Here is a 140,124-nt window from a genome sequence, read left to right on the forward strand (position 1 = left end):
GAGCCACCGACTTGTCCAGGGAGCAGTGAGGATGGTTAGGCCCTGTTGCAAAAGTGGTGTTGCGTCTAGTAATGTAACCATTCCTTATATCCCAGGACATTAGTTTATAGACACTGTTGCACCGTTTGTAGTAGAACACTTGCATTTACTCATAAGGCAGTTCCCTAATCTCAATCCCTTACACTGGTTTATTTATGGACTTCCTTCCTAATTGATAGGGTATTACTGTTTGTGAAAGAACTATTTCCATACAGTCAAAGTTTCATGACATTAGACTTTAAACTAACTCATATCTCATTCAATTATTTATTCATTTATTCTACATCAAGTTATATCTTCAGTAACGTCCGTATTTTCCCACGTTTCATTCAATCACCATCAGAAGCTCTCTGTGCTAAAAGTGGCAGCACATTTGTCTCACACACATCAAACTCGCCTTTTCCTGCTTCCCAAGCCTTATCAACTTACTCAGACCCTCGTCAACTTACTCAAACCCTCTTCAACTTTGGTCAACATTGCTCTGCATTCTAACAGCTATTCTTTCTCCTATTCTTAATTTCTTACAAGAAATGTATTCAGGTTTTTTTATCAATATGTTTTATTTATATTTATACAGATGTCACTCCATTATTCGTTTATTGAAGTCATATATGTACCTAACAAAATATTAGCCAATAGGCCATTGATCTCAATAATGATTCCCATAATCCTAGGACACCTTCTCTTTTACTCTTCCTTTCCATTCTTACTTTTCTCCTGTAAAGCATTTTATATTACTTGAGCTTACTTATTCTATAGTTGTAATCTTATACTTCTGCGGTATCTTACCCTTTTCCTACATAACTCATCTTAAAACCATGGTCTACTTTGACTTTCATTTCAGGTATTATATGCTAGGCACCAATAACCAAACATTTTCTGAAAGACTGTAACATGTCACCAGACTGTTTACATTCTCCTGCTTTCACAGGCTGTCAGGGCTGCACCAGGCTCTCTTCTAGCCTTTCGTTTCCTTGAATTTGACTTTTGACAGAGCTTGTCCATAACATGATGTTTAACAAACAAATTCTGGTTCTTCTTGTGGAGACACCATGACTATTTATGTATTACTATTATTATCCATCTGTTTATTCAATGTATATTTTGGATTACTTTTCTTATAATAGTCTTTCTTTCTGATTTCTGATGCTTGAGGCACTCTGTATAGAGCCAAAGATCCTCATGAATATGATAAATCTGTTGTTACATTTTTAAATATAATTCTAAAATGATTGCCAAAACATAGACATTTACCTTATATCACCTTCAAACTATACATATTCATAAACACACAAAGCACATACACATTGATATCTAAAGATAATTCAGATATCCGATCTGTGGCATGTTTTATTGACCCTGCAGTGTCTCAAACAGCCCTTATAACTTATTATTTAAGCTTATGATTATTTAGAATAAAATGTCAAATAATCCCACTCGATTATTTCATTATTTCACTATCTCAGTTTTCTTGATCCATTGTGAAAAAGTTCTGTTATTTCCTCCTCATCTGTAGAGGCTACATTAGCCCACTCCCCGGTCTGATATTCTCGTAGTAACTGTATCCAAATGTTGGGCGGACATTTAGCCTTCACGATGATGTGTACATCGTGCGGGTGAAGGAGGTGAATAACCATCTTTTCATCTAGAATATCCCAAAAAGTTGTGTTACCCTGGTTTGGTTTTAATTTTGGGAGGGACGCCCATATCATTTCTTTTTCTCCTGGGGAGAAGGGGACATGGGTTTTAGTCGTATAGACTATTGATTGACCTTCCTCTTTACTCTGTCTAGTTTTGACTTGCATGGGTGCAGCTGGGACCGTTTTCAGAGCGGTCAGATCTGGATACAATGTATTATTATAACCAAAATCAGTGATTGATTTATATTCCGGATTATATGGGGGAGGAGCGCTAGCAAAACCTCCTTTTTCATATTCCCATGCTTTGCGATCTAAATCATCCCAATCGGGCCTGTCGTCCTCGGAGTGATCTGTGTCGCGACGCGCTCCTAACACGGCAGCACATCGCGCACCTACACCTTCACCTTTTCTGACCACTTTTCTTGCCCTTCTAATTTGCCTTGTAGTTCTATTAATTCTATCGTATTTTTCACAACTTCTGCTCTCAATTCACATTACTGTTTATGATGATCTTCCATTTCTGTTATTTTCTTTTCTTGATTCTCACCAACCTGACACAATATCACAATTCCTTTCTCTGTCTTATCTGGTTGTTGTTGCTTCCACCAGTCCCGGTGCTCCTTCGAAGACCAGTCTTTCTCCCAACTTCCTTCCAACATTTTCTTCTCTACATTCTGTTTTTTTATTTCTCAAAAAACCAATAATGCTGGTGTCACTCATTGTGACGATTTATCTGAAATATTACATTATTATATATTATATTATGTATATATATTATAATAAAAACAAACACTCCAGTAAGGTACGGACACCCGTACATGACACTGGCTAAGGTAAGGGAACCCATAAACAACCATAAGCACCCCCGGACCTAGGACAGACTGTAACTTGCTAACTTGCTAACTGTTTTGTTTGCTTCACATCGTTTGCTGCTAGTTGCATGCCAAACGAGTTCGTTCTGTCCAAAATATAAGCTTTTTTCTTCTAATAAACTCAATAAAAATACAGTGCACTAGCAACTATTTCCCTTTCAAAAGTTGTAGTCCCGTTTCAGTTAAAACAAAATGTGTTCTTCAAACAAAGAAAATACTTGTGTTTCTTTTCCCTCTTTACCTGCTCTTATCACAAAGCTTCTCAACACAATCTCAGGTGCAGGTGCACTCTGCGCTATCCTTTGCCCGAGCTTTGTCCAGGAAAACTCACTGTAGCCATCTTAGTTCAACACGGGCTCTCCTTACCTGCGAGTCACACGGGTCCAGTTCACTTTGCAAGTGAACAGTCTCTTCTCAGAAACAATAAGGAAACTTGGAAAGAAACACAATCCCAGGTCGGTGTTAAAAAAAAGTTCTTTGTTTTCATATTAAAAGAAAACATTTGTATTTTCTCTGCACACTTCACAGCTCCAATTAGCACACTCAACTAATCCCTGCCCCCCTCAGAACCGTCACTAAAGAAAGGTACTCACAGTCATTTTAAATATGACATCCTGTAGTGTTTCATTTCAAAATATGATCTTATTATCACTTGAACCAAATAAATCCTTTGACCCACTAATACCAAATTACAGTTAGGGGGGCCACAGGTGTGATTTGAAAATACGATCTTCCATGTCTTTCTGTTGTGTTTTGACCTGGGGATCTGTAATTGTCCAAGTGGCTACTGCACATGTACTTATTTAATATTAAATGTGTTATTTAATTAGGCTTGGTTCTGGTGAGCATGTACAAGACGTCAGCTTTTTAAATAACTGTGTGTATTGGATCATACACATTTTAGAAATACTAGGTAGAAAGGTAGAAAACAGCAATAGCATTGAAAAAGTGTGATTGTAGTTCTGCTCTTCTGCAATATATTTCTACAAGATCTTTAACATCTTCTTTAACATTGTTTTAAAGGCTGGGACCAATATGGTGGAATATCTCCAACACACGGACATTGAGAGACTCGACCCCTTTGTGCTGCTGCTCAGAGACCAACTCTCAGTTGTCTCTGAGTAGGCTATGGATCAACTTCCTTTCCTAATATGAAGGAGACCATGGATACAAAACCTATGAAAAACAGGTGATTATTGTTATTCTTCTCATTATAAACTACTTAATACATCTCTCCCATAAAGTACAACAGGATAGTGGTGACGTCATTCAGGATTGGATTGCCATTGGTCAAAAGCCCTCTGAGAGAAATTGTGTGGCGACACTCCACACTCTTAGAAGAAATTGTTCTGCACAGAACCATAAAGGGTTCCTCGAGTAATCGCTCTGGTGGATCCCTTTATGGTTCTATGTAGAACCCCTTCAAAGGGGTTACATGAAGAACCCCCAAACATAGCGTTCTACACAGAACCATTCGTTTTAAAATGTTATATATAGAACCCATTCAAAAGGGGGACACGTGCTATACCTGAATTTGTTTTCCAAATACAATCTTTAAAAAATGTATGAGTTCATATATACAAACACACATACACAACGTAGAAATCACACTACTAGTGAAGTAACTTCATTTACATTATATGCCACAACTCCTCAATTTGGAAAGCAAAAACAAGACATCTGATGTAAAAGTGTAAACTAATTACGAACAGCACTTTTGATTTTTATCTTCAATTCAGGGGCTACTTATTCGCACAGTAAACTGTATTCTCTCTTCAGAGTGACTGGAATGTTTTTGCCTACATTCAACTTAAATATGAAAGTTTCCAAAAACGGCATAGTTTTCTTTAAGGCTATTCAATGCCAAACACAAAATTCTCTCTGCTTTCAGTGCTTGTCCTTCAGCACAATTACACAGGTTCATGATGTTCTCATTTCAATACATTGTTTTCTTATTTAAACTATTTGACTTTGAGCTTACATTGAGAATAAAATCACTTTTGCAAGTAAAACCTGGCCAAGAAAGGAAGCAGCACTACAATAAAACAATACACAGAATACAAAGCAGTTCCTTCAAAAGTGAAAGTGATAAAGAGTGATGTCTGTCAGTAAATTACGTTGAGATACATATTGGTTATTTTGAATTAGGAGTCCAACTTCAATAACTTCTATTAACAAGCCAAAATACAGATCAGAATTACGGGTAATTGAAAAGAATATGTAGCGCCTAGGTAAGCTTGGATGTGTTCAGAGAAACACTAAAAACGGATTGGCTTTATTTGTGGAATGCAATCCTGAAGAGTATTTGATATTTTGGGTAATAAGCTGACCGAAAATATTAGGAGAGCCATATGCACAAAATAGTATAGTCTCCTAGTGCACGTCACCGCCCTCTATTGCATAATCTACAACACCTTATACATCAAACCCAATTTACTAATATTATTGTTATGCATTCATTTGTCACATCTGCCTTTGCTGGTAAGGATAACAGTACAGGATCATCAAAATGTACTGAAACGAAACCTGTCCTAGTAAGGTCGTGTCCTAACTGGATTTGACAGAGGAGCGTGTAGCTGCCACCACCTTTGGTTTACCGGACGGTCCGGTCGAATAACCCTGGAAGCTAAAATTAGTGATGTTAAAGGGAGAGTGAAAAGCCAAGAGGAAGTATATAACCAAGTCTTTTTAATAACCAATTTAATACGCTGGGTACACAATGTGCAATTTAGGCAAATAGAATAACAATCACAGTATCACTAAACAATCCATAAAAAGTCAATATCCATTAAACAGTTAAGTTAATTTCTCCCTCAAATACATACGACCAATTAATATAATAAAACCGCAATTGACCTTCATTAAAGAAATACTAAAATAAACCATACAATAAACACCAATGTAAGTGAAAAGAAACCACAATATAAACATCAGATAAACCATACAATAAACACACCAATATACGTTACCACAATTACAACAGCAATTTCAACTATAAAAGCAAAATACAAACTCTTCAATGTAAAGCCAAAAAAAAAACAAAAAACGGGTTAATTGTTGTTTTAGATCAATTGATTGGAATATAGCTAATAGGATCAGCAAAATCCAATCAATCAATCACTCACTTGGCCCCGTTACACAGACTGATTAATAGCAGTATGTTTAAGTCTAACCATAAATTCATAAATTAAAGCAAAGAAACTGTTACTATGTTTAAACTTGGTTTTATACAAGTCCTTGCCCAATGAAAACATGTAATCAAATACACATAATCCCACAAACAAACACATATAGATTTAAAATAGAGTCCGAGAGCTCCCGTCAACTGAACAGCTCCCCAGCATTTGGCGCACACTGCACACTGCACACTGCACACTGCACACTGCACACTGCACACTGCACATGTAAAAACAAGCAGCCCCCTATTATCTGCACACAAACCAACACAAGCAATGCTAGCCGTAGAAAGAGTCTCTCTTGTGTCTTCTGAGCACTGCTTATATCCCCATCTGCTCCCGGTATGACATCCCGTGATTGGTCGCAATGCTCAGTCCAATTAGGGTTAATAAGAGCCAATTCAATCAGTGACAGAGCCGACTGGCTCATCACAGTACTACTATATTTACAGCATGACATAACAGCGCGGCGCTGGAGCGGGAAAGTGCGCTTCTTTTTGCACATCGTCTACATGCGCGAAAAGCCTGGACACTTGGGCTAAAAAAAAGACAAAAATAGAAAGTGTGAAATATGAACGTTAACATTGTAGCGCAAACATTGGGCTTCGAGCCACGTGTAACAGACAGTGCGATTCAGAACAAAGTCAAAAATAGCTTCTGCACAACAATACAACTCTTAGCTAGTAAATTCATGTGGAAAATGGACGCCCCGTCTACAGGGCTGCGGCAAGTCGTGGCCTATTTGTTGGGGAAGGATGTTGAGCTCGGTTTTCCAAACGAGCCGCTGCATATTGACCTATGTCTATTTATTTATTGATGTATTCATTTATTTATTTCAACATGTATTGATTCATTGATGATTTTCTCTGTGTATTCATTTTTAATTCTGGCATGGATTATCCTGCATACAAAAGCAAAGGCCCGGGACAGTGCGAGCATGACTTATACAGCGCAGTGCAATCATGGTCGCTGCTTGACATCGTCCTGCAAATAAAAAAACATTGGCTGGATGTCAAGTCACACATTGCCGGGCCAGACCTCGAAGCCGGATCCTCCGGATCGTCACCCTGCTGCTCTCCAGCTGAGCTACTCCGGCAACGGAACATCGGCGCGGAAGGGCGCTATTAACTGTGCGCTGTTTCTGCCGTCACTCATCTCCTGCAATGCCGTGTTTATGTGAGAGCTGTGACGCGCTGTAGCAGCAACTACATGTTTACTACATCTCATCTCCTCTGGGGTTTCAGTGTTTGTGAGACGGTGACACTAAACGCTGAAGTATAATGTCGGCCAATAAGCGCACTGGACACCGCCCACTGGCTGTGATTGACACAGCGGGCTTGTATGACGTCATTCACTGCTACAATGATCGAGCGCAGAAATACACCGTGGTCGTGCAAAAATGCTTTTTCTACTCTTGCGGTTTTTATTTTACACTACAGGAATAAATAACTAAACCAATATTAAATACATAGATACATGTCCCTGCCGATTCCAATGTTGGCGATTCATTGAACATGTAGCACTATTTGCACATGCATGTATTTATTGTCTCACATTAGAGATGAGATGTAGAAAACATGTAGTTGCTGCTACAGCGCGTCACAGCTCTCACATAAACACGGCATTGCACATGCCTGTAGCCAAAGTCCGTTTTTTTGTCTTCATTAAAATGATCCTTTACAGGAGTATTACATGCGAAGCCAAGGCCGGCCCTATCGGAATAGGCAAATGCTAGGGGCGCCCGAAAGAGTGAACATTTGTACGGAGGTTTGTTGCACTCAGTGCTTGTTATTGTGTGGAACCAAGTCACAGCAATTCCTGGTTATTAGCCAATAGGATGTGAGTGTTAATATGGGATGTCCTGTATAGAGCTGCTGTTAGGGAGTCAGTCAGTGAGTTGACTGCGCGCAGATTCCCTGCTCTCTCTGCACTGGGCAACAGCGGCACTTTGTACTGTCAAAAACAACACAAACACAGCTATTGGGTTTTGCTGATTTCTATACATAAGCAGCTAAAATTGGACATTGTCAACCTCGCCTCTAAAATATAAAAGTGCGCACACGACCGGGGGTCACGGTGCCATAGCTTGTGTTCACCTAGAAACTCGTCCGGCAGCGGCGGACGCAGCGGATTTCAGTGCAGACGCGTTTCAGCAGCGACACGTTTCCATCACACCCACCGGCACCGCGTCCAGTTTGCATATATAATGTTGCTTGATATGGGATTTTCCGCTGCTGATGTGTGGTTGTGAAGCAAAGATATGTTTGAGTCCAAATCTGCCTGATTTCATGGAGATTTTGAGCTGTTTTTTGACTTGTCTCCAGTTGTTAACATCTTCCCCAGAACCCGCACCCTGAATTACTCAATCGTCTTCGCCCTCATTTTTCAACACTAATTTTGTGCAGTGCACAGTGGGACAAAGGGAAATGGTACAGACTTTAATCTAATAAGACACAAAATGCTTGAAAGTTTCTATTATGTTTATCTATATGACTACAATAATCTTTAACAAATTAAAATGTAAGTGGTCTGAAACCGTTTTAATACAAATATATACATTTATTTAACCAGTTGATTTTTGTACTTTGTGAAATGAATGTACTAAATATAAGCAACGGGGTAAATGACTAATTCACAGATTTAGTCCATGTCTGGACCTTGACTATACCTTGACCAAGAAATGTGGACCCTGACACAACATAATTGACTACCCCTGCTGTAGAACATTGCTACATTATGCATATTGCACTAAGGTGTCTGTAATATCGTTTTTTCGTGCAATACTTTTATAATACTGTATTTATAATTCATTTTATGTCACTTGTTTCTTTAATACTGTTTTTATACTGTTTGTGTGGGGGTTTTGTTTCTAAAATAAAGAAGATCTCAAAGACATAAAGCTATGCAGTCTGTGAGTGTATGAACACAATGACCCTGCGATGCAGGGGGCACCACTTAAAATCTTGCCTAGGGCACCAAATTGGCCCTGTGCGCAGCAACTGACGTTATGCAAACGACATCAAGCTGGATAGTGAGTATGGGGTGAAAAGAGCAGGAGAGACGGGAGAGAAAGCAGGCAGCAGCGTCATTGTCGCAGAATATTGAACATATGTTCAAAAACACTGCCAAACAGGGTAAGGTTGTTATATTTACTACCTAATCTAACAGTTGAGATAGATAACGCTAACTACGTGCTAGCAAACAGTCGTCAACTCCACGCAGAAGGTAGCTAATGTTTTTACTCGTGTGTGTCTGTGTCTGTCAGATTACACAAAAACTACAAGACCGATTTTCACGAAACTCAGTGGAGGGGTGTAGCATGGGTCAAGGAAGAACACAGTAAATTCTGACCATTATCCATCCAGTGGGACTAGCTAGCTACAGTGACCGATTCAGAAGATTTTTACCCTGAATATGTGTGATGTGTCGGCGCTCCATTCACGTGTGTGTGTGTGTGTGCGCATGTGTCTGTGTGTCTGCGTGCGTGCATGCGTGTGTTTGGACTGAAAAAGGTGGTACATGATCTTGGTAAGCAATTTGACAACATTGTAGTAAATATTTTCGGTGCATCAAAAAGCGTCCTCGTTAAGATAGCAGCAGACAAGCTAATCCAGCACAAATTAGTGCATAAAAAGTAACCAAAATGAAGTATTTAAACCTCATAATTGAATACAAAATGAGGGGAAAAACTGCAAAAAGGTCCACTTTTTGAAAAAAAGAACCCCCTTCCACTAGGCTGGCTACGGGCCTGTTGCAGGAGATGAGTGACAGCAGAAACAGCGCACAGTTAATAGCGCTCTTCCGGGTCTTTCCGGAGTTGCCCGAGTAGCTCAGTCGGGAGCGCGTCAGACTGAAGGTATGAAGCCCCAGGTCCGATCCCTGGCTCTGGCAATGAGCTACACTGTTTCCACTTCCACACTTTTACTCTGCACAACAATCTGACGCAGAGCAACCATGATTTTACAGCAAAGTGAAATCATGGTCACTCTGCTTCAGATTGTTCTGCAAAGTAAAAGCTTTCATTTCATGTTGTGTAAAAAAAGTGCAAAAGTCCAAAAGTGTCTTGACAAGTGTTGAAATTAAAGCTAGACCCACGCTAACGCGATTCTTTAAATCCCAGACGATATTTAAAATGGTGGGCTGCTCACATTTAACGACAGGCAGGATTTCACGGAATTTAGGTCTTTTGCATCATGATGCCCCAAAACAACTATTGTTATTTGAGGTATTTGAATCAATACTTATGAAAGTCAAAATCAAAAACTCAAAATAATGTAACTTGTTTTCGTGGATGTGCTCGACTCTCATTGGCTGCTGCCGGTCTCGGACCCGAGTCGCATCTTTAATATGAATCGTGTTGGATCTGCTCGCCTGCCTGGCGAGCTGCAGGTTTGAGCAGAGGGCAGCGGCTCATCGGTTAGGCCCCGACCTGCTGCTTTCTGTTCAACCGGACACTCAATGACTCCATTGAATGAACAACCGGCTTAGATTGTACTTTTCAAATTGTGTAAAAAATAGTTGGTTCTTTAATATGTTATTCATACAATTCTATGCTTAACTTAAACCCTCTACAGTTAAAAATAATGAAAATGCTCTGATTAAGGTTCAATTAAGCAATCGAGAGCTCTGTTGGAACAGATACCACAGGCAGTGCCCATCTTGCCCATCTTGCCAAAGACTATCAACATCAATATTATTAGCATTAGTAATGTAACTATTCTCAATTTCCCAGCTGAGCTCACAGACACTTTCACTGACCCCCCTCCTTCCTGGGGGGTGAATCCCTTCCTAATTGATAGGGTATTTCTGTTAGTGAAAGGACTATTTCCATACAATATCATGCCTTTAGACTTTAAACTATATCTCATTCAATGATTTATTTATTTTACATTAAGTTATACCTTCAGTAACTTCCTTATTTTCCCTCATATTCCATTCAACCACCTTCACAACTCTCATGCTGAAAGTGGCAGCACATGTCTTTCACACATATCAAACTCCCTTTTTCCAGCTTCCCAAGCCTTATCAACTCTTAAACCCCTCGTCAACTTCCTCAAACCTTCCTCAACATCACTCAGACCCACTAAATTGCTCTGTATCCTAAAAGCTGTTCTTTCTCCTTTTCCTAATTTCTTACAAGAAAATTCAAGTTATATTTATTGACATGTATTATTACTATTTATACACACATTTCACTCCATTATTTTAACTAAAATATTTACTTAACAAAATATCTTTTAGAAAATAAGCCTTTTAATTGATTTCAATAATGATTCCCAGGTACCTCAGGAAAACAAAGTTTCAAAAAATGTGTCCAGTCAATGATTTCCCCAATGAAGAGTTTGCGTGGGCACTAAGACTGTCCACCTGCGCGGCTCATATGTCCTTATTGTGTCAACTTCCTCCTATTGAAGTCCAATCTACACCGGTACATGTTCAGAAGAACTGTTCCCGAAACTAGGTTGAACTGATCAATAGTTAATTTCTTACCTACACATTGTATTTAGGGATCTTATATCTGGGAATTTCAAAAACTCTTCATTGTGGAACTCACAGCTACCAAACGACCCTTTAATTTCCTGGAGTATCTGGTTATCTATTGAAGACTCTGTATAGGAAGTTGAAGAAAGTGTTTTGTGATAATTATATAATGTTTTATATTAATACTAGCATTAGAAGTAGTTTGTATACAGACTGAGCAGATTAGATTTAGCAGCACAAGTAAAGGGTCAACAAGGTTGATTTGTTAGAAACTCCTGTCAGAAATGAAAGATCACCCAGTGCCGAAATAGCCTACAGATGTCTGCTGAGAATTTGTTTATGACTTAATCGTTTCTCCAGATAGGCAGGAATTGTTTCTGTTAACGAGCGATTGACACTAGGTAAATGACGACCGTGGGATCGCATCTTCCTAGTGCACATCAAAGACGGACATCTGCTTTGGATCCATCACCTCTTCACGGGAGGACAGATCATAAAACGGACCCGGACCTGTATCTTCTGATTGGATGAACGGCCATAAGATGTTACGTCATTTTCCTATAAAGCTGCACTCATGTTGGTAAACATTAAGTTCTCACTGAAGGAATTATTCCTGACGTGGGGCTTCCGAGCGGCTTGATTAAAGTTCTATTTGCTTTATCTCCACGATTTCTCCACTTATTTCCGAGACGGTTCTACATCTATGTATTCATATCTTCACCATATTTTACTGTTTCCTCAGATTCCCATTTCAGAAATTAGCTCAAATTCAATTTTCAACATTTTATTTTGTATTTCTGGGTTGTAAAATAGTATTTTATTTTTATTTTCTCCTTTAAATGGTTCAATGTTAATTTAGCTCACTTCTTCAATGCTTGTCATTTTATATTTCTATAGTATCCTTCAAATTCGTACCCTTTGACTACTTCACTCATCTTAAATCCAAGGTCTAATTTATTTCAGGTATTTTATGCTGGCCCCAAACATTTTCTGAAAATAAGACTATAATATATCACTATTCTGTTTACATTCTCCTGCCTGGATTTTACATCAGGCTGTCAGGGCTGCACCAGAGTGCTGCTCCTGTGGATGTCAGCCTTTCATTTCCCTTTAATTTGACTTTATAGAATTTGTCCATAATATGATTTTTAACAAACAAATCCTTGTCCTTCTGGGTCTTAGACAACACCATTACTATTTATTTACTTTATTATTACTTTATTTTTATTATTTAGTGTATATTGTGTATTACTTTAACATTATTCTCATAATAGAATATATAATTTATTTATAATTTGTGATGCCTTATGCACTCTATATGCACTCTATATACAGTTAAATGTTTAGATCCAGCCTGGAGCTGAACCTCTGGAGCCACTGGGGAGCTGTTCAGTTGACGGGAGCTCTCTGACTCTATTTTAAATCTATATGTGTTTGTTTGTGGGATTATGTGTATTTGATTACATGTTTTCATTGTTTAAACTTGGTTTTATACAAGTCCTTGCCAATAGTAACAATGTCTTTGCTTTAATTTATGAATTTATGGTTAGACTTAAACATACTGCTATTAATCAGTCTGTGTAACAGGGCCAAGTGAGTGATTGATTGATTGGATTTTGCTGATCCTATTAGCTATATTCCAATCAATTGATCTAAAACAGCAATTAACCCTTTTTTTTTTTTTTTTTTGGCTTGTTGTGAATTTTGGCTTTACATTGAAGAGTTTGTATTGTGTTCTTTTGTAGTTGAAATTGCGGTTGGAAGATCGTATTTTTTTTTCGCCACACTGCTCGGCCGCACCACTCGCACTGACTGAATGTTGTGTTGAGGTGTGTGCTGCACCAAACGGGAGCACCGGGACAATGTCATCATACGCAGCACATCAACACAACATTCATACTTTTATTCTGTCTTTTTTTTTTTTGGCTTGTTGTGAATTTTGGCTTTACATTGAAGAGTTTGTATTGTGTCCTTTTTTAGTTGAAATTGCTGTTGTAATTGTGGTAACTTATATTGGTGTGTTTATTGTATGGTTTATCTGATGTTTATATTGTGGTTTCTTTTCACTTACATTGGTGTTTATTGTATGTTTTTTTTTAGTATTTCTTTAATGAAGGTCAATTGCGGTTTTATTATAATAATTGGTCGTATGTATTTGAGGGAGAAATTAACTTAACTGTTTAATGGATATTGACTTTTTATGGATTGTTTAGTGATACTGTGATTGTTATTCTATTTGCCTAAATTGCACATTGTGTACCCAGCGTATTAAATTGGTTATTAAAAAGACTTGGTTATATACTTCCTCTTGGCTTTTCACTCTCCCTTTACATCACTAATTTTAGCTTCCAGGGTTATTCGACCGGACCGTCCGGTAAACCAAAGGTGGTGGCAGCTACACGCTCCTCTGTCAAATCCAGTTAGGACACGACCTTACTAGGACAGGTTTCGTTTCAGTACATATTGATGATCCTGTACTGTTATCCTAACCAACAAAGGCAGATGTGACAAATTAATGCATAACAATAATATTAGTAAATTGGGTTTGATGTATAAGGTGTTGTAGATTATGCAATAGATCTCAACGTAATTTACTGACAGACATCACTCTTTATCACTTTCACTTTTGAAGGAACTGCTTTGTATTCTGTGTATTGTTTTATTGTAGTGCTGCTTCCTTTCTTGGCCAGGTTTTACTTGCAAACGTGATTTTATTCTCAATGTAAGCTCAAAGTCAAATAGTTTAAATAAGAAAACAATGTATTGAAATGAGAACATCATGAACCTGTGTAATTGTGCTGAAGGACAAGCACTGAAAGCAGAGAGAATTTTGTGTTTGGCATTGAATAGCCTTAAAGAAAACTATGCCGTTTTTGGAAACTTTCATATTTAAGTTGAATGTAGGCAAAAACATTCCAGTCACTCTGAAGAGAGAATACAGTTTACTGTTCGAATAAGTAGCCCCTGAATTGAAGATAAAAATCAAAAGTGCTGTTCGTAATTAGTTTACACTTTTACATCAGATGTCTTGTTTTTGCGTTCCAAATTGAGGAGTTGTGGCATATAATGTAAATGAAGTTACTTCACTAGTAGTGCGATTTCTACGTTGTGTATGTGTGTTTGTATATATGAACTCATACATTTTTTAAAGATTGTATTTGGAAAACAAATTCAGGTATAGCACGTGTCCCCCTTTTGAATGGGTTCTATATATAACATTTTAAAACGAATGGTTCTGTATAGAACGCTATGTTTGGGGGTTCTTCATGTAACCCCTTTGAAGGGGTTCTACATAGAACCATAAAGGGATCCACCAGAGCGATTACTCGAGGAACCCTTTATGGTTCTGTGCAGAACAATATCTTCTAAGAGTGTGGAGTGTCGCCACACAATTTCTCTCAGAGGGCTTTTGACCAATGGCAATCCAATCCTGAATGACGTCACCACTATCCTGTTGTACTTTATGGGAGAGATGTATTAAGTAGTTTATAATGAGAAGAATAACAATAATCACCTGTTTTTCATAGTTGCCTATAGGTTTTGTATCCATTGTCTCCTTCATATTAGGAAAGGAAGTTGATCCATAGCCTACTCAGAGACAACTGAGAGTTGGTCTCTGAGCAGCAGCACAAAGGGGTCGAGTCTCTCAATGTCCGTGTGTTGGAGATATTCCACCATATTGGTCCCAGCCTTTAAAACAATGTTAATGAAAGGTACTCACAGTCATTTTAAATATTACATCCTGTAGTGTTTCCTTTCAAAATATAATCTTATTATGACTTGAACTAAATAAATCCTTTGACCCACTAATACCAAATTACAGTTAGGGGGGCCACAGGTGTGATTTGAAAATACGATCTTCCATGTCTTTCTGTTGTGTTTTGACCTGGGGATCTGTAATTGTCCAAGTGGCTACTGCACATGTACTTATTTTATATTAAATGTGTTATTTAATTAGGCTTGGTTCTGGTGAGCATGTACAAGACGTCAGCTTTTTAAATAACTGTGTGTATTGGATCATACACATTTTAGAAATACTCTCTCAAACTTCCCGCATTGGTACCTCACCAGGGAGGTAGAAAAAAGCAATAGCATTGAAAAAGTGTGATTGTAGTTCTGCTCTTCTGCAATATATTTCTACAAGATCAAGAACGGGCTCTGAAAACACTGAGGGTACAGGACGAGGACAGCGAAGCAATGAGCAACACTTGATACAGGATAAGAGCAACGGATACTTAGAATTTATAGGTGTAGGCCCCGTAGTAAAATATTCCCATCCGTTTTCATGGTACAATACTTTGATAATGACCCCCAATAGTCTTTCAAATGCCTGAATATCTGAAAAACATTTTTTTTTTCTGAATTGAAAACCCTAGCTGGCTATGCATTCGTTTGGCACCATCTAACATTTCGGAATCTGTGCATTCTTTACCCTTCCACAGGCGGTACACACTGGCAGCAAAACATAAATTGTTACCTTGGTTTATGTCTATTATTTTACAAAATAAAATACCTTTTAAGCGCCTCCGCGCACCACCACCACCTTGCATATTTCTAATCACAGTGACCGTTATTCGCAAACTCAAATGTGATAGAATTTTGTTGTGACTTTGTAGTAAATTAGCTATGCTCTCTAAGAAATCTGCAGCGTCCAGCTCCCCCACATTTCGACTCCTCGATTAGAAAGGATTATGTAATGACCCCGAGCTCGGTCTCAGCTGTACAAAATCATTAGGACCCACATTGTGTGATATTTCATTTAGCAATCCTTGCACAGCTCCATGCACAATACGGACAGCATTCATATAAGATTGTACCAGATCCAGGTTCACAAACCTGAATTCTTCATAAAACTCCATACCCCGAAACCTATTAATTTCTCGGTCATAGCGACGAATAATCTCCAAAAACCCCCGAGGAGGGTCCCCGCCAACGCCACCCTCAGCCATTTGTTCATCATTTTCATTATTCATCTCTAACATTGCAGCATCACCACCCCCGATCTGATTATCATTGTTATTAGCTACCGATGCTAGTTCCTTAGATACATCCTGATCTATATATTCCTGAATTTCCAAGTTTACCGGATGGCCTCCCGTCTGGAGAGTGTGCAACAGTGTCTGTGACCGTGCTAATTGTGACACATTTGTTCTAAATTTAAGCCTACGCAGCATTCTTTTCGCAGCATTAATTTTATTTCGCATTACCCCCCTAATTACACAAGCAGACTGACAGATTTTGTGCTTCTCCTTTTTCATTGTTTGTCAATTGTTGTTTTCAGAATTGGTTGTTTTTTGTAACAACCCTTCTCGATCTTGCAGAGACTGATTGATTCACAGTGTGAATTACAGATTCATCAAACTCTCATCAGAAACGGGGCAATTCCCTATTTGTTTTAACAAATTTGTCAAAACATGTATTATGCACTGAGCGGTGTTTAACGCCTCCACAAGCTGACTGCATATCTTGCTAAACACCAGGGCCCTACAATCACCAGGGGTCTGTATGTCAACACAGGGTGATTGATCACATTTCATCTCAGTATCCCCACTAGTGGTGGCTTTAACCGTGCTTTTACCCCGTTTACCTCTTTTTACAGTAGCGGAGCTCGGTCGGTTCACTTTCACACATTGCACCCCCACATCGGTGGTGTCGTGTGCCACCCGGTTTGTCTTACTCAGGGCTTTTCTGGGCGCTGTGTTTCCCCTTTGTGTGACTGGTGGCTGTCTCCCCCGCTGTAGAACGGACCTCCCTTCATCAGCACGATCGGATCTCTTCACCTGTTTTCCACTTGACAAGCCTCTCAAGCAGGGCAATGCAGGCTGTGCCGCATTTTTAGCTATAATAAAACAAACATGTCAATTACACTTTATACAGTGACTTTTCACTACATTTCGAACAAATACAAAATATATTATTATTATTATTATTATTATTATTAATAACATTGGTAAAAACGGTGAATGTTACACACCTCCATTCAAAGTTTGCTCTGTGACTTGGGGTGGGTGGGGGAGTGCTTAGTTATGTGGGTTAAACAACTGTCAAATCAAAAAACAAACATTGGTCCCATAAATGTACACAATATAATGTTTTAGAAGATGTAATTAATTTATAATATGTAACAACTTGTTCTATGGCATACCATGAAATCTGAATAAAACTGGCCATTAAACACATTGCTTTGGCCCACCTTCAGAACACGTGTCTCCTGCGGTTTGGAAGGCGCTGTTCGGGACGTAGGCATTGGGGGTTGCGAGTTCCACTCTCCGTGGTCCCCTGCGGGGTGCTCGGCCCGACAGTCTCGGCTCTGTTATTCTGTGCTGTAATATCTCGGTTCTCTCTCACCTTAAATTATACAAACCATGAACTATGCATGATATACTAACACTTTTAAACCCAACTCTATTACTATAAAAAACATTCTTACCATCAATACATGATAACGCATTTACTAGCTCTTCCTCATCAAATGGACCCCAGTCAGATGCCATTATGAAGAGTGTGTCCCTTCATATATTATATTGGATGTGTAAAATTAACTGCTTGGAGCGGCTTATTTATGGGGGGGCAAAATGGTATTTCATAATTTTTCTAAGAATCACACAAAATTGTATTCCACATAACATACCAGGAAACCGCCAAAAATGTTGTTCTTATTACAGAATTCAGTTGGGGCGGTATGTTGGTGTGTCTATTTCACTCCGATAAAGTTGATCTCCAACAGACATCTGTATCTATGCGTGCTATGGTCATGGTCTCACGTTCAAAACAACGTGTACACACTGGGTGAGGTGACCATTTGGAGAGATAAATTGTTATCACATATTTGTTATGGACACGAGCCTAATGGGTACAAATGACTGTACCCACGTGGCACCCATACACGCACCCAACTCCGCCCACACTCCTCCTCCTCTGTAGAGCCACTGCCCCCCATTTACCCACGTGTCCCCACACACGCCCCCAACCCCACCCACACCACGCCTCCTCTGTAGAGCCGCCGGCCACCATTTACAGTATAAAGAGCATGCTGGTAAACACAGAAAACATGTCACCCGTTCGGGACAGAACAGGTCTGCGGTAACTGGTGGAAACCCCCATAGCGCACTATGGCTACACCAGCTAAGAAGACACCCCCTAGCGACCACACTGCTGATGAAGATGCGGGGGCACCTAACACAAAATTAAGATGGTCGGAAGACAGGGACCCAAAAGAGGTAACACTTTATTTTACTTTAAAAACGTGTTTAGAATATTATTATTAATTTTAAACGTATGCCGGTGTTTACATGCTGTTAGGCCGTATGTGTGTATATATAAATTTCAATGCAAAGTGAATTTAAATGCATGTTTTCTTCTTTGTATGTTTATCAAAAGAATAGTGTCAGCGCTCCTCCTCCGAGCCCCAGGGATGCTCTCCCAATGTCTGATGAAGACGAAGGTGTCAACACTGGTGATGAGTCTGAAGATGATGACAAGGACCATGAACATGGCAGGGAGGATAAAACCTCAGACACTGATGATGGAGTTGGACCATCAATGGAAAGAGAGGTAAATATAGAGGTCCTACAACTGTGTATAGTTGTGTACTTCTTTACTGACCGACACACATTACAGTTTTAAGTGTTATTTTCTTTTCTCTTCATTAGAATAGTGGAGTACCAGACACCAGTGATATGGATTCCTCTGTCAACTCTTTAAGACCCCGAACAAGATTGAACATTGCATGCTTCTGTTCTTGCCTTGCTAGAACCCACAAGAGTTTTGATTCAGACAGGGAAGTTCCGAGATATAATTGTAAAAACTATGATGATCATGTAACACTAGTGATGACACACACCATAAAGGGCATTATTGCGCTAGTGTTACAACATTGTATTGGCCGTGAATTAGTTGATAAGTGTGAGGCCTGTCTGATAGGTGACCCCAGCCAAGCACAGCATCTCTGTCTAACTTTAGATCACGAGCAAGGGAGTGTCTGGAGTAGTGTCGCTCTTATATGTAACAAAATAAGTGTCACCCACTTTCTAAATGTTGTGTTATGTGTTGCACGTGCCCTATGTGGGCTATGCATCACCAGACAGACTGAGAAAGAAGTGAAATCTCTTTTGCATAGCTTAGAAACATGCACTCTACCTTCGAGATGGTTAAGTGACTTGTTGGAAAGTGTAGATGAGTAAGTGATACAATTAATTGAGAAGGTTATAAATAACAAGCCTTATAAGATGTTTTACAAATTTGTTTTGCAATAAGACATTATATATATTTTTTCCAGAGAAAGAAAACTCCTGCTGCCGTGGGTTTATGTATACGTATGTTTGAGGAATCTCTGCTTGAAGATGCCATCCTCACTCTAATAGCTCACAAGTTTGGTGATTTGTATGACACTAGTAATCCTAATGTGACATTGCTGGTTGAGGATATTGTGAAAACAGTGGATGCCCTCCCCAACATGCTCAAGAGAATGCTGTATAAAGATCCACGTCCTGGTGTACCTGCTTTTACAGCTGTTCAAAAAGTTCTCCAGAGTTCTTTTGGAAACACCATCCCTATCATGACCAAGTCCAATATATATGTGTGTATTTAAAACTTGTATTTTTTAATTTACTAAAACAGTATCATAAGACAATATAACCTTAAAAACACAGTTTATGCTATAAAACATTACACCTCCACACAAGCAGGGTGAGGTACACTCGGACCCTCACCATGATGGATGTCACCCTAGCAAAATGGCTACCATCTTACCAAATGACCTATGACCTTACAAATGGTAACAAAATGGCTCCCATCTTACCAGATGACCTATGACCTTACAAATGGCTGACATCCAATATGGCCGATATCATCCAAGATGGCTGACAAGGGAGGGTAAAAGGGTAACCCTGGGGGTGATGGGAAGGAGAGAGAAGTTCCGGTTCAAAGGTGGGGGTAACCGGAAGGTGAGGTGGGCCTTCCGGTCTATGGTACGTAGGGAGGGCGGGACTTCCGGCTGTCAAAATTGTAAGTGATGCTGCCATCATACCGTTTGACATTGTCTCCAAGGTTCTCATCGTGAATAACAAACAAAATTCAAACTACCTTCTGGCCTGACCTTCTAGCTTGACCTAATCTTTCTTAAGTATACAAGAGAGAAAAACAGGTGTGAGAAAAGAATTTCTAACTTTCCTTCCATACATACATACATACATACATACATACATACATACGGAACATAAATAATAGAATTTTGAATCACAATAAGATGTTATCAAGTACAGAAAAAGAAAATGTAATAAAATGTGATCTTAAATACATACAAATAAAGAAAATTGGTTTACTATTTCCAGATTCCTTTTTTGAAATACAATGACATGCATTACAAATGAGTATTTACATTATATTTACAGCCGGTGCTCGTGTGTCACTGTGTCCCTCAGGCTGTGGTAGGCGCTGACATATTGGGCAGCCAGGGTGGCTGTGTGTCCCTCCCCCAGGAGGACTGACCGTTTTTCTTTTTTCTAAGTTTTGTCACAGGTTGGGTGGGCATCCATTATGTTGTTACAGAATGTGTCCCTTATTTTGGGCTAAAGCTTTCCGTGGAGGGGAACGTGGATCAGTTTGTACCATTTTTGGGAAGATCTGCCTTGTTGGGGCGGAGCTGTGATCCAGGTGAACAGCAGATCGGGCATAGGTGGGCATGTGGGCAGAGGAGTAGGAAGGCCGGTCAAGCAAATAAGCTTGCTAAGGTACGCAGCAGCAGCAAGCAGCCCCCCCATCCAGCCAGCCAGCCAGTCTGGCTAGCAGTGACTGAGTGGTTGACAGACGGCAAGCAACGGAATGTACGTGCTCTGTGATGTCATAGCAGTCAGCTGAGAGAGGCTCGTGATGTCATCGCTGAGCTGTCTGTCTGTCTGTCTGTCTCTCTCTCTCTCTCTCTCTCTCTCTCTCTCTCTTCCTCTCAATTCAATTCATTTGTATTGTCAAAGCAATTGGACATACATACATACATACATACATACATATATATATATATATATATATATATATACACTCACCTAAAGGATTATTAGGAACACCATACTAATACTGTGTTTGACCCCCTTTCGCCTTCAGAACTGCCTTAATTCTATGTGGCATTGATTCAACAAGGTGCTGAAAGCATTCTTTAGAAATGTTGGCCCATATTGATAGGATAGCATCTTGCAGTTGATGGAGATTTGTGGGATGCACATCCAGGGCACGAAGCTCCCGTTCCACCACATCCCAAAGATGTTCTATTGGGTTGAGATCTGGTGACTGTGGGGGCCAGTTTAGTACAGTGAACTCATTGTCATGTTCAAGAAACCAATTTGAAATGATTCGACCTTTGTGACATGGTGCATTATCCTGCTGGAAGTAGCCATCAGAGGATGGGTACATGGTGGTCATAAAGGGATGGACATGGTCAGAAACAATGCTCAGGTAGGCTGTGGCATTTAAACGATGCCCAATTGGCACTAAGGGGCCTAAAGTGTGCCAAGAAAACATCCCCCACACCATTACACCACCACCACCAGGCTGCACAGTGGTAACAAGGCATGATGGATCCATGTTCTCATTCTGTTTACGCCAAATTCTGACTCTACCATCTGAATGTCTCAACAGAAATCGAGACTCATCAGACCAGACAACATTTTTCCAGTCTTCAACTGTCCAATTTTGGTGAGCTTGTGCAAATTGTAGCCTCTTTTTCCTATTTGTAGTGGAGATGAGTGGTACCCGGTGGGGTCTTCTGCTGTTGTAGCCCATCCGCCTCAAGGTTGTACGTGTTGTGGCTTCACAAATGCTTTGCTGCTTACCTCGGTTGTAACGAGTGGTTATTTCAGTCAAAGTTGCTCTTCTATCAGCTTGAATCAGTCGGCCCATCTCCTCTGACCTCTAGCATCAACAAGGCATTTTCGCCCACAGGACTGGATGTTTTTCCCTCTTCACACCATTCTTTGTAAACCCTAGAAATGGTTGTGCGTGAAAATCCCAGTAACTGAGCAGATTGTGAAATACTCAGACCGGCCCGTCTGGCACCAACAACCATGCCACGCTCAAAATTGCTTAAATCACCTTTCTTTCCCATTCAGACATTCAGTTTGGAGTTCAGGAGATTGTCTTGACCAGGACCACACCCCTAAATGCATTGAAGCAACTGCCATGTGATTGGTTGGTTAGATAATTGCATTAATGAGAAATTGAACAGGTGTTCCTAATAATCCTTTAGGTGAGTGTATATATATATATATATATATATATATATATATACATACATACAAACATCCATACATGCTAGAAAGTCATTACTATGTTATCTTAAAGGCTAACTAAGCAGAACATATATCATTATAGAACAGAGTTCATAGGTCAACACATGGTTTTAGGGAACAGGCTCGTAGGTCATACCGTTTGACATTGTCTCCAAGGTTCTCATCGTAAATAACAAACAGAAATCAAACTATCTTCTGGGCTGATCTTCTAGTTTGACCGTATCTTTCTTAAGTATACAAGAGAGAAAAACAGGTGTAAGAAAATAATTTCTAATTTTCCTTCTACACATATATACATACATACATACATATGTAGCGTTATGTTGGGTGTATTTGGATAAGAGCATTTGGGCTCTGAGCTGAAGCACGGATCTAAAGAAGACCTCTCCCCCCCCCAAAGTTATCAGATTTCCTTAGCTCATCAGCTTGGAACTGGTTTGCATCAAAGTGACAGTTTTGGGGAGGATGGCACCGAGAAGAGGCCAAATAGTTTGGAATTCTGCTATGAGATGTCTGGAGAAAGGGGCCTGTAGGTGATAAAAACTCTTTGAAGTGGACGAGAGCCGAAATCCCGACATAGAGCTACGAACCCGGGCCAACCGGCATTTCCAAAAGATGGCATGGATTGACATCAGTCATAAATCAAGCCCCCCTCCAATAGGACACTGGGGGCTGAAACCGAAATCCAATCTCAAGAACTCAGGGACCAATCACCTACTGATCTGACAGACTTTAAGGAACAGCGGACAGTCTTTCTCTCTCTCTTTCTCTCACCTGAACCAGAAACTCGCTGCCACAGCTCAACCTGTAGCTCTGTTGCCAGAACCGGAATCAGAAACCAACCAAGTCTTTGCCGGCAACAGAAGAGTTAAACTGGGAGAAGGAGATTGAGCCGTACGAAGAATTCTTTTAAAGGACTTTATTAAATAAATAACTTTACAGACCCACCTGATCAGTGGAGTTTTACAGCTGGACAATTGACTAAGTCGACTGAATACGAAAGTGTCAGTCACTTAAATAGCTATTTGAGTCTTAAGAAACTTGACCCTTGGAATAAACAGGGCCCTGCTTTCCTCAAAGACTTTGTCTTCAAGTAACTACGGTGGAACCCTGCTTACAAAGAAGATTTTGTGCACAACCTTGGAGCATTCAAACCAGTGGAAAATCTGTTTGGAAAAGACTCTACATTCCCGAAACCCCAACTTACAGGTGCATCGACTGAGTGGAAGTTCTTGGACAAAGCCGAACCAGACTGCCTTTGTTCCAAACCACACAGACCTCGTGCCGAGTGCTGTTATCTGAGCCCGAAGGCAGAGAGGCCTCTCTGCGACGAAGTTCACATAAGTTTAACAGTTTGGAGTTTGTGATTCATGACATTTGAGAAATCAATTAGAAATGTTAATCTGTGATTCATAACTCTAGAATGTGTAATATCATTTAGTTTTCTTAAATATAAATGTGTGTTGCATTAAACTGTTTTGTTGATAATTTTAGAAATAAAATCTGTCAACCCCGAGAAATATCTTCTCATTCCTGTTTAACTTTTTAGTCTGAAATTGACACAAGTTAATAGACATTAGATTATTGGTGGCCCTGCCTATCCTTAATCATTGAATAATAATCAGTTAAGGGAAATTGTGGTAACAAATAGGATCTTTCTCGGCACCTAAACGTAAATGAGACTGATATATATATAACGAGAAGTTACCCGACATAAAAACTAACCTGCGTAGTTATTTAATGTCTGACTAATAATACTAACGAGAGACTCACCTTCGTCTTACTAACCGGTCTTGTAGTCAATGTGTTTATAACCTTTTTTGTTTAACGATTTGTTAAACGGAATGTACGTGCTCTGTGCTGTCATAGCAGTAAGCTGAGAGAGGCTCGTCATGTCATCGCTGAGCTGGCTGGCTGGCTGGCTGGCTCTCTGTGTGTGTGTGTGTGTGTGTGTGTGTGTATGTGTGTCTCTCTGTCTGTCTGTCTGTCTGTCTCTCTCTCTCTCTCTCTCCCTCTCAATTCAATTCATTTGTATTGTCAAAGCAATTGGATATGCATACATACATACATACATATATATGGAAAATAAACAATATGTGTACATCTCTTTCGGCATTAGTGGTGCCCTCACAGATGTGCAAGTTACATGACAGACAGACAGACAGACACACACACACTTTCACACACAGACAGACAGACAGACAGACAGACACACGCATATTATGGGTCTTTGTTGGGTAGTGAAATGGGTAGCATCAGTCGCAGTGTGGGTAATGTCAGGGAGCCAATCATAGTCCCCGTTATTTGCATATCGTGGCGCAAAGCATTCTGGGAAAAGCAACTAAACACGTTTAGTCATGTATTTGTCCATAGTTTACACATGAGATGAAAGAGACAGTATGACGTATTGAGCACCTAGGATTCTTCATGTGTATGTGAGGGGCAGAGGAACCGGATCCCAAGTGTGCGTCCCAGGTGCTATAGGTTTCAAAGCATGCAGGGGAATAGGCACCCCACCCTGACACTTACAGAAGACTGGATAGGGAGATATAAATAGCAATGGGGAGACTCTTGTACTTGGTGTGGCTCTATCCATATAGTGGGGCCAGCAGCCACTTAGCAGGTGCAGCAATAGAAGCTCAGCCTGGGGAGACTGGATTTAGCATTTCCTCTCCATTTTGATAACTATCCATAATCATTTCTGCAAAATACTTCTATGATACCTATGTATGTTTTTTACTTGTACTATATTATACTATCAAGTATCAGTGTACACATACAATGTGACCTGTTACATTAATACAGAGGCCACGGAAGGCCAGATCACTAATAGCCACTGTCCCCTGATATTACACTTTTTCACAATCACTTTGGCACTCATTTCAGAACCTTGATGTCATTTTTCAAAACTCTAGACACTAAACTCACACCCGATGATCAAAATGCACATTTTTCAAAACTCTAACACTTTTTTACAATTGCTTGGATACAATACACATCAACCTCAGATCATTTGTTCATTGAACTAAAATGACACAACTTACATCAAAGTATTACCATTTCAAAATGCAATTCACACATTACATCTGAGATCACTGTCTATTCATTTCATTACAGAGATCTAACTATCAATTGATACAGCTGCTCAAAATGATAAGTGACTGTTGCATTACTCTTAATGCATAGTTTTATGGAAACTGACAAACAGTATTCCATGTTTCGATCATGAAAGTTTCAGGATAATGAGATCCATTGACACCAATAACCGAGGAGCATGGTTTCTTAGGGTTACCATAGACTTGACTGTGTCTTCTTGTTTGTGAAGGAACAGGACTGTGTTTTCCTGTCTGGGTTCCCGCAGGCTTAAGTGGGTTTGACCTACTATTAGAAAAAAAAAAAAAAAAAAGGAGCGCTAATTAATTGTTCAATATCTGATACGCCGGTGATAATATAAAATAACGTGTTTATAGTTTATAGAAGTTTATAGTGTTTATGGTAAATGAAGAAAAGTCATTAAGTTATATACAAGTTCTATAAATGCAAACATTGAAAAGCATGTTTGTTGTTATTCCTATATAGGATTTAGTATTATTTGTGTTTTCTTGTTTTTTGCTATGTTTTCTCCCCTGTCGTTTATTGTTATTTTGCGGGCTTGCACGCCTTGGTTGTTGTGTACAAAACGATACATAGAAAATGGGAAAACGTGTTACTGTGTGGGAACAGCTCTAGTAAGACGGGCGACGCGCCACTTAAAGGTACACATGTAAGGTACATGTATGATAACTATGGAGTGAAGCGGTGCGTTTGACTGGACAATAGGTGACAGAAAATTAAGGTTTCCAGAAGATGGGACTTTTGATTCAGATAGACTTGAGCACCTAAAAACGGTTTTGCAAAATAGGAATACAAAGCATTAAGAAATGAGAAACCAAAGCTAGCTATCTTAAAACATTTGTTAGAGAAAAGAAAGAAAAGACAACAGGCATAATTCAATCTGAATGCCCCGAAGACAAATTAAAAATATATATATATATATGTTTTTCAGTATAAATGACAGTCCTCAAGATACTGAAGGAAAATTACTAGATAAGTAATAAATAAGGGTAGTTTGAGACACTGCAGGTCAATATGACATGCCAACCAAAACCATGGTATCTGAATTTACTATGGATATAAATTAATATGTGTCTCTTTGTATGTTTGTACGTTTTCAGTTTGCGCAAGGTAAATGTCCATATTTTGACTTTTTCATGTACTGTATAGTCCAGAATATGACTAAGAGAGTCATAAGTCACAAATAGTTACAGAATGATAGCTAAAAAACGCCAGTTAAATATGTTGTAATAACAGACCTACAAGAAAGTCAGCATTTAACTGTACACAGAATGCTATTGCAAACAGAAATAATAATACAAAATTAAGTTATTTAAATAGGTCTTACGAATACAGAAGTTAAAAGTAACATGTTAGAAATGGAATTAGAGCCAAATTTAGAAATAGGAATCCGAGGCAACCACAAACATTCGGTGAAGGTTTCTTACATATTGATAAATAGATAACCAGATACTCCAGGAAATTAACGATGTGCTCATTTGGAAGCTATGAGTTCCACAATGAAGAGTTTTTAAATCCCTAGTAATAGATCCCTAAATACAATGTGTAGGTAAGAAATTAACTATTGATCAGTTCAATCTGGATTCGGGAACAGTTCTTCTGAACCTGTACTGGTGTAGATTGGACTTCAATAGGAGGAAGTGACACAATAAAGACATGAGCCGCGCAGGAGGACAGTCTTAGTGCCCACGCAGGTTCTTAGTTGGGGAAATCATTGACTGGACACATTTTTTGAAAATGTGCTTTCCTGAAGTACCTGGACATCATTATTGAGATCAATGAAAAGGCTTATTTTCCAAAGATTAAATACATTCATTAACTACAATAATGTAGTGAAATGTATATAAATAGTAATAATACAAATCGATCAAATATAACTTGCATTTTCTTGTAAGAAATTAGGAATAGGAGAAAGAACAGCTGTTGGGATGCAGTGCGATGTTATCCAAAATTGAAAGCGGTTGAGAAAGGAGAGTTTGTTCTGTGTGAGACAAATGTACTGCCACGAGAGACTCTGATGGTGATTGACTGGAATATGAGGGAAAATAATGAAGTTACTACAGGTATAACTAAAGGTGTAACATAACTAATTTAATGAAACATAGTCATGGCAAGTTATAAAACTGTTTGGAAATAGTCCTTTCACAAACAGAAATACCCTATCAATTAGGAAGAGGGGGGCAGGGGGCAAGGGCCGTATGTGCTCCTCTGCTCCCCCTGTTCGCCTGAGCAGACAAGCAGCCTGAGATGAGAGAGAGAGAGAGAGAGAGAGAGAGAGAGAGAGAGAGAGAGAGAGAGAGAGAGAGAGTCAGAGACAAGGCAGAGACTGTAAGTACGTGTAAGGGTTCATAACTTATTACAAACAGAGCAAGAGTGTAATGAATGGTAATTTACACTGCTTGTATTAATAATGATAATAATATTGATGTTGATACAGACGAATACATCACATACTAGATGACAACCGCATAAAACTAATAATAATGAAAATAGGAATAATAGGAGTATGGAAATAATTTCAAATTATGGTTTATTGGTAAAAAATGAATTGAGAAACAAAGATTAATAACTGCCATCATTTACCCAACTACTATTAACTATGGTGTTGAAGGAGCTGCTGTAATAGTTATTGTAATGTTCTCAGGTATTTAAGTTAGATAAAAGGACAAAGATAAGCACATTGTTTTGAAACTTTGACAACTCCACACAAAAAGAGTATCTACACTAGGAAGTAAAGCTGATTCAATAAACACAGGAGATATGATGCTGCTGACGACAGCTGAGTGCTGTACTGAAATAATTTGATAAATGAGATAAATTGGAATCAAGATTATTATTATTTTGAATTGTCCCTTTACTAGAAACCTTATAGATTGTGCGAATGTCAACTAATGTGATAGAGATGCCTTTTATAAGGACGATCTCTGATGTTGTGTGAACCACACATTGTGTCTTCAGACTGATTTATTCCACATGGCAGATATGCATATTATGAATCGTGTCCTGAAGGAACCGATGTCTGACCCATATGGAGAAGATGCTGGTGTTCTTGTTGAGACACAGTAGGCCGAGGGCGCGGCTTTAAAGACAGCCTCACAGCAACTTGAACAGACCAATGCTGAGGTCCACTACGCTGAAGTGATGCTTGACTCAGTGGAGAAATAAGTTAAAATACTATAATTAAAGGTTTTCCAGATTATAGGAATCTACAATATATTGTGAAACTGCTCAGATGACGTCCGCAGTAGCACATATTCTTCTATTGATAGTTTAATTTATAATGTACTATTAGTGGAGATGTCACATTATTCAAATGAATAGAATGACAGCCATGAAGTCAGAATCAGTCCATTGCCCTTCACTTAAGATTTGTACAATGTATAATGTTTATAAATCAAAACGCAACAAATATATGTACAATACAGTTTACAAACTGAATTTGTAAAAAAGAATGTTTTGCTGACTTTTGTATTCTCTTTGAAGCAACAAAATGTATGTGTTATGTATGTCGTAACTAGGGTTTGACTTTTATGACCTGGGGCTGGATGAAATTTAATTTGAGATGCACTGTAAAAGCTCCAGGAAATTGCAACTGGCCACTGCACCTTCCATAAGAGAGCTCAAACATTTGCTAATGCATTGGTTGCCTCACAGGCACTCTTTCCCTGGTTTGCCCATGTGGCGCATGGTGTTGGCCACACGGGCAAAGGGGGGATGTGTGCATCAGTCTTTTAAATTGGTTTGCCCCAGGTTTTATAGTAACAGCTTAGCAATATTGTAGAACTTGCCACATTTGTCAAGCTCATAATCCTGCAATATGCAAATAGATTGTGTTCAAAAGCTTAAATGTTGTGGATATGAATATATACTTGTAATAATATATAGGTGTTCTAAATGGGTTGAAGCCTATCCCGTAGGAAGGCTGAAGTAGTAAAAGTAGCAAAAATACAGTTAAGGGATGTTATATGTAGATTTCGCATTCCAGGGAAATTTCCAGTGATAGGAACACTCACTTCACTGGGACAATAGTGCAGGAACTATGCAAAGCCCTGCGAGGTAAACAACATTTTCACTGCCCCATCAGGCTCAGTCAGCTGGAGCAGTGGAGAAACAAAATGGGATATTAAAGAATAAGCTGTCTAATATATGCAAACAAACAGGACTCAAACGTCCAGATCCCCTTCCTATAGTCCTAATGACAATGAAATCGTCAGCAAATTGAGAAAAACAGGTCTTTCTCCGTGTGAGATTATTATGGGATGACTTATGAGACTCTCCATCACTCCTCCATTGTCTGTAAGGGAAATGGACATCCACTTGATGGATGATGCTATGTTGTCTCTTTGTATGGGACTAACACGTGCTTTCGAAGCTGTCCATTCACAGATGAAAGCCGCCCAGACTGAACCATCCCAGCAGGTTTACCACCCCTTCCAGCAAGATGACTGTGTATATCAAAGCACACAAGAGAAAGTCCTCCCAACAGCCCAGGTGGACAGGGCCCTACCAGGTGCTCCTGACCACCCACACAGCTGTGAAGTGCCTAGGAACGACGACATGGATCCACTCCTCACACTGCAAACTTGCCAATCGAGGCGATCAGCACAACCCTGGTGGAGAACAGAGGGATAAAGGAATTGTTCTTCCACATCAGATTTGACATTACTGTATGTATGCAGGCCCTTGTAATTGCTATTCCAATACTGCCAACTGGTTATTGATGATTGATTTCACATTGTGGTACGAGTATCGAGTGAAATGAGTGCTATCCACCTCAACAACACAGCGATAACATGGAGCCGGCAGGTGATCCAGGTCACAATAGAGGTCAAGCAGTGGGAGGAGGAAGACGTGGTGGTCAAAGGTGTAGCGTAAGGTACACTTATAAAATTCAATGAAAGAAGTGAATTTATAGTATCACCTTATCACGAATCCTGGAATCTTGTAGAACTCATTTTCTGTAATAATTGGATGCAGACACCAATTCCAAAGATATAAATTGTCAAATTTATTCAAAAACAAAGACTAAATGTAGCACTACACTAATTATACAAAAGGGAAAAACTAATTAAAATTCAACTCTAGATCAACAAATCAAAGACAAATCACTTCCGTGACCAAATCAAAGACCATGGGATCGCATATGATAACACACAAATCATTAAACAAAAAAGGTTATAAACACATTGACTACAATACCGGTTAGTAAGACGAAGGTGAGTCTCTCATTAGTATTGTTAGTCAGACATTCAATAACTACGCAGGTTAGTATTTATGTCAGGTAACTTCTCGTTATATATATATCAGTCTCATTAACGTTTAGGTGGAGAGAAAGATCCTATCATTACTTGTTACCACAATTTCCCTTAACTGATTATTATTCAATGATTAAGGATAGGCAGGGCCACCTATAATCTGGTGTCTATTAACTTGTGTCAATTTCAGACTAAACAGTTAAACAGGAATGAGAAGATATTTCTCGGCGTTGTCAGATTTTATTTCTAAAATTATCAACAAAACAGTTGAATGCAACACACATTTATATTTAAGAAAACTAAATGATATTACACATTCTAGAGTTATGAATCACAGATTAACATTTCTAATTGATTTCTCAAATGTCATGAATCATGAACTCCAAACTGTTAAACTTATGTGAACTTCGTCGCAGAGAGGCCTCTCTGGCTTCGGGCTCAGATAACAGCACACGGCACGAGGTCCGTGTGGTTTGGAACAAAGGCAGTCCGGTTCGGCTTTGTCCAAGAACTTCCACTCAGTCGATGCACCTGGAAGTTGGGGTTTCGCGAATGTAGAGTCTTTTCCAAACAGATTTTCCACTGGTTTGAAGGCTCCAAGGTAGTGCACAAAATCTTCTTTGTAAGCAGGGTTCCACCGTAGTTACTTGAAGACAAAGTCTTTGAGGAAAGCAGGGCCCTGTTTATTCCAAGGGTCAAGTTTCTTAAGACTCAAATAGCTATTTAAGTGACTGACACTTTCGTATTCAGTCGACTTAGTCAATTGTCCAGCTGTAAAACTCCACTGATCAGGTGGGTCTGTGAAGTTATTTATTTAATAAAGTCCTTTAAAATAATTATTCGCTCAATCTCCTTCTCCCAGTTTAACTCTTCTGTTGCCGGCAAAGACTTGGTTGGTTTCTGATTCCGGTTCTGGCAACAGAGCTACAGGTTGAGCTGTGGCAGCGAGATTCTGGTTCAGGTGAGAGAGAGAGAGAGAGAAAGACTGTCCGCTGTTCCTTATAGTCTGTCAGATCAGTAGGTAATTGGTCCCTGAGTTCTTGAGATTGGATTTCGGTTTCAGCCCCAAGTGTCCTATTGGAGGGAGGCTTTATTTATGACTGATGTCAATCCATGCCATCTTTTGGAAATGTCGGTTGGCCTGGGTTCGTAGCTCTATGTCGGGATTTCGGCTCTCATCCACTTCAAAGAGTTTTTATCACCTACAGGCCCCTTTCTCCAGACATCTCATAGCAGAATTCGAAACTATTTGGCCTCTTCTCGGTGCCATCCTCCCCAAAACTGTCACTTTGATGCAAACCAGTTCCAAGCTGATGAGCTAAGGAAATCTGATAACTTTGGGGGGGGAGAGGTCTTCTTTAGATCAGTGCTTCAGCTCAGAGCCCAAATGCTCTTATCAAAATACACCCAACATAACGCTACATATGTATGTATGTATGTACACTCACCTAAAGGATTATTAGGAACACCATACTAATACTGTGTTTGACCCACTTTCGCCTTCAGAACTGCCTTAATTTTACGTGGCATTGATTCAACAAGGTGCTGAAAGCATTCTTTAGAAATGTTGGCCCATATTGATAGGATAGCATCTTGCAGTTGATGGAGATTTGTGGGATGCACATCCAGGGCACGAAGCTCCCGTTCCACCACATCCCAAAGATGCTCTATTGGGTTGAGATCTGGTGACTGTGGGGGCCAGTTTAGTACAGTGAACTCATTGTCATGTTCAAGAAACCAATTTGAAATGATTCGACCTTTGTGACATGGTGCATTATCCTGCTGGAAGTAGCCATCAGAGGATGGGTACATGGTGATCATAAAGGGATGGACATGGTCAGAAACAATGCTCAGGTAGGCCGTGGCATTTAAACGATGCCCAATTGACACTAAGGGGCCTAAAGTGTGCCAAGAAAACATCCCCCACACCATTACACCACCACCACCAGCCTGCACAGTGGTAACAAGGCATGATGGATCCATGTTCTCATTCTGTTCACGCCAAATTCTGACTCTACCATCTGAATGTCTCAACAGAAATCGAGACTCATCAGACCAGGCAATGTTTTTCCAGTCTTCAACTGTCCAATTTTGGTGAGCTTGTGCAAATTGTAGCCTCTTTTTCCTATTTGTAGTGGAGATGAGTGGTACCCGGTGGGGTCTTCTGCTGTTGTAGCCCATCCGCCTCAAGGTTGTACGTGTTGTGGCTTCACAAATGCTTTGCTGCATACCTCGGTTGTAACGAGTGGTTATTTCAGTCAAAGTTGCTCTTCTATCAGCTTGAATCAGTCGGCCCATTCTCCTCTGACCTCTAGCATCAACAAGGCATTTTCGCCCACAGGACTGCCGCATACTGGATGTTTTTCCCTTTTCACACCATTCTTTGTAAACCCTAGAAATGGTTGTGCGTGAAAATCCCAGTAACTGAGCAGATTGTGAAATACTCAGACTGGCCCGTCTGGCACCAACAACCATGCCACGCTCAAAATTGCTTAAATCACCTTTCTTTCCCATTCAGACATTCAGTTTGGAGTTCAGGAGATTGTCTTGACCAGGACCACACCCCTAAATGCATTGAAGCAACTGCCATGTGATTGGTTGATTAGATAATTGCATTAATGAGAAATTGAACAGGTGTTCCTAATAATCCTTTAGGTGAGTGTATATATGTGTAGAAGGAAAATTAGAAATTATTTTCTTACACCTGTTTTTCTCTCTTGTATACTTAAGAAAGATACGGTCAAGCTAGAAGGTCAGCCCAGAAGATAGTTTGATTTCTGTTTGTTATTTACGATGAGAACCTTGGAGACATTGTCAAATGGTATGACCTACGTGCCTGTTCCCTAAAACCATGTGTTGACCTATGAACTCTGTTCTATAATGATATATGTTCTGCTTAGTTAGCCTTTAAGATAACATTGTAATGACTTTCTAGCATGTATAGATGTATATATGTATGTATATATATATATATATATATATATATATATATATGTATGTATGTATGTCCAATTGCTTTGACAATACAAATGAATTGAATTGAGAGGAAGAGAGAGAGAGAGAGAGAGAGAGAAAGAGAGAGAGAGAGACAGACAGACAGACAGACAGACAGCTCAGCGATGACATCACGAGCCTCTCTCAGCTGACTGCTATGACATCACAGAGCACGTACATTCCGATGCTTGTCGTCTGTCAACCACTCAGTCACTGCTAGCCAGACTGTCCCTAAGACAAAGTGTACAATACTTCAATTATATCTCCTCCAGACTGAAAGAGAGTATTACGAGCTACGATGAAGTTACCCAAGAGACGTATAAAGCTTGCAGCACCTGGTATTTCCAGGAGGTCACCCATCCAAGTACTGACCAGGACCTGCCCCGTTCAGCTTACGCGATCTGACGAGATCGAGCGCGTTCAGGACGGTGTGGACACAAGCCGAGAGGCCTGGCTGCATGATGTCTCTTAATGGTTGGCGGGTATTGACGGAACTTCCAGCAAAAAAAAAAAAAAAGAAAAACGGAGGGAAAAATATCAGTGCAGCAAAGGATGTTGAAAGTAGCCAGGTACGTGTACAATACTTCAATTATATCTCCTCCAGACAGAAAGAGAGTATTAAGAGCTACGATATAGTTACCCAGGAGACGTAAAAAGCTTGCAGCACCAGGTTTTTCTAGGAGGTCTCACATTCAAGTACTGACCAGGTCCTGCCCCGTTTAGCTTCCGAGATCTGATGAGATCGGGCGCATTCAGGACAATGTGTCCGCATGCCAAGAGGCCTGGCTACATGATGTCTCTTAAAGGCTGGAGGATATTGACGGAACTTCCAGCAAAATAATGAAGAAAAAAGAAAAATGGAGGGAAAAATATCAGTGCAGCAAAGGGTGTTGAAAGTAACCGGGTACGTGTACAATATTTCAATTATATCTCCTCCAGACTGAAAGAGAGTATTAAGAGCTACGATAAAGTTACCCAGCAGACGTAAAAAGCTGGCAGCACCTGGTATTTCCAGGAGATCTCCCATCCAAGTACTGACCAGGTCCTGCCCCGTTTCGTTTCCGAGATCTGACGAGATCGGGCGCGTTCAGGTCTGTGTGTCCGCAAGCCGAGATGCCTGGTTGCATGATGTCTCTTAAAGGCTGGCGGATATTGATGGAACTTCCAGAAAAAATAAAAAATAAAAAGAAAAATGGCGGGAAAAATATCAGTGCAGCAAAGGGTGTTGAAAGTAGCCGGGTACGTGTACAATTCTTCAATTATATCTCCTCCAGAAAGAAATAGAGTATTAAAAGCAACGATGAAGTTACCCAGGAGACGAAAAAGCTTGCAGCACCTGGTATTTCCAGGAGGTCACCCATCCAAGTACTAACCAGGCCCTGGCCCGTTTAGTTTCCAAGGTCTGACGAGATCGGGCGCGTTCAGGACGGTGTGGCCGCAAGCCAAGAGGCCTGGCTGCATGATGTCTCTAAATGGCTGGAGGATATTGACAGAACTTCCAGCAAAAAAAAATGAAAAAAGAAAAATGGAGGGAAAAATATCAGTGCAGCAAAGGGTGTTAAAAGTAGCCGGGTACGTGTACAATACTTCAATTATATCTCCTCCAGACAGAAAGAGAGTATTACGTGCTACGATGAAGTTACCCAAGAGACGTATAAAGCTTGCAGCACCTGGTATTTCCAGGAGGTCACCCATCCAAGTACTGACCAGGACCTGCCCCGTTCAGCTTACGCGATCTGACGAGATCGAGCGCGTTCAGGACGGTGTGGACACAAGCCGAGAGGCCTGGTTGCATGATGTCTCTTAATGGTTGGCGGGTATTGACGGAACTTCCAGCAAAAAAAAAAAAAAAGAAAAACGGAGGGAAAAATATCAGTGCAGCAAAGGATGTTGAAAGTAGCCAGGTACGTGTACAATACTTCAATTATATCTCCTCCAGACAGAAAGAGAGTATTAAGAGCTACGATATAGTTACCCAGGAGACGTAAAAAGCTTGCAGAACCAGGTATTTCCAGGAGGTCCCACATTCAAGTAATGACCAGGCCCTGCCCCGTTTAGCTTCCGAGATCTGACGAGATGGGGCACGTTCAGGACGGTGTGGTTGCAAGCCAAGAGGCCTGGCTGTATGATGTCTCTTAAAGGCTGGAGGGTATTGATGGAACTTCCAGCAAAAAAAAAAAAAAAAGAAAAACGGAGGGAAAAATATCAGTGCAGCAAAGGGTGTTGAAAGTAGCTGGGTACGTGTACAATTCTTCAATTATATCTCCTCCAGACTGAAAGAGAGTATTAAGAGCTACGATGTAGTTACACAGGATACGTAAAAAGCTTGCATCACCTGGTATTTCCAGGAGGTCACCCATCCAAGTACTAACCAGGCCCTGGCCTGTTTAGTTTCCAAGGTCTGACGAGATCGGGCGCGTTCAGGACGGTGTGGCCGCAAGCCAAGAGGCCTGGCTGCATGATGTCTCTAAATGGCTGGAGGATATTGACAGAACTTCCAGCAAAAAAAAATGAAAAAAGAAAAATGGAGGGAAAAATATCAGTGCAGCAAAGGGTGTTAAAAGTAGCCGGGTACGTGTACAATACTTCAATTATATCTCCTCCAGACAGAAAGAGAGTATAAAGAGCTACGATGAAGTTACCCAGGAGACGTAAAAGCTTGTAGCACCAGGTTTTTCTAGGAGGTCTCACATTCAAGTACTGACCAGGTCCTGCCCCGTTTCGTTTCCGAGATCTGATGAGATCGGGCGCGTTCAGGTCTGTGTGTCCGCAAGCCGAGATGCCTGGTTGCATGATGTCTCTTAAAGGCTGGCGGATATTGATGGAACTTCCAGAAAAAATAAAAAAGAAAAAGAAAAATGGCGGGAAAAATATCAGTGCAGCAAAGGGTGTTGAAAGTAGCCGGGTACGTGTACAATTCTTTAATTATATCTCCTCCAGACAGAAATAGAGTATTAAAAGCTACGATGAAGTTACCCAGGAGACGAAAAAGCTTGCAGCACCTGGTATTTCCAGGAGGTCACCCATCCAAGTACTGACGAGGCCCTGCACCGTTTAGCTTCCGAGATCTGATGAGATCGACCGCGTTCAGGACGGTGTGGCCGCAAGCCAAGCAGCCTGGCTGCATGATGTCTCTTAAAGGCTGGAGGGTATTGACGGAACTTCCAGCAAAAAAAAAAAAGAAAAAAAAAAAATGGAGGGAAAAATATCTGTGCAGTAAAGGGTGTTGAAAGTAGCCGGGTACGTGTACAATTCTTCAATTAAATCTCCTCCAGACAGAAAGAGAGTATTAAAAGCTACGACGAAGTTCCCCAGGTGACGTAAAAAGCTTGCAGCACCTGGTACTTCCAGGAGGTCTCCCATCCAAGTACTGACCAGGTCCTGCCCCGTTTAGTTTCTGAGATCTGACGAGATCGGGCGCGTTCAGGACGGTGTGGCCACAAGCCGAGACGCCTGGCTGCATGATGTCTCTTAAAGGCTGGCGGGTATTGACGGAATTTCCAGCATAAAAAAAAAAAAAAAAATAGAAAAATGGAGGGAAAAATATCAGTGCAGGAAAGGGTGTTGAAAGTAGCCGGGTACGTGTACAATTCTTCAATTATATCTCCTCCAGACAGAAAGAGAGTATTAAGAGCTACGATGAAGTTACCCAGGAGAAGTAAAAAGCTTGCAGCACCTGGTATTTCCAGGAGGTCACCCATCCAAGTACTGACCAGGCCCTGCCCCGTTTAGCTTCCGAGATCTGATGAGATCAGGCGCATTCAGGACGGTGTGGCCACAAGCCGAGAGGCCTGGCTGCATGATGTCTCTTAAAGGCTGGCGGGTATTGACGGAACTTCCAGCAAAAAAAAAAAAAAAAAATAGAAAAAGGGAGGGAAAAATATCAGTGCAGCAAAGGGTGTTGAAAGTAGCCGGGTACATGTACAATTCTTCAATTATATCTCCTCCAGACAGATAGAGAGTATTAAGAGCTACGATAAAGTTACCCAGGAGACGTAAAAGCTTGCAGCACTAGGTATTTCCAGTCGGTCTCACATTCATGTACTAACCAGGTCCTGCCCCGTTTAGCTTCCGAGATCTGACGAGATCGGGCGCGTTCAGTATGGTGTGGCCGCAAGCCGAGATGCCTGGCTGCATGATGTCTCTTAAAGGATGGCGGGTATTGACGGAATTTCCAGCAAAAAAAAAAAAAGAAAAATAGAGGGAAAAATATCAGTGCAGCAAAGGGTGTTGAAAGTAGCCGGGTACGTGTACAATTCTTCAATTATATCTCCTCCAGACAGAAAGAGAGAATTAAGAGCTACGATGCAGTTACCCAGGAGACGTAAAAAGCTTGCAGCACCTGGTATTTCCAGGAGGTCACACATCCATGTACTGACCAGGCCCTGCCCCGTTTAGCTTCCGAAATCTGATATGATCGGGCGCATTCAGGACGGTGTGACTACAAGCCAAGAGGCCTGGCTGCATGATGTCTCTTAAAGGCTGGCGGATATTGACGGAACTTCCAGCAAAAAAATAAAATAAAAAGAAAAATGGAGGGAAAAATATCAGTGCAGCAAAGGGTGTTGAAAGTAGCCTAGTACGTGTACAATTCTTCAATTATATCTCCTGGAGACAGAAAGAGAGTATTAAGAGCTACGATGAAGTTACCCAGGAGACGTAAAAGGCTTGCAGCACCTGGTATTTCTAGGAGTTCTCCCATCCAAGTACTGACCAGGCCCTGCCCCGTTTAGCTTCCGAAATCTGACGAGATTGGGCGCATTCAGGACGGTGTGGCCGCAAGCCGAGAGACCTGGCTGAATGATGACTCTTAAAGGTTGGCGGGTATTGACGGAATTTCCAGCAAAAAAAAAAAAAAAAAAAATAGAAAAATGGAGGGAAAAATATCTGTGCAGGAAAGGGTGTTGAAAGTAGCTGGGTACGTGTACAATTCTTCAATTATATCTCCTGCAGACAGAAAGAGAGTATTAAGAGCTACGATGAAGTTACCCAGGAGACGTAAACAGCTTGCAGCACCTGGTATTTCTAGGAGGTCTCCCATCCAAGTACTGACCAGGCCCTGCCCCGTTTAGCTTCCGAGATCTGACGAGATCGGGCGCATTCAGGACGGTGTGGCCACAAGCCGAAAGGCCTGGCTGCATGATGTCTCTTAAAGGTTGGCGGGTATTGACGGAACTTCCAGCAAAAAAAAAAAAAAAAAAAAAAAAAAAAAAGAAAAATGGATGGAAAAATATCAGTGCAGCAAAGGGTGTTGACAGTAGCTGGGTACGTGTACAATACTTCAATTATATCTCCTCCAGACAGATAGAGAGTATTAAGAGCTACGATAAAGTTACCCAGGAGACGTAAAAGCTAGCAGCACCAGGTACTTCCAGGAGGTCTCACATTCATGTACTGACCAGGTCCTGCCCCGTTTAGCTTCCGAGATCTGACGAGATCGGGCGCGTTCAGGATGGTGTGGCCGCAAGCCGAGATGCCTGGCTGCATGATGTCTCTTAAAGGCTGGCGGGTATTGACGGAACTGCCAGCAAAAAAAAAAAAGAAAAATAGAGGGAAATATACCAGTGCAGCAAAGGGTGTTGAAAGTAGCCGGGTACGTGTACAATTCTTCAATTATATCTCCTGGAGACAGAAAGAGAGTATTAAGAGCTACGATGAAGTTACCCAGGAGACGTAAAAAGCTTGCAGCACCTGGTATTTCTAGGAGGTCTCCCATCCAAGTACTGACCAGGCCCTGCCCCGTTTAGCTTCCGAGATCTGACGAGATCGGGCGCATTCAGGACGGTGTGGCCACAAGCCGAAAGGCCTGGCTGCATGATGTCTCTTAAAGGTTGGCGGGTATTGACGGAACTTCCAGCAAAAAAAAAAAAAAAAAAAATAGAAAAATGGAGGGAAAAATATCAGTGCAGGAAAGGGTGTTGAAAGTAGCCGGGTACGTGTACAATTCTTCAATTATATCTCCTGGAGACAGAAAGAGAGTATTAAGAGCTACGATGAAGTTACCCAGGAGACGTAAAAGGCTTGCAGCACCTGGTATTTCTAGGAGGTCTCCCATCCAAGTACTGACCAGGCCGTGCCCCGTTTAGCTTCCGAAATCTGACGAGATTGGGCGCATTCAGGACGGTGTGGCCGCAAGCCGAGAGACCTGGCTGAATGATGACTCTTAAAGGTTGGCGGGTATTGACGGAATTTCCAGCAAAAAAAAAAAAAAAAAAAATAGAAAAATGGAGGGAAAAATATCTGTGCAGGAAAGGGTGTTGAAAATAGCTGGGTACGTGTACAATTCTTCAATTATATCTCCTGCAGACAGAATTAAGAGCTACGATGAAGTTACCCAGGAGACGTAAACAGCTTGCAGCACCTGGTATTTCTAGGAGGTCTCCCATCCAAGTACTGACCAGGCCCTGCCCCGTTTAGCTTCCGAGATCTGACGAGATCGGGCGCATTCAGGACGGTGTGGCCACAAGCCGAAAGGCCTGGCTGCATGATGTCTCTTAAAGGTTGGCGGGTATTGACGGAACTTCCAGCAAAAAAAAAAAAAAAAAAAAAAAAAAAAAAGAAAAATGGATGGAAAAATATCAGTGCAGCAAAGGGTGTTGACAGTAGCTGGGTACGTGTACAATACTTCAATTATATCTCCTCCAGACAGATAGAGAGTATTAAGAGCTACGATAAAGTTACCCAGGAGACGTAAAAGCTAGCAGCACCAGGTACTTCCAGGAGGTCTCACTTTCATGTACAGACCAGGTCCTGCCCCGTTTAGCTTCCGAGATCTGACGAGATCGGGCGCGTTCAGGATGGTGTGGCCGCAAGCCGAGATGCCTGGCTGCATGATGTCTCTTAAAGGCTGGCGGGTATTGACGGAACTGCCAGCAAAAAAAAAAAAGAAAAATAGAGGGAAATATACCAGTGCAGCAAAGGGTGTTGAAAGTAGCCGGGTACGTGTACAATTCTTCAATTATATCTCCTGGAGACAGAAAGAGAGTATTAAGAGCTACGATGAAGTTACCCAGGAGACGTAAAAAGCTTGCAGCACCTGGTATTTCTAGGAGGTCTCCCATCCAAGTACTGACCAGGCCCTGCCCCATTTAGCTTCCGAGATCTGACGAGATCGGGCGCATTCAGGACGGTGTGGCCACAAGCCGAAAGGCCTGGCTGCATGATGTCTCTTAAAGGTTGGCGGGTATTGACGGAACTTCCAGCAAAAAAAAAAAAAAAAAAATAGAAAAATGGAGGGAAAAATATCAGTGCAGGAAAGGGTGTTGAAAGTAGCCGGGTACGTGTACAATTCTTCAATTATATCTCCTGGAGACAGAAAGAGAGTATTAAGAGCTACGATGAAGTTACCCAGGAGACGTAAAAAGCTTGCAGCACCTGGTATTTCTAGGAGGTCTCCCATCCAAGTACTGACCAGGCCCTGCCCCGTTTAGCTTCCGAGATCTGACGAGATCGGGCGCATTCAAGACGGTGTGGCCACAAGCCGAAAGGCCTGGCTGCATGATGTCTCTTAAAGGTTGGCGGGTATTGACGGAACTTCCAGCAAAAAATAAAAATAAAAAAAGAAAAAAGAAAAATGGATGGAAAAATATCAGTGCAGCAAAGGGTGTTGACAGTAGCTGGATACGTGTACAATACTTCAATTATATCTCCTCCAGACAGAGAGAGAGTATTAAGAGCTACGATAAAGTTACCCAGGAGACGTAAAAGCTTGCAGCACTAGGTATTTCCAGGAGGTCTCACATTCAAGTACTGACCAGGTCCTGCCCCGTTTAGCTTCCGAGATCTGATGAGATCGGGCGCGTTCAGGATGGTGTGGCCGCAAGCCGAGATGCCTGGCTGCATGATGTCTCTTAAAGGCTGGCGGGTATTGACGGAACTTCCAGCAAAAAAAAAAAAAAAAAAAAACGAAAAATGGAGGGAAAAATATCAGTGCAGCAAAGGGTGTTGAAAGTAGCCGGGTACGTGTACAATTCTTCAATTATATCTCCTGGAGACAGAAAGAGAGTATTAAGAGCTACGATGAAGTTACCCAGGAGACGTAAAAAGCTTGCAGCACCTGGTATTTCCAGGAGGTCACACATCCATGTACTGACCAGGCCCTGCCCCGTTTAGCTTCCGAAATCTGATATGATCGGGCGCATTCAGGACGGTGTGACTACAAGCCAAGAGGCCTGGCTGCATGATGTCTCTTAAAGGCTGGCGGATATTGACGGAACTTCCAGCAAAAAAATAAAATAAAAAGAAAAATGGAGGGAAAAATATCAGTGCAGCAAAGGGTGTTGAAAGTAGCGTAGTACGTGTACAATTCTTCAATTATATCTCCTGGAGACAGAAAGAGAGTATTAAGAGCTACGATGAAGTTACCCAGGAGACGTAAAAGGCTTGCAGCACCTGGTATTTCTAGGAGGTCTCCCATCCAAGTACTGACCAGGCCCTGCCCCGTTTAGCTTCCGAGATCTGACGAGATTGGGCGCATTCAGGACGGTGTGGCCGCAAGCCGAGAGGCCTGGCTGAATGATGTCTCTTAAAGGTTGGCGGGTATTGACGGAACTTCCAGCAAAAAAAAAAAAAAAAAAAATAGAAAAATGGAGGGAAAAATATCAGTGCAGGAAAGGGTGTTGAAAGTAGCCGGGTACGTGTACAATTCTTCAATTATATCTCCTGGAGACAGAAAGAGAGTATTAAGAGCTACGATGAAGTTACCCAGGAGACGTGAAAGGCTTGCAGCACCTGGTATTTCTAGGAGGTCTCCCATCCAAGTACTGACCAGGCCCTGCCCCGTTTAGCTTCCGAAATCTGACGAGATTGGGCGCATTCAGGACGGTGTGGCCGCAAGCCGAGAGACCTGGCTGAATGATGACTCTTAAAGGTTGGCGGGTATTGACGGAATTTCCAGCAAAAAAAAAAAAAAAAAAAATAGAAAAATGGAGGGAAAAATATCTGTGCAGGAAAGGGTGTTGAAAGTAGCTGGGTACGTGTACAATTCTTCAATTATATCTCCTGCAGACAGAAAGAGAGTATTAAGAGCTACGATGAAGTTACCCAGGAGACGTAAACAGCTTGCAGCACCTGGTATTTCTAGGAGGTCTCCCATCCAAGTACAGACCAGGCCCTGCCCCGTTTAGCTTCCGAGTTCTGACGAGATCGGGCGCATTCAGGACGGTGTGGCCGCAAGCCGAAAGGCCTGGCTGCATGATGTCTCTTAAAGGTTGGCGGGTATTGACGGAACTTCCAGCAAAAAAAAAAAAAAAAAAAAAAAAAAAAAAGAAAAATGGATGGAAAAATATCAGTGCAGCAAAGGGTGTTGACAGTAGCTGGGTACGTGTACAATACTTCAATTATATCTCCTCCAGACAGATAGAGAGTATTAAGAGCTACGATAAAGTTACCCTGGAGACTTAAAAGCTAGCAGCACCAGGTACTTCCAGGAGGTCTCACATTCATGTACTGACCAGGTCCTGCCCCGTTTAGCTTCCGAGATCTGACGAGATCGGGCGCGTTCAGGATGGTGTGGCCGCAAGCCGAGATGCCTGGCTGCATGATGTCTCGTAAAGGCTGGCGGGTATTGACGGAACTGCCAGCAAAAAAAAAAAAGAAAAATAGAGGGAAATATACCAGTGCAGCAAAGGGTGTTGAAAGTAGCCGGGTACGTGTACAATTCTTCAATTATATCTCCTGGAGACAGAAAGAGAGTATTAAGAGCTACGATGAAGTTACCCAGGAGACGTAAAAAGCTTGCAGCACCTGGTATTTCTAGGAGGTCTACCATCCAAGTACTGACCAGGCCCTGCCCCGTTTAGCTTCCGAGATCTGACGAGATCGGGCGCATTCAAGACGGTGTGGCCACAAGCCGAAAGGCCTGGCTGCATGATGTCTCTTAAAGGTTGGCGGGTATTGACGGAACTTCCAGCAAAAAATAAAAAGAAAAAAAGAAAAAAGAAAAATGGATGGAAAAATATCAGTGCAGCAAAGGGTGTTGACAGTAGCTGGATACGTGTACAATACTTCAATTATATCTCCTCCAGACAGAGAGAGAGTATTAAGAGCTACGATAAAGTTACCCAGGAGACGTAAAAGCTTGCAGCACTAGGTATTTCCAGGAGGTCTCACATTCATGTACTGACCAGGTCCTGCCCCGTTTAGCTTCCGAGATCTGACGAGATCGGGCGCGTTCAGGATGGTGTGGCCGCAAGCCGAGATGCCTGGCTGCATGATGTCTCTTAAAGGCTGGCGGGTATTGACGGAACTTCCAGCAAAAAAAAAAAAAAAAAAAAATAGAAAAATGGAGGGAAAAATATCAGTGCAGCAAAGGGTGTTGAAAGTAGCCGGGTACGTGTACAATTCTTCAATTATATCTCCTCCAGACAGAAAGAGAGAATTAAGAGCTACGATAAAGTTACCCAGGAGACGTAAAAGCTTGCAGCACCAGGTATTTCCAGGAGGTCTCCCATCCAAGTACTGACCAGGTCCTGCCCCGTTTAGCTTCCGAGATCTGACGAGATCGGGCGCATTCAGGACGGTGTGGCCACAAGCCGAAAGGCCTGGCTGCATGATGTCTCTTAAAGGTTGGCGGGTATTGACGGAACTTCCAGCAAAAAAAAAAAGAAAAATAGAGGGAAATATACCAGTGCAGCAAAGGGTGTTGAAAGTAGCCGGGTACGTGTACAATTCTTCAATTATATCTCCTGGAGACAGAAAGAGAGTATTAAGAGCTACGATGAAGTTACCCAGGAGACGTAAAAAGCTTGCAGCACCTGGTATTTCTAGGAGGTCTCCCATCCAAGTACTGACAAGGCCCTGCCCCGTTTAGCTTCCGAGATCTGACGAGATCGGGCGCATTCAGGACGGTGTGGCCACAAGCCGAAAGGCCTGGCTGCATGATGTCTCTTAAAGGTTGGCGGGTATTGACGGAACTTCCAGCAAAAAAAAAAAAGAAAAAAAGAAAAAAGAAAAATGGATGGAAAAATATCAGTGCAGCAAAGGGTGTTGACAGTAGCTGGATACGTGTACAATACTTCAATTATATCTCCTCCAGACAGAGAGAGAGTATTGAGAGCTACGATAAAGTTACCCAGGAAACGTAAAAGCTTGCAGCACTAGGTATTTCCAGGAGGTCTCACTTTCATGTACTGACCAGGTCCTGCCCCGTTTAGCTTCCGAGATCTGACGAGATCGGGCGCGTTCAGGATGGTGTGGCCGCAAGCCGAGATGCCTGGCTGCATGATGTCTCTTAAAGGCTGGCGGGTATTGACGGAACTGCCACCAAAAAAAAAAAAGAAAAATAGAGGGAAATATACCAGTGCAGCAAAGGGTGTTGAAAGTAGCCGGGTACGTGTACAATTCTTCAATTATATCTCCTGGAGACAGAAAGAGAGTATTAAGAGCTACGATGAAGTTACCCAGGAGACGTAAAAAGCTTGCAGCACCTGGTATTTCTAGGAGGTCTCCCATCCAAGTACTGACCAAGCCCTGCCCCATTTAGCTTCCGAGATCTGACGAGATCGGGCGCATTCAGGACGGTGTGGCTGCAAGCCAAGAGGCCTGGCTGCATGATGTCTCTTAAAGGTTGGCGGGTATTGACGGAACTTCCAGCAAAAAAAAAAAAAAAAAAAGAAAAATGGATGGAAAAATATCAGTGCAGCAAATGGTGTTGACAGTAGCTGGGTACGTGTACAATACTTCAATTATATCTCCTCCAGACAGATAGAGAGTATTAAGAGCTACGATAAAGTTACCCAGGAGACGTAAAAGCTTGCAGCACCAGGTATTTCCAGGAGGTCTCACATTCATGTACTGACCAGGTCCTGCCCCGTTTAGCTTCCGAGATCTGACGAGATCGGGCGCGTTCAGGATGGTGTGGCCGCAAGCCGAGATGCCTGGCTGCATGATGTCTCTTAAAGGCTGGCGGGTATTGACGGAATTTCCAGCAAAAAAAAAAAAAAAAAAATAGAAAAATGGAGGGAAAAATATCAGTGCAGGAAAGGGTGTTGAAAGTAGCCGGGTACGTGTACAATTCTTCAATTATGTCTTCTCCAGACAGAAAGAGAGTATTAAGAGCTACGATGAAGTTCCCCAGGAGACGTAAAAAGCTGGCAGCACCTGGTATTTCCAGGAGATCTCCCATCGAAGTACTGACCAGGCCCTGCCCCGTTTAGTTTCCGAGATCTGACGAGATCGGGCGCGTTCAGGACTTTGTGTCCGCAAGCCGAGAGGCCTGGCTGCATGATGTCTCTTAAAGGTTGGCGGGTATTGACGGAACTTCCAGCAAAAAAAAAAAAAAGAAAAATGGATGGAAAAATATCAGTGCAGCAAAGGGTGTTGAAAGTAGCCGGGTACATGTACAATTCTTCAATTATATCTCCTGCAGACTGAAAGAGAGTATTAAGAGCTACGATGAAGTTACCCAGGAGACGAAAAAGCTAGCAGCACCTGGTATTTCCAGGAGGTCTCCCATCAAAGTACTGACCAGGCCCTGCCCCGTTTAGCTTCCGAGATCTGACGAGATCGGACGCGTTCAGGCCAGTGTGGCCTCAAGCCAAGAGGCCTGGCTGCATGATGTCTCTTAAAGGCTGGAGGTTATTGACGGAACTTCCAGCAAAATAAAAAAGAAAAAAGAAAAATGGAGGGAAAAATATCAGTGCAGCAAAGGGTGTTGAAAGTAGCCGGGTATGTGTACAATTCTTCAATTATATCTCCTCCAGACAGAAAGAGAGTATTTAGAGCTACGATAAAGTTACCCAGCAGACGAAATAACTTGCAGCACCTGATATCTCCAGGAGGTCACCCATCCAAGTACTGACGAACCCTTGCCCCGTTTAGCTTCCGAGATCTGATGAGATTGGGCGCGTTCAGGACGGTGTGGCCGCAAGCCAAGAGGCCTGGCTGCATGATGTCTCTTAAAGGCTGACGGGTATTGACGGAACTTCCAGCAAAAAAAAAATGGATAAAGAAAAATGGAGGGAAAAATATCAGTGCAGCAATGGGTGTTGAAAGTAGCCGGGTACGTGTACAATACTTCAATTATATCTCCTCCAGACAGAAAGAGAGTATTAAGAGCTACGATGAACTCACCTAAAGGATTATTAGGAACACCATACTAATACTGTGTTTGACCCTCTTTCGCCTTCAGAACTGCTTTAATTCTACGTGGCATTGATTCAACAAGGTGCTGAAAGCATTCTTTAGAAATGTTGGCCCATATTGATAGGATAGCATCTTGCAGTTGATGGAGATTTGTGGGATGCACATCCAGGGCACGAAGCTCCCGTTCCACCACATCCCAAAGATGCTCTATTGGGTTGAGATCTGGTGACTGTGGGGGCCAGTTTAGTACAGTGAACTCATTGTCATGTTCAAGAAACCAATTTGAAATGATTCGACCTTTGTGACATGGTGCATTATCCTGCTGGAAGTAGCCATCAGAGGATGGGTACATGGTGGTCAAAAAGGGATGGACATGGTCAGAAACAATGCTCAGGTAGGCCGTAGCATTTAAACGATGCCCAATTGGCACTAAGGGGCCTAAAGTGTGCCAAGAAGACATCCCCCACACCATTACACCACCACCACCAGCCTGCACAGTGGTAACAAGACATGATGGATCCATGTTCTCATTCTGTTTACGCCAAATTCTGACTCTACCATCTGAATGTCTCACCTCTTTTTCCTATTTGTAGTGGAGATGAGTGGTACCCGGTGGGGTCTTCTGCTGTTGTAGCCCATCCGCCTCAAGGTTGTACGTGTTGTGGCTTCACAAATGCTTTGCTGCATACCTCGGTTGTAGCGAGTGGTTATTTCAGTCAAAGTTGCTCTTCTATCAGCTTGAATCAGTCGGCCCATTCTCCTCTGACCTCTAGCATCAACAAGGCATTTTCGCCCACAGGACTGCCGCATACTGGATGTTTTTCCCTTTTCACACCATTCTTTGTAAACCCTAGAAATGGTTGTGCGTGAAAATCCCAGTAACTGAGCAGATTGTGAAATACTCAGACCGGCCCGTCTGGCACCAACAACCATGCCACGCTCAAAATTGCTTAAATCACCTTTCATTCCCATTCAGACATTCAGTTTGGAGTTCAGGAGATTGTCTTGACCAGGACCACACCCCTAAATGCATTGAAGCAACTGCCATGTGATTGGTTGATTAGATAATTGCATTAATGAGAAATTGAACAGGTGTTCCTAATAATCCTTTAGGTGAGTGTATATGTATGTATGTTTATGTATGTCCAATTGCTTTGACAATACAAATGAAATGAATTGAGAGAGAGAGAGAGAGAGAGAGGAATATGAGCTCCTAAAAAACATTTGTTTTTATACATAAGCGGATTTAATTTGTCATTTACAAATGAATATATAGCACTATAAACATACACAGAAGACATTGAATAGAAATTCAGAAGAAAAAGTATTCAAAAAATAATAATTTTAAGAGAAACACAAAAAGAAGAAAGCAGAGAGACAGTTCAGGAAGAAAAGTCAGAAAAGAAAAGCTGAAGACAAGAATTGGAGGTAAGAGACAAATAATTAAACAAAAAAATATGTATTAATAAAATAAATAAGCATTCTCAGTAGTTGACTCTGCCAATGAAAATGCAGAGCTCCGATTTGAATAGAGTGACAGTAGGAGAGAGCCCAACTGCCACTGAGACTGATAGAAATCTATCGAACAGCAGTCTGACTGCAGAGCTGCCTTTTGAAATCCGATACCCTGAAGACATTCGCTCTGCACAGGCTAAGAAGGACTACAAACAAGCTGTGATGAGAGCATCTCCTGAGACCCTCATCCTAGACTACACCGGTAAAGGAGAAAACAGGGTCAAGAACAATCTACTGTTCTACACCGCCTTTCACAAAACCCTGTGCCAGACATACCCCAATAACAACAAGAGGGGCATTAGCAGAGGCAGGCAGATCTCAGTGCTGGTAGAGAAAGACACAGACAGTGTGATGCTCACTTTTAATGTATACCACAACGGGACCATCATGGTGCAGGGCAGCGAGAGCAGCCTGGACCAATTAGCTCTCGGCTTCCACACCTCAAAGCAGCAGACTGAGGTAGAGAAACAAGAGCCAGAGCCGGCCACCCTGCAGTCTGCCCCCAGCCACACGGAGCCAGACAGTGCCCCATCTCCCACAGACTGCCCCCCTGTCTCCCCAAAACTCTCCAGCAACATTAAAACACTAAAGGAATGCCTATCAGTGCTGGAGCTGGAGTTTGCGGAGTTCAGGGAGCAGACCTTGAGCACCCTGGCCCAGACCTCCTTGTGCGATCAGCTCCGGGATGAGATGCACAGACTAAAGATGCAGCACAAGGCTGAGATCCATGAGCTGAGAGCAGCAGTGAGAGACCTGGAGGAGCAGAGCCAAACCCTGAGGACGGAGCTGCGCAGAGCGAGGGAGGAGCTGACCAGGACACCCCAGCACAGCCAGCTAAGGAGCCTGCAGAGCCAGCTGGAGGAGCTAAGAGAGGAGCTACACATCACTGGAGCACAGAGACTGCACTGCACTGACCCCACAACACCTCCAACCCCTGACGCACCCACTGATCCACCCACACTCCCCACCACTCCTGACACACCCACTATCACCAGACCTGCCACTAATACACAACCCCCTGAAACGCCACTCCCCCAAAACACACCCGCTGCCCCCACCACTCCCGACGCAAACCCGGAGTGGCAGGTCAACGCAGAGGTGGTCATTCTGAGCGAATCCAATGGGAAGTTCCTGGTTGAGAGGCGCCTCTTCCCTGGGCGAAAAGTGAAAAAGCTTTGGTGCTCCACAGCACAGAGAGCCCTGGAGCTGCTCTCCAAGAGGAGGCTTTGCCAAGTCAAACACATCCTCATCCACACCGGCACTAACGACCTGAGTGCCCGCAGGGGCGATGTGGCCTCAGCCCTGAGACAGGTAGCAACGAAAGCCACAGAGGAATTCCCAACTGCCAAAATTTCCATCTCCACACTGCTGCCCCGCACAGACGTGCCCCTGCACATCATCCAGGCCATCAACGCAGAAGTGTCCCGAAGATGTGCCCTCCTCCCCAACGTCCACCTGGCACACCACTGAGACATCCAGCCACATCACCTGTATGACCACGTCCACCTCAACAAGACGGGTGTGAGGATCATCTCAAAGGTCCTCAAGGACACAACCCTGGGCCGAAACCCCACACACCCCCACCTCGAGACCAGGAGCAAACCCCCCAGCCCCCGGCCACATCCCCAGCCACCGGCTCCACCCCAGCCCCAGCCCCTGAGACCCCGCGGCCCCATTCCCCACCCCCCACCCCCCCATCCCCAGAGGGCCCGTCCAGCACAGCAGAGCGGACAGCCGGGGACCAGCACAGCCACACAGCCACGCAGCAGCGGCTTCCAGAGCCTGGAGGCCCGATGCTGCCCAGCTGGCCCAGATAAGGCAACTCCTCAGTGTCATCTGTACCACACTGCTGAGTTAACTGAGCCTCAACACACATATATATGGTTGTGGAGATGGAGAGTAAGAAAAAATGTGATTTAATTATTCTGATATTTTGATGCAAAGATAAAATCTTTGAGTGATTATTATGTATATCCATATATAATTATTAATAGTAATATAATATCAGTTGTAGACCACAAATTAAACTTTCTTATGTAGAAGAGACAAGTATAATAAAATATATGAACATGTCCTTTAAAATAAGCAGTTGGAATATGCAGGGTTTACGCTCCTCAACTTTTGGAATGAAGAGCACAGGCCCTGAACTGATCAACACTGTAAATAGTTCAGATGTTTTCATTCTTGTAGAGACTTGGTGCTGTGCAGATATGTCTATACACTGGATGGATACAATGGATACAGGGAGCTGATTGTGCCCTCCTATAAAAAACCCAAAGTCAGGTGTGGCAGGGCCTCGTGGGGGATTATCGTGTGGTACAGGGAGGAGCTCCGAGCAGCCCTATGCCCAGTACAGAGAGGAGACACACACCTGTGGATGAAAATCAGAAAAGACACCCTACAAAATAACACAGATATATACCTATGTGCAATTTATATGCCACCCGCAGACTCCCCCTACTATAATGAGGAAGGCTTTCATGAGCTTCAAAACGAAATCTGCCACTTCCAGACCCTGGGCTCTGTACTGCTGTGTGGCGATCTCAATGCCAGGACTGGCAGAGAGATGGACTACATCAATACAGAGGGGAACACACACCTGTTCGGAGACTCCCCGCTGTGCCACACACACACCTCCACACTGACACAGCCACGACAGCGTGGTAAACAAGAGCAGGAAGCAGGTAGTGCGCCTATGTAAAAGCCTGGGTCTATATATCATCAATGGCAGCATGAGTCCCCCCGTGATTACTATGAAAAGCTTAGGAAAACCTATTTTGCGGGTCAAGATCGACCCGGGGCCGAGGAAGAGGTGAGCTTTAAAGGGTTGTTTGTTGCTAATTTGTTCCCAACGATTAAGGAAATGGTCATATTACATGCAGACGCAACGTATATGAACATAGCTGAAATTCGAAAAAATGGCACAGAAAGCTTGGGAAAGCAAGTACAATAGCACTTCTGATCGTAAAGATTCAAGCACCCAAGTACTGGCAAGGCGCTCTGAGAGCCCTATTTCTCCACTGGAGTTAGAGGGGACAGAGATTCAAAGAAGGAAAGAACCTCCCAAGGATGGAATCCAAGACACCCAGGCTTACAATAAAAAAAAGAAATCTGCTCCTAGCCTAGGTGGGTTAACTCAGTCTCTGAGCAATGTTGCAGTTTCTGAGCTACTGCTACGCTTAGCTCTGCTCCCTTTGCCCCCTCTTCCCAAACTGGAAGTTAGTAGCCAGGGTAAAGGGCCGGACTCGCCACCTAAGGAATGACTAGCTCTGGAACCACCCCCTGTCCCCGCCTCTGTGTTTTTGATTGGATGTGAGGAACAGCAGGGGGGTTTCTCTGACACATCAGCCCACTGGGACCTCCCAGTGGGGGAAGTTGCCTGCAGGCAAGCTGAACCTTTGGTGATGTTACTGGGTGATCTGACACAGAGAGGCAGAGCCAAGCAAGTTTACATAGAAGTGACCATTGAGAATGTGTGGGAGTGAGGAGCCTTGTTGGACACTGGGGCTGAAATTTGTTTAATGTCTGCCACCACAATGGGCAACCTGAAACAAATTATGGAAACCTCAGACCAACGACTGAAAGTGGAAGCTTGTAGTGTGAACATTACAAGTTACACAGAGACTAAGGCACAGCTCACTCAAAAGGCATTGTTAGAGTTCACCTTTGGGAAGATTAAGTTGGTTCATCCAGTTTATATTTCCAAATTTGAAACAGAGAAGTTGATCATTGGTCAGGATCTATTGAACAGGTTGTGGGCTCAAGTTGAATCACCAAAGCCTGTGGAATTGAATGACAGATATGATACAGCCACCAAGGTACAACTTCCCAATGAGACCATTTTTTGTGCATGTCCCTAAAGGGGGCACCGGCTTACCATGTAAGCCAACCATTCGAACCCAGGTCCCTACCAACTATTATAGACATAGTGAAGGTCAGGTGCCTGAATAACACCTGAATTCCCAGTCACCTCCCTCTGTTAATCAACTTCCACCTATTGGTTACCGTCAGTAACCATACTCAATACTGAGTAATACCAATTGTTTTTTTGTTTTAATGTACTTGTGTTATAATATGTAACCTGTATATGTGCTAGTATAGGATTGTCAATTTGATTGGAATACATTCTGCTTAAATAATGAACTATTAGTTTGTTTTCTTTGATTTCTCGGGGTCATGAATGGTGAAGTCCACTGTTGAATTCTGTTACATAACTTTGAGATAAATGCTTAACGTCTTATTTTGTCTTGAAGGGGATAACGCCCTAGTCGACCTCAGTCCCATTCAAGAAAGGGGGTATGTAGCGTTATGTTGGGTGTATTTGGATAAGAGTATTTGGGCTCTGAGCTGAAGCACGGATCTAAAGAAGACCTCTCCCCCCCAAAGTTATCAGATTTCCTTAGCTCATCAGCTTGGAACTGGTTTGCATCAAAGTGACAGTTTTGGGGAGGATGGCACAGAGAAGAGTCCAAATAGTTTGTTATTCTGCTATGAGATGTCTGGAGAAAGGGGCCTGTAGGTGATAAAAACTCTTTGAAGTGGATGAGAGCCGAAATCCCGACATAGAGCTACGAACCCAGGCCAACCGGCATTTCCAAAAGATGGCATGGATTGACATCAGTCATAAATCAAGCCCCCCTCCAATAGGACACTGGGGGCTGAAACCGAAATCCAATCTCAAGAACTCAGGAACCAATCACCTATTGATCTGATAGACTATAAAGGACAAACACGGCCTTTCTTTCTCTCTCTCTCTCACCTGAACCAGTAACTCGCTGCCACAGCTCAACCTGTAGCTCTGTTGCCCGAACCGGAACCAGAAACCAACCAAGTCTTTGCCGGCAACAGAAGAGTTAAACTGGGAGAAGGAGATTGAGCCGTACAAAGAATTCTTTTAAAGGACTTTATTAAATAAAGAACTTTACAGACTGCGCTGCCCGCCTGTGCCCACCTGATCAGTGGAGTTTTACAGCTGGACAAATGACTAAGTCGACTGAATACGAAAGTGTCAGTCATTTAAATAGCTATTTGAGTTTTAAGAAACTTGACCCTTGGAACAAACAGGGCCCTGCTTTCCTCAAAGACTTTGTCTTCAAGTAACTACAGTGGAAACCTGCTTACAAAGAAGATTTTGTGCACAACCTTGGAGCCTTCAAACCAGTGGAAAATCTGTTTGGAAACGACTCTACTTTCGCGAAACCCCAACTTCCAGGTGCATCGACTGAGTGGAAGTTCTTGGACAAAGCCGAACCGGACTGCCTTTGTTCCAAACCACACGGACCTCGTGCCGTGTGCTGTTATCTGAGCCCGAAGCCAGAGAGGCCTCTCTGCGACGAAGTTCAGATAAGTTTAACAGTTTGGAGTTCATGATTCATGACATTTGAGAAATCAATTAGAAATGTTAATCTGTGATTCATAACTCTAGAATGTGTAATATCATTTAGTTTTCTTAAATATAAATGTGTGTTGCATTAAACTGTTTTGTTGATAATTTTAGAAATAAAATCTGTCAACGCCGAGAAATATCTTCTCATTCCTGTTTAACTGTTTAGTCTGAAATTGACACAAGTTAATAGACACCAGATTATAGGTGGCCCTGCCTATCCTTAATCATTGAATAATAATCAGTTAAGGGAAATTGTGGTAACAAGTAATGATAGGATCTTTCTCTCCACCTAAACGTTAATGAGACTGATATATATATATATAACGAGAAGTTACCTGACATAAATACTAACCTGCGTAGTTATTTAATGTCTGACTAATAATACTAACAAGAGACTCACCTTCATCTTACTAACTGGTATTGTAGTCAATGTGTTTATAACCTCTTTTGTTTAACGATTTGTGTTATCATATGCGATCCCATGGTCTTTGATTTGGTCACGGAAGTGATTTGTCTTTGATTTGTTGATATAGAGTTGAATTTTAATTAGTTTTTCCCTTTTGTATAATTAGTGTAGTGCTACATTTAGTCTTTGTTTTGAATAAATTTGACAATTTATATCTTTGGAATTGGTGTCTGTGTCCAATTATTACAGAAATTGAGTTCTACAAGATTCCAGGATTCGTGATAAGGTGATACTATAAATTCACTTCTTTAATTGAAATTTATAAGTGTACCTTACGCTACAGGTGGAACGGGAGCTTCGTGCCCTGGATGTGCATCCCACAAATCTCCATCAACTGCAAGATGCTATCCTATCAATATGGGCCAACATTTCTAAAGAATGCTTTCAGCACCTTGTTGAATCAATGCCACGTAGAATTAAGGCAGTTCTGAAGGCGAAAGGGGGTCAAACACAGTATTAGTATGGTGTTCCTAATAATCCTTTAGGTGAGTGTATATGGAAAAGGAACAATATGTGTACATCTCTGCATATGGTGCCCTAACAGATGTGCAAGTTACATGACAGACAGACACTCACACACACTTTCAAAGACAGACAGACAGACAGACACTCACACACACTTTCACACACTCACTTTCACAGACAGACAGACACAGACACAGACACACTCACTTTCACACAGAGACAGGCACATTTTCACACAGAGACAGACACACAAACACACACAAACAGACACAGACACACATACTTTGACAGACAGACAGACAGACACATGCATATTATGGGTCTTTGTTGGGTAGTGAAATGGGTAGCATCAGTCGCAGTGTGGGTAATGTCAGGGAGCCAATCATAGTCCCCGTTATTTGCATATATTTGCATTCTGGGAAAAGCAACTAAACACGTTTAGTCATGTATTTGTCCATAGTTTACACATGAGATGAACGAGACAGTATGACGTATTGAGCACCTAGGATTCCTCATGTGTATGTGAGGGGCAGAGGAACCGGATCCCAAGTGTGCGTCCCAGGTGCTATAGGTTTCAAAGCATGCAGGGGAATAGGCACCCCACCCTGACACGTATATAAGTTTGGATAGGGAGATATAAATAGCAATGGGGAGACTCTTGTACTTGGTGTGGCTCTATCCATATAGTGGGGCCAGCAGGTGCAGCAATAGAAGCTCAGCCTGGGGAGACTGGATTTAGCATTTCCTCTCCATTTTGATAACTATCCATAATCATTTCTGCAAAATACTTCTATGATACCTATGTATGTTTTTTACTTGTACTATATTATACTATCAAGTATCAGTGTACACATACAATGTGACCTGTTACATTAATACAGAGGCCACGGAAGGCCAGATCACTAATAGCCACTGTCCCCTGATATTACACTTTTTTACAATCACTTTGGCACTCATTTCAGAACCTTGATGTCATTTTTCAAAACTCTAGACACTAAACTCACACCCGATGATCAAAATGCACATTTTTCAAAACTCTAACACTTTTTTACAATTGCTTGGATACAATACACATCAACCTCAGATCATTTGTTCATTGAACTAAAATGACACAACTTAACATCAAAGTATTACCATTTCAAAATGCAATTCACACATTACATCTGAGATCACTGTCTATTCATTTCATTACAAAGATCTAACTATCAATTGATACAGCTGCTCAAAATGATAAGTGACTGTTGCATTACTCTTAATGCATAGTTTTATGGAAACTGACAAACAGTATTCCATGTTTCGATCATGAAAGTTTCAGGATAATGAGATCCATTGACACCAATAACCGAGGAGCATGGTTTCTTAGGGTTACCATAGACTTGACTGTGTCTTCTTGTTTGTGAAGGAACAGGACTGCGTTTTCCTGTCTGGGTTCCCGCAGGCTTAAGTGGGTTTGACCTACTATTAGAAAAAAAAAAAAAAAAGGAGCGCTAATTAATTGTTCAATATCTGATACGCCGGTGATAATATAAAATAACGTGTTTATAGTTTATAGAAGTTTATAGTGTTTATGGTAAATGAAGAAAAGTCATTAAGTTATATACAAGTTCTATAAATGCAAACATTGAAAAGCATGTTTGTTGTTATTCCTATATAGGATTTAGTATTATTTGTGTTTTCTTGTTTTTTGCTATGTTTTCTCCCCTGTCGTTTATTGTTATTTTGCGGGCTTGCACGCCTTGGTTGTTGTGTACAAAACGATACATAGAAAATGGGAAAACGTGTTACTGTGTGGGAACAGCTCTAGTAAGACGGGCGACCCGCCACTTAAAGGTACACATGTAAGGTACATGTATGATAACTATGGAGTGAAGCGGTGCGTTTGACTGGACAATAGGTGACAGAAAATTAAGGTTTCCAGAAGATGGGACTTTTGATTCAGATAGACTTGAGCACCTAAAAACGGTTTTGCAAAATAGGAATACAAAGCATTAAGAAATGAGAAACCAAAGCTAGCTATCTTAAAACATTTGTTAGAGAAAAGAAAGAAAAGACAACAGGCATAATTCAATCTGAATGCCCCGAAGACAAATTAAAAATATATATATATGTTTTTCAGTATAAATGACAGTCCTCAAGATACTGAAGGAAAATTACTAGATAAGTAATAAATAAGGGTAGTTTGAGACACTGCAGGTCAATATAACATGCCAACCAAAACCATGGTATCTGAATTTACTATGGATATAAATTAATATGTGTCTCTTTGTATGTTTGTACGTTTTCAGTTTGCGCAAGGTAAATGTCCATATTTTGACTTTTTCATGTACTGTATAGTCCAGAATATGACTAAGAGAGTCATAAGTCACAAATAGTTACAGAATGATAGCTAAAAAACGCCAGTTAAATATGTTGTAATAACAGACCTACAAGAAAGTCAGCATTTAACTGTACACAGAATGCTATTGCAAACAGAAATAATAATACAAAATTAAGTTATTTAAATAGGTCTTACGAATACAGAAGTTAAAAGTAACATGTTAGAAATGGAATTAGAGCCAAATTTAGAAATAGGAATCCGAGGCAACCACAAACATTCGGTGAAGGTTTCTTACATATTGATAAATAGATAACCAGATACTCCAGGAAATTAACGATGTGCTCATTTGGAAGCTATGAGTTCCACAATGAAGAGTTTTTAAATCCCTAGTAATAGATCCCTAAATACAATGTGTAGGTAAGAAATTAACTATTGATCAGTTCAATCTGGATTCGGGAACAGTTCTTCTGAACCTGTACTGGTGTAGATTGGACTTCAATAGGAGGAAGTGACACAATAAAGACATGAGCCGCGCAGGAGGACAGTCTTAGTGCCCACGCAGGTTCTTAGTTGGGGAAATCATTGACTGGACACATTTTTTGAAAATGTGCTTTCCTGAAGTACCTGGACATCATTATTGAGATCAATGAAAAGGCTTATTTTCCAAAGATTAAATACATTCATTAACTACAATAATGTAGTGAAATGTATATAAATAGTAATAATACAAATCGATCAAATATAACTTGCATTTTCTTGTAAGAAATTAGGAATAGGAGAAAGAACAGCTGTTGGGATGCAGTGCGATGTTATCCAAAATTGAAAGCGGTTGAGAAAGGAGAGTTTGCTCTGTGTGAGACAAATGTACTGCCACGAGAGACTCTGATGGTGATTGACTGGAATATGAGGGAAAATAATGAAGTTACTACAGGTATAACTAAAGGTGTAACATAACTAATTTAATGAAACATAGTCATGGCAAGTTATAAAACTGTTTGGAAATAGTCCTTTCACAAACAGAAATACCCTATCAATTAGGAAGAGGGGGGCAGGGGGCAAGGGCCGTATGTGCTCCTCTGCTCCCCCTGTTCGCCTGAGCAGACAAGCAGCCTGAGATGAGAGAGAGAGAGAGAGAGAGAGAGAGAGAGAGAGAGAGAGAGAGAGAGAGAGAGAGAGAAGTCAGAGACAAGGCAGAGACTGTAAGTACGTGTAAGGGTTCATAACTTATTACAAACAGAGCAAGAGTGTAATGAATGGTAATTTACACTGCTTGTATTAATAATGATAATAATATTGATGTTGATACAGACGAATACGTCACATACTAGATGACAACCGCATAAAACTAATAATAATGAAAATAGGAATAATAGGAGTATGGAAATAATTTCAAATTATGGTTTATTGGTAAAAAATGAATTGAGAAACAAAGATTAATAACTGCCATCATTTACCCAACTACTATTAACTATGGTGTTGAAGGAGCTGCTGTAATAGTTATTGTAATGGTCTCAGGTATTTAAGTTAGATAAAAGGACAAAGATAAGCACATTGTTTTGAAACTTTGACAACTCCACACAAAAAGAGTATCTACACTAGGAAGTAAAGCTGATTCAATAAACACAGGAGATATGATGCTGCTGACGACAGCTGAGTGCTGTACTGAAATAATTTGATAAATGAGATAAATTGGAATCAAGATTATTATTATTTTGAATTGTCCCTTTACTAGAAACCTTATAGATTGTGCGAATGTCAACTAATGTGATAGAGATGCCTTTTATAAGGACGATCTCTGATGTTGTGTGAACCACACATTGTGTCTTCAGACTGATTTATTCCACATGGCAGATATGCATATTATGAATCGTGTCCTGAAGGAACCGATGTCTGACCCATATGGAGAAGATGCTGGTGTTCTTGTTGAGACACAGTAGGCCGAGGGCGCGGCTTTAAAGACAGCCTCACAGCAACTTGAACAGACCAATGCTGAGGTCCACTACGCTGAAGTGATGCTTGACTCAGTGGAGAAATAAGTTAAAATACTATAATTAAAGGTTTTCCAGATTATAGGAATCTACAATATATTGTGAAACTGCTCAGATGACGTCCGCAGTAGCACATATTCTTCTATTGATAGTTTAATTTATAATGTACTATTAGTGGAGATGTCACATTATTCAAATGAATAGAATGACAGCCATGAAGTCAGAATCAGTCCATTGCCCTTCACTTAAGATTTGTACAATGTATAATGTTTATAAATCAAAACGCAACAAATATATGTACAATACAGTTTACAAACTGAATTTGTAAAAAAGAATGTTTTGCTGACTTTTGTATTCTCTTTGAAGCAACAAAATGTATGTGTTATGTATGTCGTAACTAGGGTTTGACTTTTATGACCTGGGGCTGGATGAAATTTAATTTGAGATGCACTGTAAAAGCTCCAGGAAATTGCAACTGGCCACTGCACCTTCCATAAGAGAGCTCAAACATTTGCTAATGCATTGGTTGCCTCACAGGCACTCTTTCCCTGGTTTGCCCATGTGGCGCATGGTGTTGGCCACACGGGCAAAGGGGGGATGTGTGCATCAGTCTTTTAAATTGGTTTGCCCCAGGTTTTATAGTAACAGCTTAGCAATATTGTAGAACTTGCCACATTTGTCAAGCTCATAATCCTGCAATATGCAAATAGATTGTGTTCAAAAGCTTAAATGTTGTGGATATGAATATATACTTGTAATAATATATAGGTGTTCTAAATGGGTTGAAGCCTATCCCGTAGGAAGGCTGAAGTAGTAAAAGTAGCAAAAATACAGTTAAGGGATGTTATATGTAGATTTCGCATTCCAGGGAAATTTCCAGTGATAGGAACACTCACTTCACTGGGACAATAGTGCAGGAACTATGCAAAGCCCTGCGAGGTAAACAACATTTTCACTGCCCCATCAGGCTCAGTCAGCTGGAGCAGTGGAGAAACAAAATGGGATATTAAAGAATAAGCTGTCTAATATATGCAAACAAACAGGACTCAAACGTCCAGATCCCCTTCCTATAGTCCTAATGACAATGAAATCGTCAGCAAATTGAGAAATACAGGTCTTTCTCCGTGTGAGATTATTATGGGATGACTTATGAGACTCTCCATCACTCCTCCATTGTCTGTAAGGGAAATGGACATCCACTTGATGGATGATGCTATGTTGTCTTTTTGTATGGGACTAACACGTGCTTTCGAAGCTGTCCATTCACAGATGAAAGCCGCCCAGACTGAACCATCCCAGCAGGTTTACCACCCCTTCCAGCAAGATGACTGTGTATATCAAAGCACACAAGAGAAAGTCCTCCCAACAGCCCAGGTGGACAGGGCCCTACCAGGTGCTCCTGACCACCCACACAGCTGTGAAGTGCCTAGGAACGACGACATGGATCCACTCCTCACACTGCAAACTTGCCAATCGAGGCGATCAGCATAACCCTGGTGGAGAACAGAGGGATAAAGGAATTGTTCTTCCACATCAGATTTGACATTACTGTATGTATGCAGGCCCTTGTAATTGCTTTTCCAATACTGCCAACTGGTTATTGATGATTGATTTCACATTGTGGTACGAGTATCGAGTGAAATGCGTGCTATCCACCTCAACAACACAGCGATAACATGGAGCCGGCAGGTGATCCAGGTCACAATAGAGGTCAAGCAGTGGGAGGAGGAAGACGTGGTGGTCAAAGGTGTAGCGTAAGGTACACTTATAAAATTCAATTAAAGAAGTGAATTTATAGTATCACCTTATCACGAATCCTGGAATCTTGTAGAACTCATTTTCTGTAATAATTGGATGCAGACACCAATTCCAAAGATATAAATTGTCAAATTTATTCAAAAACAAAGACTAAATGTAGCACTACACTAATTATACAAAAGGGAAAAACTAATTAAAATTCAACTCTAGATCAACAAATCAAAGACAAATCACTTCCGTGACCAAATCAAAGACCATGGGATCGCATATGATAACACACAAATCATTAAACAAAAAAGGTTATAAACACATTGACTACAATACCGGTTAGTAAGACGAAGGTGAGTCTCTCATTAGTATTGTTAGTCAGACATTCAATAACTATGCAGGTTAGTATTTATGTCAGGTAACTTCTCGTTATATATATATCAGTCTCATTAACGTTTAGGTGGAGAGAAAGATCCTATCATTACTTGTTACCACAATTTCCCTTAACTGATTATTATTCAATGATTAAGGATAGGCAGGGCCACCTATAATCTGGTGTCTATTAACTTGTGTCAATTTCAGACTAAACAGTTAAACAGGAATGAGAAGATATTTCTCGGCGTTGACAGATTTTATTTCTAAAATTATCAACAAAACAGTTGAATGCAACACACATTTATATTTAAGAAAACTAAATGATATAACACATTCTAGAGTTATGAATCACAGATTAACATTTCTAATTGATTTCTCAAATGTCATGAATCACAAACTCCAAACTGTTAAACTTATGTGAACTTCGTCACAGAGAGGCCTCTCTGGCTTCGGGCTCAGATAACAGCACACGGCACGAGGTCCGTGTGGTTTGGAACAAAGGCAGTCCGGTTCGGCTTTGTCCAAGAACTTCCACTCAGTCGATGCACCTGGAAGTTGGGGTTTCGCGAATGTAGAGTCTTTTCCAAACAGATTTTCCACTGGTTTGAAGGCTCCAAGGTTGTGCACAAAATCTTCTTTGTAAGCAGGGTTCCACCGTAGTTACTTGAAGACAAAGTCTTTGAGGAAAGCAGGGCCCTGTTCGTTCCAAGGGTCAAGTTTCTTAAGACTCAAATAGCTATTTAAATGACTTTCGTATTCAGTCGACTTAGTCAATTGTCCAGCTGGATGGCTGGGCACAGGCGGGCAGCGCAGTCTGTAAAGTTCTTTATTTAATAAAGTCCTTTAAAAGAATTCTTCGTACGGCTCAATCTCCTTCTCCCAGTTTAACCCTTCTGTTGCTGGTAAAGACTTAGTTGGTTTCTGGTTCCGGTTCTGGCAACAGAGATACAAGTTGAGCTGTGGCAGCGAGTTACTGGTTTAGGTGAGAGAGAGAGAGAGATGCCGTGCGTTACCCTTTATACGCCTGTCAGATCAATAGGTGATTGGTTCTTTAGTTTGTGAGATTGGATTTCGGCTTCAGCCCCCAGTGTCCTATTGGAGGGGGGCTTGATTTATGACTGATGTCAATCCATGCCATCTTTTGGAAATGCCGGTTGGCACGGGTTCGTAGCTCTGTGTCGGGATTTCGGCTCTCGTCCATTTCAAAGAGTTTTTATTTCCTACAGGCCCCCTTCCCCAGACATCTCACAGCAGGGATTCCAAGCTATTTGGCCCATTCTCGGTGCCATCCTCCCAAGACTGTCACTTTGATGTAAACCAGTTCACATGCTGATGAGTTAAGGAAATCTGATAAATTTGGGGGGGAGAGGTCTTCTTTAGATCAGTGCTTCAGCTCAGAGCTAAAATGCTCTTATCAGAATACACCAACATAACGCTACACTGGTTAATTCTGTTCTGGGAAAACCACAATCCTGCAGGTTTAATAAGTCTCTCTACACATCAGTCCCTGAGTACCTTCAACCAATGGTCATTTTGACCAATTAAGCCCAAGAATTGAGTCAATTAAGTTGTCATGGACTACCCAGTGAAGACGTGAACTCACGACTAGGTCACACTGTGAGCTCACCAGAGCAGACATTACACTGAGCTCACTGTGAGCTCACTTAGCGCTTTTCCAGCGACATGGTGCCATTGCTGGAGCCGGAGCTGCTGCTCGGCCTGGGATCCAGCTGATCTTTTTTGAACCGGCCCGCTTTTCCACCGGTTTTGACGTCACTGGATGTGGGCGTTCCCAAGCATGGAGTAGAAGTGGAGAAACACAGCAATAGTAATCAGCACCGAGGCGACTGCGTCTTTAAACCCCATTTAACATCACAATCAAACTCATTCCGCGTCTATGGCAAATCGTAACCCTAATGTTACAAATGTTCCCTAAACACCTATTTTGCAGGATCAATAAAAAATTATTAGGATTTTTTAAACTTTTACTGACACACATAGTTAATAGCAATGTGTTATAACTTTACCAAAAATAAAAATCTGTATATCTTTAATTGTTTAGACGTTATTAAGATATAATGCATCTTTCACATAGGGAACATTTGTAACATGTTAGGAAAAACAAACAAATGATTTGAAAATATTCATAATTACAGCATACAATTTGTCAGGCTTCATAACAATGGTATTTATAACATACTCTGTAAAAATCAAGCAAATAGCATTTGTGGTTCACGAGAAAATATGTATATATAATCAAAGCTATCAGACTATAGCAGCCGGTGTATGAAGACACATACGATTATACAGCATTATTTGGCAGCTTCGCAAGACCTAATTTGAAACGTTGTTGGTAAGTTAGATAATTAGTGGGGACCCGCTATTTGCAGTTCTTCCCCTCCATAATTGCTAAAATAAAGTTTTACTGACATTTTATTGACCCTACCACTGCATAGGGCACATCTGTAACATGAACGCTACTGAATGGCACATACATTGAAAACTACGGAGAACTGAGACAAATCCACTTTACACTTCATAAATAATCTTAAAACGTTTCCAACCAAGGCAACACCCACTTGAAATACGTTCATTCTCATTTTTGGTAAACAAAAAGAGAGATTGTTACATATGTTCCCTATGATGCATCTACAGAGAGAGAGAGACAGACAGACACTAACTCTCTCTCTCTCTCTCTCTCTCTCTCTCTCAGCTGGGAGTGTGTGGGAGGGGTCTGCAGTGAGCGGGAGTGCTGCTGAGAGCTCTGTCCTTTGGCTGCGTTTTTTTGTTGCTTTACTTTTTTCAGTTTGTTTATTTTGTCTTCTGTTTTCAGTGCTTTTCTTATTGTGGGGGAACAGGGGAGGGGAGGGGGGAGTACCGGTAGTTCTTCCCGGGTCGGGGGGTCGGACCCCCTGAATGCGTCTTTTGAAAAACTGACCCGACGCCATGGAGTCAAGATCGCTCCGGTGCAGTTCTGCCCCCTAGAGCAGTGTGTGTTAGCGGTTGGGGAGGTAGCAGGGTGTGAAAATATCAAGTCTGCTGCCATTGTTATCTTCTTAAAAACAACTGATCTGCTCAATCAGCTAGTGGCTAATGGCACAGTGTTAGACGACACTTTCACCCCGGTGTTGCCGCTCGCTGCTCCTGCCCGGAAGGTAACGCTGTCTAACGTCCCTCCGTTCATCCGCACCGGCTCGGGCAGCTGATGTCCGGCATTAAGAGGGTCCCGCTGGGCTGCAAAGCCCCGCAACTGAAACACGTCGTGTCCTTCCGAAGGCAGCTGTATATGATCCTCAATAACATCAATGAGGATCTTAATGTCTCCGAAGTTGGATCTCTCTTGCTGCCACCACCACGAAGATTGCTCTTTAGTAATGTTGGAAAGTCAAAGACAGCAACCGTTAGGGTTCTTGCATATGACGTATTCGTGCTGCACCTCTCTGCAAGGATCCAGGACAGTTTGTCAATGTAAACTCCAGTGCCTGGGAATATTTCCACCTAAAAGACAATGGTAAATAAAAAACAAGTTTATCCCCAAACTATTCTTATATTATGTTAAGTGGAATACATTATCAGTAAGGCTGTGATTTTGTTACAGAAATGTGTTATTAAAGACCACAGTATGTCTCAATTCTAAGTTTATTAATTTACAGACATAATAAAGTCAGTGAATCTGTGTCACCCATAATTCAATTACATTCTTATTATCAACTTTAACTATGAATATAACTGATAATGTAGCATCATTAGATTGTTTACAACCAATATTTGTTTTCAATATATATATTTTTACCTTGTCTTTGTAATATTGTAGACCAAGAGTGTTATACCTGTTTTGGTGATTCTTTGTCAGATTCAGAACAATTTGCTGTGGGGCTGTCAGAACCACTTGATGGTGACACACTTTTGTCTTCATTGCTGATAAATGTGGCTTTTGTTACAATTTTTTTCAGATTGTCCAAAAGGTCTGGAATCTCTGGAGAAAAAAACCTTAGTATTAAATGATAATCATTTCTAGTAATATATTTAATACAAAGTGAAAACAAAACCATCAATGCCTGCAATTATACTTGAGAGACTTGCTCTATGTTATTGGCAAACTGACCTTTTTGTGGGTCATTAACATTAGCTACGAAAAAAATAAAAAAGATAAAATACAAGAATTACCAGGTCTAATGTAATGCATATAGTCATTAATGTAGGATTATGAAGTTATGTTGAAAAACTTTATTTAATAATCAGTATTATTAAACTATTAGACAGTGCACATTAAGAGTCTGTATTGTGGTTCTAGATTACTTCAGTATGATCAACTATAATACATTACTCTGGAATCTAAATTACTGAAGAATAACATTTATCAAGGTAAGGAATTATTTGCTATAAATAAAAAAACTTACCATCAATCATACGGTTTCGAAGACATTGGTTTTCATTTTTAAGTCTTGTGTTTTCCTTTTCGAGCTGCTTAACGTTTTGCTGTAGCTCAACTTCACTGGACTCTTTAAATGTCTGTAGAATATGACGGGATCTAATTCTTGAAGCTCCATCGGTTTTCTTTCTTATTTTGTGCTGTATTCAGAGAGGAAAAGAGTTTAAAATGAATATATATATATATATATATATATATATGAATATGATTAAAAAAAAACAATCCTGCAATACATTTATTTAATATTTGCAGTAATTATCTCACCGGTAACTGTGGTTCATCAAGGTCACTATCATCTGAAATTTGAAGTTTTTTGTTTGGTTTAGGTACTCTCTTCATTTTAGGACAGGGCATTTTTGTTAGGTCATTAAGTTTTCTTCTTAGTTCGCCTTCTTTTCCTAAAATAAAAATAAAATAAATAAAACCCTGCATTATGTCCACAGATATTTGGGGATTATATTTATTTGTCATAAAAATACTGTGCTTTGACCACACAAATTAAGATGAACAGCCAACACTGAATCAAAACTGAAGTTAAATTATATCTGGTTTAATTTATTTTGTGATTTGGGGGATTTTATTGTAAAGCACAACACACAATAAATCGTTCTTACAAATGCCAGTCAAGTATGACGAGTTTTTAGCGCCCTCACCACCACCTACCATGTTATAAGAGTATGTTAGAAGTACAACACATTAATAACTTAAACATTCATTTCAAATATACTGTGATTGTATATATCAAATAGCATGTAAAGACTTTAATATTTTTTTTTTTTAAATAAACATTGTTACCAGTCATAATGATCTGCGCTTCATGGACAGGCCATCCACCTTTTGGAGGTTTGTTCGTGTCTCTCCACTCTGCTCTGAAGTTTCGAGTCGTCTCTTCGTCATCATCAGCAATGCTGAATAAATCAAAATTGCGAAAGCAAGCAGTGGGAATCACGCTGTAAGAGTCTTTGTCGACCCCGCTTTCCCACTTCACCAACGCGTGCATCACCGCCATACTACCTTCACCTTCTCGTCCGTTTTTTCTGCGCCTTTTTCCCCCGACAAGTCACGGCACAAAAAACAGTCCCGCTCTGCATTCTGGTACTTGGCGTTCTTAATAACACCAACAGGGTGTAATCGCATAGACCACTCGAGTATAAAGTACTACATATCCCATCTGTTACAGTTTTTTTTCTTCTTCTGAAACTGCAAGCGCACTACATAAAGTTTGGCAAATGAAGAAATTTGGATGATGAGTTTACAATCTTATAAACAGTATTTAAGTAAACCTAGATATGCAATTCCAAAAAGAACAGCATCGAGATGGAGAAACAGGATACAAAAATAATAATACAATGTTTATACTTTTTGTATTTTAATTACAGTATGTAATTATTGCCTTTTGATTTACATTTACAGAAAAAGAACGGCGGCAAATGTGGACTACCCAACAAGAAGCAACAAAGTTACTAAAATATCAGATTCTCAGGTAAGCTTCATGCAGCCATACATGTATAATTATAAAATCAATCCAAAAAATAGACCTTGTTTACCCTACAACTGATTTGAGTGTTAATTCTATTTAAGATATAAAAAAATATTTTGTTTTCTGAACTAATAATCTGTGAACATTCTATTATCTCTATAATTTTAATTAATACATTTATTTTATTATTGGTGGAACATTATATTTTTCAGCTCAGATGATTTCACGTACCATCAATTTTTCTGTTAATAAATGTGCAAAAACAAATCAGATGGATAGGCCCCTACATATGAACATTAAGTTAAAGGCCTAGAGTGAGTGTTCTTCACTTCCAGTCATGGCGGGCCACAATCCAGCTCTTTGTAACTCATCAACAACCAAAGACCTGGGAAAAGGGTTAAATGGCTTCAGTTAAGCCAATTAGGTAATTAAGAGCTCAACTGGAAAAAAAACAGCAGGCATAGGGGTACTTTAGGACCACAGTCACTGATATAACCTACAATGTTGTTGTAATGAAAATCAGCAGACAGTGGGCCTCCTCCAGGACTAAGGTTGAGAAGCACTGGTCTTGAAGACCACAATAACAATCGACCTCAAGGGCTAGGGATATTCGAGGTGATGCTAAACCAGTCCTGAATGTTTAAATATAATGTTATTTTCTTGTAGTGTGCCGTTGCTGTTAATGCAACCAGTTATATTGAGCCATCAAATACAGAAGCTGACGAAAGACATCAACATGTAAATTTAGTTGTAAATTTAAAGTGTGTGTGAAAAGTATTTTGTATATGGAGATTAACCCATAGTTTCACAGATAAATTGTGGACCAGTGATATTCAGGATCTTCAAAACAAGTCCTGAATGCTCAAACTTAACACTTCTTTTTTTAGAGTGTCGTTGCTGTCAATCCAGCCAGTGATGTGGAGCCATCAGATACAGAAGCTGATGAAAAACAACATGTAAATTTCCTAAATTAATATGGTGCATCAAAATACTTATTTAGCACTTTCAACTGTTTCTTTGTGATTCCTAAAATTACTTTACAGGCTGGGGCTGGGGGAAGACACTGCGCCCGCCTGGAGAAGCCTGTACAAGCCCCCCTCAATAAGAGAGCTGGCAATCTGCAGTGGAGGGTGTTACACACCATTATTGCTGTCAATTCTTTTATTACTGTTCTTAACCCTGCTGTGTCCGACGCCTGCCCATTCTGTGCTCAGAGAGAGACCGTGTTTCACTGTTTCAGCACTTGCTCTCGGTTGTCACCCATTTTTAGTCTTTTAACTCGTCTTTTTACTGATCTTAACCTGATTTTTAACACAAAGGTTTTTATTTTAGGGGCGCGATACACCAGAAAGACCAAACATGTGGACCAGCTGGTAAACTTCTTGCTGGGCCAGGCTAAAATGGCCGTCTATAAGACTAGGAAGAACAGAGTGTGTGGGGAGGGCAGTGAGGATGCAGTGAGAGTGTTTGCCATGCTGGTCAAGTGCAGAGTCAGACTAGAGTTTAACTATTACAGGCTGATGAATGATTTGGAGAGTTTTGAACAGGTCTGGTGTATTAATGATGCCCTTTGTGAATTGTATGACGGGGAGTTGGTTTTTATTATGTAATTCATTTATAGGGTTTAGTATTTGATGGTTGTTTTGTTGTGTGTGTGTATTGGGTTGCTTTCTTTAAAAGTGTACAGATCAGTGGCGGAGTTAATGCTTGTTGGGGGGAGACAAACAAAGGGGAACACTATTTTTTATTTATTTATTTATTTTCTTTTGTATGAATTATTGCGTGTTGCAAACAGGCAATGAAGTCTGATAAAAGTCAAAAAGTCTCTCTCTCTCTCACACACACACACACAGCCAGCAAGACACACAGAGCCAGCCAGCTCAGCGATGACATCACAAACATCTCTCTCAGGTGACTCCTATGACATCACAGAGCACGTACATTCCGTTGCTTGCCGTCTGTCAACCACTCAGTCACTGCCAGCCAGACTGGCTGGCTGACTGGATGGTGGGGCTGCTTGCTGCTGCTGCGTACCTTAGCAAGCTTATTTGCTTGACCGGCCTTCCTCCTCCGCCCACATGCCCACCTATGTCCGATCTGCTGTTCACCTGGATCACAGCTCCGCCCCAACAAGGCAGAGCCTCCCAAGAATGGTACAAACTCACCCACGATCCCCTCCACGGAAAGCTATAGCAAAAGGCAAAAGCATTATACGTAATGAAGAGGAACCCGAGTCCAAGACGCATCCGACCAGCCATACATATTTGTGTGTATTAAAGATCACATTTTATTACATTTAGATTTTCTGTACTTTATTACATCTTTTTGTGATTTTTAAATGTATTGTTTCTTTTCCTTATATATGTATGTATGTATGTATGTGTGTGTGTGTCTGTGTGAAAGTGTATGTGTTTGTGTGTCTCTGTGTGAAAGTGAGTGTGTGTGTGTCTGTCTCTGTGTTTGTGTGTCTGTCTCTGTGTGAAAGTGAGTGTGTGTGCGTGTGTCTGTCTGTGAAAGTGTGTGTGTGTGTGTGGGTGTGACAGTGTGTATGAGTGTCTGTCTGTCATGTAACTCGCACATCTGTGAGGGCACCATTTTTGCAGAAAGAGATGTACACATTTTGGAGCAACATATGCTGCCATCCAGACATCGTCTTTTCCAGGGACATCCCTGCATTTTTCAGCAGGATAACGCCAAACCACATTCTGCCCAGATTACAAGCGCATGGTTGCGTAGGCAGAGAGTGCGGGTGCTAGCATGGCCTGCCTGCAGTCCTGACCTGTCTCCGAATTGAGAATGTGTGGCGCACTATGAAGTGCAAATTAAGACAACGAAGGCCCTGTGCAGTTGCGCAGCTGAGGAAATGCATAATGGATGAATGGGGGGAAATCCCACTTGCTAAACTTAACCAAGTGGTGTCTTCAGTGCCCAAGTGCTTAATAAGTGTTATTAAAAGAAAAGGTGATGTTACATAGTGGTAAACAGTCGACTGTCCCAACTTTCTTGGTTTCTTTTCACTGCTAATGAGATGCTGTAGAGTGAGTTAGTTATATTGCTTTCAGGAGCTCTAATCGTATTGATGAGTTCATGCAGCATTTGTAATTGAATTTCAAAAAGAAATCCTTGCTGTCTGGCCTGTGTGTATGAGATGTACTCTGTCAATCTTTGGCTAACAACTGAAACATTGGTAGAACAAAAATGGCAACATAAAAAAGAAAAGTACATTTTAAAAGAGCACATTAAATAGGATGAATATACAGTTTTTTACAATCACTTTGTCACTAATTTCAGAACCTTGATGTCATTTTTCAAAACTCTAGACACAAAACTCAAAACGGTCATCACTTGTAACACAGGCTGTCCAATGTTCAAAACATTGCATTGTGCATTCATATCTTTAAAGAAACCTTGCACTTGCAGACTTGTTGGTTCAAATAATTCATTTATCATGAAATACCATAGTAACATTTATTTAGATCACCCACACAGAAGATACCGATAGTTTCACTGTGTAGTTGTTCGTACAATCATTAAATATTGTAGTACAAAATATGTGATACATGTTTCATTATGGTACTACACATAAATACATCACTGTAAAAGGACTAGTAGAGAGAATACTACAGACACAGTGGAATCATTGAACAAAATCTGAAATGTATTGATGCAATACAATCAAATCACACCATAGGTTTCTTTGAAGCCATGCAACAATAATTAGCTACAAAAAAGAACAAAACTACAGTAAAATGTCAACTGCAGTGTTCCTCACCTGGCTTAGTGTAAAACAAAGGATTGATTACTGTACTTCTGAATTTCCATCAGCCCTGTGTTCAGGTTCAGGTTCTCACAACCATTTTTCACAAGAGGCATCTTGAAACTGAACATACCTGAACATACTCAGTCATCAGCTGCTTCACTCTGTCTGCATTTCTTTCAAAAGGCACACTATACTCTGTGCTACACATTGGTATGCAGTATACAGTCATTTGACAATTGAGAGTAGCCTAATGTTTAGTGCATGCTGAAGACTTGACGCTTCTCAGTACGGACATTTCTGATGATTGAGGCCACAGTTGATCCTGAGTTGATTCTGAGGTTTGATTGAATCATTGTAGCTGCCTCAGTCATGGTCATGCCATGATTTACAACATGCTCTACAACTATTTCTCGGATTTCACTGGACACTATTTGCTGTTGCTGCCGCTGTCTGGTCCGTGGCCTTGTCCTCTACCACGTTCCCCCAACACCTCTCAAATGAGGCCCATGGCTGCCTCTCTGGTGAGGCCTAAGCCCTCCTCTATGACGAGGCCCACGACCACCTCTCAGAAGGGGTGCATGTCCCCTTCCATTCCTTTGACCACCACGTCTTCCTCCTCCCACTGCTTGACCTCTATTGTGACCTGGATGACTTGCCGGCTCCATGTTATCACTGTGTTGCTGGGGTGGATAGCACTCATTTCACTCGATACTCGTACCACAATGTGAAATCAATCATCAATAACCAGTTGGCAGTATTGGAAAAGCAATTACAAGGGCCTGCATACATACAGTAATGTCAAATCTGATGTGGAAGAACAATCATCTTCAACCAGGTTGGAGCGTTAGTTGCAATGCCTTTAATACACGCAGCGTGGAGAGGAACAGTGACTCAAGTAGATCCCAAAGTCGCTCTGCCTTCATTTTAACAGTCAGAGCTTTTATACACAAAAATCAAAGAGCTGGTTATAATCAGAAAGTCATTACTATGTTATCTTAAAAGTTAGCTAAGCAGAATTTATATCATTATAGGACAGAGTTCATAGATCAACACATGGATTAGGGAGCAGGCACTTCAATCATACTGTTTGACATTGTCTCCAAGATTCTCATCGTAAATAACAAACAGAAATCAAACTACCTTCTGGCCTGACCTTCTAGCTTGACCTTATCTTTCTTAAGTATACAAGAGAGAAAAACAGGTATTAGAGAAAAAAATTCTAACTTTCCTTCCACACTGCAAACATGGTGTGGAAAAGTGCTACATGATGATGAATGATGATGAAATATTACATCCATAGATAATGTAGTCCAACTGGTTCATGCTCCTCGTTTATTGATGTCAATGGATCTCATTATCCTGAAACTTTCATGATCGAAACATGGAATATTGTTTGTCAGTTTCCATAAAATTATGCATTAAGAGTAATGCAACAGTCACTTATCATTTTGAGCAGCTGTATCAATTGATAGTTAGATCTTTGTAATGAAATGAATAGACAGTGATCTCAGATGTAATGTGTGAATTGCATTTTGAAATGGTAATACTTTGATGTTAAGTTGTGTCATTTTAGTTCAATGAACAAATGATCTGAGGTTGATGTGTATTGTATCCAATCAATTGTAAAAAAGTGTTAGAGTTTTGAAAAATGTGCATTTTGATCATCGGGTGTCTAGAGTTTTGAAAAATGACATCAAGGTTCTGAAATGAGTGCCAAAGTGATTGTAAAAAAGTGTAATATCAGGGGACAGTGGCTATTAGTGATCTGGCCTTCCGTGGCCTCTGTATTAATGTAACAGGTCACATTGTATGTGTACACTGATACTTGATAGTATAATATAGTACAAGTAAAAAACATACATAGGTATCATAGAAGTATTTTGCAGAAATGATTATGGATAGTTATCAAAATGGAGAGGAAATGCTAAATCCAGTCTCCCCAGGCTGAGCTTCTATTTCTGCACCTGCTAAGTGGCTGCTGGCCCCACTATATGGATAGAGCCACACCAAGTACAAGAGTCTCCCCATTGCTATTTATATCTCCCTATCCAGTCTTCTATACGTGTCAGGTATACAAGTGTGTGTGTGTGTGTGTGTGTGTGTCTGTCTGTCTGTCTGTCTGTGAAAGTGTGTGTGTGTGTGTGTGTGTGAAAGTGTGTGTGAGTGTCTGTCTGTCTGTCTGTCATGTAACTTGCACATCTGTGAGGGCACCACTAATGCAGAAAGAGATGTACACATATTGTTTATTTTCCATATATATGTATGTATGTATGTATGCATGTCCAATTGCTTTGACAATACAAATGAATTGAATTGAGAGGGAGAGAGAGAGAGTAAGAGAGAGAGAGAGAGACAGACAGACAGACAGACAGAGAGACACACACACACACACACACACACACACAGAGAGCCAGCCAGCCAGCTCAGCGATGACATGACGAGCCTCTCTCAGCTTACTGCTATGACATCACAGAGCACGTACATTCCGTTTAACAAATCGTTAAACAAAAAAGGTTATAAACACATTGACTACAATACCGGTTAGTAAGACGAAGGTGAGTCTCTCGTTAGTATTATTAGTAAGACATTAAATAACTACGCAGGTTAGTATTTATGTCAGGTAACTTCTCGTTATATATATATCAGTCTCATTTACGTTTAGGTGCCGAGAAAGATCCTATTTGTTACCACAATTTCCCTTAACTGATTATTATTCAATGATTAAGGATAGGCAGGGCCACCAATAATCTAATGTCTATTAACTTGTGTCAATTTCAGACTAAACAGTTAAACAGGAATGAGAAGATATTTCTCGGCGTTGACAGATTTTATTTCTAAAATTATCAACAAAACAGTTTAATGCAACTCACATTTATATTTAAGAAAACTAAATGATATTACACATTCTAGAGTTATGAATCACAGATTAACATTTCTAATTGATTTCTCAAATGTCATGAATCACAAACTCCAAACTGTTAAACTTATGTGAACTTCGTCGCAGAGAGGCCTCTCTGGCTTCGGGCTCAGATAACAGCACACGGCACGAGGTCCGTGTGGTTTGGAACAAAGGCAGTCCGGTTCGGCTTTGTCCAAGAACTTCCACTCAGTCGATGCACCTGGAAGTTGGGGTTTCGCGAATGTAGAGTCTTTTCCAAACAGATTTTCCATTGGTTTGAAGGCTCCAAGGTTGTGCACAAAATCTTCTTTGTAAGCAGGGTTCCACCGTAGTTACTTGAAGACAAAGTCTTTGAGGAAAGCAGGGCCCTGTTTGTTCCAAGGGTCAAGTTTCTTAAGACTCAAATAGCTATTTAAGTGACTGACACTTTCGTATTCAGTCGACTTAGTCAATTGTCCAGCTGTAAAACTCCACTGATCAGGTGGGTCTGTAAAGTTATTTATTTAATAAAGTCCTTTAAAATAATTCTTCGCTCAATCTCCTTCTCCCAGTTTAACTCTTCTGTTGCCGGCTAAGACTTGGTTGGTTTCTGATTCCGGTTCTGGCAACAGAGCTACAGGTTGAGCTGTGGCAGCGAGTTTCTGGTTCAGGTGAGAGAAAGAGAGAGAGAAAGACTGTCCGCTGTTCCTTAAAGTCTGTCAGATCAGTAGGTGATTGGTCCCTGAGTTCTTGAGATTGGATTTCGGTTTCAGCCCCCAGTGTCCTATTGGAGGGGGGCTTGATTTATGACTGATGTCAATCCATGCCATCTTTTGGAAATGCCGGTTGGCCCGGGTTCGTAGCTCTATGTCGGGATTTCGGCTCTCATCCACTTCAAAGAGTTTTTATCACCTACAGGCCCCTTTCTCCAGACATCTCATAGCAGAATTCCAAACTATTTGGCCTCTTCTCGGTGCCATCCTCCCCAAAACTGTCACTTTGATGCAAACCAGTTCCAAGCTGATGAGCTAAGGAAATCTGATAACTTTGGGGGGGGAGAGGTCTTCTTTAGATCAGTGCTTCAGCTCAGAGCCCAAATGCTCTTATCCAAATACACCCAACATAACGCTACATATGTATGTATGTATGTATATATGTGTAGAAGGAAAATTAGAAATTATTTTCTTACACCTGTTTTTCTCTCTTGTATACTTAAGAAAGATACGGTCAAGCTAGAAGGTCAGCCCAGAAGATAGTTTGATTTCTGTTTGTTATTTACGATGAGAACCTTGGAGACATTGTCAAACGGTATGACCTACGTGCCTGTTCCCTAAAACCATGTGTTGACCTATGAACTCTGTTCTATAATGATATATGTTCTGCTTAGTTAGCCTTTAAGATAACATAGTAATGACTTTCTAGCATGTATGGATGTATGTATGTATGTATATATATATATATATATATATGTATGTATGTATGTCCAATTGCTTTGACAATACAAATGAATTGAATTGAGAGGAAGAGAGAGAGAGAGAGAGAGAGAAAGAGAGAGAGAGAGACAGACAGACAGACAGACAGCTCAGCGATGACATCACGAGCCTCTCTCAGCTGACTGTTATGACATCACAGAGCATGTACATTCCGTTGCTTGTCGTCTGTCAACCACTCAGTCACTGCTAGCCAGACTGTCCCTAAGACAAAGTGTACAATACTTCAATTATATCTCCTCCAGACAGATAAAGAGTATTAAGAGCTACGATGAAGTTACCCAGGAGACGTAAAAAGCTTGCATCACCTGGTATTTCCTGGAGGTCACCCATCCAAGTACTAACCAGGCCCTGGCCCGTTTAGTTTCCAAGGTCTGACGAGATCGGGCACGTTCAGGACGGTGTGGCCGCAAGCCGAGATGCCTGGCTGCATGATGTCTCTTAAAGGCTGGCGGGTATTGACGGAATTTCCAGCAAAAAATAAAAAATAAAAAAATAAAAAAATGGAGGGAAAAATAACAGTGCAGGAAAGGGTGTTGAAAGTAGCCGGGAACGTGTACAATTCTTCAATTATATCTCCTCCAGACAGAAAGAGAGTACTAAGAGCTACGATGAAGTTACCCAGGAGACGTAAGAAGCTTGCAGCACCTGGTATTTCTAGGAGATCTCCCATCCAAGTACTGACCAGGCCATGCCCCGTTTAGCTTCCGAGATCTGACGAGACGGGGTGCGTCCAGGACGGTGTAGCCGCAAGCCGAGAGGCCTGGCTGCATGATGTCTCTTAAAGGCTGACGGGTGTTGACGGAACTTCCAGCAAATAAAAAAAGAAAAATGGAGGGAAAAATATCAGTTCAGCAAAGGGTGTTGAAAGTAGCCGGGTACGTGTACATTTCTTCAATTATATCTCCTCCAGACAGAAAGAGAGTATTAAGATCTACGATGATGTTACCCAGGAGACGTATAAAGCTTGCAGCACCTGGTATTTCCAGGAGGTCACCCATCCAAGTACTGACCAGGCCCTGCCCTGGTTAGCTTCTGAGATCTGATGAGATCGGTCGCGTTCAGGACGGCGTGGCCGCAAGCCGAGAGGCCTGGCAGCATGATGTCTCTTAAAGGCGGGCGGGTTTTGACGGACCTTCCAGCAAAAAAAAAAAGAAAAAAGAAAAATGGAGGGAAAAATATCAGTGCAGCAAAGGATGTTGAAAGTAGCCGGGTACGTGTACAATTCTTCAATTATATCTCCTCCAGACTGAAAGAGAGTATTAAGAGCTACGATGAAGTTACACAGGATAAGTAAAAAGCTTGCATCACCTGGTATTTCTAGGAGGTCACCCATCCAAGTACTAACCAGGCCCTGGCCCGTTTACTTTCCAAGGTCTGACGAGATCGGGCACGTTCAGGACAGTGTGGCCGCAAGCCAAGAGGCCTGGCTCCATGATGTCTCTAAATGGCTGGAGGGTATTGACGGAACTTCCAGCAAAAAAAAATGAAAAAAGAAAAATGGAGGGAAAAATATCAGTGCAGCAAAGGGTGTTGAAAGTAGCCGGGTACGTTTACAATACTTCAATTATATCTCCTTCAGACAGAAAGAGAGTATTAAGAGCTACGATGAAGTTACCCAAGTGACGATAAAAGCTTGCAGCACCTGGTATTTCCAGGAGGTCACCCATCCAAGTACTGACCAGGACCCTGCCCCGTTCAGCTTCCGAGATCTGACGCGTTCAGGACGGTGTGGCCGCAAGTCGAGAGACCTGGCTGCATGATGTCTTTTAAAGGCTGGCGGGTATTGACGGAACTTCCAGCAAATAAAAAAAAAAAAAGAAATAAGAAAAATGGAGGGAAAAATATCACTGCCGCAAAGGGTGTTGAAAGTAGCCAGGTACGTGTACAATTCTTCAATTAAATCTCCTCCAGACAGAAAGAGAGTATTAAAAGCTACGACGAAGTTCCCCAGGTGACGAAAAAAGCTTGCAGCGCCTGGAATTTCCAGAAGGTCTCACATTCAAGTAATGACCAGGCCCTGCCCAGTTTAGCTTCCGAGAGCTGACGAGATGGGGCGCGTTCAGGACGGTGTGGCCGCAAGCCAAGAGGCCCTGCTGCATGATGTCTCTTAAAGGCTGGCGGATATTGACGGAACTTCCAGAAAAAAGAAAAAAGAAAAAGAAAAATGGAGGGAAAAATATCAGTGCAGCAAAGGGTGTTAAAAGTAGCCGGGTACGTGGACAATATTTCAATTATATCTCCTCCAGACAGAAAGAGTGTATTAAGAGCTAAGATAAAGTTACCCAGCAGACGAAAAAAGCTTGCAGCACCTGGTATTTCCAGGAGGTCTCCCATCCAAGTACTGACCAGGCCCTGCCCCATTTAGCTTCCAAGATCTGACGAGATCAGGTGCGTTCAGGACGGTGTGGCCGCAAGCCAAGAGGCCTGGCTGCATGATGTCTCTTAAAGGCTGGAGGGTATTGATGGAACTTCCTGCAAAAATCAATAGAAAAAAGAAAAATGGAGGGAAAAATATCAGTGCAGCAAAGGGTGTTGAAAGTAGCCGGGTACGTGTACAATTCTTCAATTATATCTCCTCCAGACTGAAAGAGAGTATTAAGAGCTACGATGAAGTTACACAGGATACGTAAAAAGCTTGCATTACATGGTATTTCCAGGAGGTCACCCATCCAAGTACCAACCAGGCCCTGGCTCGTTTAGTTTCCAAGGTCTGACGAGATCGGGCGCGTTCAGGACGGTGTGGCCGCAAGCCAAGATGCCTGGCTGCATGATGTCTCTTAAAGGCTGGAGGGTATTGATGGAACTTCCTGCAAAAATCAATAGAAAAAAGAAAAATGGAGGGAAAAATATCAGTGCAGCAAAGGGTGTTGAAAGTAGCCGGGTACGTGTACAATTCTTCAATTATATCTCCTCCAGACTGAAAGAGAGTATTAAGAGCTACGATGAAGTTACACAGGATACGTAAAAAGCTTGCATTACATGGTATTTCCAGGAGGTCACCCATCCAAGTACCAACCAGGCCCTGGCTCGTTTAGTTTCCAAGGTCTGACGAGATCGGGCGCGTTCAGGACGGTGTGGCCGCAAGCCAAGAGGCCTGGCTGCATAATGTCTCTAAAAGGCTGGAGGGTATTGACGGAACTTCCAGCAAAAAAAAAAAAAAAAAATAGAAAAATGGAGGGAAAAATATCAGTGCAGGAAAGGGTGTTGAATGTAGCCGGGTACGTGTACAATACTTCAATTATATCTCCTCCAGACAGAAAGCGAGTATTAAGAGCTACGATGAAGTTACCCAGGAGACGTAAAAAGTTTGCAGCACCTCGTATTTCCAGAAGGTCACCCATAAAAGTACTGACCAGGCCCTGCCCCGTTTAAATTCCGAGATCTGACGAGATCGGGCGCGTTCAGGATGGTGTGGCCGCAAGCCGAGAGGCCTGGCTGCATGATGTCTCTTAATGGCTGGCGGGTATTGACGGAACTTCCAGCAAAAAAAAAAAAAAAAAAAAGAAAAAGAAAAATGGAGGGAAAAATATCAGTGCAGTAATGGGTTTTGAAAGTAGCCGGATACGTGTACAATTCTTCAATTATATCTCCTCCAGACAGAAAGAGAGTATTAAGAGCTACGATGAAGTTACCCAGGAGACGTAAAAAGCTTGCAGCACCTGGCATTTCCAGGAGGTCACCCAACCAAGTACTGACCAGGCCCTGCCCCGTTTTGCTTCCGAGATATGATGAAATCAGGCGCGTTCAGGACGGTGTGGCCGCAAGCCAAGAGACCTGGCTGCATGATGTCTCTTAAAGGCTGGCAAGTATTGACGGAACTTCCAGCAAAAAAAAAAAAAAAAAAAATAGAAAAAGGGAGGGAAAAATATCAGTGCAGCAAAGGGTGTTGAAAGTAGCCGGGTACATGTACAATTCTTCAATTATATCTCCTCCAGACAGAGAGAGAGTATTAAGAGCTACGATAAACTTACCCAGCAGACGTAAAAAGCTTGCAGCACCTGGTATTTCCAGGAGGTCTTCCATCCAAGTACTGACCAGGCCCTGCCCCATTCAGTTTCCGAGATCTGACGAGATCGGGCGCGTTCAGGATGGTGTGGCCGCAAGCCGAGATCCTGGCTGCATGATGTCTCTTAAAGGCTGTCGGGTATTGACGGAACTGCCAGCAAAAAAAAAAAAGAGAAATGGAGGGAGAAATACCAGTGCAGCAAAGGGTGTTGAAAGTAGCCGGGTACGTGTACAATACTTCAATTATATCTCCTCCAGACAGAAAGAGAGTATTAAGAGCTACTATAAAGTTACCCAGGAGACGTAAAAGCTTGCAGCACCAGGTATTTCCAGGAGGTCTCACATTCAAGTACTGACCAGGTCCTGCCCCGTTTAGCTTCCGAGATCTGACGAGATCGGGCGCGTTCAGGATGGTGTGGCCGCAAGCCAAGACGCCTGGCTGCATGATGTCTCTTAAAGGCTGGCGGGTATTGACGGAACTGCCAGCAAATAAATAAAAGAAAAATAGAGGGAAAAATACCAGTGCAGCAAAGGCTGTTGAATGTAGCCGGGTACGTGTACAATTCCTCAATTATAACACCTCCAGACAGATAGAGAGTATTAAGAGCTACGATGAAGTTACCCAGGAGACGTAAAAAGCTTGCAGCACCAGGTATTTCCTGGAGGTCTCCCATCCAAGTAGTGATCAGGCCCTGCCCCGTTTAGCTTCCGAGATCTGACGAGATCAGGCGCGTTCAGGACAATGTGGCCGCAAGCCAAGAGGCCTGGCTGCATGATGTCTCTTAAAGGCTGGAGGGTATTGATGGAACTTCCTGCAAAAATCAATAGAAAAAAGAAAAATGGAGGGAAAAATATCAGTGCAGCAAAGGGTGTTGAAAGTAGCCGGGTACGTGTACAATTCTTCAATTATATCTCCTCCAGACTGAAAGAGAGTATTAAGAGCTACGATGAAGTTACACAGGATACGTAAAAAGCTTGCATTACATGGTATTTCCAGGAGGTCACCCATCCAAGTACCAACCAGGCCCTGGCTCGTTTAGTTTCCAAGGTCTGACGAGATCGGGCGCGTTCAGGACGGTGTGGCCGCAAGCCAAGATGCCTGGCTGCATGATGTCTCTTAAAGGCTGGAGGGTATTGATGGAACTTCCTGCAAAAATCAATAGAAAAAAGAAAAATGGAGGGAAAAATATCAGTGCAGCAAAGGGTGTTGAAAGTAGCCGGGTACGTGTACAATTCTTCAATTATATCTCCTCCAGACTGAAAGAGAGTATTAAGAGCTACGATGAAGTTACACAGGATACGTAAAAAGCTTGCATTACATGGTATTTCCAGGAGGTCACCCATCCAAGTACCAACCAGGCCCTGGCTCGTTTAGTTTCCAAGGTCTGACGAGATCGGGCGCGTTCAGGACGGTGTGGCCGCAAGCCAAGAGGCCTGGCTGCATAATGTCTCTAAAAGGCTGGAGGGTATTGACGGAACTTCCAGCAAAAAAAAAAAAAAAAAATAGAAAAATGGAGGGAAAAATATCAGTGCAGGAAAGGGTGTTGAATGTAGCCGGGTACGTGTACAATACTTCAATTATATCTCCTCCAGACAGAAAGCGAGTATTAAGAGCTACGATGAAGTTACCCAGGAGACGTAAAAAGTTTGCAGCACCTCGTATTTCCAGAAGGTCACCCATAAAAGTACTGACCAGGCCCTGCCCCGTTTAAATTCCGAGATCTGACGAGATCGGGCGCGTTCAGGATGGTGTGGCCGCAAGCCGAGAGGCCTGGCTGCATGATGTCTCTTAATGGCTGGCGGGTATTGACGGAACTTCCAGCAAAAAAAAAAAAAAAAAAAAGAAAAAGAAAAATGGAGGGAAAAATATCAGTGCAGTAATGGGTTTTGAAAGTAGCCGGATACGTGTACAATTCTTCAATTATATCTCCTCCAGACAGAAAGAGAGTATTAAGAGCTACGATGAAGTTACCCAGGAGACGTAAAAAGCTTGCAGCACCTGGCATTTCCAGGAGGTCACCCAACCAAGTACTGACCAGGCCCTGCCCCGTTTTGCTTCCGAGATATGATGAAATCAGGCGCGTTCAGGACGGTGTGGCCGCAAGCCAAGAGACCTGGCTGCATGATGTCTCTTAAAGGCTGGCAAGTATTGACGGAACTTCCAGCAAAAAAAAAAAAAAAAAAAATAGAAAAAGGGAGGGAAAAATATCAGTGCAGCAAAGGGTGTTGAAAGTAGCCGGGTACATGTACAATTCTTCAATTATATCTCCTCCAGACAGAGAGAGAGTATTAAGAGCTACGATAAACTTACCCAGCAGACGTAAAAAGCTTGCAGCACCTGGTATTTCCAGGAGGTCTTCCATCCAAGTACTGACCAGGCCCTGCCCCATTCAGTTTCCGAGATCTGACGAGATCGGGCGCGTTCAGGATGGTGTGGCCGCAAGCCGAGATCCTGGCTGCATGATGTCTCTTAAAGGCTGTCGGGTATTGACGGAACTGCCAGCAAAAAAAAAAAAGAGAAATGGAGGGAGAAATACCAGTGCAGCAAAGGGTGTTGAAAGTAGCCGGGTACGTGTACAATACTTCAATTATATCTCCTCCAGACAGAAAGAGAGTATTAAGAGCTACTATAAAGTTACCCAGGAGACGTAAAAGCTTGCAGCACCAGGTATTTCCAGGAGGTCTCACATTCAAGTACTGACCAGGTCCTGCCCCGTTTAGCTTCCGAGATCTGACGAGATCGGGCGCGTTCAGGATGGTGTGGCCGCAAGCCAAGACGCCTGGCTGCATGATGTCTCTTAAAGGCTGGCGGGTATTGACGGAACTGCCAGCAAATAAATAAAAGAAAAATAGAGGGAAAAATACCAGTGCAGCAAAGGCTGTTGAATGTAGCCGGGTACGTGTACAATTCCTCAATTATAACACCTCCAGACAGATAGAGAGTATTAAGAGCTACGATGAAGTTACCCAGGAGACGTAAAAAGCTTGCAGCACCAGGTATTTCCTGGAGGTCTCCCATCCAAGTACTGATCAGGCCCTGCCCCGTTTAGCTTCCGAGATCTGACGAGATCAGGCGCGTTCAGGACAATGTGGCCGCAAGCCAAGAGGCCTGGCTGCATGATGTCTCTTAAAGGCTGGCGGGTATTGATGGAACTTCCATCAAAAAAAAAAAAAAAAAAAAAGAAAAATGGAGGGAAAAATATCAGTGCAGCAAAGGCTGTTGAAAGTAGCCGGGTACGTGTACAATTCTTCAATTATATCTCCTCCAGACAGAAAGAGAGAATTAAGAGCTACGATGAAGATACCCAGGAGACGTTAAAAGTTTGCAGCACCTCGTATTTCCAGAAGGTCACCCATAAAAGTACTGACCAGGCCCTGCCCCGTTTAAATTCCGAGATCTGACGAGATCGGGCGCGTTCAGGACGGTGTGGCCGCAAGCCAAGAGGCCTTGCTGCATGATGTCTCTTAAAGGCTGGCGGATATTGACGGAACTTCCAGAAAAATTTATAAAGAAAAAGAAAAATGGAGGGAAAAATATCAGTGCAGCAATGGGTGTTGAAAGTAGCCGGGTACGTGTACAATACTTCAATTATATCTCCTCCAGACAGAAAGAGAGTATTAAGAGCTACGATAAACTTACCCAGCAGACGTAAAAAGCTTGCAGCACCTGGTATTTCCAGGAGGTCTCCCATCCAAGTACTGACCAGGCCCTGCCCCATTCAGTTTCCGAGATCTGACGAGATCGGGCGCGTTCAGGATGGTGTGGCCGCAAGCCGAGATGCCTGGCTGCATGATGTCTCTTAAAGGCTGGCGGGTATTGACGGAACTTCCAGCAAAAAAAAAAAAAAAAAATAGAAAAATGGAGGGAAAAATATCACTGCCGCAAAGGGTGTTGAAAGTAGCCAGGTACGTGTACAATTCTTCAATTAAATCTCCTCCAGACAGAAAGAGAGTATTAAAAGCTACGACGAAGTTCCCCAGGTGACGAAAAAAGCTTGCAGCGCCTGGAATTTCCAGAAGGTCTCACATTCAAGTAATGACCAGGCCCTGCCCAGTTTAGCTTCCGAGAGCTGACGAGATGGGGCGCGTTCAGGACGGTGTGGCCGCAAGCCAAGAGGCCCTGCTGCATGATGTCTCTTAAAGGCTGGCGGATATTGACGGAACTTCCAGAAAAAAGAAAAAAGAAAAAGAAAAATGGAGGGAAAAATATCAGTGCAGCAAAGGGTGTTAAAAGTAGCCGGGTACGTGGACAATATTTCAATTATATCTCCTCCAGACAGAAAGAGTGTATTAAGAGCTAAGATAAAGTTACCCAGCAGACGAAAAAAGCTTGCAGCACCTGGTATTTCCAGGAGGTCTCCCATCCAAGTACTGACCAGGCCCTGCCCCATTTAGCTTCCAAGATCTGACGAGATCAGGTGCGTTCAGGACGGTGTGGCCGCAAGCCAAGAGGCCTGGCTGCATGATGTCTCTTAAAGGCTGGAGGGTATTGATGGAACTTCCTGCAAAAATCAATAGAAAAAAGAAAAATGGAGGGAAAAATATCAGTGCAGCAAAGGGTGTTGAAAGTAGCCGGGTACGTGTACAATTCTTCAATTATATCTCCTCCAGACTGAAAGAGAGTATTAAGAGCTACGATGAAGTTACACAGGATACGTAAAAAGCTTGCATTACATGGTATTTCCAGGAGGTCACCCATCCAAGTACCAACCAGGCCCTGGCTCGTTTAGTTTCCAAGGTCTGACGAGATCGGGCGCGTTCAGGACGGTGTGGCCGCAAGCCAAGATGCCTGGCTGCATGATGTCTCTTAAAGGCTGGAGGGTATTGATGGAACTTCCTGCAAAAATCAATAGAAAAAAGAAAAATGGAGGGAAAAATATCAGTGCAGCAAAGGGTGTTGAAAGTAGCCGGGTACGTGTACAATTCTTCAATTATATCTCCTCCAGACTGAAAGAGAGTATTAAGAGCTACGATGAAGTTACACAGGATACGTAAAAAGCTTGCATTACATGGTATTTCCAGGAGGTCACCCATCCAAGTACCAACCAGGCCCTGGCTCGTTTAGTTTCCAAGGTCTGACGAGATCGGGCGCGTTCAGGACGGTGTGGCCGCAAGCCAAGAGGCCTGGCTGCATAATGTCTCTAAAAGGCTGGAGGGTATTGACGGAACTTCCAGCAAAAAAAAAAAAAAAAAATAGAAAAATGGAGGGAAAAATATCAGTGCAGGAAAGGGTGTTGAATGTAGCCGGGTACGTGTACAATACTTCAATTATATCTCCTCCAGACAGAAAGCGAGTATTAAGAGCTACGATGAAGTTACCCAGGAGACGTAAAAAGTTTGCAGCACCTCGTATTTCCAGAAGGTCACCCATAAAAGTACTGACCAGGCCCTGCCCCGTTTAAATTCCGAGATCTGACGAGATCGGGCGCGTTCAGGATGGTGTGGCCGCAAGCCGAGAGGCCTGGCTGCATGATGTCTCTTAATGGCTGGCGGGTATTGACGGAACTTCCAGCAAAAAAAAAAAAAAAAAAAAGAAAAAGAAAAATGGAGGGAAAAATATCAGTGCAGTAATGGGTTTTGAAAGTAGCCGGATACGTGTACAATTCTTCAATTATATCTCCTCCAGACAGAAAGAGAGTATTAAGAGCTACGATGAAGTTACCCAGGAGACGTAAAAAGCTTGCAGCACCTGGCATTTCCAGGAGGTCACCCAACCAAGTACTGACCAGGCCCTGCCCCGTTTTGCTTCCGAGATATGATGAGATCAGGCGCGTTCAGGACGGTGTGGCCGCAAGCCAAGAGACCTGGCTGCATGATGTCTCTTAAAGGCTGGCAAGTATTGACGGAACTTCCAGCAAAAAAAAAAAAAAAAAAAATAGAAAAAGGGAGGGAAAAATATCAGTGCAGCAAAGGGTGTTGAAAGTAGCCGGGTACATGTACAATTCTTCAATTATATCTCCTCCAGACAGAGAGAGAGTATTAAGAGCTACGATAAACTTACCCAGCAGACGTAAAAAGCTTGCAGCACCTGGTATTTCCAGGAGGTCTTCCATCCAAGTACTGACCAGGCCCTGCCCCATTCAGTTTCCGAGATCTGACGAGATCGGGCGCGTTCAGGATGGTGTGGCCGCAAGCCGAGATCCTGGCTGCATGATGTCTCTTAAAGGCTGTCGGGTATTGACGGAACTGCCAGCAAAAAAAAAAAAGAGAAATGGAGGGAGAAATACCAGTGCAGCAAAGGGTGTTGAAAGTAGCCGGGTACGTGTACAATACTTCAATTATATCTCCTCCAGACAGAAAGAGAGTATTAAGAGCTACTATAAAGTTACCCAGGAGACGTAAAAGCTTGCAGCACCAGGTATTTCCAGGAGGTCTCACATTCAAGTACTGACCAGGTCCTGCCCCGTTTAGCTTCCGAGATCTGACGAGATCGGGCGCGTTCAGGATGGTGTGGCCGCAAGCCAAGACGCCTGGCTGCATGATGTCTCTTAAAGGCTGGCGGGTATTGACGGAACTGCCAGCAAATAAATAAAAGAAAAATAGAGGGAAAAATACCAGTGCAGCAAAGGCTGTTGAATGTAGCCGGGTACGTGTACAATTCCTCAATTATAACACCTCCAGACAGATAGAGAGTATTAAGAGCTACGATGAAGTTACCCAGGAGACGTAAAAAGCTTGCAGCACCAGGTATTTCCTGGAGGTCTCCCATCCAAGTACTGATCAGGCCCTGCCCCGTTTAGCTTCCGAGATCTGACGAGATCAGGCGCGTTCAGGACAATGTGGCCGCAAGCCAAGAGGCCTGGCTGCATGATGTCTCTTAAAGGCTGGCGGGTATTGATGGAACTTCCATCAAAAAAAAAAAAAAAAAAAAAGAAAAATGGAGGGAAAAATATCAGTGCAGCAAAGGCTGTTGAAAGTAGCCGGGTACGTGTACAATTCTTCAATTATATCTCCTCCAGACAGAAAGAGAGAATTAAGAGCTACGATGAAGATACCCAGGAGACGTTAAAAGTTTGCAGCACCTCGTATTTCCAGAAGGTCACCCATAAAAGTACTGACCAGGCCCTGCCCCGTTTAAATTCCGAGATCTGACGAGATCGGGCGCGTTCAGGACGGTGTGGCCGCAAGCCAAGAGGCCTTGCTGCATGATGTCTCTTAAAGGCTGGCGGATATTGACGGAACTTCCAGAAAAATTTATAAAGAAAAAGAAAAATGGAGGGAAAAATATCAGTGCAGCAATGGGTGTTGAAAGTAGCCGGGTACGTGTACAATACTTCAATTATATCTCCTCCAGACAGAAAGAGAGTATTAAGAGCTACGATAAACTTACCCAGCAGACGTAAAAAGCTTGCAGCACCTGGTATTTCCAGGAGGTCTCCCATCCAAGTACTGACCAGGCCCTGCCCCATTCAGTTTCCGAGATCTGACGAGATCGGGCGCGTTCAGGATGGTGTGGCCGCATGCCGAGATGCCTGGCTGCATGATGTCTCTTAAAGGCTGGCGGGTATCGACGGAACTGCCAGCAAAAAAAAAAAAGAAAAATAGAGGGAAAAATACCAGTGCAGCAAAGGGTGTAGAAAGTAGCTGGGTACGTGTACAATTCTTCAATTATATATTCTCCAGACAGAAAGAGAGTATTAAGAGCTACGATGAAGTTCCCCAGGAGACGTAAAAAGCTGGCAGCACCTGGTATTTCCAGAAGATCTCCCATCCAAGTACTGACCAGGTCCTGCCCCGTTTAGTTTCTGAGATCTTCCGAGATCGGGCGCGTTCAGGACTGTGTGCTCGCAAGCCAAGAGGCCTGGCTGCATGATGTCTCTTAATGGCTGGCGGGTATTGACGGAACTTCCAGCAAAAAAAAATAAAAAAATAAAATGAAAAAGAAAAATGGAGGGAAAAATATCAGTGCAGCAAAGGGTGTTGAAAGTAGACGGGTACGTGTACAATACTTCAATTATATCTCCTCCAGACAGATAGAGAGTATAAAGAGCAACGATAAAGTTACCCAGGAGACGTAAATGCTTGCAGCACTAGGTATTTCCAGGAGGTCTCGCAATCAAGTACTGACCAGGTCCTGCCCCGTTTAGCTTCCGAGATCTGACGAGATCGGGCGCGTTCAGGATGGTGTGGCCGCAAGCCGAGATGCCTGGCTGCATGATGTCTCTTAAAGGCTGGCGGGTATTGACGGAACTGCCAGCAAAAAAAAAAAAGAAAAATAAAGGGAAAAATACCAGTGCAGCAAAGGGTGTTGTAAGTAGCCGGGTACGTGTACAATTCTTCAATTATATCTCCTGGAGACAGAAAGAGAGTATTAAGAGCTACGATGAAGTTCCCCAGGACACGTAAAAAGCTGGCAGCACCTGGTATTTCCAGACGATCTCCCATCCAAGTACTGACCAGGTCCTGTCCCGTTTAGTTTCCGAGATCTTCCGAGATCGGGCGCGTTCAGGACTGTGTGTCCGCAAGCCGAGAGGCCTGGTTGCATGATGTCTCTTAAAGGCTGGCGGATATTGACGGAACTTCCAGAAATAATAATAAAGAAAAAGAAAAATGGAGGGAAAAATATCAGTGCAGCAATGGGTGTTGAAAGTAACCGGGTATGTGTACAATACTTCAATTACATCTCCTCCAGACAGAAAGAGAGTATTAAGAGCTACGATAAACTTACCCAGCAGACGTAAAAAGCTTGCAGCACCTGGTATTTCCAGGAGGTCTCCCATGCAAGTACTGACCAGGCCCTGCCCCATTCAGTTTCCGAGATCTGACGAGATCGGGCGCGTTCAGGATGGTGTGGCCGCAAGCCGAGATCCTGGCTGCATGATGTCTCTTAAAGGCTGGCGGGTATTGACGGAACTGCCAGCAAAAAAAAAAAAGAGAAATGGAGGGAGAAATACCAGTGCAGCAAAGGGTGTTGAAAGTAGCCGGGTACGTGTACAATACTTCAATTATATCTCCTCCAGACAGAAAGAGAGTATTAAGAGCTACGATAAAGTTACCCAGGAGACGTAAAAGCTTGCAGCACCAGGTATTTCCAGGAGGTCTCACAGTCAAGTACTGACCAGGTCCTGCCCCGTTTAGCTTCCGAGATCTGACGAGATCGGGCGCGTTCAGGATTGTGTGGCCGCAAGCCAAGAGGCCTGGCTGCATGATGTCTCTTAAAGGCTGGCGGGTATTGATGGAACTTCCATCAAAAAAAAAAAAAAAAAAAAGAAAAATGGAGGGAAAAATATCAGTGCAGCAAAGGCTGTTGAAAGTAGCCGGGTACGTGTACAATTCTTCAATTATATCTCCTCCAGACAGAAAGAGAGAATTAAGAGCTACGATGAAGATACCCAGGAGACGTTAAAAGTTTGCAGCACCTCGTATTTCCAGAAGGTCACCCATAAAAGTACTGACCAGGCCCTGCCCCGTTTAAATTCCGAGATCTGACGAGATCGGGCGCGTTCAGGACGGTGTGGCCGCAAGCCAAGAGGCCTTGCTGCATGATGTCTCTTAAAGGCTGGCGGATATTGACGGAACTTCCAGAAAAATTAATAAAGAAAAAGAAAAATGGAGGGAAAAATATCAGTGCAGCAATGGGTGTTGAAAGTAGCCGGGTACGTGTACAATACTTCAATTATATCTCCTCCAGACAGAAAGAGAGTATTAAGAGCTACGATAAACTTACCCAGCAGACGTAAAAAGCTTGCAGCACCTGGTATTTCTAGGAGGTCTCCCATCCAAGTACTGACCAGGCCCTGCCCCGTTTAGCTTCCGAGATCTGACGAGATCGGGCGCATTCAGGACGGTGTGGCCACAAGCCGAGAGGCCTGGCTGCATGATGTCTCTTAAAGGTTGGCGGGTATTGACGGAACTTCCAGCAAAAAAAAAAAAAAAGAAAAATGGATGGAAAAATATCAGTGCAGCAAAGGGTGTTGACAGTAGCCGGGTACGTGTACAATTCTTCAATTATATCTCCTCCAGACAGATAGAGAGTACTATGAGCTACGATGAAGTTACCCAGGAGACGTAAAAAGCTTGCAGCACCTGGCATTTCCAGGAGGTCACCCATCCAAGTACTGACCAGGCCCTGCCCCGTTTAAATTCCAAGATCTGATGAGATCGGGGGCGTTCAGGACGGTGTGGCTGCAAGCCAAGAGGCCGGGCTGCATGATGTCTCTTAATGGTTGGCGGGTTTTGACGGAACATCCAGCAAAAAAAAAAAGAGAAATGGAGGGAGAAATACCAGTGCAGCAAAGGGTGTTGAAAGTAGCCAGGTACGTGTACAATTCTTCAATTATATCTCCTGCAGACAGAAAGAGAGTATTAAGAGCTACGATGAAGTTACCCAGGAGACGTAAAAAGCTTGCAGCACCTGATATTTCTAGGAGGTCACCCATCCAAGTACTGACCAGGCCCTGCCCCTTTTTACCTTCCGAGATCTGACGAGATCGGGCGCGTTCAGGACGGTGTGGCCGCAAGCCAAGAGGCCTGGCTGCATGATGTCTCTTAAAGGCTGGCGGGTATTGACGGAATTTCCAGCAAAAAAAAAAAATAGAAAAATGGAGGGAAATATACCAGTGCAGCACAGGGTGTTGAAAGTAGCCGGGTACGTGTACAATTCTTCAATTATATCTCCTGGAGACAGAAAGAGAGTATTAAGAGCTACGATGAAGTTACCCAGGAGACGTGAAAAGCTTGCAGCACCAGGTATTTCCAGGAGGAAACCCATCCAAGTACTGACCAGGCCCTGCCCCGTTTGGCTTCCGAGATCTGACGAGATCGGGCGCGTTCAGGACGGTGTGGCCGGAAGCCGAGAGGCCTGGCTGCATGATGTCTCTTAATGGTTGGCGGGTTTTGACGGAACATCCAGCAAAAAAAAAAAGAGAAATGGAGGGAGAAATACCAGTGCAGCAAAGGGTGTTGAAAGTAGCCAGGTACGTGTACAATTCTTCAATTATATCTCTTGCAGACAGAAAGAGAGTATTAAGAGCTACGATGAAGTTACCCAGGAGACGTAAAAAGCTTGCAGCACCTGATATTTCTAGGAGGTCTCCCATCCAAGTACTGACCAGGCCCTGCCCCGTTTAGCTTCCGAGATCTTACGAGATCGGGCGCATTCAGGACGGTGTGGCCACAAGCCGAGAGGCCTGGCTGCATAATGTGTCTTAAAGGTTGGCGGGTATTGACGGAACTTCCAGCAAAAAAAAAAAAAAAAAAAAAAAGAAAAATGGAGGGAAAAATATCAGTGCAGCAAAGGCTGTTGAAAGTAGCCGGGTACGTGTACAATTCTTCAATAATATCTCCTCCAGACTGAAAGAGAGTATTAAGAGCTACGATGAAGTTACCCAGGAGACGTAAAAAGCTTGCAGCACCTGGTATTTCCAGGAGGTCACCCAACGAAGTACTGACCAGACCCTGCCCCGTTTAGCTTCCGAGATATGATGAGATCAGGCGCGTTCAGGACGGTGTGGCCGCAAGCCAAGAGACCTGGCTGCATGACGTCTCTTAAAGGCTGGCAAGTATTGACGGAATTTCCAGCAAAAAAAAAAAAAAAAAAGAAAAATGGAGGGAAAAATATCAGTGCAGCAAAGGGTGTTGAAAGTAGCCGGGTACGTGTACAATTCTTCAATTATATATTCTCCAGACAGAAAGAGAGTATTAAGAGCTACGATGAAGTTCCCCAGGAGACGTAAAAAGCTGGCAGCACCTGGTATTTCCAGAAGATCTCCCATCCAAGTACTGACCAGGTCCTGCCCCATTTAGTTTCCGAGATCTTCCGAGATCGGGCGCGTTCAGGACTGTGTGTCCGCAAACTGAGAGGCCTGGTTGCATGATGTCTCTTAAAGGCTGGCGGGTTTTGACGGAACTTCCAGCAAAAAAAAAAAAAGAAAAATGGATGGAAAAATATCAGTGCAGCAAAGGATGTTGACAGTAGCTGGGTACGTGTACAATACTTCAATTATATCTCCTCCAGACAGATAGAGAGTATTAAGAGCTACGATAAAGTTACCCAGGAGACGTAAAAGCTTGCAGCACCAGGTATTTCCAGGAGGTCTCACATTCATGTACTGACCAGGTCCTGCCCCGTTTAGCTTCCGAGATCTGACGAGATCGGGCGCGTTCAGGATGGTGTGGCCGCAAGCCGAGACGCCTGGCTGCATGATGTCTCTTAAAGGCTGGCGGGTATTGACGGAACTGCCAGCAAAAAAAAAAAAGAAAAATAGAGGGAAATATACCAGTGCAGCAAAGGGTGTTGAAAGTAGCCGGGTACGTGTACAATTCTTCAATAATATCTCCTACAGACAGAAAGAGAGTATTAAGAGCTACGATGAAGTTACCCAGGAGACGTAAAAAGCTTGCAGCACCTGGTATTTCCAGGAGGTCACCCATCCAAGTACTGACCAGGCCCTGCCCCGTTAGCTTCCGAAATCTGATGAGATAGGGCGCGTTCAGGACGGTGAGGCCGCAAGCCAAGAGGCCTGGCTGCATGATGTCTCTTAAAGGCTGGCGGGTATTGACGGAACTTCCAGCAAAAAAAAAAAAAAAAAAAATGGAAAATGGAGGGAAAAATATCAGTGCAGCAAAGGCTGTTGAAAGTAGCCGGGTACGTGTACAATACTTCAATTATATCTCCTCCAGACAGATAGAGAGTATTAAGAGCTACGATGAAGTTTCCCAGGAGACGTAAAAAGCTTGCAGCACCAGGTATTTCCAGGAGGTCTCCCATCCAAGTACTGACGAGGCCCTGCCCCGTTTAGCTTCCGAGATCTGACGAGATCGGGCGTCTTCAGGACGGTGTGGCCTCAAGCCAAGAGGCCTGGCTGCATGATGTCTCTTAAAGGCTGGAGGGTATTGATGGAACTTCCAGCAAGAAACAAAAGAAAAAAGAAAAATGGAGGGAAAAATATCAGTGCAGCAAAGCGTGTTGAAGGTAGCCGGGTACGTGTACAATTCTTCAATTATATCTCCTGGAGACATAAAGAGAGTATTAAGAGCTACGATGAAGTTACCCAGGAGACGTAAAAAGCTTGCAGCACCTGGTATTTCTCGGAGGTCTCCCATCCAAGTACTGACCAGGCCCTGCCCCGTTTTGCTTCCGAGATCTGACGAGATCGGGCGCGTTCAGGACGGTGTGGCCTCAAGCCAAGAGGCCTGGCTGCATGATGTCTCTTAAAGGCTGGAGGGTATTGACGGAACTTCCAGCAAAATAAAAAAGAAAAAAGAAAAATGGAGGGAAAAATATCAGTGCAGCAAAGGGTGTTGAAAGTAGCCGGGTACGTGAGAATTCTTCAATAATATCTCCTCCAGACTGAAAGAGAGTATTTAGAGCTACGATAAAGTTACCCAGGAGACGAAATAACTTGCAGCACCTGATATCTCCAGGAGGTCACCCATCCAAGTACTGACGAGCCCTTGCCCCGTTTAGCTTCCGAGATCTGATGAGATTGGGCGCGTTCAGGACGGTGTGGCCGCAAGCCAAGAGGCCTGGCTGCATGATGTCTCTTAAAGGCTGACGGGTATTGACGGAACTTCCAGCAAAAAAAAAATGGATAAAGAAAAATGGAGGGAAAAATATCAGTGCAGCAATGGGTGTTGAAAGTAGCCGGGTACGTGTACAATACTTCAATTATATCTCCTCCAGACAGAAAGAGAGTATTAAGAGCTACGATGAACTCACCTAAAGGATTATTAGGAACACCATACTAATACTGTGTTTGACCCCCTTTTGCCTTCAGAACTGCTTTAATTCTACGTGGCATTGCTTCAACAAGGTGCTGAAAGCATTCTTTAGAAATGTTGGCCCATATTGATAGGATAGCATCTTGCAGTTGATGGAGATTTGAGGGATGCACATCCAGGGCACGAAGCTCCCGTTCCACCACATCCCAAAGATGCTCTATTAGGTTGAGATCTGGTGACTGTGGGGGCCAGTTTAGTACAGTGAACTCATTGTCATGTTCATGAAACCAATTTGAAATGATTCGACCTTTGTGACATGGTGCATTATCCTGCTGGAAGTAGCCATCAGAGGATGGGTACATGGTGGTCAAAAAGGGATGGACATGGTCAGAAACAATGCTCAGGTAGGCCGTAGCATTTAAACGATGCCCAATTGGTACTAAGGGGCCTAAAGTGTGCCAAGAAGACATCCCCCACACCATTACACCACCACCACCAGCCTGCACAGTGGTAACAAGACATGATGGATCCATGTTCTCATTCTGTTTACGCCAAATTCTGACTCTACCATCTGAATGTCTCACCTCTTTTTCCTATTTGTAGTGGAGATGAGTGGTACCCGGTGGGGTCTTCTGCTGTTGTAGCCCATCCGCCTCAAGGTTGTACGTGTTGTGGCTTCACAAATGCTTTGCTGCATACCTCGTTTGTAACGAGTGGTTATTTCAGTCAAAGTTGCTCTTCTATCAGCTTGAATCAGTCGGCCCATTCTCCTCTGACCTCTAGCATCAACAAGGCATTTTCGCCCACAGGACTGCCGCATACTGGATGTTTTTCCCTTTTCACACCATTCTTTGTAAACCCTAGAAATGGTTGTGCGTGAAAATCCCAGTAACTGAGCAGATTGTGAAATACTCAGACCGGCCCGTCTGGCACCAACAACCATGCCACGCTCAAAATTGCTTAAATCACCTTTCATTCCCATTCAGACATTCAGTTTGGAGTTCAGGAGATTGTCTTGACCAGGACCACACCCCTAAATGCATTGAAGCAACTGCCATGTGATTGGTTGATTAGATAATTGCATTAATGAGAAATTGAACAGGTGTTCCTAATAATCCTTTAGGTGAGTGTATATGTATGTATGTGTATGTATGTCCAATTGCTTTGACAATACAAATGAAATGAATTGAGAGAGAGAGAGAGAGAGAGAGAGAGAGAGAGAGGAATATGAGCTCCTAAAAAACATTTGTTTTTATACATAAGCGGATTTAATTTGTGATTTACAAATGAATATATAGCACTATAAACATACACAGAAGACATGGAATAGAAATTCAGAAGAAAAAGTATTCAAAAAATAATAATTTTAAGAGAAACACAAAAAGAAGAAAGCAGAGAGACAGTTCAGGAAGAAAAGTCAGAAAAGAAAAGCTGAAGACAAGAATTGGAGGTAAGAGACAAATAATTAAACAAAAAAATATGTATTAATAAAATAAATAAGCATTCTCAGTAGTTGACTCAGCCAATGAAAATGCAGAGCTCCGATTTGAATAGAGTGACAGTAGGAGAGAGCCCAACTGCCACTGAGACTGATAGAAATCTATCGAACAGCAGTCTGACTGCAGAGCTGCCTTTTGAAATCCGATACCCTGAAGACATTCGCTCTGCACAGGCTAAGAAGGACTACAAACAAGCTGTGATGAGAGCATCTCCTGAGACCCTCATCCTAGACTACACCGGTAAAGGAGAAAACAGGGTCAAGAACAATCTACTGTTCTACACCGCCTTTCACAAAACCCTGTGCCAGACATACCCCAATAACAACAAGAGGGGCATTAGCAGAGGCAGGCAGATCTCAGTGCTGGTAGAGAAAGACACAGACAGTGTGATGCTCACTTTTAATGTATACCACAACGGGACCATCATGGTGCAGGGCAGCGAGAGCAGCCTGGACCAATTAGCTCTCGGCTTCCACACCTCAAAGCAGCAGACTGAGGTAGAGAAACAAGAGCCAGAGCCGGCCACCCTGCAGTCTGCCCCCAGCCACACGGAGCCAGACAGTGCCCCATCTCCCACAGACTGCCCCCCTGTCTCCCCAAAACTCTCCAGCAACATTAAAACACTAAAGGAATGCCTATCAGTGCTGGAGCTGGAGTTTGCGGAGTTCAGGGAGCAGACCTTGAGCACCCTGGCCCAGACCTCCTTGTGTGATCAGCTCCGGGATGAGATGCACAGACTAAAGATGCAGCACAAGGCTGAGATCCATGAGCTGAGAGCAGCAGTGAGAGACCTGGAGGAGCAGAGCCAAACCCTGAGGACGGAGCTGCGCAGAGCGAGGGAGGAGCTGACCTGGACACCCCAGCACAGCTAGCTGAGGAGCCTGCAGAGCCAGCTGGAGGAGCTAAGAGAGGAGCTACACATCACTGGAGCACAGAGACTGCACTGCACTGACCCCACAACACCTCCAACCCCTGACGCACCCACTGATCCACCCACACTCCCCACCACTCCTGACACACCCACTATCACCAGACCTGCCACTAATACACAACCCCCTGAAACGCCACTCCCCCAAAACACACCCGCTGCCCCCACCACTCCCGACGCAAACCCGGAGTGGCAGGTCAACGCAGAGGTGGTCATTCTGAGCGAATCCAATGGGAAGATCCTGGTTGAGAGGCGCCTCTTCCCTGGGCGAAAAGTGAAAAAGCTTTGGTGCTCCACAGCACAGAGAGCCCTGGAGCTGCTCTCCAAGAGGAGGCTTTGCCAAGTCAAACACATCCTCATCCACACCGGCACTAACGACCTGAGTGCCCGCAGGGGCGATGTGGCCTCAGCCCTGAGACAGGTAGCAACGAAAGCCACAGAGGAATTCCCAACTGCCAAAATTTCCATCTCCACACTGCTGCCCCGCACAGACGTGCCCCTGCACATCATCCAGGCCATCAACGCAGAAGTGTCCCGAAGATGTGCCCTCCTCCCCAACGTCCACCTGGCACACCACTGAGACATCCAGCCACATCACCTGTATGACCACGTCCACCTCAACAAGACGGGTGTGAGGATCATCTCAAAGGTCCTCAAGGACACAACCCTGGGCCGAAACCCCACACACCCCCACCTCGAGACCAGGAGCAAACCCCCCAGCCCCCGGCCACATCCCCAGCCACCGGCTCCACCCCAGCCCCAGCCCCTGAGACCCCGCGGCTCCATTCCCCACCCCCCCATCCCCAGAGGGCCCGTCCAGGACAGCAGAGCGGACAGCCGGGGACCAGCACAGCCACACAGCCACGCAGCAGCGGCTTCCAGAGCCTGGAGGCCCGATGCTGCCCAGCTGGCCCAGATAAGGCAACTCCTCAGTGTCATCTGTTCCACACTGCTGAGTTAACTGAGCCTCAACACACATATATATGGTTGTGGAGATGGAGAGTAAGAAAAAATGTGATTTAATTATTCTGATATTTTGATGCAAAGATAAAATCTTTGAGTGATTATTATGTATATCCATATATAATTATTAATAGTAATATAATATCAGTTGTAGACCACAAATTAAACTTTCTTATGTAGAAGAGACAAGTATAATAAAATATATTAACATGTCCTTTAAAATAAGCAGTTGGAATATGCAGGGTTTACGCTCCTCAACTTTTGGAATGAAGAGCACAGGCCCTGAACTGATCAACACTGTAAATAGTTCAGATGTTTTCATTCTTGTAGAGACTTGGTGCTGTGCAGATATGTCTATACACTGGATGGATACAATGGATACAGGGAGCTGATTGTGCCCTCCTATAAAAAACCCAAAGTCAGGTGTGGCAGGGCCTCGTGGGGGATTATCGTGTGGTACAGGGAGGAGCTCCGAGCAGCCCTATGCCCAGTACAGAGAGGAGACACACACCTGTGGATGAAAATCAGAAAAGACACCCTACAAAATAACACAGATATATACCTATGTGCAATTTATATGCCACCCGCAGACTCCCCCTACTATAATGAGGAAGGCTTTCATGAGCTTCAAAACGAAATCTGCCACTTCCAGACCCTGGGCTCTGTACTGCTGTGTGGCGATCTCAATGCCAGGACTGGCAGAGAGATGGACTACATCAATACAGAGGGGAACACACACCTGTTCGGAGACTCCCCGCTGTGCCACACACACACCTCCACACTGACACAGCCACGACAGCGTGGTAAACAAGAGCAGGAAGCAGGTAGTGCGCCTATGTAAAAGCCTGGGTCTATATATCATCAATGGCAGGACCAGGGGGTACTCTCTGGGGAGATTCACATACTGCTCGGCTCTGGGCAGCAGTGTGGTGGACTACGCCATAACTGACCTGGACCCACAAGCCAACAATGCGTTTATAGTCAGACAACAATCTCCACTATCAGACCACAGCCAAATAACACTTTACCTAAAAAGATCAGCGCAGCCACAAGTCAGAGCCAAACTTCCCACAAAACTGGTCTCCCTGCCACCCAGTTAGAGATGGTCAGAGCCCAGCACAGAGAACTACACAAGAGCCCTGAATAGTGATGAGATTGAAAACATGTTAGACAGATATCAATCCTCACACTATCAAATAAACCAAAACGGAATAAACTCAGCCACCAAAACACTGAATGAAATATTTGAGAGACTGGCTTTAAAATCAAACATTAAAACAATTAAAAACCAAAATATGAAATCGTCTAAAAGAAAAAAAGAACAGTGGTGTGACCAGGAGTGTGAAACTTCTAGGAAACACCTGAGACATCTCTCCAACACTAAACACAGAGAGCCCGACAACCAGGAGGCTCGCCTCAGCTACTGCCAGGCCCTGCGGCACTACAAGCAACTCCTCAGTAAGAAAAAAGACCACTATATGGGCAGAATAAATACCCCAAAAACAAAAAATGAAATACCAATTCAAAATGGAGAAATCTGGAAAACACACTTTGAAAAACTTTACCAAAATGTTGAAAACAATCCAAAGCCAGAACAGGTTAAAATATTAAAAAACCTAAATAAATTGGAAGAAATCATTAAGAATAACCAAAATCCCTTAGATAACCCATTTACAATACAGGAACTAAAACATCAACTCAAAATCCTCAAACCCAGGAAAGCCAGCGGCCCCGACAGCATCAGCCCTGAGATGCTGAAGCACAGCAGCCCGCAGCTGCAGGAGGCTCTGCTCAAACTCTTTAACCTGGTGCTGAGAGCCGGGTGTTTCCCTGAGGTCGGGAATCAAGGATTGATCACCCCGATTTTTAAAAGTGGAGACAAATTAGACCCCAATAACTACTGGGGCAGCTGTGTGAGCAGTAACCTGGGGAAGGTGTTCTGCAGTATCATCAACGCCCAGATACTGGCCTTCCTTACCAAGCACAGTGTCCTGAATAAGAGTCAGATTGGCTTCCTACCAAAACACCGCACAACCGATCATATTTACACTCTACACACCCTCATAAATAAATATACCCAAAACAATAAAGGAAAAATATTTGCCTGTTTTGTAGACTTTAGAAAGGCATTTGACTCAATCTGGCACAAGGGATTATTTTATAAACTTCTACAGAGTGGTGTAGGGGGTAAAGTTTATGACATCATTAAATCAATGTATTCTGAAAACAAATGCGGAGTTCAAATTGGCAACTCAAGAACAGAGTTCTTCACTCAGGGGCGGGGAGTGAGACAGGGCTGCAGTCTGAGTCCAACACTGTTCAACATCTACATCATCGAGTTGGCCACAGTGTTGGAGCAGTCTGACGCCCGCAGCCTAACTCTCCATGACACAGAGATCAAGTTCCTGCTCTACGCAGACGACCTGGTGCTGCTGTCGCCCACAGAGCAGGGGCTTCAGCAGAACCTGGCGCTGCTAGAGCAGTACTGTCAGAAATGGGCCCTGGCAGTCAATCTGGACAAGACCAGAGTTATGGTTTTCCAGAAAAAAGCCCCATCTCAGGGAAACAGGTACCGCTTCACTCTGGGCAGCACTGGATTAGAGCACTGCACCAGATACAACTACCTTGGCCTGACCATCAGTGCGTCAGGGAGCTTCAGCCTGGCTATAAACGCATTAAAAGACAAGGCACGCCGGGCATTTTATGCCATAAAGACACAATTTGGGAAAACAACAATACCAATAACTATTTGGATTAAAATATTAAACTCCATCATCCAACCAATCCTGCTATATGGGAGCGAAGTGTGGGGTCCCCTCATGAACCTCAATAACAACAATTGGGACAAAAGCCCCATGGAAATATTCCACCTAGAATTTAATAAAAACATCTTACACGTACACAGAAACGCCCCCACGGCTCTGAGGCTCACAGAGCCCGAACACACAATGACCAAAACAACAACAATTGGGAAAATTGACATGTACCTGAAAAGCAAATACACAAAAGATTAGAGACACGAATTAGAATTACAAAACAAATTGGAATGCTACCGGGCCCTGAATAGAAACATTACATTGGCTGAATACTTAAAAATCCAAAATATAAAAGAGAGACAAAATCTAACTAAATACAGGCTCAGTGACCACAGCCTCGCCATTGAAAAAGGCCGCTACAGAAAATTCTGGGTTGCCAGAGAAGAGCGGCTGTGCAGCCAGTGTGACCTAGGGGAGGTCGAAACACAGGCGCATTTCCTGCTGTCCTGCCCTAAATACACAAAAATCAGGGAGACATACTTTAAAATATTAAAAATGCATATCCCTGAGTTCAGCATGATCCCCGATTGCTGCAAACTCCCCGTCCTGCTGGGAGAGGAGGAGCGCACTGCCTTCTTAGCAGCGCAATATGTATCCACCTGCCACAGCCTGCGAGACAGTGTGTAGACACCAGCCTGTGGCACTCCATTTGCAAAACAAAATAAAAACAGTGATTTTTCTGATGTCATGACACAAATTTTGATACAAACAACAAATATGGTTTATATCCTACTTAATTTTATTTCAATGTGTACTATATTTGTTCCACTGAATCTTGTATTGCAATGTTTTGTCTTGATTGATAGAACATTTGTATCTGCTTTGGCAATATTGTGATAGATCATGCCAATAAAGCACCTTTGAATTGAATTGAAATGAATTGACAGACAGACAGACACACGCACACACACACACACACACACACACACACACACACAGAGCCAGCCAGCCAGACAGCCAGCCAGCTCAGCCATGACATCACGAGCCTCTCTCAGCTGACTGCTATGACATCACAGAGCACGTACATTCCGTTGCTTGCCGTCTGTCAACCACTCAGTCACTGCCAGCCAGACTGGCTGGCTGGCTGGATGGGGGGGCTGCTTGCTGCTGCTGCGTATCTTAGCAAGCTAATTTGCCTGACCGGCCTTCCTACTCCTATGCCCAAATGCCCACCTAAGCCCGATCTGCTGTGCACCTGGATCACAGCTCCGCCCCAACAAGGCAGATCCTCCCAAAAATGGTACAAACTGATCCACGTTCCCCTCCACGGAAAGCTTTAGCCCAAAATAAGGGACACATTCTGTAACAACATAACGAATGCCCACCCAACCTGTGACAAAACTGAGAAAAAAGAAAAACGCTCAGTCCTCCTGGGGGAGGGACACACAGCCACCCTGGCTGCCCAATATGTCAGCGCCTACAACAGCCTGAGGGACACAGTGACACACGAGCACCGGCTGTAAATATAATGTAAATACTCGTTTGTAATGCATGTCATTGTATTTCAAAAAGGAATCTGGAAATAGTAAACCTATTTTCTTTATTTGAATGTATTAAAGATCACATTTTATTACATTTTCTTTTTCTGTACTTCATTACATTATATTGAGATTCATAATTCTATTATCTATTTTCCGTTTGTATGTATGTATGTATTATTGTATGGAAGGAAAGTTAGAAATTATTTTCTCAAACCTGTTTTTCTCTCTTGTATACTTAAGAAAGATAAGGTCAAGCTAGAAGGTCAGGAGGCCATAAGGTAGTTTGATTTCTGTTTGTTATTTACGATGAGAACCTTGGAGACAATGTCAAACGGTATGACCTACGTGCCTGTTCCTTAAAACCATGTGTAGATCTATGAACTCTGTTCTATAATGAAATATGTTCTGCTTAGCTAGCCTTTAAGATAACATAGTAATGATTTTCTAGCATGTATGTATGTATGTATGTATGTCCAATTGCTTTGACAATACAAATGAATTGAATTGAGAGGGAGAGAGAGAGAGAGAGAGAGAGAGAGAGAGAGAGAGAGAGAGAGACAGACAGACAGACAGACTGACAAACACAAACAGACACACACACACAGACACACACACAGCCAGCCAGCCAGCCAGCCAGCCAGCTCAGCGATTACATCACAAGCCTCTCTCAGCTGACTGCTATGACATCACAGAGCATGAACATTCCGTTGCTTGCCGTCTGTCAACCACTCAGTCACTGCCAGCCAGACTGGCTGGCTGGCTGGATGGGGGGGCTGCTTGCTGCTGCTGTGTACCTTAGCAAGCTTATTTGCTTGACCGGCCTTCCTACTCCTCTGCCCACATGCCCACCTATGCCCGATCTGCTGTTCACCTGGATCACAGCTCCGCCCCAACAAGGCAGATCCTCCCAAAAATGGTACAAACTGATCCACGTTCCCCTCCACAGAAAGCTTTAGCCCAAAATAAGGGACACATTCTGCCCAATATGTCAGCGCCAACCACAGCCTGAGGGACACAGTGACACACGAGCACCGGCTGTAAATATAATGTAAATACTCGTTTGTAATGCATGTCATTGTATTTCAAAAAAGGAATCTGGAAATGGTATACCTATTTTCTTTATTTGTATGTATTAAAGATCACATTTTATTACATTTTCTTTTTCTGTACTTCATTACATCTTATTGTGATTCATAATTCTATTATTTATTTTCCGTGTATATGTATGTATGTATGTATTGTGACAAACCAAGGGGCAGGGTCATACATGGCAGATATGTCAGGCCAGGTCTGCTGCAAGGTGTGTACTCTAGGGTAGAATACCGACCCTAGGCAACTACACTCCCCAGAAACCCTCAGGCAGCCATTCTAGCACCTAATGTGGTCACTTGGTGTTACTTCCTCAATTATTCACCAGGTATATAAGGCGGGCCTGAGAGAGAGAGAAGTGAGAGACAATAGGGTGAGTTATCTGGAAAACAGAGGTAGCTCATAAGGAGAAAGCCAAGACTTATTTATTCCAGACTTTGTTTAAAATAGAATGATTATGTAAGATTAGTTACAACTCCAGTGTGAGTTAGGTTTTGTTTTCAGATTTGTTTTGTTTGAAGTAAACATACAGGCACAGCCCTGTATTTGCAACCTCCTCCCTGGGTCATGACTGGTTTTTACTCCTAAGAAGATCACAGAGAAGACCCACACATGTGTACAGCCAAGGCGTTTTGTCACATTTGGTGTAGAATGCGGGCAGCACCTCATGAAACCCAGACTGGCTGAGTGAATTTTTTTATCCAAAAAAAAAAAAACTACAGGCTGTAATAGCCCAACAGGAAGCGACCAGGGTGCAGCAGGTGGCTCACCAGGATGCTATGCGGATGCATCAGGAAGCACTGCAGGTCCAGCATGATACAAATAAAATGTTTAGAGAAGAGCAGGAAAAGGTGACTAAAGAGCTGAAAGAGAGTGTTGAAGCACTTGCAACCAGGATTGGGCCACAGGGGGCTGCAACCCATTCCACTCCCCGCACCAATCACTTTCTGCAGAAAATGACAAAACAGGACGATGTTGAGGCCTTCCTTATGACCTTTGAGAGGACAGCGGAGAGAGGGATGGCCAAAAGATTCCTGGGCAGGGCTTGTGGCACCTTATCTGGCAGGGGATGCACAGAAAGCGTACTTTGATCTGGAGCTGAAGGACGCCCAGGACTATGATAAATTGAAAGCGGAGATAATGACCCGATTGGGCGTGACCACCGCAGTGAGGGCACATCGGTTTCAGCAGTGGGCCTACCAACCAGGACAACCAATCCGAACGCAGATGTTTGATCTGATCCATCTGGCCAGGAAATGGCTACAGCCAGAGGTCCATTCATCAGCCGAGGTGGTGGAGGCCATAGTCCTTGACAACTACCAACGCTGTTTGCCCAAGGACGTTCGACGCTGGGTTGGCCAGAATGAGGTGCTGTCCGCTGACACCTTGGTGGCCATTGTAGAGCGGTTCTATACAGCCGGAGCAGCAGAGCATGTACCGGAGGTTAAAAACTCGTTCCCCAGGCCATGACGAACCAGCGGACCGGGTAAGATGGTTCCAAAGTACTCTGGGAAACATGACGCGCTGGATTGGAAGAAAAGAGCAAGACTGGGGGGGGCAAAGGTGGGGCCTAAAGCCGAGACTAAGGGTTATAGGGGGTCACCATCACAACCAATTGTCTGCTACAATTGTGACAAAGTAGGACATATTGCGGCCCACTGCCCAGGTAGAGAGGAACCAATGCAATGTAATGTGTGTGATATGGGGAAAGAGAAACCGGTATTTTATGCCTGCCCTGTTGGGACGGATGTTTTCATAGGCGGAGTACCTAATCCAAAACACATGTGTACAGTGATAGTCGATGAGAAAGAAGTGGCTGCTCTACTCGACTCTGGCAGTATGGTTACACTGGTCACAGAAAAATTAGTAGCGACCAACAAGCTGGATAGACATCAGGAGCTCAGTATCACATGCACACATGGTGACACACGCCCCTATCCCACAGCCCTTGTAAACATACAGACAGAGGCCGGGAAACTAGATTACGAAGTCGGTGTGGTACCCAACATGCCATATGATGTGATACTGGGACGATATTTTCCTAATTTTGGAAAACTAGATAGAAAACATAGTAAATTGGAAATGCACACTGAAAACTGTAAGCCAGAAGTTGCCTCGATCCCACAACTAGAGCTAAAAGTAGACCTGGTTCCAGTTGAGTCGACAGTGAAGGTTTTGGTTGGGGAAAATTAAACTGAAAACATAGGGGTGGAATGTAGTGACGTAGATGACCCTATGGAGGGTGAGGAACCCAGCACTAGCAGGGTGGGTGAGAATCCATTCATAGAGACCCCTGAAGCTGACAATGTAGAAGTGTCAGTGTTAGAGGGACTCCCCACTGATTTTGGCAGCGCACAGGTGCGAGATCTCACTCTACACTATGCTAAAGAAAATGTGAAGGTAGTAAATGGGACCCCTATGACTACTGCAGACCCGCCAACAGCTTTGCCCATCATAGAGACCCCCTTTGCTAGGATAGCTATGGATGTGGTGGGACCTCTCCCGAAATCAGCCAGAGGGCATCAGTATATACTGGTTATTTTGGATTATGCCACCAGGTACCCAGAAGCCATTCCACTGCGGACCATGGCTTCAAAAGGTATTGCAAAAGAGCTAATGTTGATGTGTAGTAGGGTGGGGATACCGAGGGAGATATTAACAGATCAGGGCACACCCTTTATGTCTAAGGTTATGACCGATCTGTGTAAATTGTTGCAGGTTAAGCAGTTGAGAACATCAGTCTACCACCCACAAACAGATGGGTTGGTTGAGGGATTTAATAGGACCCTGAAGTCCATGCTAAGAAAGGTAATCGATAAGGATGGGAAAAATTGGGAATTCATGCTGCCCTACTTGATGTCTGCCATTAGGGAAGTCCCACAGGCTTCCCTGGGCTTTTCGCCTTTTGAACTGTTATATGGGAGGCACCCCAGGGGGATATTAGACATAGCCCGTGAAATGTGGGAACACGAGTCCACTCCTTTCCGGAGTGTAGTCGAGCACATCAATGCTATGCAAGAGAGAATAGCCACAGTCACTCCCATTGTGAGAGAGCACCTAAGGCAGGCACAGGAACACCAACAATTCGCCTATAATCGTCAGGCTACACTGAGGGTGTTCCAGCCTGGTGATAGGGTGTTGGTGTTGGTTCCCACTGTAGAATGTAAATTTCTGGCTACGTGGATGGGACCTTATGAGATTATAGAGCGAATACGGGAAGTGAACTATAAGGTTCAGCAACCCGGCCGCCGACCCCCAGAACAAATATATCATGTCAACTTAATAAAAGCCTGGAAGGACAGGGAAGTGTTGATGTTGACTTACCCCCCTCAGCCACTAGGGACACCGAAGGCGAATATTGCAGCTGCCTTGTCACCTGACCAGTTGAAGGAGGTGAACGACTTGATAATACGTAATAGGGAAGTTTTCTCAGGCATACCGGGGCGTACCCATTTAGTCTCTCACAACATTGTGTCTCTCCCAGGAAAGAAGGTAAATATGAGGCCTTACAGGGTACCAGAAGCTCGCAGGAACACTATTAGAAATGAGGTTAAGGAAATGCTGGAGGCAGGGGTTATTGAAGAATCCCACAGTGAGTGGTCCAGCCCTATAGTCATGGTTTCCAAACCTGATGGCTCCTGGAGATTCTGTAATGATTTTAGAAAGGTTAATGAAATTTCAAAGTTTGATGCATACCCAATGCCCCGAGTAGATGAATTGTTAGAGAATATTGGGAATGCTCACTATATTTCAACTATTGACTTAGCCAAGGGCTACTGGCAGATTCCCTTGACCCCGGGTGCCAAAGAAAAAACAGCCTTTGCAACCCCAGATGGTCTGTTTCACTACACAGTGATGCCCTTTGGCCTGCATGGTGCTCCTGCCACCTTTCAAAGGTTGATGGACCACATACTTAGACCACACAGGACGTATGCGGCAGCATATTTAGATGATGTGGTCATTCACAGTCCAGATTGGGAATCACATTTGTCTCAGCTCCAAGCGGTATTGGATTCAATACATGCAGCAGGCCTGATGACTAATCCAACCAAATGCAATTTGGGGTTGGAAGAGGCCAAATACTTGGGCTATACAGTAGGGAGGGGTATGGTGAAACCCCAAATATCCAAGGTTGAAGCCATAAACTCTTGGCCTAGGCCTGTCAATAAAAAGCAGGTTAGGGCATTTTTAGGGTTAACTGGGTATTACCGGAGGTTTATTCCCAACTATGCTACCTTAGCGGCACCTCTGACTGATATGACTAAGGCTACAGAACCCAATATGGTTAGATGGGGTGATACAGCAAACCGGCTTTCCGGAGCCTACAGGAGGCGCTCTGCCGCAACCCCGTTTTAATGGTACCAGACTTTCAGAAAGAATTTATAGTCCAGACGGACGCCTCTGAGGTGGGGATCGGAGTGGTTTTGTCCCAAAGAATGGGTGATCACGAACACCCGGTGTTGTTCCTTAGCAGAAAGTTGGAATCCAATGAAATAAATTATTTGGTAGTTGAAGAAGAATGTTTGGCAGTGAAGTGGGCTTTGGACAGTCTTCGATACTATTTGTTGGGCAGGCACTTCACCCTGATCACTGACCATGCCCCCCTCACTTGGATGCATCGTTCGAAAGACAGGAATGCCCGTGTGATGAGGTGGTTTTTGAGTCTCCAACATTTTCATTTCACCCTGCAGCACAGGCCAGGGAAGGCCATGGGGAATGTTGATGGGCTGTCCCGGGTGCATGCTTTTTTGCGGCTGTCGCTCGACCTATGGGGTCGCAGCTGGGGGGGAGGATGTGGGACAAACCAAGGGGCAGGGTCATACATGGCAGACATGTCAGGCCAGGTCTGCTGCAAGGTCTGCACTCTAGGGAAGAAAACCGACCCTAGACAACTACACTCCCCAGAAACCCTCAGGCAGCCTAATGTGGTCACTTGGTGCTACTTCCTCAATTATTCACCAAGTATATAAGGCGGAAAGATAGAGTCAAGCTAGAAGGTCAGGCCAGAAGCTAGTTTGATTTCTGTTTGTTATTTACGATGAGAACCTTGGAAACAATGTCAAACGGTATGACCTACGTGCCTGTTCCCTAAAACCATGTGTAGACCTATGGACTCTGTTCTATAATGATATATGTTCTGCTTAGTTAGCCTTTAAGATAACATAGTAATGACTTTCTAGCATGTATGCATGTATGTATGTATGTATATATATATATATATATATATATATATATATATGTATGAATGTATGTATGTCCAATTGCTTTGACAATACAAATGAATTGAATTGAGAGGGAGAGAGAGAGAGAGAGAGAGAGAGAGAGAGAGAGAGAGAGAGACAGACAGACTGAAAAACAGACAAACAGACACACACACACACACACACAGACATACACACACACACACAGAGCCAGCCAGCCAGCCAGCTCAGCGATGACATCACGAGCCTCTCTCAGCTGACTGCTATGACATCACAGAGCACGTACATTCCGTTGCTTGCCGTCTTACAACCACTCAGTCACTGCCAGCCAGACTGGCTGGCTGGCTGGATGTGGGGGATGCTTGCTGCTGCTGCGTAGCTTAGCAAGCTTATTTGCTTGACCGGCCTTCCAACTCCTCTGCCCACATGCCCACCTATGCCCGATCTACTGTTCACCTGGTCACAGCTCCGCCCCAACAAGGCAGATTCTCCCAAAAATGGTACAAACTGATCCACGTTCCCCTCCACGGAAAGCTTTAGCCCAAAATAAGGGACAAATTCTGTAACAACATAATGGATGCCCACCCAACCTGTGACAAAACTGAGAAAAAAGAAAAACGCCAGTCCTCCTGGGGGAGGGACACACAGCCACCCTGGCTGCCCAATATGTCAGCGCCTACCACAGCCTGAGGGACACAGTGACACACGAGCACCGGCTGTAAATATAATGTAAATACTTGTTTGTTATGCATGTCATTGTATTTCAAAAAAGGAATCTGGAAATAGTAATCCTATTTTCTTTATTTGTATGTATTAAAGATCACATTTTTTTACATTTTCATTTTCTGTACTTCATTACATCTTATTGTGATTCATAATTCTATTATTTATTTTCCGTGTAGATGTATGTATGTATGTATGTATGTATGTATATGTATGTATGTCCAATTGCTTTGACAATACAAATGAATTGAATTGAGAGGGAGAGAGAGAAAGAGAGAGAGAGAGAGAGAGAGAGAGAGAGAGAGAGAGGAATATGAGCTCCTAAAAAACATTTGTTTTTATACATAAGCGGATTTAATTTGTCATTTACAAATGAATATATAGCACTATAAACATACACAGAAGACATGGAATAGAAATTCAGAAGAAAAAGTATTCAAAAAATAATAATTTTAAGAGAAACACAAAAAGAAGAAAGCAGAGAGACAGTTCAGGAAGAAAAGTCAGAAAAGAAAAGCTGAAGACAAGAATTGGAGGTAAGAGACAAATAATTAAACATAAAAATATGTATTAATAAAATAAATAAGCATTCTCAGTAGTTGACTCAGCCAATGAAAATGCAGAGCTCCGATTTGAATAGAGTGACAGTAGGAGAGAGCCCAACTGCCACTGAGACTGATAGAAATCTATCGAACAGCAGTCTGACTGCAGAGCTGCCTTTTGAAATCCGATACCCTGAAGACATTCGCTCTGCACAGGCTAAGAAGGACTACAAACAAGCTGTGATGAGAGCATCTCCTGAGACCCTCATCCTAGACTACACCGGTAAAGGAGAAAACAGGGTCAAGAACAATCTACTGTTCTACACCGCCTTTCACAAAACCCTGTGCCAGACATACCCCAATAACAACAAGAGGGGCATTAGCAGAGGCAGGCAGATCTCAGTGCTGGTAGAGAAAGACACAGACAGTGTGATGCTCACTTTTAATGTATACCACAACGGGACCATCATGGTGCAGGGCAGCGAGAGCAGCTTGGACCAATTAGCTCTCGGCTTCCACACCTCAAAGCAGCAGACTGAGGTAGAGAAACAAGAGCCAGAGCCGGCCACCCTGCAGTCTGCCCCCAGCCACACGGAGCCAGACAGTGCCCCATCTCCCACAGACTGCCCCCCTGTCTCCCCAAAACTCTCCAGCAACATTAAAACACTAAAGGAATGCCTATCAGTGCTGGAGCTGGAGTTTGCGGAGTTCAGGGAGCAGACCTTGAGCACCCTGGCCCAGACCTCCTTGTGTGATCAGCTCCGGGATGAGATGCATGAGCTGAGAGCAGCAGTGAGAGACCTGGAGGAGCAGAGCCAAACCCTGAGGACGGAGCTGCGCAGAGCGAGGGAGGAGCTGACCTGGACACCCCAGCACAGCTAGCTGAGGAGCCTGCAGAGCCAGCTGGAGGAGCTAAGAGAGGAGCTACACATCACTGGAGCACAGAGACTGCACTGCACTGACCCCACAACACCTCCAACCCCTGACGCACCCACTGATCCACCCACACTCCCCACCACTCCTGACACACCCACTATCACCAGACCTGCCACTAATACACAACCCCCTGAAACGCCACTCCCCCAAAACACACCCGCTGCCCCCACCACTCCCGACGCAAACCCGGAGTGGCAGGTCAACGCAGAGGTGGTCATTCTGAGCGAATCCAATGGGAAGTTCCTGGTTGAGAGGCGCCTCTTCCCTGGGCGAAAAGTGAAAAAGCTTTGGTGCTCCACAGCACAGAGAACCCTGGAGCTGCTCTCCAAGAGGAGGCTTTGCCAAGTCAAACACATCCTCATCCACACCGGCACTAACGACCTGAGTGCCCGCAGGGGCGATGTGGCCTCAGCCCTGAGACAGGTAGCAACGAAAGCCACAGAGGAATTCCCAACTGCCAAAATTTCCATCTCCACACTGCTGCCCCGCACAGACGTGCCCCTGCACATCATCCAGGCCATCAACGCAGAAGTGTCCCGAAGATGTGCCCTCCTCCCCAACGTCCACCTGGCACACCACTGAGACATCCAGCCACATCACCTGTATGACCACGTCCACCTCAACAAGACGGGTGTGAGGATCATCTCAAAGGTCCTCAAGGACACAACCCTGGGCCGAAACCCCACACACCCCCACCTCGAGACCAGGAGCAAACCCCCCAGCCCCCGGCCACATCCCCAGCCACCGGCTCCACCCCAGCCCCAGCCCCTGAGACCCCGCGGCCCCATTCCCCACCCCCCCATCCCCAGAGGGCCCGTCCAGCACAGCAGAGCGGACAGCCGGGGACCAGCACAGCCACACAGCCACGCAGCAGCGGCTTCCAGAGCCTGGAGGCCCGATGCTGCCCAGCTGGCCCAGATAAGGCAACTCCTCAGTGTCATCTGTTCCACACTGCTGAGTTAACTGAGCCTCAACACACATATATATGGTTGTGGAGATGGAGAGTAAGAAAAAATGTGATTTAATTATTCTGATATTTTGATGCAAAGATAAAATCTTTGAGTGATTATTATGTATATCCATATATAATTATTAATAGTAATATAATTTCAGTTGTAGACCACAAATTAAACTTTCTTATGTAGAAGAGACAAGTATAATAAAATATATTAACATGTCCTTTAAAATAAGCAGTTGGAATATGCAGGGTTTACGCTCCTCAACTTTTGGAATGAAGAGCACAGGCCCTGAACTGATCAACACTGTAAATAGTTCAGATGTTTTCATTCTTGTAGAGACTTGGTGCTGTGCAGATATGTCTATACACTGGATGGATACAATGGATACAGGGAGCTGATTGTGCCCTCCTATAAAAAACCCAAAGTCAGGTGTGGCAGGGCCTCGTGGGGGATTATCGTGTGGTACAGGGAGGAGCTCCGAGCAGCCCTATGCCCAGTACAGAGAGGAGACACACACCTGTGGATGAAAATCAGAAAAGACACCCTACAAAATAACACAGATATATACCTATGTGCAATTTATATGCCACCCGCAGACTCCCCCTACTATAATGAGGAAGGCTTTCATGAGCTTCAAAACGAAATCTGCCACTTCCAGACCCTGGGCTCTGTACTGCTGTGTGGCGATCTCAATGCCAGGACTGGCAGAGAGATGGACTACATCAATACAGAGGGGAACACACACCTGTTCGGAGACTCCCCGCTGTGCCACACACACACCTCCACACTGACACAGCCACGACAGCGTGGTAAACAAGAGCAGGAAGCAGGTAGTGCGCCTATGTAAAAGCCTGGGTCTATATATCATCAATGGCAGGACCAGGGGGTACTCTCTGGGGAGATTCACATACTGCTCGGCTCTGGGCAGCAGTGTGGTGGACTACGCCATAACTGACCTGGACCCACAAGCCAACAATGCGTTTATAGTCAGACAACAATCTCCACTATCAGACCACAGCCAAATAACACTTTACCTAAAAAGATCAGCGCAGCCACAAGTCAGAGCCAAACTTCCCACAAAACTGGTCTCCCTGCCACCCAGTTAGAGATGGTCAGAGCCCAGCACAGAGAACTACACAAGATCCCTGAATAGTGATGAGATTGAAAACATGTTAGACAGATATCAATCCTCACACTATCAAATAAACCAAAACGGAATAAACTCAGCCACCAAAACACTGAATGAAATATTTGAGAGACTGGCTTTAAAATCAAACATTAAAACAATTAAAAACCAAAATATGAAATCGTCTAAAAGAAAAAAAGAACAGTGGTGTGACCAGGAGTGTGAAACTTCTAGGAAACACCTGAGACATCTCTCCAACACTAAACACAGAGAGCCCGACAACCAGGAGGCTCGCCTCAGCTACTGCCAGGCCCTGCGGCACTACAAGCAACTCCTCAGTAAGAAAAAAGACCACTATATGGGCAGAATAAATACCCCAAAAACAAAAAATGAAATACCAATTCAAAATGGAGAAATCTGGAAAACACACTTGGAAAAACTTTACCAAAATGTTGAAAACAATCCAAAGCCAGAACAGGTTAAAATATTAAAAAACCTAAATAAATTGGAAGAAATCATTAAGAATAACCAAAATCCCTTAGATAACCCATTTACAATACAGGAACTAAAACATCAACTCAAAATCCTCAAACCCAGGAAAGCCAGCGGCCCCGACAGCATCAGCCCTGAGATGCTGAAGCACAGCAGCCCGCAGCTGCAGGAGGCTCTGCTCAAACTCTTTAACCTGGTGCTGAGAGCCGGGTGTTTCCCTGAGGTCGGGAATCAAGGATTGATCACCCCGATTTTTAAAAGTGGAGACAAATTAGACCCCAATAACTACTGGGGCAGCTGTGTGAGCAGTAACCTGGGGAAGGTGTTCTGCAGTATCATCAACGCCCAGATACTGGCCTTCCTTACCAAGCACAGTGTCCTGAATAAGAGTCAGATTGGCTTCCTACCAAAACACAGCACAACCGATCATATTTACACTCTACACACCCTCATAAATAAATATACCCAAAACAATAAAGGAAAAATATTTGCCTGTTTTGTAGACTTTAGAAAGGCATTTGACTCAATCTGGCACAAGGGATTATTTTATAAACTTCTACAGAGTGGTGTAGGGGGTAAAGTTTATGACATCATTAAATCAATGTATTCTGAAAACAAATGCGGAGTTCAAATTGGCAACTCAAGAACAGAGTTCTTCACTCAGGGGCGGGGAGTGAGACAGGGCTGCAGTCTGAGTCCAACACTGTTCAACATCTACATCATCGAGTTGGCCACAGTGTTGGAGCAGTCTGACGCCCGCAGCCTAACTCTCCATGACACAGAGATCAAGTTCCTGCTCTACGCAGACGACCTGGTGCTGCTGTCGCCCACAGAGCAGGGGCTTCAGCAGAACCTGGCGCTGCTAGAGCAGTACTGTCAGAAATGGGCCCTGGCAGTCAATCTGGACAAGACCAGAGTTATGGTTTTCCAGAAAAAAGCCCCATCTCAGGGAAACAGGTACCGCTTCACTCTGGGCAGCACTGGATTAGAGCACTGCACCAGATACAACTACCTTGGCCTGACCATCAGTGCGTCAGGGAGCTTCAGCCTGGCTATAAACGCATTAAAAGACAAGGCACGCCGGGCATTTTATGCCATAAAGACACAATTTGGGAAAACAACAATACCAATAACTATTTGGATTAAAATATTAAACTCCATCATCCAACCAATCCTGCTATATGGGAGCGAAGTGTGGGGTCCCCTCATGAACCTCAATAACAACAATTGGGACAAAAGCCCCATGGAAATATTCCACCTAGAATTTAATAAAAACATCTTACACGTACACAGAAACGCCCCCACGGCTCTGAGGCTCACAGAGCCCGAACACACAATGACCAAAACAACAACAATTGGGAAAATTGACATGTACCTGAAAAGCAAATACACAAAAGATTAGAGACACGAATTAGAATTACAAAACAAATTGGAATGCTACCGGGCCCTGAATAGAAACATTACATTGGCTGAATACTTAAAAATCCAAAATATAAAAGAGAGACAAAATCTAACTAAATACAGGCTCAGTGACCACAGCCTCGCCATTGAAAAAGGCCGCTACAGAAAATTCTGGGTTGCCAGAGAAGAGCGGCTGTGCAGCCAGTGTGACCTAGGGGAGGTCGAAACACAGGCGCATTTCCTGCTGTCCTGCCCTAAATACACAAAAATCAGGGAGACATACTTTAAAATATTAAAAATGCATATCCCTGAGTTCAGCATGATCCCCGATTGCTGCAAACTCCCCGTCCTGCTGGGAGAGGAGGAGCGCACTGCCTTCTTAGCAGCGCAATATGTATCCACCTGCCACAGCCTGCGAGACAGTGTGTAGACACCAGCCTGTGGCACTCCATTTGCAAAACAAAATAAAAACAGTGATTTTTCTGATATCATGACACAAATTTTGATACAAACAACAAATATGGTTTATATCCTACTTAATTTTATTTCAATGTGTACTATATTTGTTCCACTGAATCTTGTATTGCAATGTTTTGTCTTGATTGATAGAACATTTGTATCTGCTTTGGCAATATTGTGATAGATCATGCCAATAAAGCACCTTTGAATTGAATTGAAATGAATTGACAGAAAGACAGACACACGCACACACACACACACACACACACACACAGAGCCAGCCAGCCAGACAGCCAGCCAGCTCAGCCATGACATCACGAGCCTCTCTCAGCTGACTGCTATGACATCACAGAGCACGTACATTCCGTTGCTTGCCGTCTGTCAACCACTCAGTCACTGCCAGCCAGACTGGCTGGCTGGCTGGATGGGGGGGCTGCTTGCTGCTGCTGCGTATCTTAGCAAGCTAATTTGCCTGACCGGCCTTCCTACTCCTATGCCCAAATGCCCACCTAAGCCCGATCTGCTGTTCACCTGGATCACAGCTCCGCCCCAACAAGGCAGATCCTCCCAAAAATGGTACAAACTGATCCACGTTCCCCTCCACGGAAAGCTTTAGCCCAAAATAAGGGACACATTCTGCCCAATATGTCAGCGCCAACCACAGCCTGAGGGACACAGTGACACACGAGCACCGGCTGTAAATATAATGTAAATACTCGTTTGTAATGCATGTCATTGTATTTCAAAAAAGGAATCTGGAAATGGTATACCTATTTTCTTTATTTGTATGTATTAAAGATCACATTTTATTACATTTTCTTTTTCTGTACTTCATTACATCTTATTGTGATTCATAATTCTATTATTTATTTTCCGTGTATATGTATGTATGTATGTATTGTGACAAACCAAGGGGCAGGGTCATACATGGCAGATATGTCAGGCCAGGTCTGCTGCAAGGTGTGTACTCTAGGGTAGAATACCGACCCTAGGCAACTACACTCCCCAGAAACCCTCAGGCAGCCATTCTAGCACCTAATGTGGTCACTTGGTGTTACTTCCTCAATTATTCACCAGGTATATAAGGCGGGCCTGAGAGAGAGAGAAGTGAGAGACAATAGGGTGAGTTATCTGGAAAACAGAGGTAGCTCATAAGGAGAAAGCCAAGACTTATTTATTCCAGACTTTGTTTAAAATAGAATGATTATGTAAGATTAGTTACAACTCCAGTGTGAGTTAGGTTTTGTTTTCAGATTTGTTTTGTTTGAAGTAAACATACAGGCACAGCCCTGTATTTGCAACCTCCTCCCTGGGTCATGACTGGTTTTTACTCCTAAGAAGATCACAGAGAAGACCCGCACATGTGTACAGCCAAGGCGTTTTGTCACATTTGGTGTAGAATGCGGGCAGCACCTCATGAAACCCAGACTGGCTGAGCGAATTTTTTTATCCAAAAAAAAAAAAACTACAGGCTGTAATAGCCCAACAGGAAGCGACCAGGGTGCAGCAGGTGGCTCACCAGGATGCTATGCGGATGCATCAGGAAGCACTGCAGGTCCAGCATGATACAAATAAAATGTTTAGAGAAGAGCAGGAAAAGGTGACTAAAGAGCTGAAAGAGAGTGTTGAAGCACTTGCAACCAGGATTGGGCCACAGGGGGCTGCAACCCATTCCACTCCCCGCACCAATCACTTTCTGCAGAAAATGACAAAACAGGACGATGTTGAGGCCTTCCTTATGACCTTTGAGAGGACAGCAGAGAGAGGGATGGCCAAAAGATTCCTGGGCAGGGCTTGTGGCACCTTATCTGGCAGGGGATGCACAGAAAGCGTACTTTGATCTGGAGCTGAAGGACGCCCAGGACTATGATAAATTGAAAGCGGAGATAATGACCCGATTGGGCGTGACCACCGCAGTGAGGGCACATCGGTTTCAGCAGTGGGCCTACCAACCAGGACAACCAATCCGAACGCAGATGTTTGATCTGATCCATCTGGCCAGGAAATGGCTACAGCCAGAGGTCCATTCATCAGCCGAGGTGGTGGAGGCCATAGTCCTTGACAACTACCAACGCTGTTTGCCCAAGGACGTTCGACGCTGGGTTGGCCAGAATGAGGTGCTGTCCGCTGACACCTTGGTGGCCATTGTAGAGCGGTTCTATACAGCCGGAGCAGCAGAGCATGTACCGGAGGTTAAAAACTCGTTCCCCAGGCCATGACGAACCAGCGGACCGGGTAAGATGGTTCCAAAGTACTCTGGGAAACATGACGCGCTGGATTGGAAGAAAAGAGCAAGACTGGGGGGGGCAAAGGTGGGGCCTAAAGCCGAGACTAAGGGTTATAGGGGGTCACCATCACAACCAATTGTCTGCTACAATTGTGACAAAGTAGGACATATTGCGGCCCACTGCCCAGGTAGAGAGGAACCAATGCAATGTAATGTGTGTGATATGGGGAAAGAGAAACCGGTATTTTATGCCTGCCCTGTTGGGACGGATGTTTTCATAGGCGGAGTACCTAATCCAAAACACATGTGTACAGTGATAGTCAATGAGAAAGAAGTGGCTGCTCTACTCGACTCTGGCAGTATGGTTACACTGGTCACAGAAAAATTAGTAGCGACCAACAAGCTGGATAGACATCAGGAGCTCAGTATCACATGCACACATGGTGACACACGCCCCTATCCCACAGCCCTTGTAAACATACAGACAGAGGCCGGGAAACTAGATTACGAAGTCGGTGTGGTACCCAACATGCCATATGATGTGATACTGGGACGATATTTTCCTAATTTTGGAAAACTAGATAGAAAACATAGTAAATTGGAAATGCACACTGAAAACTGTAAGCCAGAAGTTGCCTCGATCCCACAACTAGAGCTAAAAGTAGACCTGGTTCCAGTTGAGTCGACAGTGAAGGTTTTGGTTGGGGAAAATTAAACTGAAAACATAGGGGTGGAATGTAGTGACGTAGATGACCCTATGGAGGGTGAGGAACCCAGCACTAGCAGGGTGGGTGAGAATCCATTCATAGAGACCCCTGAAGCTGACAATGTAGAAGTGTCAGTGTTAGAGGGACTCCCCACTGATTTTGGCAGCGCACAGGTGCGAGATCTCACTCTACACTATGCTAAAGAAAATGTGAAGGTAGTAAATGGGACCCCTATGACTACTGCAGACCCGCCAACAGCTTATCCTTATTTTATGGTAAAAAATGACCTATTGTACCGTGTAAATAAGATAGGGGTGGACATTGTGGAGCAATTGCTAGTTCCCACCCCATTCAGACGAACAGTTCTCAATCTGGCACATGGGCATATCCTGGGGGGACATCTGGGGATGGACAAAACCAAGGATAGACTCCTGAGGAGGTTTTACTGGCCAGGCGTACATGCAGACGTGACAGAACATTGTAGCTCATGTCCTGAATGTCAACTACATGCTCCTAAACCAGCCTTCAGAAGCCCACTGGTCCCTTTGCCCATCATAGAGACCCCCTTTGCTAGGATAGCTATGGATGTGGTGGGACCTCTCCCGAAATCAGCCAGAGGGCATCAGTATATACTGGTTATTTTGGATTATGCCACCAGGTACCCAGAAGCCATTCCACTGCGGACCATGGCTTCAAAAGGTATTGCAAAAGAGCTAATGTTGATGTGTAGTAGGGTGGGGATACCGAGGGAGATATTAACAGATCAGGGCACACCCTTTATGTCTAAGGTTATGACCGATCTGTGTAAATTGTTGCAGGTTAAGCAGTTGAGAACATCAGTCTACCACCCACAAACAGATGGGTTGGTTGAGAGATTTAATAGGACCCTGAAGTCCATGCTAAGAAAGGTAATCGATAAGGATGGGAAAAATTGGGAATTCATGCTGCCCTACTTGATGTCTGCCATTAGGGAAGTCCCACAGGCTTCCCTGGGCTTTTCGCCTTTTGAACTGTTATATGGGAGGCACCCCAGGGGGATATTAGACATAGCCCGTGAAACGTGGGAACACGAGTCCACTCCTTTCCGGAGTGTAGTCGAGCACATCAATGCTATGCAAGAGAGAATAGCCACAGTCACTCCCATTGTGAGAGAGCACCTAAGGCAGGCACAGGAACACCAACAATTCGCCTATAATCGTCAGGCTACACTGAGGGTGTTCCAGCCTGGTGATAGGGTGTTGGTGTTGGTTCCCACTGTAGAATGTAAATTTCTGGCTACGTGGATGGGACCTTATGAGATTATAGAGCGAATACGGGAAGTGAACTATAAGGTTCAGCAACCCGGCCGCCGACCCCCAGAACAAATATATCATGTCAACTTAATAAAAGCCTGGAAGGACAGGGAAGTGTTGATGTTGACTTACCCCCCTCAGCCACTAGGGACACCGAAGGTGAATATTGCAGCTGCCTTGTCACCTGACCAGTTGAAGGAGGTGAACGACTTGATAATACGTAATAGGGAAGTTTTCTCAGGCATACCGGGGCGTACCCATTTAGTCTCTCACAACATTGTGTCTCTCCCAGGAAAGAAGGTAAATATGAGGCCTTACAGGGTACCAGAAGCTCGCAGGAACACTATTAGAAATGAGGTTAAGGAAATGCTGGAGGCAGGGGTTATTGAAGAATCCCACAGTGAGTGGTCCAGCCCTATAGTCATGGTTTCCAAACCTGATGGCTCCTGGAGATTCTGTAATGATTTTAGAAAGGTTAATGAAATTTCAAAGTTTGATGCATACCCAATGCCCCGAGTAGATGAATTGTTAGAGAATATTGGGAATGCTCGCTATATTTCAACTATTGACTTAGCCAAGGGCTACTGGCAGATTCCCTTGACCCCGGGTGCCAAAGAAAAAACAGCCTTTGCAACCCCAGATGGTCTGTTTCACTACACAGTGATGCCCTTTGGCCTGCATGGTGCTCCTGCCACCTTTCAAAGGTTGATGGACCACATACTTAGACCACACAGGACGTATGCGGCAGCATATTTAGATGATGTGGTCATTCACAGTCCAGATTGGGAATCACATTTGTCTCAGCTCCAAGCGGTATTGGATTCAATACATGCAGCAGGCCTGATGGCTAATCCAACCAAATGCAATTTGGGGTTGGAAGAGGCCAAATACTTGGGCTATACAGTAGGGAGGGGTATGGTGAAACCCCAAATATCCAAGGTTGAAGCCATAAACTCTTGGCCTAGGCCTGTCAATAAAAAGCAGGTTAGGGCATTTTTAGGGTTAACTGGGTATTACCGGAGGTTTATTCCCAACTATGCTACCTTAGCGGCCCCTCTGACTGATATGACTAAGGCTACAGAACCCAATATGGTTAGATGGGGTGATACAGCAAACCGGGCTTTCCGGAGCCTACAGGAGGCGCTCTGCCGCAACCCCGTTTTAATGGTACCTGACTTTCAGAAAGAATTTATAGTCCAGACGGACGCCTCTGAGGTGGGGATCGGAGTGGTTTTGTCCCAAAGAATGGGTGATCACGAACACCCGGTGTTGTTCCTTAGCAGAAAGTTGGAATCCAATGAAATAAATTATTTGGTAGTTGAAGAAGAATGTTTGGCAGTGAAGTGGGCTTTGGACAGTCTTCGATACTATTTGTTGGGCAGGCACTTCACCCTGATCACTGACCATGCCCCCCTCACTTGGATGCATCGTTCGAAAGACAGGAATGCCCGTGTGATGAGGTGGTTTTTGAGTCTCCAACATTTTCATTTCACCCTGCAGCACAGGCCAGGGAAGGCCATGGGGAATGTTGATGGGCTGTCCCGGGTGCATGCTTTTTTGCGGCTGTCGCTCGACCTATGGGGTCGCAGCTGGGGGGGAGGATGTGGGACAAACCAAGGGGCAGGGTCATACATGGCAGACATGTCAGGCCAGGTCTGCTGCAAGGTCTGCACTCTAGGGAAGAAAACCGACCCTAGACAACTACACTCCCCAGAAACCCTCAGGCAGCCTAATGTGGTCACTTGGTGCTACTTCCTCAATTATTCACCAAGTATATAAGGCGGAAAGATAGAGTCAAGCTAGAAGGTCAGGCCAGAAGCTAGTTTGATTTCTGTTTGTTATTTACGATGAGAACCTTGGAAACAATGTCAAACGGTATGACCTACGTGCCTGTTCCCTAAAACCATGTGTAGACCTATGGACTCTGTTCTATAATGATATATGTTCTGCTTAGTTAGCCTTTAAGATAACATAGTAATGACTTTCTAGCATTTATGCATGTATGTATGTCCAATTGCTTTGACAATACAAATGAATTGAATTGAGAGGGAGAGAGAGAGAGAGAGAGAGAGAGAGAGAGACAGACAGACTGAAAAACAGACAAACAGACACACACACACACACAGACATACACACACACACACAGAGCCAGCCAGCCAGCCAGCTCAGCGATGACATCACGAGCCTCTCTCAGCTGACTGCTATGACATCACAGAGCACGTACATTCCGTTGCTTGCCGTCTGACAACCACTCAGTCACCGCCAGCCAGACTGGCTGGCTGGCTGGATGTGGGGGATGCTTGCTGCTGCTGCGTACCTTAGCAAGCTTATTTGCTTGACCGGCCATCCAACTCCTCTGCCCACATGCCCACCTATGCCCGATCTGCTGTTCACCTGGATCACAGCTCCGCCCCAACAAGGCAGATTCTCCCAAAAATGGTACAAACTGATCCACGTTCCCCTCCACGGAAAGCTTTAGCCCAAAATAAGGGACAAATTCTGTAACAACATAATGGATGCCCACCCAACCTGTGACAAAACTGAGAAAAAAGAAAAACGCCAGTCCTCCTGGTGGAGGGACACACAGCCACCCTGGCTGCCCAATATGTCAGCGCCTACCACAGCCTGAGGGACACAGTGACACACGAGCACCGGCTGTAAATATAATGTAAATACTTGTTTGTTATGCATGTCATTGTATTTCAAAAAAGGAATCTGGAAATAGTAAACCTATTTTCTTTATTTGTATGTATTAAAGATCACATTTTTTTACATTTTCATTTTCTGTACTTCATTACATCTTATTGTGATTCATAATTCTATTATTTATTTTCCGTGTAGATGTATGTATGTATGTATGTATGTATGTATGTATGTATGTATGTATGTATGTATGTATATGTATGTATGTCCAATTGCTTTGACAATACAAATGAATTGAATTGAGAGGGAGAGAGAGAAAGAGAGAGAGAGAGAGGGAGAGAGAGAGAGGAATATGAGCTCCTAAAAAACATTTGTTTTTATACATAAGCGGATTTAATTTGTCATTTACAAATGAATATATAGCACTATAAACATACACAGAAGACATGGAATAGAAATTCAGAAGAAAAAGTATTCAAAAAATAATAATTTTAAGAGAAACACAAAAAGAAGAAAGCAGAGAGACAGTTCAGGAAGAAAAGTCAGAAAAGAAAAGCTGAAGACAAGAATTGGAGGTAAGACCTTTCACCTATAGAGACAAATAATTAAACAAAAAAATATGTATTAATAAAATAAATAAGCATTCTCAGTAGTTGACTCAGCCAATGAAAATGCAGAGCTCCGATTTGAATAGAGTGACAGTAGGAGAGAGCCCAACTGCCACTGAGACTGATACAAATCTTTCGAACAGCAGTCTGACTGCAGAGCTGCCTTTTGAAATCCGATACCCTGAAGACATTCGCTCTGCACAGGCTAAGAAGGACTACAAACAAGCTGTGATGAGAGCATCTCCTGAGACCCTCATCCTAGACTACACCGGTAAAGGAGAAAACAGGGTCAAGAACAATCTACTGTTCTACACTCAGTACCCCACCGCCTTTCACAAAACCCTGTGCCAGACATACCCCAATAACAACAAGAGGGGCATTAGCAGAGGCAGGCAGATCTCAGTGCTGGTAGAGAAAGACACAGACAGTGTGATGCTCACTTTTAATGTATACCACAACGGGACCATCATGGTGCAGGACAGCGAGAGCAGCCTGGACCAATTATCTCTCGGCTTCCACACCTCAAAGCAGCAGACTGAGGTAGAGAAACACGAGCCAGAGCCTGCCACCCTGCAGTCTGCCCCCAGCCACACGGAGCCAGACAGTGCCCCATCTCCCACAGACTGCCCCCCTGTCTCCCCAAAACTCTCCAGCAACATTAAAACACTAAAGGAATGCCTATCAGTGCTGGAGCTGAAGTTTGCGGAGTTCAGGGACTAAAGATGCACCACAAGGCTGAGATCCATAAGCTGAGAGCAGCAGTGAGAGACCAGGAGGAGCAGAGCCAAACCCTGAGGACGGAGCTGCACAGAGCGAGGGAGGAGCTGACCAGGACACCCCAGCACAGCCAGCTGAGGAGCCTGCAGAGCCAGCTGGAGAAGCTAAGAGAGGAGCACAGAGACTGCACTGCACTGACCCCACAACACCTACAACCCCTGACGCACCCACTGACGCACCCACTGATCCACCCACACTCCCCACCACTCCTGACACCCCCACTATCACCAGACCTGCCACTAATACACAAACCCCTGAAACGCCACTCCCCTAAAACACACCCGCTGCCCCCACCACTCCCGACGCAAAACCCGGAGTGGCAGGTCAACACAGAGGTGGTCATTCTGAGCGACTCCAATGGGAAGTTCCTGGATGAGAGGCGCCTCTTCCCTGGGCGAAAAGTGAAAAAGCTTTGGTGCCCGACAGCACAGAGAGCCCTGGAGCTGCTCTCCAAGAGGAGGCTGTGCCAGGTCAAACACATCCTCATCCACACCGGCACTAACGACCTGAGTGCCCGCAGGGGCGATGTGGCCTCAGCCCTGAGACAGGTGGCAAAGAAAGCCACAGAGGAATTCCAAACTGCCAAAATCACCATCTCCACACTGCTGCCCCGCACAGACGTGCCCCTGCACATCATCCAGGCCATCAACGCAGAAGTATCCCGAAGATGTGCCCTCCTCCCCAACGTCCACCTGGCACACCACTGAGACATCCAGCCACATCACCTGTATGACCACGTCCACCTCAACAAGACGGGTGTGAGGAAGGTCCGTTTTTAGTGTTTCTCTGAACACATCCAAGCTTACCTAGGCGCTACATATTATTTTCAATTACCCGTAATTCTGATCTGTATTTTGGCTTGTTAATAGAAGTTATTGAAGTTGGACTCCTAATTCAAAATAACCAATATGTATCTCAACGTAATTTACTGACAGACATCACTCTTTATCACTTTAACTTTTAAAGGAACTGCTTTGTATTCTGTGTATTGTTTTATTGTAGTGCTGCTTCCTTTCTTGGCCAGGTTTTACTTGCAAAAGTGATTTTATTCTCAATGTAAGCTCAAAGTCAAATAGTTTAAATAAGAAAACAATGTATTGAAATGAGAACATCATGAACCTGTGTAATTGTGCTGAAGGACAAGCACTGAAAGCAGAGAGAATTTTGTGTTTGGCATTGAATAGCCTTAAAGAAAACTATGCCGTTTTTGGAAACTTTCATATTTAAGTTGAATGTAGGCAAAAACATTCCAGTCACTCTGAAGAGAGAATACAGTTTACTGTTCGAATAAGTAGCCCCTGAATTGAAGATAAAAATCAAAAGTGCTGTTCGTAATTAGTTTACACTTTTACATCAGATGTCTTGTTTTTGCGTTCCAAATTGAGGAGTTGTGGCATATAATGTAAATGAAGTTACTTCACTAGTAGTGCGATTTCTACGTTGTGTATGTGTGTTTGTATATATGAACTCATACATTTTTTAAAGATTGTATTTGGAAAACAAATTCAGGTATAGCACGTGTCCCCCTTTTGAATGGGTTCTATATATAACATTTTAAAACGAATGGTTCTGTGTAGAACGCTATGTTTGGGGGTTCTTCATGTAACCCCTTTGAAGGGGTTCTACATAGAACCATAAAGGGATCCACCAGAGCGATTACTCGAGGAACCCTTTATGGTTCTGTGCAGAACAATTTCTTCTAAGAGTGTGGAGTGTCGCCACACAATTTCTCTCAGAGGGCTTTTGACCAATGGCAATCCAATCCTGAATGACGTCACCACTATCCTGTTGTACTTTATGGGAGAGATGTATTAAGTAGTTTATAATGAGAAGAATAACAATAATCACCTGTTTTTCATAGGTTTTGTATCCATGGTCTCCTTCATATTAGGAAAGGAAGTTGATCCATAGCCTACTCAGAGACAACTGAGAGTTGGTCTCTGAGCAGCAGCACAAAGGGGTCGAGTCTCTCAATGTCCGTGTGTTGGAGATATTCCACCATATTGGTCCCAGCCTTTAAAACAATGTTAAAGAAGATGTTAAAGATATTGTAGAAATATATTGCAGAAGAGCAGAACTACAATCACACTTTTTCAATGCTATTGCTGTTTTCTACCTCCCTGGTGAGGTACCAATGCGGGAAGTTTGAGAGAGTATTTCTAAAATGTGTATGATCCAATACACACAGTTATTTAAAAAGCTGACGTCTTGTACATGCTCACCAGAACCAAGCCTAATTAAATAACACATTTAATATTAAATAAGTACATGTGCAGTAGCCACTTGGACAATTACAGATCCCCAGGTCAAAACACAACAGAAAGACATGGAAGATCGTATTTTCAAATCACATCTGTGGCCCCCATAACTGTAATTTGGTATTAGTGGGTCAAAGGATTTATTTGGTTCAAGTGATAATAAGATCATATTTTGAAAACAAACACTACAGGATGTCATATTTAAAATGACTGTGAGTACCTTTCTTTAGTGACGCTTCTGAGGGGGGCAGGGATTAGTTGAGTGTGCTAATTGGAGCTGTGAAGTGTGCAGAGAAAATACAAATGTTTTCTTTTAATATGAAAACAAAGAACTTTTTTTTAACACCGACCTGGGATTGTGTTTCTTTCCAAGTTTCCTTATTGTTTCTGAGAAGAGACTGTTCACTTGCAAAGTGAACTGGACCCGTGTGACTCGCAGGTAAGGAGAGCCCGTGTTGAACTAAGATGGCTACAGTGAGTTTTCCTGGACAAAGCTCGGGCAAAGGATAGCGCAGAGTGCACCTGCACCTGAGATTGTGTTGAGAAGCTTTGTGATAAGAGCAGGTAAAGAGGGAAAAGAAACACAAGTATTTTCTTTGTTTGAAGAACACATTTTGTTTTAACTGAAACGGGACTACAACTTTTGAAAGGGAAATAGTTGCTAGTGCACTGTATTTTTATTGAATTTATTAGAAGAAAAAAGCTTATATTTTGGACAGAACGAACTCGTTTGGCATGCAACTAGCAGCAAACGATGTGAAGCAAACAAAACAGTTAGCAAGTTAGCAAGTTAGCAAGTTACAGTCTGTCCTAGGTCCGGGGGTGCTTATGGTTGTTTATGGGTTCCCTTACCTTAGCCAGTGTCATGTACGGGTGTCCGTACCTTACTGGAGTGTTTGTTTTTATTATAATATATATACATAATATAATATATAATAATGTAATATTTCAGATAAATCGTCACAGTGAGTGACACCAGCATTATTGGTTTTTTGAGAAATAAAAAAACAGAATGTAGAGAAGAAAATGTTGGAAGGAAGTTGGGAGAAAGACTGGTCTCCGAAGGAGCACCGGGACTGGTGGAAGCAACAACAACCAGATAAGACAGAGAAAGGAATTGTGATATTGTGTCAGGTTGGTGAGAATCAAGAAAAGAAAATAACAGAAATGGAAGATCATCATAAACAGTAATGTGAATTGAGAGAAGAAGTTGTGAAAAATACGATAGAATTAATAGAACTACAAGGCAAATTAGAAGGGCAAGAAAAGTGGTCAGAAAAGGTGAAGGTGTAGGTGCGCGATGTGCTGCCGTGTTAGGAGCGCGTCGCGAACACAGATCACTCCTAGGACGACATGCCCGATTGGGATGATTTAGATCGCAAAGCATGGGAATATGAAAAAGGAGGTTTTGCTAGCGCTCCTCCCCCATATAATCCGGAATATAAATCAATCACTGATTTTGGTTATAATAATACATTGTATCCAGATCTGACCGCTCTGAAAACGGTCCCAGCTGCACCCATGCAAGTCAAAACTAGACAGAGTAAAGAGGAAGGTCAATCAATAGTCTATACGACTAAAACCCATGTCCCCTTCTCCCCAGGAGAAAAAGAAATGATATGGGTGTCCCTCCCAAAATTAAAACCAAACCAGGGTAACACAACTTTTTGGGATATTCTAGATGAAAAGATGGTTATTCACCTCCTTCACCCGCACGATGTACACATCATGGTGAAGGCTAAATGTCCGCCCAACATTTGGATACAGTTACTACGAGAATATCAGACCGGGGAGTGGGCTAATGTAGCCTCTACAGATGAGGAGGAAATAACAGAACTTTTTCACAATGGATCAAGAAAACTGAGATAGTGAAATAATGAAATAATCGAGTGGGATTATTTGACATTTTATTCTAAATAATCATAAGCTTAAATAATAAGTTATAAGGGCTGTTTGAGACACTGCAGGGTCAATAAAACATGCCACAGATCGGATATCTGAATTATCTTTAGATATCAATGTGTATGTGCTTTGTGTGTTTATGAATATGTATAGTTTGAAGGTGATATAAGGTAAATGTCTATGTTTTGGCAATCATTTTAGAATTATATTTAAAAATGTAACAACAGATTTATCATATTCATGAGGATCTTTGGCTCTATACAGAGTGCCTCAAGCATCAGAAATCAGAAAGAAAGACTATTATAAGAAAAGTAATCCAAAATATACATTGAATAAACAGATGGATAATAATAGTAATACATAAATAGTCATGGTGTCTCCACAAGAAGAACCAGAATTTGTTTGTTAAACATCATGTTATGGACAAGCTCTGTCAAAAGTCAAATTCAAGGAAACGAAAGGCTAGAAGAGAGCCTGGTGCAGCCCTGACAGCCTGTGAAAGCAGGAGAATGTAAACAGTCTGGTGACATGTTACAGTCTTTCAGAAAATGTTTGGTTATTGGTGCCTAGCATATAATACCTGAAATGAAAGTCAAAGTAGACCATGGTTTTAAGATGAGTGATGTAGGAAAAGGGTAAGATACCGCAGAAGTATAAGATTACAACTATAGAATAAGTAAGCTCAAGTAATATAAAATGCTTTACAGGAGAAAAGTAAGAATGGAAAGGAAGAGTAAAAGAGAAGGTGTCCTAGGATTATGGGAATCATTATTGAGATCAATGGCCTATTGGCTAATATTTTGTTAGGTACATATATGACTTCAATAAACGAATAATGGAGTGACATCTGTATAAATATAAATAAAACATATTGATAAAAAAACCTGAATACATTTCTTGTAAGAAATTAAGAATAGGAGAAAGAATAGCTGTTAGAATGCAGAGCAATGTTAACCAAAGTTGAAGAGGGTTTGAGTAAGTTGACGAGGGTCTGAGTAAGTTGATAAGGCTTGGGAAGCAGGAAAAGGTGAGTTTGATGTGTGTGAGACAAATGTGCTGCCACTTTTAGCACAGAGAGCTTCTGATGGTGATTGAATGAAACGTGGGAAAATAAATAAACTTGATGTAGGATAAATGAATAAATAATTGAATGAGATATGAGCCGCAGAGACCTCCCACATTGGAAAGTGGACTACAGCAGATAATCCTCTCCTCTCCCAGGGCAGGGTGATTAAGTGGGGACGCGTGTGAAGAGTGCAGGTGGACCCAGGTGAGTTGTGAAAGAAAGAAGAAACAAAAATAATAAGGCACGCGTGCAAACAATCAAAATAATACTAAGTGAATAACAAATTAAACAATAAAGTGAAAGATAATCAACACACAAAATAATGGCAATATAGAACCAAACAAAATACACAAGCCATATTGCATAAAGTGAAGTGAAATATAAATATAATAAGTAATGGTGATTAAGGAGCTAATTAACACCGTCCGTGACATTTACATTGGTTGGGTGTGTGGATACCAGTAATAATTTTTGTTTTATTGAAATACAAAATAATTCTATTTTTCCGAAGTGCTGAACTTTAATACAGTCTAGAAAGATTAATATTTTTTGTCTTGGGCTATATTATTATTACCATAGTTTTTCTATTGTATAAGTATCTTGGAGTAGAGGCATAGGTGGGCATGTGGGCAGAGGAGTAGGAAGGCCGGTCAAGCAAATAAGCTTGCTAAGGTACGCAGCAGCAGCAAGCAGCCCCCACATCCAGTCTGGCTGGCAGTGACTGAGTGGTTGACAGACGGCAAGCAACGGAATGTACGTGCTCTGTGATGTCATAGCAGTCAGCTGAGAGAGGCTCGTGATGTCATCACTGAGCTGGCTGGCTGGCTGGCTGGCTGGCTGGCTGGCGGGCTGGCTGGCTGTGTGTGTGTGTGTGTTTGTGTGTGTGTCTGTTTTTCTGTTTGTCAGTCTGTCTGTCTGTCTCTCTCTCTCTCTCTCTCCCTCTCAATTCATTTGTATTGTCAAAAGCAATTGGACATACATACATTCATACATATATATATATATATATATATATATACATACATACATACATGCTAGAAAGTCATTACTATGTTATCTTAAAGGCTAACTAAGCAGAACATATATCATTATCGAACAGAGTTCATAGGTCTATACATGGTATTAGGGAACAGGCACGTAGGTCATTCTGTTTGACATTGTCTCCAAGGTTCTCATTGTAAATAACAAAGAGAAATCAAACTACCTTATGGCCTCCTGACCTTCTAGCTTGACCTTATCTTTCTTAAGTATACAAGAGAGAAAAACAGTTGTGAGAAAAGAATTTCTAACTTTCCTTCCACACATACATACATACATACATACATACATACATACAAACCAGAGGCATGCAAAAAAATATAAAGAGGAAGAAAATGTTGTATAGCACATACAAAAGGGATGGTGATGAAACAAAATACATAGAATATGTTGAGCTGCAAAGAGATCTTAAGAAAGGGATCAGGAAAGCAAAGAGGGAAATAGAAAGAAACATAGCTCTTGGAGCTACAACCAATGCAATGAGCTTTTTTCAAAATTACAACAGCAAGCGGTCAATTAAGGAGGAGGTGAAACAGATAAAGGGCAAAAATGGAGGTATCTTGGAAAACGAACAAGATGTGGCAAATATTCTAAATGAGTATTTCACAGAGGTTTTTACAAAAGAAAAAACAGATGACATGCCACAGGTTGACAATCAATCCAGTCAAACCCTAAGAGAGATCAGGATAAATGAGGAGGAGGTACTAAAGGGACTAGCAGAATTAAAATCAAACAAATCACCTGGGCCAGATGGGATATTTCCAACAGTACTTAAAGAAATGAGGGAAATTATGTATAGGCCGTTAACTCGATTATTTCAAATGACACTTAGAACAGGGGATGTTCCCACTGACTGGAAGACAGCAAATTTCATACCAATCCACAAGAAAGGGGACAAAACTGAGCCAGGAAATTACAGACCAATCAGTCTCACCTGCATCACCTGTAAAATGTTGGAAAAAATGATTAGACAGAAAATAGAGGAGCATCTCAATGAAAACCATATTCTTGGAGATAGTCAACATGGGTTTAGACGAGGCAGATCATGTCTTACTAACTTAATACATTTTTTTGAACATGCAACTGCAGCTGTAGATCACGTGAAAGCATATGATATGATATACTTAGATTTCCAAAAAGCTTTTGATAAGGTTCCACACCAAAGACTGATCCTCAAAATGGAAGCTGTAGGCATTCAGGGTCATGTAAGTAGATGGATTATGAACTGGTTGATGTATAGGAAACAGATTAGAGGAGTCACTTCTAACTGGAGTGAGGTTGTTAGTGGAGTTCCACAGGGATCAGTACTAGGGCCTTTGCTTTTTCTAATCTATATTAATGATCTGGACTCTGGGATACTTAGCAACCTTGTCAAATTTGCAGATGATACTAAAATAGGTGGCTTAGCAGATACAATCTTGGCAGCACATGCTATTCAGAGGAACTTAGATAAATTCAGTTGTGGGCTGACACCTGGCAAATGAAATTCAATGTGGACAAGTGCAAGGTAATACATGCAGTAAAACAAAAATGTCCACTATAATTACACTATGGGAGGTACAGATCTAGATGAAGTAATGCATGAGAAAGACCTAGGAATCTATGTGGATTCACTTTCTCCATCCAAACAATGTGGGGAAGCAATACAAAAGGCATACAGAATGCTAGGGTATATCGTCAAAAGTGTAGAATTTAAAACAAGGGAAGTAATGTTAAGACTGTACAATGCGCTAGACCTCATCTGGAATACTGTGTACAGTTCTGGGCACCACACTTCAAGAAGGATATTGCTGCTTTAGAGACAGTTCAGAGGAGAGCAACCAGACTTATTCCAGGTCTGAAGGGAAAGTCCTACTCGGAGAGACTGAGGGAACTGAACCTTTTCACCCTGGAACAGAGGAGATTACGTGGGGACTTGATCCAAGTCTTCAAAATCATGAAAGGTTCCTCAAACCAGAGGAGCTTTTCCAGATCAGCAGGGACACACGCACCAGGGGACAACAAATGGAAATTGGGCTTCAAGGCATTCAAGATGGAAAGTGGTAGAAGCTGAAAGTTTGGGAACATTTAAAAATAGACTGGATAGGATCCATGGATCACTTAGATATTAATGGACACCAAACGAGCATGATGGGTCGAATGGCCTCCTCTCGTTTGTAAACTTTCTTATGTTCTTATGTTCTTATGTTCTTATGAATGTTCCCTAAGCATGTTTCAAATGTTCCCTAATTTATGTTACAAATGTGCCTTAGCACCTCTCTCTCTCTCTCTCTCTCTCTCTCTCTCTCTGTCTCAATTCAGTGCATTTGTATTGTCAAAGCAATTGGACATGCATACATACATACATACATATATATGGAAAATAAACAATATGTGTACATCTCTGCATTAATGGTGCCCTAACAGATGTGCAAGTTACATGACAGACAGACAGACAGACACTCACACACACTTTCACACACACACACACACACACACACACACACACTTTCACAGACAGACAGACAGACAGACACACACACACACACACACACACTTGTATACCTGACACGTATAGAAGACTGGATAGGGAGATATAAATAGCAATGGGGAGACTCTTGTACTTGGTGTGGCTCTATCCATATAGTGGGGCCAGCAGCCACTTAGCAGGTGTAGCAATAGAAGCTCAGCCTGGGGAGACTGGATTTAGCATTTCCTCTCCATTTTGATAAGTATCCTTAATCATTTCAGCAAAATACTTCTATGATACCTATGTATGTTTTTTACTTGTACTATATTATACTATCAAGTATCAGTGTACACATACAATGTGACCTGTTACATTAATACAGAGGCCACGGAAGGCCAGATCAGTAATAGCCACTGTCCCCTGATATTACACTTTTTTACAATCACTTTGGCACTCATTTCAGAACCTTGATGTCATTTTTCAAAACTCTAGACACTAAACTCACACCCGATGATCAAAATGCACATTTTTCAATTGCTTGGATACAATACACATCAACCTCAGATCATTTGTTCATTGAACTAAAATGATACAACTTAACGTCAAAGTATTACCATTTCAAAATGCAATTCACACATTACATCTGAGATCACTGTCTATTCATTTCATTACAAAGATCTAACTATCAATTGATACAGCTGCTCAAAATGATAAGTGACTGTTGCATTACTCTTAATTCATAGTTTTATGGAAACTGACGAACAGTATTCCATGTTTCGATCATGAAAGTTTCAGGATAATGAGATCCATTGACACCAATAACCGAGGAGCATGAACCAGTTGGACTACATTATCTATGGATGTAATATTTCATCATCATTCATCATCATGTAGCACTTTTCCACACCATGTTTTCAGTGTGGAAGGAAAGTTAGAAATTCTTTCTCTAATACCTGTTTTTCTCTCTTGTATACTTAAGAAAGATAAGGTCAAGCTAGAAGGTCAGGCCAGAAGGTAGTTTGATTTCTGCTTGTTATTTACGATGAGAATCTTGGAGACAATGTCAAACAGTATGATTGAAGTGCCTGCTCCCTAATCCATGTGTTGATCTATGAACTCTGTCCTATAATGATATAAATTCTGCTTAGCTAACTTTTAAGATAACATAGTAATGACTTTCTGATTATCACCAGCTCTTTGATTTTTGTGTATAAAAGCTCTGACTGTTAAAATGAAGGCAGAGCGACTTTGGGATCTTCTTGAGTCACTGTTCCTCTCCACGCTGCATGTATTAAAGGCATTGCAACTAACGCTCCAACCTGGTTGAAGATGATTGTTCTTCCACATCAGATTTGACATTACTGTATGTAATGTACCAGGCCAACCGGCATTTCCAAAAGATGGCATGGATTGACATCAGTCATAAATCAAGCCCCCCTCCAATAGGACACTGGGGGCTGAAACCGAAATCCAATCTCAAGAACTCAGGAACCAATCACCTATTGATCTGACAGACTATAAAGGACAAACACGGCCTTTCTTTCTCTCTCTCTCTCACCTGAACCAGTAACTCGCTGCCACAGCTCAACCTGTAGCTCTGTTGCCCGAACCGGAACCAGAAACCAACCAAGTCTTTGCCGGCAACAGAAGAGTTAAACTGGGAGAAGGAGATTGAGCCGTACAAAGAATTCTTTTAAAGGACTTTATTAAATAAAGAACTTTACAGACTGCGCTGCCCGCCTGTGCCCACCTGATCAGTGGAGTTTTACAGCTGGACAAATGACTAAGTCGACTGAATACGAAAGTGTCAGTCATTTAAATAGCTATTTGAGTTTTAAGAAACTTGACCCTTGGAACAAACAGGGCCCTGCTTTCCTCAAAGACTTTGTCTTCAAGTAACTACGGTGGAAACCTGCTTACAAAGAAGATTTTGTGCACAACCTTGGAGCCTTCAAACCAGTGGAAAATCTGTTTGGAAACGACTCTACTTTCGCGAAACCCCAACTTCCAGGTGCATCGACTGAGTGGAAGTTCTTGGACAAAGCCGAACCGGACTGCCTTTGTTCCAAACCACACGGACCTCGTGCCGTGTGCTGTTATCTGAGCCCGAAGCCAGAGAGGCCTCTCTGCGACGAAGTTCAGATAAGTTTAACAGTTTGGAGTTCATGATTCATGACATTTGAGAAATCAATTAGAAATGTTAATCTGTGATTCATAACTCTAGAATGTGTAATATCATTTAGTTTTCTTAAATATAAATGTGTGTTGCATTAAACTGTTTTGTTGATAATTTTAGAAATAAAATCTGTCAACGCCGAGAAATATCTTCTCATTCCTGTTTAACTGTTTAGTCTGAAATTGACACAAGTTAATAGACACCAGATTATAGGTGGCCCTGCCTATCCTTAATCATTGAATAATAATCAGTTAAGGGAAATTGTGGTAACAAGTAATGATAGGATCTTTCTCTCCACCTAAACGTTAATGAGACTGATATATATATATAACGAGAAGTTACCTGACATAAATACTAACCTGCGTAGTTATTTAATGTCTGACTAATAATACTAACAAGAGACTCACCTTCATCTTACTAACTGGTATTGTAGTCAATGTGTTTATAACCTCTTTTGTTTAACGATTTGTGTTATCATATGCGATCCCATGGTCTTTGATTTGGTCACGGAAGTGATTTGTCTTTGATTTGTTGATATAGAGTTGAATTCTAATTAGTTTTTCCCTTTTGTATAATTAGTGTAGTGCTACATTTAGTCTTTGTTTTGAATAAATTTGACAATTTATATCTTTGGAATTGGTGTCTGCGTCCAATTATTACAGAAATTGAGTTCTACAAGATTCCAGGATTCGTGATAAGGTGATACTATAAATTCACTTCTTTAATTGAAATTTATAAGTGTACCTTACGCTACAGGTGGAACGGGAGCTTCGTGCCCTGGATGTGCATCCCACAAATCTCCATCAACTGCAAGATGCTATCCTATCAATATGGGCCAACATTTCTAAAGAATGCTTTCAGCACCTTGTTGAATCAATGCCACGTAGAATTAAGGCAGTTCTGAAGGCGAAAGGGGGTCAAACACAGTATTAGTATGGTGTTCCTAATAATCCTTTAGGTGAGTGTATATGGAAAAGGAACAATATGTGTACATCTCTGCATATGGTGCCCTAACAGATGTGCAAGTTACATGACAGACAGACACTCACACACACTTTCAAAGACAGACAGGCAGACAGACACTCACACACACTTTCACACACTCACTTTCACAGACAGACAGACACAGACACAGACACACTCACTTTCACACAGAGACAGGCACATTTTCACACAGAGACAGACACACAAACACACACAAACAGACACAGACACATACTTTGACAGACAGACAGACAGACAGACACATGCATATTATGGGTCTTTGTTGGGTAGTGAAATGGGTAGCATCAGTCGCAGTGTGGGTAATGTCAGGGAGCCAATCATAGTCCCCGTTATTTGCATATCGTGGCGCAAAGCATTCTGGGAAAAGCAACTTAACACGTTTAGTCATGTATTTGTCCATAGTTTACACATGAGATGAAAGAGACAGTATGACGTATTGAGCACCTAGGATTCCTCATGTGTATGTGAGGGGCAGAGGAACCGGATCCCAAGTGTGCGTCCCAGGTGCTATAGGTTTCAAAGCATGCAGGGGAATAGGCACCCCACCCTGACATATATAGAAGACTGGATAGGGAGATATAAATAGCAATGGGGAGACTCTTGTACTTGGTGTGGCTCTATCCATATAGTGGGGCCAGCAGCCACTTAGCAGGTGCAGCAATAGAAGCTCAGCCTGGGGAGACTGGATTTAGCATTTCCTCTCCATTTTGATAACTATTCATAATCATTTCTGCAAAATACTTCTATGATACCTATGTATGTTTTTTACTTGTACTATATTATACTATCAAGTATCAGTGTACACATACAATGTGACCTGTTACATTAATACAGAGGCCACGGAAGGCCAGATCACTAATAGCCACTGTCCCCTGATATTACACTTTTTTACAATCACTTTGGCACTCATTTCAGAACCTTGATGTCATTTTTCAAAACTCTAGACACTAAACTCACACCCGATGATCAAAATGCACATTTTTCAAAACTCTAACACTTTTTTACAATTGCTTGGATACAATACACATCAACCTCAGATCATTTGTTCATTGAACTAAAATGACACAACTTAACATCAAAGTATTACCATTTCAAAATGCAATTCACACATTACATCTGAGATCACTGTCTATTCATTTCATTACAAAGATCTAACTATCAATTGATACAGCTGCTCAAAATGATAAGTGACTGTTGCATTACTCTTAATGCATAGTTTTATGGAAACTGACAAACAGTATTCCATGTTTCGATCATGAAAGTTTCAGGATAATGAGATCCATTGACACCAATAACCGAGGAGCATGGTTTCTTAGGGTTACCATAGACTTGACTGTGTCTTCTTGTTTGTGAAGGAACAGGACTGTGTTTTCCTGTCTGGGTTCCCGCAGGCTTAAGTGGGTTTGACCTACTATTAGAAAAAAAAAAAAAAAGGAGCGCTAATTAATTGTTCAATATCTGATACGCCGGTGATAATATAAAATAACGTGTTTATAGTTTATAGAAGTTTATAGTGTTTATGGTAAATGAAGAAAAGTCATTAAGTTATATACAAGTTCTATAAATGCAAACATTGAAAAGCATGTTTGTTGTTATTCCTATATAGGATTTAGTATTATTTGTGTTTTCTTGTTTTTTGCTATGTTTTCTCCCCCTATGATAACTATGGAGTGAAGCGGTGCGTTTGACTGGACAATAGGTGACAGAAAATTAAGGTTTCCAGAAGATGGGACTTTTGATTCAGATAGACTTGAGCACCTAAAAACGGTTTTGCAAAATAGGAATACAAAGCATTAAGAAATGAGAAACCAAAGCTAGCTATCTTAAAACATTTGTTAGAGAAAAGAAAGAAAAGACAACAGGCATAATTCAATCTGAATGCCCCGAAGACAAATTAAAAATATATATATATGTTTTTCAGTATAAATGATAGTCCTCAAGATACTGAAGGAAAATTACTAGATAAGTAATAAATAAGGGTAGTTTGAGACACTGCAGGTCAATATAACATGCCAACCAAAACCATGGTATCTGAATTTACTATGGATATAAATTAATATGTGTCTCTTTGTATGTTTGTACGTTTTCAGTTTGCGCAAGGTAAATGTCCATATTTTGACTTTTTCATGTACTGTATAGTCCAGAATATGACTAAGAGAGTCATAAGTCACAAATAGTTACAGAATGATAGCTAAAAAACGCCAGTTAAATATGTTGTAATAACAGACCTACAAGAAAGTCAGCATTTAACTGTACACAGAATGCTATTGCAAACAGAAATAATAATACAAAATTAAGTTATTTAAATAGGTCTTACGAATACAGAAGTTAAAAGTAACATGTTAGACATGGAATTAGAGCCAAATTTAGAAATAGGAATCCGAGGCAACCACAAACATTCGGTGAAGGTTTCTTACATATTGATAAATAGATAACCAGATACTCCAGGAAATTAACGATGTGCTCATTTGGAAGCTATGAGTTCCACAATGAAGAGTTTTTAAATCCCTAGAAATAGATCCCTAAATACAATGTGTAGGTAAGAAATTAACTATTGATCAGTTCAATCTGGATTCGGGAACAGTTCTTCTGAACCTGTACTGGTGTAGATTGGACTTCAATAGGAGGAAGTGACACAATAAAGACATGAGCCGCGCAGGAGGACAGTCTTAGTGCCCACGCAGGTTCTTAGTTGGGGAAATCATTGACTGGACACATTTTTTGAAAATGTGCTTTCCTGAAGTACCTGGACATCATTATTCAGATCAATGAAAAGGCTTATTTTCCAAAGATTAAATACATTCATTAACTACAATAATGTAGTGAAATGTATATAAATAGTAATAATACAAATCGATCAAATATAACTTGCATTTTCTTGTAAGAAATTAGGAATAGGAGAAAGAACAGCTGTTGGGATGCAGTGCGATGTTATCCAAAATTGAAAGCGGTTGAGAAAGGAGAGTTTGTTCTGTGTGAGACAAATGTACTGCCACGAGAGACTCTGATGGTGATTGACTGGAATATGAGGGAAAATAATGAAGTTACTACAGGTATAACTAAAGGTGTAACATAACTAATTTAATGAAACATAGTCATGGCAAGTTATAAAACTGTTTGGAAATAGTCCTTTCACAAACAGAAATACCCTATCAATTAGGAAGAGGGGGGCAGGGGGCAAGGGCCGTATGTGCTCCTCTGCTCCCCCTGTTCGCCTGAGCAGACAAGCAGCCTGAGATGAGAGAGAGAGAGAGAGAGAGAAGTCAGAGACAAGGCAGAGACTGTAAGTACGTGTAAGGGTTCATAACTTATTACAAACAGAGCAAGAGTGTAATGAATGGTAATTTACACTGCTTGTATTAATAATGATAATAATATTGATGTTGATACAGACGAATACATCACATACTAGATGACAACCGCATAAAACTAATAATAATGAAAATAGGAATAATAGGAGTATGGAAATAATTTCAAATTATGGTTTATTGGTAAAAAATGAATTGAGAAACAAAGATTAATAACTGCCATCATTTACCCAACTACTATTAACTATGGTGTTGAAGGAGCTGCTGTAATAGTTATTGTAATGTTCTCAGGTATTTAAGTTAGATAAAAGGACAAAGATAAGCACATTGTTTTGAAACTTTGACAACTCCACACAAAAAGAGTATCTACACTAGGAAGTAAAGCTGATTCAATAAACACAGGAGATATGATGCTGCTGACGACAGCTGAGTGCTGTACTGAAATAATTTGATAAATGAGATAAATTGGAATCAAGATTATTATTATTTTGAATTGTCCCTTTACTAGAAACCTTATAGATTGTGCGAATGTCAACTAATGTGATAGAGATGCCTTTTATAAGGATGATCTCTGATGTTGTGTGAACCACACATTGTGTCTTCAGACTGATTTATTCCACATGGCAGATATGCATATTATGAATCGTGTCCTGAAGGAACCGATGTCTGACCCATATGGAGAAGATGCTGGTGTTCTTGTTGAGACACAGTAGGCCGAGGGCGCGGCTTTAAAGACAGCCTCACAGCAACTTGAACAGACCAATGCTGAGGTCCACTACGCTGAAGTGATGCTTGACTCAGTGGAGAAATAAGTTAAAATACTATAATTAAAGGTTTTCCAGATTATAGGAATCTACAATATATTGTGAAACTGCTCAGATGACGTCCGCAGTAGCACATATTCTTCTATTGATAGTTTAATTTATAATGTACTATTAGTGGAGATGTCACATTATTCAAATGAATAGAATGACAGCCATGAAGTCAGAATCAGTCCATTGCCCTTCACTTAAGATTTGTACAATGTATAATGTTTATAAATCAAAACGCAACAAATATATGTACAATACAGTTTACAAACTGAATTTGTAAAAAAGAATGTTTTGCTGACTTTTGTATTCTCTTTGAAGCAACAAAATGTATGTGTTATGTATGTCGTAACTAGGGTTTGACTTTTATGACCTGGGGCTGGATGAAATTTAATTTGAGATGCACTGTAAAAGCTCCAGGAAATTGCAACTGGCCACTGCACCTTCCATAAGAGAGCTCAAACATTTGCTAATGCATTGGTTGCCTCACAGGCACTCTTTCCCTGGTTTGCCCATGTGGCGCATGGTGTTGGCCACACGGGCAAAGGGGGGATGTGTGCATCAGTCTTTTAAATTGGTTTGCCACAGGTTTTAGAGTAACAGCTTAGCAATATTGTAGAACTTGCCACATTTGTCAAGCTCATAATCCTGCAATATGCAAATAGATTGTGTTCAAAAGCTTAAATGTTGTGGATATGAATATATACTTGTAATAATATATAGGTGTTCTAAATGGGTTGAAGCCTATCCCATAGGAAGGCTGAAGTAGTAAAAGTAGCAAAAATACAGTTAAGGGATGTTATATGTAGATTTCGCATTCCAGGGAAATTTCCAGTGATAGGAACACTCACTTCACTGGGACAATAGTGCAGGAACTATGCAAAGCCCTGCGAGGTAAACAACATTTTCACTGCCCCATCAGGCTCAGTCAGCTGGAGCAGTGGAGAAACAAAATGGGATATTAAAGAATAAGCTGTCTAATATATGCAAACAAACAGGACTCAAACGTCCAGATCCCCTTCCTATAGTCCTAATGACAATGAAATCGTCAGCAAATTGAGAAAAACAGGTCTTTCTCCGTGTGAGATTATTATGGGATGACTTATGAGACTCTCCATCACTCCTCCATTGTCTGTAAGGGAAATGGACATCCACTTGATGGATGATGCTATGTTGTCTTTTTGTATGGGACTAACACGTGCTTTCGAAGCTGTCCATTCACAGATGAAAGCCGCCCAGACTGAACCATCCCAGCAGGTTTACCACCCCTTCCAGCAAGGTGACTGTGTATATCAAAGCACACAAGAGAAAGTCCTCCCAACAGCCCAGGTGGACAGGGCCCTACCAGGTGCTCCTGACCACCCACACAGCTGTGAAGTGCCTAGGAACGACGACATGGATCCACTCCTCACACTGCAAACTTGCCAATCGAGGCGATCAGCACAACCCTGGTGGAGAACAGAGGGATAAAGGAATTGTTCTTCCACATCAGATTTGACATTACTGTATGTATGCAGGCCCTTGTAATTGCTTTTCCAATACTGCCAACTGGTTATTGATGATTGATTTCACATTGTGGTACGAGTATCGAGTGAAATGAGTGCTATCCACCTCAACAACACAGCGATAACATGGAGCCGGCAGGTGATCCAGGTCACAATAGAGGTCAAGCAGTGGGAGGAGGAAGACGTGGTGGTCAAAGGTGTAGCGTAAGGTACACTTATAAAATTCAATTAAAGAAGTGAATTTATAGTATCACCTTATCACGAATCCTGGAATCTTGTAGAACTCAATTTCTGTAATAATTGGACGCAGACACCAATTCCAAAGATATAAATTGTCAAATTTATTCAAAAACAAAGACTAAATGTAGCACTACACTAATTATACAAAAGGGAAAAACTAATTAAAATTCAACTCTAGATCAACAAATCAAAGACAAATCACTTCCGTGACCAAATCAAAGACCATGGGATCGCATATGATAACACACAAATCATTAAACAAAAAAGGTTATAAACACATTGACTACAATACCGGTTAGTAAGACGAAGGTGAGTCTCTCATTAGTATTGTTAGTCAGACATTCAATAACTATGCAGGTTAGTATTTATGTCAGGTAACTTCTCGTTATATATATATATCAGTCTCATTAACGTTTAGGTGGAGAGAAAGATCCTATCATTACTTGTTACCACAATTTCCCTTAACTGATTATTATTCAATGATTAAGGATAGGCAGGGCCACCTATAATCTGGTGTCTATTAACTTGTGTCAATTTCAGACTAAACAGTTAAACAGGAATGAGAAGATATTTCTCGGCGTTGACAGATTTTATTTCT

At 42.6% G+C, this 140,124-nt stretch overlaps 17 non-coding genes and 70 pseudogenes across 17 annotated transcripts; all 87 read right to left on the reverse strand.

The window, feature by feature from the left end:
- Positions 1-34,173: 34,173 nt before the first annotated feature.
- On the reverse strand, positions 34,174-34,292 carry LOC136733672 (uncharacterized; annotated as a pseudogene).
- A 213-nt stretch (positions 34,293-34,505) lies between these two features.
- LOC136733698 (uncharacterized) lies at positions 34,506-34,624 on the reverse strand (annotated as a pseudogene).
- A 216-nt stretch (positions 34,625-34,840) lies between these two features.
- Positions 34,841-34,959, reverse strand: LOC136733736 (uncharacterized; annotated as a pseudogene).
- A 215-nt stretch (positions 34,960-35,174) lies between these two features.
- LOC136733337 (5S ribosomal RNA) lies at positions 35,175-35,293 on the reverse strand. Its single transcript, XR_010810226.1, has one exon. It is a non-coding gene; the product is annotated as a 5S ribosomal RNA (ribosomal RNA).
- A 215-nt stretch (positions 35,294-35,508) lies between these two features.
- Positions 35,509-35,627, reverse strand: LOC136733673 (uncharacterized; annotated as a pseudogene).
- A 213-nt stretch (positions 35,628-35,840) lies between these two features.
- On the reverse strand, positions 35,841-35,959 carry LOC136733781 (uncharacterized; annotated as a pseudogene).
- A 214-nt stretch (positions 35,960-36,173) lies between these two features.
- LOC136733415 (uncharacterized) lies at positions 36,174-36,292 on the reverse strand (annotated as a pseudogene).
- Positions 36,293-36,840: 548 nt separating this feature from the next.
- Positions 36,841-36,959, reverse strand: LOC136733513 (uncharacterized; annotated as a pseudogene).
- A 217-nt stretch (positions 36,960-37,176) lies between these two features.
- On the reverse strand, positions 37,177-37,295 carry LOC136733481 (uncharacterized; annotated as a pseudogene).
- A 219-nt stretch (positions 37,296-37,514) lies between these two features.
- LOC136733305 (5S ribosomal RNA) lies at positions 37,515-37,633 on the reverse strand. Its single transcript, XR_010810196.1, has one exon. It is a non-coding gene; the product is annotated as a 5S ribosomal RNA (ribosomal RNA).
- Positions 37,634-37,850: 217 nt separating this feature from the next.
- On the reverse strand, positions 37,851-37,969 carry LOC136733669 (uncharacterized; annotated as a pseudogene).
- Positions 37,970-38,180: 211 nt separating this feature from the next.
- Positions 38,181-38,299, reverse strand: LOC136733588 (uncharacterized; annotated as a pseudogene).
- A 216-nt stretch (positions 38,300-38,515) lies between these two features.
- On the reverse strand, positions 38,516-38,634 carry LOC136733533 (uncharacterized; annotated as a pseudogene).
- Positions 38,635-38,854: 220 nt separating this feature from the next.
- On the reverse strand, positions 38,855-38,973 carry LOC136733685 (5S ribosomal RNA). Its single transcript, XR_010810265.1, has one exon. It is a non-coding gene; the product is annotated as a 5S ribosomal RNA (ribosomal RNA).
- Positions 38,974-39,200: 227 nt separating this feature from the next.
- Positions 39,201-39,319, reverse strand: LOC136733564 (uncharacterized; annotated as a pseudogene).
- Positions 39,320-39,529: 210 nt separating this feature from the next.
- LOC136733697 (5S ribosomal RNA) lies at positions 39,530-39,648 on the reverse strand. Its single transcript, XR_010810266.1, has one exon. It is a non-coding gene; the product is annotated as a 5S ribosomal RNA (ribosomal RNA).
- A 220-nt stretch (positions 39,649-39,868) lies between these two features.
- On the reverse strand, positions 39,869-39,987 carry LOC136733538 (uncharacterized; annotated as a pseudogene).
- A 212-nt stretch (positions 39,988-40,199) lies between these two features.
- Positions 40,200-40,318, reverse strand: LOC136733708 (5S ribosomal RNA). Its single transcript, XR_010810267.1, has one exon. It is a non-coding gene; the product is annotated as a 5S ribosomal RNA (ribosomal RNA).
- A 227-nt stretch (positions 40,319-40,545) lies between these two features.
- LOC136733680 (uncharacterized) lies at positions 40,546-40,664 on the reverse strand (annotated as a pseudogene).
- A 210-nt stretch (positions 40,665-40,874) lies between these two features.
- On the reverse strand, positions 40,875-40,993 carry LOC136733300 (5S ribosomal RNA). Its single transcript, XR_010810191.1, has one exon. It is a non-coding gene; the product is annotated as a 5S ribosomal RNA (ribosomal RNA).
- A 219-nt stretch (positions 40,994-41,212) lies between these two features.
- Positions 41,213-41,331, reverse strand: LOC136733276 (5S ribosomal RNA). The gene has a single exon (XR_010810169.1). It is a non-coding gene; the product is annotated as a 5S ribosomal RNA (ribosomal RNA).
- A 224-nt stretch (positions 41,332-41,555) lies between these two features.
- LOC136733451 (uncharacterized) lies at positions 41,556-41,674 on the reverse strand (annotated as a pseudogene).
- A 220-nt stretch (positions 41,675-41,894) lies between these two features.
- On the reverse strand, positions 41,895-42,013 carry LOC136733589 (uncharacterized; annotated as a pseudogene).
- Positions 42,014-42,229: 216 nt separating this feature from the next.
- On the reverse strand, positions 42,230-42,348 carry LOC136733313 (5S ribosomal RNA). Its single transcript, XR_010810204.1, has one exon. It is a non-coding gene; the product is annotated as a 5S ribosomal RNA (ribosomal RNA).
- Positions 42,349-42,568: 220 nt separating this feature from the next.
- LOC136733398 (uncharacterized) lies at positions 42,569-42,687 on the reverse strand (annotated as a pseudogene).
- Positions 42,688-42,907: 220 nt separating this feature from the next.
- On the reverse strand, positions 42,908-43,026 carry LOC136733362 (5S ribosomal RNA). Its single transcript, XR_010810234.1, has one exon. It is a non-coding gene; the product is annotated as a 5S ribosomal RNA (ribosomal RNA).
- Positions 43,027-43,253: 227 nt separating this feature from the next.
- Positions 43,254-43,372, reverse strand: LOC136733565 (uncharacterized; annotated as a pseudogene).
- Positions 43,373-43,582: 210 nt separating this feature from the next.
- Positions 43,583-43,701, reverse strand: LOC136733338 (5S ribosomal RNA). Its single transcript, XR_010810227.1, has one exon. It is a non-coding gene; the product is annotated as a 5S ribosomal RNA (ribosomal RNA).
- Positions 43,702-43,925: 224 nt separating this feature from the next.
- On the reverse strand, positions 43,926-44,044 carry LOC136733572 (uncharacterized; annotated as a pseudogene).
- Positions 44,045-44,264: 220 nt separating this feature from the next.
- LOC136733407 (5S ribosomal RNA) lies at positions 44,265-44,383 on the reverse strand. The gene has a single exon (XR_010810239.1). It is a non-coding gene; the product is annotated as a 5S ribosomal RNA (ribosomal RNA).
- Positions 44,384-44,592: 209 nt separating this feature from the next.
- Positions 44,593-44,711, reverse strand: LOC136733360 (uncharacterized; annotated as a pseudogene).
- Positions 44,712-44,935: 224 nt separating this feature from the next.
- LOC136733635 (uncharacterized) lies at positions 44,936-45,054 on the reverse strand (annotated as a pseudogene).
- Positions 45,055-45,264: 210 nt separating this feature from the next.
- LOC136733323 (5S ribosomal RNA) lies at positions 45,265-45,383 on the reverse strand. Its single transcript, XR_010810213.1, has one exon. It is a non-coding gene; the product is annotated as a 5S ribosomal RNA (ribosomal RNA).
- A 216-nt stretch (positions 45,384-45,599) lies between these two features.
- LOC136733468 (uncharacterized) lies at positions 45,600-45,718 on the reverse strand (annotated as a pseudogene).
- Positions 45,719-45,937: 219 nt separating this feature from the next.
- Positions 45,938-46,056, reverse strand: LOC136733740 (uncharacterized; annotated as a pseudogene).
- Positions 46,057-46,267: 211 nt separating this feature from the next.
- LOC136733558 (uncharacterized) lies at positions 46,268-46,386 on the reverse strand (annotated as a pseudogene).
- Positions 46,387-46,601: 215 nt separating this feature from the next.
- On the reverse strand, positions 46,602-46,720 carry LOC136733746 (uncharacterized; annotated as a pseudogene).
- Positions 46,721-69,225: 22,505 nt separating this feature from the next.
- LOC136733267 (U5 spliceosomal RNA) lies at positions 69,226-69,340 on the reverse strand. The gene has a single exon (XR_010810160.1). It is a non-coding gene; the product is annotated as a U5 spliceosomal RNA (small nuclear RNA).
- Positions 69,341-75,527: 6,187 nt separating this feature from the next.
- Positions 75,528-75,646, reverse strand: LOC136733438 (uncharacterized; annotated as a pseudogene).
- Positions 75,647-75,867: 221 nt separating this feature from the next.
- Positions 75,868-75,986, reverse strand: LOC136733625 (uncharacterized; annotated as a pseudogene).
- Positions 75,987-76,195: 209 nt separating this feature from the next.
- Positions 76,196-76,314, reverse strand: LOC136733367 (uncharacterized; annotated as a pseudogene).
- Positions 76,315-76,530: 216 nt separating this feature from the next.
- On the reverse strand, positions 76,531-76,649 carry LOC136733554 (uncharacterized; annotated as a pseudogene).
- A 547-nt stretch (positions 76,650-77,196) lies between these two features.
- On the reverse strand, positions 77,197-77,315 carry LOC136733758 (uncharacterized; annotated as a pseudogene).
- Positions 77,316-77,531: 216 nt separating this feature from the next.
- On the reverse strand, positions 77,532-77,650 carry LOC136733310 (5S ribosomal RNA). The gene has a single exon (XR_010810201.1). It is a non-coding gene; the product is annotated as a 5S ribosomal RNA (ribosomal RNA).
- Positions 77,651-77,866: 216 nt separating this feature from the next.
- On the reverse strand, positions 77,867-77,985 carry LOC136733724 (uncharacterized; annotated as a pseudogene).
- Positions 77,986-78,201: 216 nt separating this feature from the next.
- On the reverse strand, positions 78,202-78,320 carry LOC136733725 (uncharacterized; annotated as a pseudogene).
- A 218-nt stretch (positions 78,321-78,538) lies between these two features.
- Positions 78,539-78,657, reverse strand: LOC136733516 (uncharacterized; annotated as a pseudogene).
- Positions 78,658-78,881: 224 nt separating this feature from the next.
- Positions 78,882-79,000, reverse strand: LOC136733446 (uncharacterized; annotated as a pseudogene).
- A 220-nt stretch (positions 79,001-79,220) lies between these two features.
- Positions 79,221-79,339, reverse strand: LOC136733490 (uncharacterized; annotated as a pseudogene).
- A 208-nt stretch (positions 79,340-79,547) lies between these two features.
- Positions 79,548-79,666, reverse strand: LOC136733380 (uncharacterized; annotated as a pseudogene).
- Positions 79,667-79,876: 210 nt separating this feature from the next.
- Positions 79,877-79,995, reverse strand: LOC136733504 (uncharacterized; annotated as a pseudogene).
- Positions 79,996-80,211: 216 nt separating this feature from the next.
- On the reverse strand, positions 80,212-80,330 carry LOC136733726 (uncharacterized; annotated as a pseudogene).
- Positions 80,331-80,546: 216 nt separating this feature from the next.
- LOC136733728 (uncharacterized) lies at positions 80,547-80,665 on the reverse strand (annotated as a pseudogene).
- A 218-nt stretch (positions 80,666-80,883) lies between these two features.
- On the reverse strand, positions 80,884-81,002 carry LOC136733517 (uncharacterized; annotated as a pseudogene).
- A 224-nt stretch (positions 81,003-81,226) lies between these two features.
- Positions 81,227-81,345, reverse strand: LOC136733447 (uncharacterized; annotated as a pseudogene).
- A 220-nt stretch (positions 81,346-81,565) lies between these two features.
- LOC136733491 (uncharacterized) lies at positions 81,566-81,684 on the reverse strand (annotated as a pseudogene).
- Positions 81,685-81,892: 208 nt separating this feature from the next.
- LOC136733381 (uncharacterized) lies at positions 81,893-82,011 on the reverse strand (annotated as a pseudogene).
- Positions 82,012-82,221: 210 nt separating this feature from the next.
- On the reverse strand, positions 82,222-82,340 carry LOC136733410 (uncharacterized; annotated as a pseudogene).
- Positions 82,341-82,559: 219 nt separating this feature from the next.
- On the reverse strand, positions 82,560-82,678 carry LOC136733527 (uncharacterized; annotated as a pseudogene).
- Positions 82,679-82,894: 216 nt separating this feature from the next.
- Positions 82,895-83,013, reverse strand: LOC136733426 (uncharacterized; annotated as a pseudogene).
- Positions 83,014-83,231: 218 nt separating this feature from the next.
- On the reverse strand, positions 83,232-83,350 carry LOC136733759 (uncharacterized; annotated as a pseudogene).
- Positions 83,351-83,566: 216 nt separating this feature from the next.
- LOC136733311 (5S ribosomal RNA) lies at positions 83,567-83,685 on the reverse strand. Its single transcript, XR_010810202.1, has one exon. It is a non-coding gene; the product is annotated as a 5S ribosomal RNA (ribosomal RNA).
- Positions 83,686-83,901: 216 nt separating this feature from the next.
- LOC136733729 (uncharacterized) lies at positions 83,902-84,020 on the reverse strand (annotated as a pseudogene).
- A 216-nt stretch (positions 84,021-84,236) lies between these two features.
- Positions 84,237-84,355, reverse strand: LOC136733730 (uncharacterized; annotated as a pseudogene).
- Positions 84,356-84,573: 218 nt separating this feature from the next.
- On the reverse strand, positions 84,574-84,692 carry LOC136733518 (uncharacterized; annotated as a pseudogene).
- Positions 84,693-84,916: 224 nt separating this feature from the next.
- Positions 84,917-85,035, reverse strand: LOC136733459 (uncharacterized; annotated as a pseudogene).
- A 220-nt stretch (positions 85,036-85,255) lies between these two features.
- On the reverse strand, positions 85,256-85,374 carry LOC136733492 (uncharacterized; annotated as a pseudogene).
- A 208-nt stretch (positions 85,375-85,582) lies between these two features.
- LOC136733382 (uncharacterized) lies at positions 85,583-85,701 on the reverse strand (annotated as a pseudogene).
- A 210-nt stretch (positions 85,702-85,911) lies between these two features.
- Positions 85,912-86,030, reverse strand: LOC136733411 (uncharacterized; annotated as a pseudogene).
- Positions 86,031-86,249: 219 nt separating this feature from the next.
- Positions 86,250-86,368, reverse strand: LOC136733528 (uncharacterized; annotated as a pseudogene).
- A 216-nt stretch (positions 86,369-86,584) lies between these two features.
- LOC136733497 (uncharacterized) lies at positions 86,585-86,703 on the reverse strand (annotated as a pseudogene).
- A 555-nt stretch (positions 86,704-87,258) lies between these two features.
- LOC136733543 (uncharacterized) lies at positions 87,259-87,377 on the reverse strand (annotated as a pseudogene).
- A 210-nt stretch (positions 87,378-87,587) lies between these two features.
- LOC136733774 (uncharacterized) lies at positions 87,588-87,706 on the reverse strand (annotated as a pseudogene).
- A 216-nt stretch (positions 87,707-87,922) lies between these two features.
- Positions 87,923-88,041, reverse strand: LOC136733486 (uncharacterized; annotated as a pseudogene).
- Positions 88,042-88,249: 208 nt separating this feature from the next.
- LOC136733547 (uncharacterized) lies at positions 88,250-88,368 on the reverse strand (annotated as a pseudogene).
- Positions 88,369-88,586: 218 nt separating this feature from the next.
- LOC136733529 (uncharacterized) lies at positions 88,587-88,705 on the reverse strand (annotated as a pseudogene).
- A 216-nt stretch (positions 88,706-88,921) lies between these two features.
- On the reverse strand, positions 88,922-89,040 carry LOC136733721 (5S ribosomal RNA). Its single transcript, XR_010810268.1, has one exon. It is a non-coding gene; the product is annotated as a 5S ribosomal RNA (ribosomal RNA).
- A 213-nt stretch (positions 89,041-89,253) lies between these two features.
- On the reverse strand, positions 89,254-89,372 carry LOC136733350 (uncharacterized; annotated as a pseudogene).
- A 209-nt stretch (positions 89,373-89,581) lies between these two features.
- Positions 89,582-89,701, reverse strand: LOC136733482 (uncharacterized; annotated as a pseudogene).
- A 212-nt stretch (positions 89,702-89,913) lies between these two features.
- LOC136733417 (uncharacterized) lies at positions 89,914-90,032 on the reverse strand (annotated as a pseudogene).
- A 209-nt stretch (positions 90,033-90,241) lies between these two features.
- On the reverse strand, positions 90,242-90,360 carry LOC136733322 (5S ribosomal RNA). Its single transcript, XR_010810212.1, has one exon. It is a non-coding gene; the product is annotated as a 5S ribosomal RNA (ribosomal RNA).
- Positions 90,361-90,581: 221 nt separating this feature from the next.
- LOC136733472 (uncharacterized) lies at positions 90,582-90,700 on the reverse strand (annotated as a pseudogene).
- Positions 90,701-91,245: 545 nt separating this feature from the next.
- LOC136733470 (uncharacterized) lies at positions 91,246-91,364 on the reverse strand (annotated as a pseudogene).
- A 210-nt stretch (positions 91,365-91,574) lies between these two features.
- On the reverse strand, positions 91,575-91,692 carry LOC136733552 (uncharacterized; annotated as a pseudogene).
- Positions 91,693-91,911: 219 nt separating this feature from the next.
- Positions 91,912-92,030, reverse strand: LOC136733475 (uncharacterized; annotated as a pseudogene).
- A 216-nt stretch (positions 92,031-92,246) lies between these two features.
- On the reverse strand, positions 92,247-92,365 carry LOC136733457 (uncharacterized; annotated as a pseudogene).
- A 214-nt stretch (positions 92,366-92,579) lies between these two features.
- LOC136733700 (uncharacterized) lies at positions 92,580-92,698 on the reverse strand (annotated as a pseudogene).
- Between the last annotated feature and the right edge of the window lie 47,426 nt (positions 92,699-140,124).

This window comes from Amia ocellicauda, unplaced genomic scaffold, assembly GCF_036373705.1.
Source record: "Amia ocellicauda isolate fAmiCal2 unplaced genomic scaffold, fAmiCal2.hap1 HAP1_SCAFFOLD_36, whole genome shotgun sequence".
Taxonomy (NCBI): Eukaryota; Metazoa; Chordata; class Actinopteri; order Amiiformes; family Amiidae; genus Amia; species Amia ocellicauda.